At 45.8% G+C, this 143330-nt stretch overlaps 3 protein-coding genes, 1 long non-coding RNA gene and 1 pseudogene across 6 annotated transcripts; 2 read left to right on the top strand and 3 right to left on the bottom strand.

The window, feature by feature from the left end:
- Positions 1-4576: 4576 nt before the first annotated feature.
- LOC114106900 (zinc finger protein 709-like) lies at positions 4577-17650 on the top strand. The gene is made up of 4 exons (XM_071606859.1): positions 4577-4716; positions 14616-14742; positions 14922-14982; positions 15558-17650. Exons 1-4 carry the CDS (start codon positions 4714-4716, stop codon positions 17548-17550), a joined length of 2184 nt encoding a protein of 727 aa, XP_071462960.1. The 5' UTR covers positions 4577-4713; the 3' UTR covers positions 17551-17650.
- An 11933-nt stretch (positions 17651-29583) lies between these two features.
- LOC114106902 (zinc finger protein 14-like) lies at positions 29584-31023 on the top strand (annotated as a pseudogene).
- A 12875-nt stretch (positions 31024-43898) lies between these two features.
- Positions 43899-47602, bottom strand: LOC139703307 (uncharacterized). The gene is made up of 4 exons (XR_011705706.1): positions 47504-47602; positions 45415-45562; positions 45008-45156; positions 43899-44159 (listed from the first exon to the last, which is right to left on the bottom strand). It is a non-coding gene; the product is annotated as an uncharacterized lncRNA (long non-coding RNA).
- Positions 47603-53175: 5573 nt separating this feature from the next.
- Positions 53176-85692, bottom strand: Arsl (arylsulfatase L). Its single transcript, XM_071606464.1, has 11 exons — positions 85630-85692; positions 77793-77837; positions 70844-71005; positions 69730-69851; positions 66445-66567; positions 63048-63468; positions 60670-60806; positions 60240-60374; positions 59065-59227; positions 57197-57324; positions 53176-55857 (listed from the first exon to the last, which is right to left on the bottom strand). The coding sequence occupies exons 2-11, from the start codon at positions 77813-77815 to the stop codon at positions 55499-55501; spliced, it is 1773 nt and encodes a 590-aa protein (XP_071462565.1). The 5' UTR covers positions 77816-77837; positions 85630-85692; the 3' UTR covers positions 53176-55498.
- A 27409-nt stretch (positions 85693-113101) lies between these two features.
- On the bottom strand, positions 113102-135103 carry LOC139703305 (zinc finger protein 709-like). 3 transcript variants are annotated; one of them, XM_071606565.1, is made up of 6 exons: positions 132415-132842; positions 121256-121382; positions 121015-121075; positions 118699-120446; positions 117801-117874; positions 113102-114640 (listed from the first exon to the last, which is right to left on the bottom strand). In XM_071606565.1, exons 1-5 carry the CDS (start codon positions 132694-132696, stop codon positions 117804-117806), a joined length of 2289 nt encoding a protein of 762 aa, XP_071462666.1. In that variant the 5' UTR covers positions 132697-132842; the 3' UTR covers positions 113102-114640; positions 117801-117803. The 3 variants fall into 3 exon arrangements, with proteins under 3 accessions (XP_071462666.1, XP_071462667.1, XP_071462665.1); XM_071606566.1 differs by lacking the exons at positions 113102-114640; positions 117801-117874 and adding an exon at positions 135059-135103 and having other exon boundaries at positions 117917-120446; positions 132415-132558; XM_071606564.1 differs by lacking the exons at positions 113102-114640; positions 117801-117874 and having other exon boundaries at positions 117917-120446; positions 132415-132840.
- Positions 135104-143330: the final 8227 nt, after the last annotated feature.

A 143330-nucleotide genomic window follows, 5' to 3' on the forward strand; every position in this document is an offset into this window, starting at 1 on the left:
TCATCATGGCTGAGGCTGGCTTTGAACTCATGGTCCTCCTTCCTCAGCTTCACAAGTTGCTGGGATTTGAAGTGTGCACCACCATGCCTGACCCTTACATCTTCTTTATTCCTCTATCCCTCTTCATTGTGTGTGTGTTTTACTGAAGATTGAGCCCAAGGGTGCTGTAACACTGAACTACATCCCCTGAACTACATCTCCATTGCAGGTTTTATTTTGAGACAGAGTGAAGCTAAATTGCTGAGGCTGCTCTAGCAAGTTACTGATCTATTTTTTATTTTTTTGGTTGTTTGTTTTGTTTTGCTGTTTGTTAATGAAGATTTCTGAAATGTTTTTTTCAGAGAATGAGCTAATTATAGAGCTGGGACCTCCTGAGAAACTGAGGCAGTGAAAAGATCCCCTTGAACCCTTGATTCTTGCAATCACATCAGAAAGTTTTCAGACATGTCACCCTGTAACAGACATGAACTTCTTGAAGGGGAAGGGGACATTCTCAAGGGTGAGAGTGGGTCCTCTCAGAGAGCAGAGTGACACTGTGCCTCTTCTGCACTCCAGTTTTATTGGAGTCCCTGGGAAGTTTCCAGAGAGTCCTGCCCAGGTGCACCTTTTGACTTTTGACAGCAGGGTGACATCATACTTTCATCATACTGTCGTGGCAACTCTATGTCACCTTGGCCCATGCTGAGCCATTCTAATTGGATTCTTATCCAAAGAATTATCTTTTCTTCCAAAATCTGGTCTGTGGAAAGAGTCACAAAATCTGTCCCTGCCTAGTAACTTGGGTTCCTCTTAGGGGGTTTCCTGCCTGCATTTCTCATGCAGATCACAGGTAGTTTGCTGAGAAATGTGACATCTCCTGTCCACTTAGGCCAGGCAGAGTTGCAGTAAATTGCTTTTTGGAAAAGAATGCACATGCAGGTCAGCACGGTGGGCCCCATTTTACAGGATTATTCTCTTAACCTTCTGTTCCCACCATTCTAGTGTGTGTCCCCTAAAAGACTAAGAGACACAGGTACAGAAAAAGCACAGCTTTCGCTGAGAGTCTTTCAGGATGGAACACCTGGGGGAGCAGGCAAGTTGCAGTCAGCATTTTATCCTCTGGTTCACAAGGTCCCCGCTTCTGACCCCAGTTCCTTGTTGGCAAAGTACTATGGGGTGTACCAAATTCCAGATCTTCACCTGGGATTCCCACTGGGCAGTTTAAAGAAGTATGCTTCTGGGCAGACTGGCACATGCCTGAAATCCCAGTGGCTTGGGAGGTTAATGCAGGAAAATTGCAAGTTTGAAGCAGCCTCTGCAGCTTAGTAAGGCCCTAAGCAACTTAGCCAGACCCTGTGTAAAAGTAAAAAAGAGCTAGAAATTTGGCTCAGTGGTTAGGCAGCCCTCAGTTAAATCCCTGGTATCAAAAACCCCACATGTTTGTATATAAAGCAATACACCATTAGTTGTCCCCACCTCCCTTTGTCCTTTTGTGCCAGGAAAGTCTTCTTGGATTGAGTGCATCTTGGACATAGACCGTTTTTACTTTCCTGCATCAACACTGTTTCTTTCTCTCTTGGTCAGGGTGACCCCTCCCCTACCTCCTGTGTGTCCAGGGTGGTTCAGGTGCATGGACTCGGGATCTGCCACATCCACAGTCTGGGGCTGTAGGAGTAACTTTCCATTTTGCTCTACTTGCCCTCAGGCTGCCTTTCTTATGTCTCAACTCTACATTTAAGGCAAAATACTATATTATAAATATAGATCAGTGGACTTTTTATTTCTCACACCAAGTACATCTAATCAGAATAAGCGACACATTCATACTAACAACTCCAGCTAAATAGAAAACCATTATCCTACCTAGCTCTCCATCCTTCCACATACAGTTGTAAGTCCTTTTCTACATTCCATTTTTTGTATACTTATTCTTATACATGTCATATCTCTAAAGTTACAAATTAAATAGTACCTGGCTGGAAAAGTTATTGCATCAGGAAATTCAAAATTCTAAGTCTTTTGAGGAAGTTAAAAGGATTCCAGTGATCTAATTAAGAATTTTGTTTATTATTTTTATTATTTATTTATTTATGGTGCTGGTGATTGAACTCAGGGGCACTTGGCCACTGCACCACATACCCAGCCATGTTCGGTATTTTATTTAGAGTCAAGCTCTCATCGAGTTGCTTAGCACCTCATTTTTACTGATGCTAGATTCGAACAAGCAATCCTCCTGTCTCAGCCTCCTGAGCCTCTGGGATTACAGGCATGAACAACCATGCTTGGCCTAATCCTCTTATTTGTCAGTTTCTTCATTTGATTTATAGTAGGTTAGAGTCACCATCTGGAGTTATTCTTGCTGCAGTCTGGCTGGGCACAAAATCAGGAGCCACCACACAGCTTGTAGATTCAAACAGCAACTCTTTATTCCCGAACTCACACCAGCCGTCTACAATCACGTTCTGGGGAAATCCACATTCTCTGCCAAAATCCACACCCACTGGGCTTCTGTCTCCCCAAAAATACTGTCTGAATCCCATGAGAACTCAAGGGGAACTCAGGCAGCAGGATACGCCCTATTCCCAGCAGGAATAACCTTAAACCTGGAACCACCCTAAACCCAGATAGTCCTAAACTGGGAACGCCATAAACCTGGATTATCCTAAACCGGGAACACCCTAAACCCGGATCCGCCCTGGTCCTTGAGCAAGGTCACCTTAGATGCAATGTCATTGCAAAATGTCCTATTTCCACGAGTCCTTCCACTAAGCAACATGGGGTACGCTGGCAAGGAAATTGTCATACCTACTTGGCTAATGGCTCCCAGCATATTCTCTCAGGCCCATTAGAGTTATGCTCACACCCACCTTCTTTGAACCACAATAAAAGGGATGCTCAGAGGCAAAGTGTCCCTGCCCTCAATTCAGTCTCTACCATGGTGGACAATAAGAGCACCTGGAATTCAATTCTCAGCCCTGTGCAGCTATGTGCCCACTTTTCCACACCAGTGGGAATATGACTTCTTACACAATAGCCCCCCTTGGCCATGGGTAATATTGTTAGGTAGAATGAACTTGGGCCAGTGAGCAGGATGTGAAAGACTTCACAAAGCCCAACTTAAGAGCAGAGACTAAAATTGTACTTAATTTCTAAGAGGAGGGTAGACATGACAGGCAGTATTGGCCCTAAGTGGCAATTTTTTATGGTTTATATGCAAGGTTAATGGGCCAAACTGAGCAGGGTTTTCGTTTCTCTCTGGTTTGACTATCAGTTGAAACCCAGGAAGCTGATATCGCTGGGTCAGCTTCTCGGGGTATGTTGCTTCCTAGGGATTGTGGCTTTTCTTGAAAAACTTGACATGGAAAGAATACACTGGAGGGGGACTTGTTCCTGACAAAGTGAGGTCAGTCTGTGCAATAGAGTGACATGTGTCAAGGGGGCAACTGAGCGTGAGCTCACAGACATGTTATAAGACCACAGATGCCTGAAGCTTAAATCCTACAGATAATACTAAATCCTAGATACAATTTCCCCTATACATACATGCCTATGATTACCCTTTCTATAAAACCTCAAAGTCCTTGTCAGCACCTGAAGACAGGGTAAGGGCAGGGTTTCCTTGTCTTCCTGGTGTAGCTGCACTGGTCAAAGTTTCTTTCCTGCTTTGCATCATGACCTTTTCTGTTTGATATTGGGGCATACACCTGACCAGACCTGGATCCCCAGAGTCAGGTCTCTACATAAGACTTTCTAACAGTCAAAGTAGAACATCTACACTAAGCACAAGGCACCCATTTTATTTCCACTGCACATTGCTGCCCTAGAGGATTGCCTTCCTTCCTCCCCCACCCTCTCTGCTGAGGATGGAACCCTGAGCATCAGAGCCAACCCCAATTGCTTCCTTTCATAGCTCAGGCTGCCTCCTCAAAGCGACAGAGGCCAGGAGGTGATGAGAATTACTAAAATAGTTTTCAATTTTAGATATTATGTATGGGTCATACATATGATATCTTTAAATAGTGTTTCAAAAATTTGGAGACTGTGTCTTTCTAAGTCTCTTGAGGTCACATCAGCTGGAAAAATAATATATATCACATAGTTCTTTCTTTTTCTTTCAGGTACTAGGTAATAAACCCAGTGGGGCTTGACCTGGACCTCTGAACTACATCCCCACCTTTTTCATTTTATTTTAAGAGAGGGTCTCACTGACCTTGGGCTCCTCCAGCCTCACCCTCCCAGAGAAGCTGTGCTTTGATTTTGTGTTGAGGTTAAACCCAGGGCCTCGCCACGCTCAGAAAGCACTCTATGGCTGAAGCCTAGCTCAGCGCCAGGTGTCACCTCTGTACCAGAGGCTAAGCCAAGGCTTCCCACCTGGATTAGTTCCCAGCACAGCTGAAAAGCTCCGCCTGAAAAGGGCTGGGGCCAAGAATCTGTCACTAACCCAATTTCAGCCAGTGATTGGATGATGTTAGCTGTCAGTCACGATGCAGAGGCGGGCCTGGAGGCCATCCATCAGGGATGCTGGGAGGAACTGTCCAATCAGTGCGCAGAGGAAGGGGGAGGGCGGGCTTCCGCAATCTCACGGGCTTTTCTTCCTTACCGACTGCGCTGCTCCTTCTCCAGCCGAGTTCTCTGCTCCAGTAACCCAGGTGATTCTGCCGCTCCCTGTGTCCCTGGGGATCTCGGGTTCCCGGAGGTTCCTCCAGAAGACGCCGGACACAACAGAAGCCAAACATGGTGAGTTTCTGACAAGGGCTGAAGGTGCGGGGTCAGCACCTGCCTTGGGGCCTGGCTCGCGGCTGAGCTTCAGAGGGCGGAGGAGTCCACGCTGGCGGGTTGCCCTGGGCCCTGTCCCCTGGTTCCCTGGGTTTGGAAGGGTGGCTCAGGGCCTTGGTGTCCCCTTTGCTCCCTACTGGTGGCCCACACCCACTCTTCCCAACGTGGAGGAAGCAGGGCCACAAATGCACCTTCCTTCTCCCAGGGGAGCTCCTCCGGAGGCTGCAGTAGGTCCTCCAAATTGCAGGCGCCTCCTGCCTTCTAAACCCCACCTTCCCTCCACCTTACAGCTCGGCCAGATGTTCGTTCTTCCCACTCGGTTCAAGTTGACACCGTCTGCTAATTTTCACTTTTCATCTAGTGAAATATTGAAAATAATCTTCCTTTCCTCCCTCCCTCCTTCCCTCCCTTCCTCCCCCCTTCCTTTCCTCCCTCCCCCCTTCCTTCTTTCCTTCCCTCCCTCCCTCCTTTCCTCCCTCCCTCCTTCTCTCCCTCCCTCCCCAGCCATAACTTGTGATCCTCCTGATTCAGCCTCCCACATATCTGGAATGACAGGCCTGTGCCACTGTCCCTGGCAAGTAGAACACTTTTGAAAGCATTTGTTTTCTATTTGTGAATATTATACTTGAGGGGAAGGAATAATCACTTAACACTTCCTTGTGTTTGGTCAAAATAACTGCTTTAAAAGGAATAAGGTCGTTGTTTATAGATCCCAGGGATATGGAATCCTGGGCTACATCAGTAGAGTATAACTGCTCCCTTTTCTGATAATCCATGATGTAGAGTCACCCCAGTCATGTAGTCATGTAAGCACACAGGGTAATAATGATGTAGGGACAAAGGAGGCAAGGCACTGAAGATAGCCAGAAACAGTTTTATCTGGCTGCAGCCAGTCTCAGAGGGCACAGCTTTTGCTGTAATCAATCAATCCATCCCCTGAACCCCAAGTTCAGGTGGTTTCAGAATCTTATACCCAGCATGTAAGGGGAGGGGCTCAGAAGTTCACATTGTAATACTGAGACCCTCAAATAACTCTCAGACCACACAGTGTCATTCCAGTTAAGCCTTTATTGCTGGCCAGTGGCAGACACTCTGCTCTCGAAACAATGAGATGGTCAGAGTGGTGCCCCTGCCTTCAGTTGGCTCCATATTTAAGCAAAAAAACCACAAAAGGGATGTTTGGAGGTTCAGGCAATGCCAGCAAGCCGGAAAGTTGTGGTCAGTTAGCCTCCAGTTGGCAACATAGATCATTCTGTGTTCTTGGGGGATTTTCATGAACAAAAGAATGCAAACTGCCCCAGTCATGACCTTTTTGAGTGTCATGGCTAAGTTCACAAAATGGAGCCACCATAGTCAAGTTGTCACATCACACACATAAAAGCAGCTTTTTCTTTCACTGTTCTGGGCCAAGTTAACCCTTCAAGGATAGCACCTGAGAAGGGGACAGCTTCTTCTCCCCTTTCTTTCCTCCCCCACCAGCTGTTTCCATAGAGCCCAGTTGGTGACTTCTCTGTGAAGCCCAGCTCAAGGCCAGAGGCCTTGTTTGCACATTTCTATGAACTACTATACTGGATACAAGTGTGTAAAAACTAGTAAGGGGAGTTCTAGCCCAGCACTTGGAGTGCTAATTTCTCCCATGCTAGCCGCCCTGTAAAATAGGGCAACACGAAAATATGAAGTTTATCTACACTGAACTTTTTTGTGGACACTCTTTTGTTGACAGTCCTAAAATTAGCCATGATGAAGATTTCTGGAGAAACCCAGTTAACATTTTCTGTGAAAAAAGGGGATGCCACTACAATAATGTCTGATTCATTTACTGTCCTTCATCCCCACCTCTTTTCAATATGATTTTTAGAAAGGATCTAGCTATGTTGCCCAGCCTGGCCTGAAAGTTGTGCTCCTCCTGCCTCAGCTTCCCAAGCTGTTGGGATTAAAGGCATTGACAACCCCAGCTACAGAAAATAGTTCATTTAAACCCGTATATTAATGACCATACTAAGGAACATGGATTCAAGTTACCTGAATGATGTATGTGTCCCTCTTTTCTTTCTTTCTTTTCTTTTCTTTCTTTTTTTTTTTTTTTAATATACCAGGGATTGAACCCAGGGCCACTTAAACACTGAGCCACATCCCCAGCCCTTTTTATATTGTATTTTCAGATGTGATCTCACCAAGTTCCTTATGGTCTCACTAAGTTGCTGAGGATGGCTTTAAATATAGCAATCCTCCTACCTTAGCCTCTCAAGCTGTTGGGATTACAGTTGTGTTCCACTGTGCCTGGCCTACATGAACTTTTATAAAAGGAACTTGTATATCACTACATTAACCAATTGCATTGGTAGGAACATCAGATTGATGGGGTACAGAAAATAAAATAAAGAAAATTTCTTCTCTATGTCTGTTATTGAATTCTGAGCTTTGGTAGATTTTGGAGACTAGGCATCTGGTAAGGTTAGTGATATATTCTGAGAAGTTTCGAGAATTGTGGTCTGATACAGAAATGAAGATAATTGGCTATGAAAGGACTTAAGATAGCCCAAGATAATTTTTGCTCTCCATACAGAACCCTGCCTTTCCACCCTCATGATTGTCTGGTTGGCTGAAGTCAAGTACTCTGAAGGTTCTTTGATGTAGATGCAAATGTATAAAGAACTTGAGTTCACAGCTTCTTTTATCTTCCTTAGGTGTAGACACCATGTCAGATTTCTTGGGCAGAAGTTTCTTTTGGACGCCTCTCAGGGTCCCATGTCCTGAGCAACTAACCTCTCCTGGAGCTTCCACAAAGTGCCCACAGGTGCCCTGTGCCCTGCAGGGTGAACAGAACTTCAGGCCCTGGGTCAGCTCCTCCTAGGGGACAGCCTGATGTGTGGGGTGCAGCCTCTCAGGGAAGCGGCTGGGGGTTTTGGGCTGAGGAATCTCCTGGAACAGGCCTCATCTAGACAGCTACTTCCTTGGGACCTTGTTTTTCCCAAGCTCTGTTCCCATTCCTTGGAGAAAAGTGGCCAGTCAGCCTGTGGATGCTGGTGCTGAGGGGCCAGGTCACCAGTGATTCCTGCCCTTTCAGTCTCTGACAGTGTGAAGGAGTGAAACCTCTCCCAGAGCATAAGGACCACCCACCCCAGTGCAGAGCTGTGCAAACCTGAAAAGCCTCTTAGAGTGGAGTCATGGTCCAGGTCTCTTGGAGGGTGATCCTGTAGGTTTTCAGTGGGCAAGACCTGGAGGGAGCATGTCCCAGCTGTCAGGGACCTTCCCTGTCCCTTGAGCCTGACACATGTGTGCTCCCTCAGCACCAAAGCTTTCTGTGTATCACTTTGAAATGATGTGCTCACTTATGTGAGGCCCAGGTTTATTTATTCAGAGCCACATGGGATGGACTATTATTAAAGATGCAAGAAAGAAGTGGATTTTAAAAAGTCTAGTTACATTTCCATTGTTAAAAATCCCAACTTATAACCAGTTACAGTGGTGCTCACCTGTGATCCTTCCTGCTCCACAGGCTGAGACAGGAGTGTTGCAAATTTGAGGGCAGCCTTAGCAACTTATCCAGGCCTTATGCAACCTGGTGAGACTGTGTCTCAAAATAAAATATGAAAATGACTGGGGATGTGGATCAGTAGTAAAATGTCTCTGGTTTTCATCTCGGGGGTATCAAAAAAGAAAGAAAGAAAAGGAAAAGAAAACACCTAATTACCTAATGTACCTTTTGCTACCCTTGAGTGTGTATAGAAAGTTGGTAAGATTCAATCTTGTCTTTTCAGTGATTTCAAATTGAAATCCAACCCTAGATTCCAAAATGCCATGTAAGCTACAGAGAAACTCTGTCTTACATTATTGCTGCAGAATTTGAGTCCAATTCTACCAAAATAGTGGTGGATAACTTATGAATGAGATTTCATGAAAACTAGTATCTGTCCTTCACAAGGTGATGACAAAGGATGACAGTTTTTCACTGTTGTTGTCTGGACTTGGCAGGTTCATGTTAACTGTTTTTTTGGTATCAGGAATGGAACTCAGAGTTGTTTATCCACCAGCCCCTTTTAGATTCTTTGTTTTGGTACAGAGTCTTGCTACATAGCCGAGGGCCTCAGACTCCTGAACCACTGGGGTTACAGGTGTGCACCATCACACCCATCTTCATTGTAAAGTTTAAGGACAATTTTGGCAATACCTGAAATACCCAAGTATGATCATTTAATCACTGAATATCAGTGAATTAGTAAATGACACTCATTTTCTGGAAAGGGGAAATACATGTGTCTAAATAAGGGTGCTGATCCCCTCAAGAGCACTCCCACTATGTCACCTGATTCCTGTTCCCTCCTAAATGCATCATCCTAGGGTCACCCCTTTGGGAGCTGGCCTTTTTTTTTTTTTTTTTAAAGAGAGTGAGAGAGATAGAGGTGTAGAGAGAGAGAATTTTTTAATATTTATTTTTTAGTATTTGGCGGACACAACATCTTTGTATGTGGTGCTGAGGATCGAACCCGGGCCGCACGCATGCCAGGCGAGCGCGCTACCGCTTGAGCCACATCCCAGCCCCGGGAGCTGGCCTTTTACCTTATGAAATTTGGGAGCAACATAAATGCTCTCTCTACTCTCTCTGTCCTGTACAACATTTTGGCTGGTCTTAGATACAGTCTATTATTTTTTAGATGTAGTTTTTCTTATGTTTACCTCCAAAATACAGTAAATCATGCCCTAAATTTCACAGAATTTACTGAAATGCTCTGTGTTTTTTTAGGAGAGTGTAGGTCATGGGAATATTCGATCTTCTTTGAGAAAGTGTGTTGTCTATCCATTGATTTTGTTGTTTTTATGCCTCTAATTGTGTACCTTTTGTATTATAATAATTTTTATCTCTCATTATATGTATTTCAGTGTGTGTGTGTGTCTGTGTGTGTGTCTGTGTTTGTGTGTGTGGCCTGCTGGAGATTGATTCGAGGGAGGGCCACATACATGGTTGGCAAGTTTTCTACTACCGAACTACTCTCCAGCCCAAGAGAATTAGTATTGTACACTGTTGTTTATTTATTTGCTTGCTTATTGAGTGCTGGGGATTGATGCCATGGACTTGCTCATGCTTAGTTATCCTCCAGAAATGAATTTCAATTTGTAAGCAGTGTTCCGGAGGTGTACATGTGTTTTACTGGGGAATAAACCTACAGGCACTTGACCACTGAGCACATCCTCAGCCCTTCTTATTTATTAATTTATTTTTCTTTTCTTTTTTATATTTTGTATAGTATTAGATGGACAGAATACCTTTATTTTCTTTATTTTTCTGTGGTGCTGAGGATCATACCCTCACACATGTTAGCAACTGCTCTGCCACTTAGCTACAGTCCCCGACCTCCTTTTTATTTTTGATGAAAACCAGTCTCACTAAATTTCTGAGTGTCTTGCTAGGTTGCTGAGACTGGCCTCAAACTTTTGCCATTTCCCTGCCTTGACCTCCCTAGTGGCTGAAATTACAGGTGCATACCACTACACCAGCAGTTGGAATGAGTTTTGAAGACTTATAATCCAATTTTTTCCAGATGAAAATTGTATTCAAAATCAGTTTCCTTGCTTTTGCTCATACTTTTTAAATTTGTAACTATGACTCTTCCTCTTATTTTTGCATTATTATGAAAAAGGTACTTAGCATATAATATTTTTTCTTATGTATATATTTATAAAACTTCATGGCTTGGTAGTTTATTTACTTATTTATTAGATAAACTTTGTTTTTATGAGCAATTTTAGGTTTACATAGTTTATTAGTCAGTGTTTTCTAGAGTAACAGTATCAAGAGGAAGTATGATTATCAAAGGGGATTCATTAGATTGGCCTACTTGACCTGAAGCTGATGTCCACAGTGGCTGTCTGCAGCTGGAGAGCTTGAGAAGCAGTAGCTACAGAGTCCAAGAGGCTGAAGTCTCAGAACAAGAGGGATCAATGGTGCTGCCCTAGTCCAGACCAAAGATTCTGGAAACTCCCTGGAGAATCACTGGCAGAGTCCACTTTGGGAGAGTGAAGAAGGCAGAGTCTGATATCCTCAGGCCATTGCAGTAGCAATCAAGAACCCAATGAGAAGAAAGGAGCTTACTCTGCTGCTGCTTCCTTCCTCTTCCAACTTTTGTTCCACCCAAGACAGTGTCCTATTGGATGGTGCTGCCTAGCTTAAGGAGGTTCTCCAGTTTGGTTCACTGTTCCACATGCCAATCATTTGTAGACACATCCTCATGGACACACCCAGAAGCTCATTAATCATCAGTATTTTTTAATCCAATCAAGGTGACAATTTAATGTGACATTACTCATAGTATTGAATACCCCTTCTCTCCAGCTGATAGTCTCCACTGTTTTCAACATATTGCATTGGTGAGGGTGTTTGTTACTTACTAAACCAGTGTTGAACATTTGATAAAGAAAATGGATGAAGCAACACGTTATGATAAGCTGAAGTTCGTCCTTTACCTTAGGCTTCCTCGTCTGTGTGATGTGATTGTGTGTGTCACATATTATACAAGATAATGTCATACAGAAGAGTTTCACTGCTCTGGGAATCCTGTGTTCCCTCTGTTCATCTCTCCTCATTCCTTCCTCCCTCTCTGCTCCCTAAGTCCCTGGCACCCATCAATTCTGCTAGTGCATCTATAATGTTGTCTTTTCCAGAATGTTCTTGACTTGGAATCTTACTTCACTTGGCCATTTCAAACTGACTTCTCTCTCTTACCAGTCTGCCTTTAAGGGTGCTGTATCTTTCTAGGCTGCAGAGCTCATTTTCTGGGTGATGTTCTTTGATGTGGATAAACTGCAGCTTTTCCATTCAGTATTGAAATGTGCATCTTCCTTGCATCTAGCTTTGGGCAGTTCTGGATATGGCTGCTGTAGTCACTGCAGTGACGGTTCCTGTGCCCATAATTGCCCCATCATTTGCATAGACACCTGGAGTGTGATGGCTTGATTGTACAGTTTTTTGCATTTATGATTAAATTTTGCATTTATGATTATGAGCATCACTCATAGTTTTCTTTTCTATTTAATACTTTTCTTTATCTACTTAATTTGGATAATATAGTAACTTATGCCTCAGAAAGAAATAGGAGGTGTTAATTCAGCTTCTATGTTCTGGAAATAAAATTAGAAAATAGGTGGCAGTTCTTAAGTGTCTCATGGAAGCCTGTTTGAGATGTCAGAGCCTTGCCTTGCCTTTTGGGGTAGTAAGTAGTTATTGAGTCTGGTTTTTTTTAGCAGCCATGGGCTCACTTGTTTTGTGTATTCCCCTTGTGTGTAAGTTGTAGGAGATTGTCTCTCTCAAAGAAATGGTTCAGTTTCTGCAAGTTTCTAATTTGTGACAAGCACGTTTATGATAATCTTCAATTCCAATGCATTGTTGATGATGACACTTTTAAATGTGTTAGTAGGTTTTCAGTCCTCTTTGCTTTTTTCTTTAATTCTTTTGTATATTTTACACTTTTATTTCTTTCTATTTATGTGTCAGTGAGGATTGAATCCACTTTCTCCCAAGCACTACCAAACACTCTTCCACTGAGTAACAACCTCAGTCCCTGTCCTCTGTATTCTTAGCCTTATGTCAGTTTATCAGTGATGCTAAGGTTCATGAAGAACTTGATTTTGCAGACTGTGGATTTCCTGATTGTGGTTTCATCAACACCTTCTCTGTTACCTTCCTGTGGTTAATTTAGGTTTACCTTGCTCTTCTTTCTCTGTTTTTTTGAAGCAGCAGTTTCAATGATTGCTTTTAGCTCCTTAGATACCAATACAGCGCCACATCTGGTGCTCTCTATGAATTTCCCATGATGGACTTTTACATTGTATTCCTTTTTTTTTTAAATTTTTTTTTTTAAGAGAGAGAGAGAGATTTTTTTTTAATATTTATTTTTTAGTTATCGGCAGACACAACATCTTTGTTTGTATGTGGTGCTGAGGATCGAACCCGGGCCGCACGCATGCCAGGCAAGCGCGCTACCGCTTGAGCCACATCCCCAGCCCCTACATTGTATTCCTTAAAAATGGTCACCTTGGTGCTGGGGATGTGGCTCAAGTGGTAGCGTGCTCACCTGGCATGTGTGCGGCCCGGGTTCGATCCTCAGCACCACATACATACAAAGATGTTGTGTCTGCCAAAAACTAAATAATAATAATAAAAACAACAACAACAAAAAATGGTCATCTTTTCTCTTGAGCCACCTCTTTGTCCTGTGTTTGTTTAGAGTCCTGTGTTTCAGGTCCCCTTCGCTGGAGGGTTTGCAGCTTCTTCCGGTCTGATTTCTGCTTTAGCTCTCATGATCTTTTAGCATACATGGGATTTCACTGGTGGTGCACTTGTAGGGGTGTGGCTTATTTCATGTGAAGTGTTGCTTTGACCCTGAGACCTCAGTGTCCTTCCCCTTTGTTTGAAGCCCATGAAGCCCTCCTGCCTCCATCATTGTCCTCACAGAGGTAGGCTGCTGTCTCTGAGTGTAATTGTGCATTCTTGATTGTTTGGGGTGGTTCTGTATGTTTTCAGTCCTTGAGTATGGTTTTGTGTCAGTGGCAGGGACATTTTCTTTTGGCCTGTTCCATCACTGTGCAGACATCATAGCATGCTTACCGATGTGCATGGTGGCCTTTTCACACCCAGACTGTGTGGGATAGTTCAGGAATCTGGGCTAGAAACTTGTTGCTTTACCACACTCTGGAAGAGCTTCTGCCTTAGGTTTGTTTGCAGCACCATTCCTACAGGCAGGATGAATGTCTTTCACAACAGACAACCATTGCACATGTGGCCCTACATTGATCAAAATGTCCTTGAACAGAGCATTGGTATGTGTCATGACTGTACATTATGGTAGTGAACCGGCTGCTGTTAAGAAGAGTTTGACAGTCATTGGACATTCATTGTTGCTATGAGACTTAGAAAAGTAGTGCCTGCTGTTTATTAAGAAGATTGTTTTGAGAGTTATAAAACTTTGTAAGGCTGTCATTGGGACAAGGTGACATTTTTGGGTCATTGAGTTATTTCTAAGACATGTGCCATCTTTCACTTACTCCATTCTGGTTTTCAGGAACCACAGGAATTTATAAAATTGTTGTGTTTATTAATAAATAAATTAATCAAATAGATAACTCATGTTGGTTTTGGTCATTTAATAGTAAGCTAGTTGACTAAATTTGTTCTAGAGTAAAGCACCTGCAAACTTCTAGTTGTTCTCAGTGTAATCACACAGGATGAGCTCAAGCTCCAGTTAACACATTGTGACAACTTGTGTGAAAAGTTGTCTAAATGTTGTCTATGAAGGAATCTCCTTAGTGACCCCATGCCCAGAGAGTGTGGGTGGGGGCTGGTTCTAGGCATTTCTTTAAGTATGGAACAATAGACTTTCAGAGGGAACAAGACATCAGTAAATTCCATGTTATCTATATTAATCTTGTAGGTACAGGGAGCCACCAGAATATCTCTCAAATGGTTAGTTTCATGATTCCTGCAATTTCCTACTCATCACCTTTCTTTTCTAAAGATAAGTACTATCAGAAGTGCTTATATTGGGTCTGTACCACTCAGGACAATTCTAGAACATGTAATAGAGGTGAAACCAATAAAGAACTTAGGAGTGATCTGGGAGCCTGTCTTAGTTCCTGTGAACTCACCAAAGGAAGGGTATAAATCACTATGATGCTTGGCTTCTGAGGAGCCAAGTTCTAGTGTTGGAATGGGTGTAAGAAATTGAATGCAGGAAAGATTTGATGAACCAAATCATGGAATTAATCAGTAATTCAGAGAATCCTGTGGACACCAAGCATGTTGAGTACATATTTCTGATGCTATCAATCTCTCCTGACCTCCAGTAAACATTTGTGGGATATTTTAGATCTCAGTGACCTTTGAGGATGTGGTTGTGAACTTCACCCAGGAGGAATGGGCATTGCTGGATCCTTCCCAGAGGAACCTTTACAGAGATGTGATGCTGGAAGTCTTCAGAAACCTGGCTTTTATAGGTAATAATGATTTTTTTAATTAATCAAATAGATAACTCATGTTTATTTTGGTCATTTGTACAGAACATGAGAAGGGAATCCATTGTAGAATTATTGCAGCATAAAAGGCACCTACAAGTTTGGCAAAGCATTTCTGTCTCCTAAAAATTCATAAAGATTATTCTGGTTTCTCATTTTAGAAAACAAATGGCATGAAAAAAACATTCAAGATGAGATCAAAAATTCCGAGATCATTCTAAGGTAATTTTGCTCACAAGAGGAGTTCTTGAGGGAATGTGAGAATGTCATATAATTTTTAAAACAGACCAACCCAAGAAGTATGCACAATTTGAAATGTATTTATTTTTATAAGAGTTTTTTTTTTTTTTTACTAGAAATATATACTTAACAGTAACAGATATTCAGTCTTTTCCAAGTACTTGGCATGCCAAAAGTATATGAAATTGCATGTGAATATCACTCTTTAGATAATTACCATAGGGAAGCTGCATTGCAAAGGATTGTTTCCTTTCGATATCTTGATTTTCAGGCAATTTGAAAACATCAGAAAACCTAGCCTTTACCTGATGTTGTTAGTAATGTAAGCCTAGGACCCATAAATAAATATAAAATCATGAATGAATTAGGCATTGATAATGTGCTAGTCATTCTTCAAAGAAGCCATGTGGTAAACATCAACAGCCAAGAAGATAGTGTGGGGAAACTTTCAATGAGATTCCAGTTCTTAACTGGACAAAGAAAAATTTTAATAGAGTAAATCCATGTGGTTGTTATATGTGTGCCAAGGACTTCATATGCACTTCATTCCTTCATAGGCACATCACATCTCACTCTGAACACAAAAGCTACAAGCACGAGGAATGTGAAGAGAAGCCATGTGAATTTAAACAGCACAGGCAATCCCTGGTTTCTGTCAAAAGTGTTCACACACAAATGTTAATACAAACTGGAGATGGACCCTATGAAAGTACAGTATGTGGGAAAGTCTCCAGTTGTTCCAGTGACATTCAAAGGTATGAAGATACTCATACTGGGTGGCAACCCTATGAAGATCAACAATGTGGTGAAGCCTCTTCTCTCCCAGATGTTCAAAGACATATGAGAACACAAAGTGGAGGTAAACCTTTTCAATGTGAGGTATGTGGGAAAGCCTTTCATTTCTCCTCTTTATTTAGAAGACATGAAAGAACTCATTCTGGAAAGAAAGTCTATCAATGTAAACAAGTTGGTCAAACCTTTATTTCACACACAAGTCTTCAAAGGCACAGGGTCACACACACGGGGAATGCACGATTCAACTGTAAAGTATGTGGGAAAGACTTTGCTTATCCCAGTTTACTTAGAATCCATCAGAGAACCCATACTGGAAAGAAGCCTCATGATTGTAAGCAGTGTGGGAAAGCCTTTGCTAGATCCAATGACCTTCAAATACATGAAAGAACACATACTGGGGAGAAGCCCTATGAGTGTAAGCAGTGTGGAAAAGCCTTTGCCACATCCAGTCACCTTCACTCACATGAAATAACCCATACTGGAGAAAAGCCCTATGAATGTATGCAGTGTGGCAAAGTCTTTGCTACATCCAGTATCCTTCACTCACATGAAAAAACTCATACTGGAGAAAAGCCCTATGAATGTAAGCAGTGTGGCAAAGCCTTTACTAGATCCAGTTATCTTCAGATTCATAGAAGAACGCATACTGGAGAGAAGCCCTATGAATGTAAGCAGTGTGGCAATTTCTTTGCTAGTTCCAGTTACCTTCCCATACATGAAAAAACACATACTGGAGAGAAGCCCTATGAATGTAAGCAGTGTGGCAAAGCCTTTGCTACATCCACTTCCCTTCAGATTCATGGAAGAACACATACTGGAGAGAAGCCCTTTGAATGTAAGCAGTGTGGAAAAGCCTTCAGTAGTTTCTCTGGCCTTCACTCACATAAAAAAATTCATACTGGAGAGAAGCCTTATGCATGTAAGCAGTGTGGCAAAGCCTTTCCTAGGTCCAGTAGCCTTCACAGACATGAAAGAACACATACTGGGGAGAAGCCCTATGAATGTAAGCAGTGTGGCAAAGCCTTTACTAGATCCAGTGAGCTTCACGCACATGAAAAAACTCATAATGGAGAAAAGCCATATGAATGTAAGCAGTGTGGGAAAGCCTTTGTTAGATCCCGTTTCCTTCAGATTCATGGAAGAACACATACTGGAGAGAAGCCCTATGAGTGTAAGCAATGTGGAAAAGCCTTCACTCGTTTCTCTGGCCTTCACTCACATAAAACAATTCATACTGTAGAGAAGCCTTATGCATGTAAGCAGTGTGGCAAAGCTTTCGCTCGTTCCTCTAGCCTTCGTTTACATAAAAAAATTCATACTGGAGAAAAGCATTATGCATGTAAGCAGTGTGGCAAAGCCTTTGCTACATCCAGTAGCCTTCACAGACATGGAAGAACACATACTGGGGAGAAGCCCTATGAATGTAAGCAGTGTGGGAAAGCCTTTGCTAGATCCTGTAGCCTTCACTCACATGAACAAACTCATACTGGAGAAAAGCCCTATGAGTGTGAGCAGTGTGGCAAAGCCTTTTCTACATCCAATTACCTTCAGGTTCATTTAAGAATGCATACTGGAGAGAAGCCCTATGAGTGTAAGCAGTGTGGCAATACCTTTGCTAGCTCCAGTATCCTTCAAAGACATAGAAGAACACATATCGGAGAGAAGCTCTATGGTTGTAAAAAATGTGGAAAAGCCTTTGTTACATCTGCTCACCTTCACTTACATGAAGCAACCCATAGTGCAGAGAAATCATAGTCATGAAAACAATTGGCAAAGTCTTCTGTTAATAAGCTTTCACTCATTATCATGTAGTAAGTTTTCTGTAGAAAAATTCTTAGAAAAAAAAAGAAAAATTCTTTGAATGTGAAATATGGGTAAATCAATATTTCTTGTCCAATTCAGAGAGAAGAAAGTGCTCACATGTTTGAATCTATCTATAAATAGTACTGGGGAGTTAGTCTGGTGGTCATTTATTACTGAGCCATGGTGAAGGAGATTTCCCACTCACTGTCTTGACAGGGTCACAGTGACAATTAATGCTGGCAAAGCCGCGCTGGTTGGTGGGAATCCGAAACCATGAGACCCTTTTTTTATATAATTGGGACTTTTCATTTTCATGCTTATGTTTCTAACAGGAGGCATGAGTATGTTAAATGCCAAACAAATTAAATATCAGATGGCTAGAACATAACAGGTAGTTCATGCATTTAAGGCTGTTCTTCTTCCCCTCAGCATATCAAGGACAAAGTAGAAGGCTGTTCTTGTATCTCAGTACACTGAGGACAAATCTGATAATGGACAACAAACATCCTCTGAAAGGTCACGAGAATTTCAGGCACCACACTGATTATATCAACTAGAACCCAAGCTCATATTTCCAGCCTCTTAGAAAACCTAATCATTATGCTTATTTTACAAAGCCCACCATGTGTAGTCTCATTTTTGATTGAGGAAAGTTATATTATACACTTAGGAAAGTTAAAACATTTAACGATATAATCTTCTCTTTTTATAAAATCTTTTTTACTTTATATAGGGTTTTATGATGAATATAGTTAATATTGGCGGAAAGTGGACTGAGGTTTACAACTTATTTTCTATTGAGAAAGATTATAAAGATATGAGAACTAGTGCACCTTGAAAAATGTAAATTAGTGATGCATTTTATTAATGATTCTGTACTTTTAATAATTAAATAACTAAAGGTCATATCCTGGAAAAATGGAAATTAAATTGTATAATCAATGGTGTATCTGAATCTATAGTGATAAAAATATTGCAATAAAAAATGACCCAGAGAAAGCTGCATTAGAGCTCTCTCTCTCTCTGGAGATTGCTCCAACGGAACGACTCCTGTCTCATCTTTTCGCTGACACCACTTATCCTTCAGGACCCCCTGGACCCCACTAGGGCAGGACCCGGGCAGAGCCACAAACTTTTTCCTTTTTATTTTGAGAGAGGGACTTGCAGAGTTCCTTAGGGCCTTGCTTAGGTGCTGAGTTTGGCATCAGAATTGTGATACTTCTGCCTCAGACCCTGAGTCTCTGGGATTAAAGGCAAACACTACTAGGTCTAACTGAATAATGCTTTAAATGTGAAAAATTCGGAAAATCATTCCATTTTCCCCGTTGCCTTCAAAGTCATTTCACTCACACTGGAAAACAACCCTCAGTATGGGGAAGATTGGGTACATTCTGTCAGCTTCCCATCCCAGTCCCGCTTTCCTTCTCATATACGAAAATACTCATAGAGGGAAGCCCTGAGAATGTGATTAATGTAGGAAGTCTTCTAATTTTCCCAGTTTTTTATAAGGTCTGTTAAGAATCTTCTGGAAAGATTCATGCCAAAATGAATAAATCATATGCAAGAAAGTGTTCAAGTGTTTCCGTTTTGTTCAGTTGTATGAAAGGACTCATACTGTAGAAAATCCTGTGGAAAAGCCATGTGGGGCAGTATGCAGCTCTCATAGTTTCCTTCAAAGACATAAAGGGATTCACATCGGGGAAAACCCTTCTGTTCTTTAAACAATGTGGTAACACTTTCACTTTTCCAGGTTCTTTTTGAACATCATGGAAGAACTCACTCTGGAGAAAAGCCTTGTATATAAAAATGTGGTGAGACCTTCAGTTGTTTCAGATCCAATGAGACTTATATAGACTTGAGAATTTTTTATTTTATTTTACTTTTTTTTTTTTTTTTTTGATACCAGGGATTCAACCCAGAGACATTCAACCACTGAGCCATATCCTACTTCTTTTTAATTTTTTTTTCCAAATATTTAAACATGGTCTCACTGAATTGCTTAGGTCCTCACTATGTTGCTTATGTTGACTTTGAACTTGTGATCCCCTGCCTCAGCCTGCTTTTCCAGTGGAATTACAGTCATGCAACCCCTTCAGCAAGAAACCTCTTTTTTTGAGAAAACCAGTGTAGGCATGTAAAAAGGGTGTGTGCCTTCATTTCTTACTGTTCACAGGTAATGAGAATGCACCCTGGATTGGATGTAGGAATTGTGTCAGCATGAAGATGTGAAAGCAACATTCTACCACGCGACCTGCGCAATGGTTTCATTAATGAGGTTCTAGGCATAAAGTTAGTTAGAAGAGATCGAAATAAAACACACAGACTCAGTTACCTTATTTCTATTGCAGGTCCAAGACGGCTCCCCTCTCTGGCTCCGACCTCTAACCGCCCAGCAGGGCAGCAAGGATTACTCAGGGTTAGCAGGAGAGAGAGAGAGAGAGAGAGTGAACACGCCAGGGAGTAGCCTTTTATTGGGGAACAAGAAATTCAGGGGATAATTCCATCCAATGAAGGTTGAGGGGGGACTGCACTCCAAGGTCAGGGTCAGTGATTGGGCCCCCGGGGTCAGTCGTCAGTCACACCCCCACACGGACGGGTTCTCTCATCAGGAAAGGGCCGGGAAAATTCCGACACAGCCAGAAGCCTCAGACCCTTAATGGGAGTCCCCCAGTCACGTGTCAGGATGGCTTCCCACATATTCCCCCTTTCTATTCTTAAAAATGAGGCGGCGGTTCACTCTTTGGAGTTTCTGTATTCTTGTTCCGAAGACTCGCCATCCTATAATTACAACACAAAGGAGAATTAACAGCAAAGAGAATAATCCAATAATGTACCAGGCCGAGTGTTTAAGAATATTTCCAGGGTTGAATCCATTTAACTCCTTTAATATTTGGTTTGCCAGAGAAGAAGGATCTGAAAATTCAGCTCTATTATTTTGAATGTCTTGGATATGGTGATGAAGTTCCAGAATATCCAAGCTATTATTACTATTTTGCCAAATACCTAATAAATGGTTTTTAACCTTCTCCCAATCCCAGAGAGAAGCATTGTACTTGGCAGCTGTAACACAAACATAATTGGCATTGCATTTAAGCCTTTCCTTAAATTTTAAGGCTGAAAGTTCATTACCTATGTCTATAACAGTCGCCTCTAAGGCATTTAATTTAGTCTCAATCCTTTCATCAATATTTACTTGATTACGCAGAGCCTTGGAAGTATTTTGAGCTAAATTATTAAGAAATTTTGCATGCTGAATATTCTGAGACAATGTCAGAGACGCAGAGACAGTTGAGGCAATAAAGGAGACTAGCACCAAAACACCAACAATTATAACTCCAATAGCACGTTTAGGTCTTGCTAACTGGGCATGAATTTGCTGCAAGACTTGTAAACCAGTATCAGCATACCATGGCTCTGAAATATTAGCAGGTAATAAAACAAAAGAGGGCTGATGAAGTATCAGCACTCCTTTTCCTCCATTATACCTAGTAATACAATTGGTTAGGTTGCATTTATTACAAGTAACAATATATCTGTCATCTATCCATTTAACTTTTACATTTCCAATAATTAAAACATAAGGAGATTGGACACAGGCTCGTAAGCCATAGCAAGATCCCTCTTTACAGTTCTTGCCAACAAATTTTGGTAAAGGTTTGTCTGTAAAATGTAAGAATTCTGAGGCAGCAATTAAACGCCAAACATCTTTCTGAACACCTCCTTTACTATAAGTCAAAGTATTACTAACAAATCCTGCAGGTGTCATCGCAGAATTTCTTCGTAATTGTCTTTTATCAATTTTTGGAGACCAGTCTAAAATATACCCACTATCTTTAGACACCTTATGTTGTACAGGAAAGGTATTTACACAATCCATCCATCTAGGAAAGGTGCCAATCTCAATTGTAGAACTATTTGGACAGTGGGGCATCCGTGGAGGTTTTGTAGAAATGACTGGCTTGTTATGGGAAAGTCCCATCTTAATTACTGATCTAGTATAAGGTCTTAAGTCCCCATAAATATAATTATTTGTCAGTCTATGTCTACCAGTCGCTGTCTTTTCTTCGAATGATACTTTCAGACAGCCAGCATGTTTATCATGTGACCAACACAAAGGTAATTGGGCATTGTAGCCAGAATAATTAAATCTAGTCACATGATTGGGAGTAATATGGGTATCTGTAAATCCTCCCATCATGAATGAGTCATTAGTAAATACTGGAATAGATTCTCCAGTCCACACAGCTGGGTGTACCAGGGGTGGATCTGGGAAATATGTCCAGTAAGTGTCTACTTGATCCCCCTTTACCTGACAGCCCAACAGGGCAATTACTGTTGCTACCATCATCACTGGGGTCCTGTTCTCTCCTAGGTGTCGAAGTATTCGGGAAGCCTGGGTTGTTAGCTTCTTCAAGTCTTCCCATGAAATCAGCTTTTCGGCTGGGTCAATCTGGTCTTTCTTCATCCTTTTCCGATATCTCCTCCTTCTGGATAGGGGCTCCTCCGGGTCAATCCTCAGTCGCTTGAATCTGGGTTCTATCTCTTCCATGTCTGATAGCACATTCAGGTACCCAAATAGGACGAAATGCGCCTTCTGGGAAAATACAAGCATGACCTCTACCCCACATTATCACTGGGTCCGGACCCTTCCACTGACCAGTCTGTAAATCTTTCCACAAAATTCTGCCTAAAGGGCCTGTTACTGAGGGAGACATTTGTCTCTCAGCAGCAGTGTGACCTTCTGCATCACAGTTTAAAAAATTTAAAACAAACAAGGCATGATTAAGGCTATTTTGGGGAGTCATAAACCTATTCCCCCCCTTTAATTTTTGTAATTGAAGCTTAATAGATAAATGAGCTCGTTCCACAATGGCTTGGCCTTGAGGGTTATAAGGAATTCCTGTTTTATGATTAATTTTAAACTCTTGACAAAATTGTTGAAAAGAAGAGCTTACATAAGCTGGAGCATTATCTGTTTTAATCTGCATAGGGCACCCTAAAACAGAAAAAGCTGCTAAGCAATGAGAAATTACATTCTGAGTATTTTCCTTAGTACGTGCTGTGGCAAAAATAAATCTAGAATAAGTGTCCACTATGACATGTACATAACATTGCTTACCAAATTGAGGAATATGAGTTACATCCATTTGCCATATTTGATTTGGTTTTAATCCACGGGGATTTACCCCTGATGACAGAGATGGAGTGTGAATAACACACTTAGGGCATTGGCTTACAATCTGACGAGCTTGTTCTCTAGTAATATTAAATTTTTTACGTAAGCTAGAAGCATTTTGATGATGCAAGGAATGGGAAGCTAGTGCACAGTCATATGAAGACATCTGTTGACAAAAAGCTACTAATTTATCAATCTTGTCATTACCAGAAACTAAGGGTCCTAGAAGATTAGTATGAGCCCGTATGTGCCCTATGAAACATGGGTACTTTCGCATTAGCACTGTCTTTTGTAAATTATGAAATAAGTCAAATAACTCTTGTGATGAAGTATACCCAATAACTGAAGTTTCAATATTTTTAGTAACTCCGACTGCATATAAGCTGTCAGAATAAATATTAATAGGCTCATTTGAAAAGTAATTTAAGGCACAAATCAGAGCTTGAAGCTCTGCTCTTTGGGCAGAAGTATAAGAAGTTTGTATTACCTCTGTGTGAACACGACTATAAAAACCTGCTTTACCTGAGTTAGAACCATCCGTGAACACTGATAAAGCTTCATCTATAGGATGTGCACATACAATCTTTGGAAAAATAAGTGACGTTAATGATGCAAATTGTATAATCTTATCACGAGGATAATGGCTATCTATCTGGCCAGGAAAATCAGCAAAAGCTATCTGCCATGAGCTAGAAGTTTGAAAAAGCCAATTAGTCTGTTGAATAGAAAATGGAATAATTATGATATCAGGCTCAGATCCAATTAATTGTAAAATCCTAGTTCTACCTTTAATTACTAATTGAGCTATAGAATCATGAAAAGGAATTAATGTCTTTTGAGGAGAGTGGGATAAATAAATCCATTCAATAACTCCTAATCTTTATCATATGGCTCCTGTTGGGGTATGTTCAGTTGGAAATATTAATAAATACGCTATTTCTTTAGGATCAACTCTAGTAAGCTGTGCATTTTTAATTGCATGTTCAACTCTCCTTAAAGCCATTCTAGCCTTTAAGGTTAGCTGACGTGGAGAGGTTGGAGAGGGATTTCCTTGTAATATCTGAAATAAGGGACTTAAATCAGAAGTAGTTAGTTTTAAGGATGGCTTCAGCCGATTAGTATCTCTTAAAAGCCTTGAAAATCATTAGGGGTTTGTACGGAAACTGTTCGTTTTGTTCCGGTAAAATTAAAGATGGCGGCCCCCATGGTCGGGGCGATGACGTCACATTGCGCGACCACCTACTTCCTCATTTTCGGCCCGGGGACGGGCCGACCGGAAGTTTGTGTTCCGGCCAGGCGGAAATGATGACAAGAAGGCGGGCTCATCCGCGCCATCTTGATCCGCCGCATGGGGCTGAGCCCTGCAATATCTATTATCGCCAGTAGATGGAGCCCTGAACTTAAAATTGCGCATGCGACACTCCCGCGCAAAATGATTATTTCTCCTGCAAATGTAACATTTTCCGCGGGGTTTTCATACTAAATCCGGGGTTTTCAAGGTTTCTTTTATTGCTGCAGCTAGGGCCACTGTTTGTAAATGAGTAGAGTCTATGTCAGAACATAAGCTAATAAACTCAGAAACTGTCCCTTTTTTACGGTGCGGTCTAAGAATATCCTGACAGTATTTATTTGCGTTTTCGAATGCCAATTGCCTAACAATGAACTCACTCGCTCCCGAGTCCCCGATTGACCTGTTTGCAGCCTGGTACAACCGGGCTACGAAATCTGAGTAAGGTTCACTCGCACCTTGCCTGATTTTGGTAAGAACTAAATTGGACTGGTCCTTGGAGACAATCTGCCTCCAGGCACGTTTTGCACAATCAGTTATTTGATTGTACACTACAAAATCATAATTTAACTGTCTTTCTAGGTCAGTAAATTCACCTGTCCCTAGAAACATTTCTACTGGCGTTTCTATATCCTGTCTTTTGTTCTTTTCTGCCTGTTCAGTACAGAAATCAGTCCAGTAAGTCCTCCAAAGTAAGAAATCTCCCCCGCTCAGACAAGATCTGGCTAAAGAAATCCAATCGCTGGGAGGAAGGGGTTGTGAGCAAATATTTTCTATCAGGCTCTGTACAAAAGGGGAATTTGGACCATATGTCTCACATGCACTTTTTACTTCCTTAATGGTTTTAAATGGGATTACAGCATGAACTCTAACTCTCTGATCTTGTTCATTAACTTGCTCAAAAACTGGAAAAAGTTGAAAACCGCTAGTATCCTCCCCATCTTCCTGTGCTTTCTTAATACCTCGCTGGAACGGGGTAAGAAAAGTCATTGTTAACCCAGCGTACCTGTTAAATTTTGTCCTTTTAGCAGGTACCTGCCGAATTCGAATAGCCTGGACAGGTGGTGTTAAACGCAGTCTGTTAAGATTCCTCTGTAAGTCCTGAATTTCCATGTCTGATTCTTCTCCCTCAGATTGCAAGTCATGCTCAGACTCTGTACTATCGCCATTTTGAATTTGGGTTTCTAAACCACCTGGCGGAGAAGAACTCTGAGCCCCTCTAGGAATCTCTTCTGGATTTTCCTCTGTGGGAAGATCCTCTACCTCTTCTGGAGGGCTTTCTAAGATCTCGGAGGTTTGTCCTCTATGATATTCGTCCCTAGAATCTCCCTGCGGGCTAGTATAGTCCTGCGAGTTTAAAGTCACATTCCTAACCTTAGGTTTGGCTTTTAGCGTGGTCTTTGTTTTTAAACGGCCTAAGGGAAAAGGAATTAACTTAGCCTCAGGCGAATTTTCCATTTGAATAGACTTAATAGCCCTTTGCAAGCCTTTTAACAGGTCTTCAGGGGGCCATGAACTTTGACCCATATATTCAAAAAGACAAACTTCTAGAGCTGTCCAAGTTTTCTGAATACTTTCTATGCCTCCAGGTAGTTCATTAGAAAAATAAACCTTTTGTAACTTTCTTCCTAATTTCTCCCAAGTAGATAAATTTGGAGACTCTTGTTCACAAAACCAAGGACAATATTCACCTACAATCTTTAAGAATTGTAATAACTGAGCTTTCTTTATCTGTTTTCCTTTCTGATTAATTATACTGTCTAAAATAGTCAGATACATTTCCTTATCTGTAGAAGTTGAATTTCCCATTTTAATTAATTTAACGTCTCTTTCCTTCAATAGCTCCAGGTACTTTTGTGACCCAAATTGTCACCTCTTCCTTTATCTTTATCTTTATCCTTATCTTTATAGCATGCTCCCTCTCAATCTAACTAATCTAGAATGCCCCCCTCGTGGGCGCCGATTCTACCACGCGACCTGTGCAATGGTTTCATTAATGAGGTTCTAGGCATAAAGTTAGTTAGAAGAGATCGAAATAAAACACACAGACTCAGTTACCTTATTTCTATTGCCAGGTCCGAGACGGCTCCCCTCTCTGGCTCCGACCTCTAACCGCCCAGCAGGGCAGCAAGGATTACTCAGGGTTAGCAGGAGAGAGAGAGAGAGTGAACACGCCAGGGAGTAGCCTTTTATTGGGGAACAAGAAATTCAGGGGATAATTCCATCCAATGAAGGTTGAGGGGGGACTGCACTCCAAGGTCAGGGTCAGTGATTGGGCCCCCGGGGTCAGTCGTCAGTCACACCCCCACACGGACGGGTTCTCTCATCAGGAAAGGGCCGGGAAAATTCCGACACAGCCAGAAGCCTCAGACCCTTAACGGGAGTCGCCCAGTCACGTGTCAGGATGGCTTCCCACACAACATGTTTCTCCCAGTTAAATATCTCTTCTTGTTAGATTTAATTTTTCTCTATATATTTTTTGCATCTGCAGTCAACTCTCCGATATGATAACATAATCTTATATTTACTTTGTATGTGTGTGCAAAATGTAGTGTGTAGTATGATTTTGTACGTAAAAGTATGCTATACAATAGTACACAAGATTTATAGTTAAAATGTATTAACCTGTATTTGCAGCATTTTAATTCTTTTTTACAGTTTTCATCTCTCTTCGTCCCTTGAGTCCATTTTCTCTCATCTTGCCCACTTTTATGACTTTTATATATGTTGTGACAAAATAAAAATTATGAGAGGTTTTAAATATAATTACCAGGGTCATAGAAGAGAAAATAAACATTACTATTGTAATTATCATCATCATCATCATCACCACCACCACCACCATCGTCATATCCAAAGTGGCCAAGCCCTGATCCCATTCCTACCCCTTTTTATTTATTTATTAAGTTTTTATTGAAGTGCTTTTTAAATTCTTCCCAATGGCTTCAGTATGTTGGTGGGGCTGGGTTTGAACTTGTCATTCTCATTCTATAGCCACTCGGATTACAGATGTGCTATCATGCCTGGCTCCTGGATGTTTCTTGAAACTTTGATGTAAATCAATATGTGCCTTCTTTCTAAGAGTTTCCAAGTCGTATTTGATTCAGAGGCAAGAATTACTTTTTAATATGTTTATGTATACGAATGCCCTTCACCTCTAAGATTCTAGATTGATTCTGAGCATCACAAGGACATTAATTCACACCTTATACTCCAAATTTTTATATTTCCATTTGGAGTAAACTGAAGTCCACTTGAAAAAAGTTCATTTTAGGTAATTTCTGTTGAAAACAGGGTGGGAGAACTTCTTTAGTGTTTAAGGAATCAAACTATTCATTTCTGTTAAGATCTTATGATAAAATGAAATGTAAGTAGCCACTGAGTATTACAGAATTTTTTTTTTAACAAACAATTTTATTTTTCTGTCTGTGCACCAGACACCAGCTAATCAACTCTCAGAGTGTCAGAGAGTATGGAACGTGGCCTGGTGCTCATGTGAGTGTTCTCTAGAGCACCAAGTTAAACTACAAAAGCAATCACCTTGGAGAGGTGAGTTGTGCCACCCACACATGGACACTCACACCCACGTACAGGATCAAATCACCCTTTTATCTACATACCCTCCCTAGTGCAGTTCTCTCATCCTCATTGTGTAATGCAACTATTGATTTCTTTGACTTTTCTCACAACGTTACAGCCCACTACTTTTTCTCAAAAATTAATTATTACTTCATGAATTCTCAATTTAGTTTGTGTCTTTTTAAAGTTTGGTTACACATTGTGTATGTGAGTTGAGGCCTGTGCACTCCAGCATTCTGTGCAGATTGGCTAAATGTCTCTTATTTCCTCCTTTGCTCCCTTCTTTCCTTCAGATTTCACCCAGGAGTGCTCCACTACTGAGCTTCCCCCTAGCCCTTTTATTGTTATTTTTTGAGATGGGGTGACGCTGGCCTCAAACTTATGGTGACCCTGCCTCAGCCTCCTAGCAGCTGGGACCATAGAGATGTGCCCTTTTGTGCCCTGCAAATGGCCTCTTCCTTTTCCTTGGTGCCTTATTGGCCTGTTGATGACTCTGGGGCCACCACTCTGTCACTCGTGTTTCTTCTAAGTTTCATGTGTTGTGTTGTATGTAGGCACATTAAAAGGCATTATAAAAGTTGTAATTTGTATGTATTGTTTGGAGAGGCACCATCTCAAAATATACTTTGCTGTGTACTTAATTGAGTGGCTTTCTATTTCTTTTCTTTCCCTGGTGCCAGGGACCCAATCTTGCCTTGTGCCTGCTAGACAGGCACTCTAGCACTGAGCACTCCCCTAGCTCAGGTGGTGAGTTTCCTGCTGCTGTGTGTATGGACCCCACTGATGACCACTTTGGTATATGCAGCTCTGCAGGTTTTCCTCCATGTTTTCATCTGGTTCCTTTCTTAAACATCTTTAACAGCAGGGAATTTTAACCACTGATATCCACCTTAGCTTTTCTCCCTATGACTAATACTTAGGTGAAATATGCCAGAAAACCCAGGCTGGACTTCTCTCTGTGTTCAGGGTACCTCAGTAGCCCTGGGAACATCATGTGATGATTTTCTTCAAACACAGCCTGTGATCAAAACTAGGTAAGGAGGGACCCAGTCGGATGTCCTAATGTATTGGTGCCCCCTTCTGCACCTAAGAATCTTAAATAAGGTTCTCCAGAGACCCTCACCATAATTTTCTTTAAAACAGATATCAGGAAAATGTTTTGCAAAGATATCAATATGTGTTAGAATGAAGATGTGATGATGTTACTTTTTTTTTTTAGTAAAGTTTGGAAGATTTCTGAATAATCTCAAAAATGATTAAAAATTCAATTTCTTTAAACAACCAAAAAAAAAATTTATGTAGACTCCTACAAAAATAAAATAAAATAAACCTCCACTAAGTCAGCTCCCTGAATCTTCCTCAGGTATCCAGCCTCATCAGCCCCACATCACTGATAGAGCCTCAAATGGCAAAAGATTTCACATGGTACCCATGAAATTACATATGTGAATATCAATATTTGGATAATAGTCATAGAGAAGCTGTGTTGCAAAGGATTGTTTCCTTTCAATCTCTTTATTTTTAGTCAAGTTGAAGAAGTCAGAAAACCTAGTCTTTACCTGATGTTGGTAGTAATGTAAGGACCTATAAATAAATAGAACATTGTGAATTAATCAAGCATTGCTTATGTGCTGGTCACTTCTTCAAAGAAATCATATGGTAAACTTCAAAGGACCAAAATAGTGTGGGTAAACCTTCAAATCAATTCCAATTCTTAATCGAACAAAGAAAAATTTTAATAGAGTAAATCCATGTGACTTCATTATGTGTGCAAAAGACTTCATATGTCCTTCATTCCTTCATAGGCACATCACATCTCACTCTGGACACAAATACTACAAGCATGAGGAATGTGCAGAGAAGCCATGTAAATTTAAACAATACAGGATATCTCTGGTTTCTCTCAAAAGTATTCTCACACAAATGTTAATACAAACTGGAGATGGACCTTATGAAAGTACAGTATGTGGGAAAGTCATCAGTTGTTCCAGTGGCATTCAAAGACATGAAAAAACTCATACTGGGTGGCAACCTGATGAATGTCAACAATGTGGTGAAGCCTCTTCTTCTCTCCCAGGTGTTCAAAGACACACAAGAACACAGAGTGGAGGTAAACATTTTCAATGTGAGGTATGTAGAAAAGCCTTTCATTTCTCCTCTTTATTTAGAAGACATGAAAGAACTCATTCTGCTGAGAAATTTTATGAATGTAAACAAGGTGGTCAAACTTTTATTTCACTCACAAATCTTCAAAGGCATAGGATCACACACACAGGGAATGCACATTTCAAATGTAAGGTATGTGGGAAAGACTTTGCTTCTAAGTTGCTTCTGAGTTTACTTAGAATACATCAGAAAATGCATACTGGGGAGAAGCCCTACTAATGTAAGCAGTGTGGCAAAGCCTTTGCTAGATCCTGTTCCCTTCACAGACATGGAAGAACACATACTGGAGAGAAGCTGTATGAATGTAAGCAGTGTGGCAAAGCCTTTTCTAGATCCAGTCACCTTCACTCACATGAACAAACTCATACTGGAGAGAAGCTGTATGAATGTAAGCAGTGTGGCAAAGCCTTTGCTACATCCCATCAGCTTTATAAACATGGAAGAATTCATACCAGAGAAAAGCCCTATGAATGTCAACAATGTGGAAAAGCCTTCACTACTGCCTCTTGCCTTCAGATACATGAACAAACTCACCTGGAGAGAAGCCCTATGAGTGTAAACAGTGTGACAAAGTTTTTGCTAAATCCTGTGGCCTTCACAGATATGGATGAACACATACTGGAGAGAAGCCCTATGAATGTAAACAATGTGGCAAAGTGTTTGTTAGATTCAGTTACCTTCAGTTACATGAAAAAACATTCTGGGGAGAAGCCCTATGAGTGTAAGCAGTGTGGAAAAGCCTTTGCTACATCTAGTCACCTTCAGATTCATGGAAGAACACATACTAGAAAGAAACCCTTTGGATGTCAACAATGTGGAAAAACATTTTCTTCATCCCGTCATATTCACATACATGGAAGAATGCATACTGGGGAAAAGCCCTATGAATGTCAACAATGTGGAAAAGCCTTCACGACTGCCTCTTGCCTTAAGGTACATGAACGAACTCATACGAAAAGCCCTATGCATGTAAGCAGTGTGGGAAAGCCTTCACCCAGTCCTCTCACCTTCACTCACATAAACAAACATACTGGACAGAAGCCCTATGCATGTAAGCACTGTGGCAAAGGCTTTGCTAGATTCAGTAACCTTTCATGGAAGAATGCATACTGGAGAGAAGCCCTATGAATGTCAACAATGTGGAAAAGACTTTGCTACATCCTGTCTGCTTTACACACGTGAAAGAATACATACTGCAGAGAAATCGTATGCATGAAAACAATTGGTAAACTTTTCTGTTATTACTGTTTCACTCATATACATGTAGGAAGTTACTGGAGAAAAGTCCTTTGAATGTGAAATATGGTAAATCAATATTTCATGTCATCCTCAAAGACAAGAAAGTGATCTCACTGCTGAAAACGTGTGTGTGTGTGTGTGTGTGTGTGTGTGTGTGTGTGTGTGTGTGAGAGAGAGAGAGAGAGAGAGAGAGAGAGAGAGAGAGAGAGAGAGAGAGAGAGAGATACTGGGGATTTACGCTGGTGGTGCTCTACCACTGAGCTACATTCCAGTTCCTTTTTACTTTTTATTTTGAGACAGGGACTTGCTGCATTTCTTAGGGTCTTCTTGAGGTGATCAGGCTAGCCTCCAATGTTGATCCTTCAGAATCAGCCTCTCAAGTCTCAGGGATTAAAGGCATACACCACCACATCTGATTGAATAACTCTTTAAATGTGAAAAATATCACAAGTCATTTCTTTTTCCCTGTTGCCTTCAAAGCCATTTCACTCACATTAAAAAACAAACCCTGTGAATGTGGGAGATTTGCTACATCCTGTCAACTTCCCATCCCAGCCCTGTTTTCCTTCTCATATATGAAAACACTCATGGAGAGAAGCCCTGTGAGTGTGAGAAATGTGGGGAATCTTCTAGTTTTCTCAGTATTTTTCTAAGGACTGGGAAGATTCTTTTGGAATAAAAATAATAAATCCTATGCAAGTAAGAAATATTAAGGGTTCAGCTGTTCTAGTTTTGTTCCATTGTATGAAAGGACTCATACATGTGGGGCAGTATTCACCTTTCACAGTTTTCTTCAAAGACATAAAGAATTCACATCTGGGAAGATTCTTTTTCTCTCTTTAAAAATTGTAGTAAGACTTTCAACTTTCCAGGTCCCTTTGAACAGCATTTTAAAAAATCACACTGGAGAAATGCCCTGTATGCATAAATGTGGTGAGACCTTTGCTTGTTTCAGATCCATTTGAACTTGTTCAGACTTGAGGAAATTTTTATTTTATTTATTTATTTTGAGAAAACCACTGTAGGTGTGTGAAAAGGGTGTTTGCCTTCATTTCTTTTTCTTTTTTCTTTCTTTTTTTTTTTTTTTTTTTTTTTTTTGTCTATTCAGAGGTAATAAAAATATACCCTGGGGGCTGGGGATGTTTCTCAAGTAGTAGCGTGCTCGCCTGGCATGTGTGCCATCCAGGTTCGATCCTCAGCACCACCTACAAACAACGATGTTGTGTCTGCTGAAAACTAAAAAATAAATAGTAAAAAAATTCTCTCTCTCTCTCTCAAAAAAAAAAAAAAAATGCACCCTGGGTTGGAGAGGAGCACTACATCAGCATGAAGATTTGAAAGCCACATGTTTTTCTGGGTTAAATCTCTCTTATTGTTAGATTCCATTTTCCTGAAATTTTAAGTCTTGTGTCTAATGTTTCATTACATATTGTGTATGTTAGTTTAGGCCTCTCCACTCCAGCCTTCTGTACAGGCTGGTGAAATGGCTCTTCTGAACTCCTTTGTTCTCTTTCTTTGTTCAGATTTCACCCAGGAGTGCTCCACCACTGAGTTTCTCCACAGTCCTTTTAATTGTTATTTTTTGAGATGGGGTGAGGCTGGCAGCTGGGACCATAGGGATGTGTCTGTGTAACCTGAAGCTGGCCTCTTTCTTTTCCTTGATTCCTTTTTGAGCTGTTGATGACTCTGGGACCACCACTCTTGTCACTTGTGCTTGTTCTAAGTCTCATGTGTTCTGTTGTATGTAGGCACATTAAAGAGCATTATAAAATAATGTCATTTGGGTATATTGGTTGGAAGGCACTTTCTCAAAATATATTTTGCCCTATACCTGAGTTGCTTTCTCTTTTCTTTTCCCAGTTCTGGGGACCCAATCCTGCCTTGTGCATGCTAGGCAGGCATTCTAGCACCGAGCACTCTCATAGCTCAGGTGGTGAGTTTGCTGCTGCTGCTGTGTGTGGACCCCACTGATGACCACAACAGCAGATGCAGCTCTACAGGTGTCTCCTCCACATTTGCAGCTGATCTCTTCCTTCTTAAAGGTCTTTTATACCAGTGAATTAAAAAAAAAAAAAAAAAAAAAAACTACATCCAACTTAGCTTTTATCCCCATGATTAATACTTAGGTGGAATATGCCAGAAAGCCCAGGCTTGATTTCTTTCTGTGTTAGAGTTCCTCAGTATCCCTGGGAAAATTATGTGATGGTTTAAGTTTTAAAGTTAAGAAAACCTTTTTAATACACACTACATGACCAAAGGCTTGGTAAATAGTGTCCCAATCTGATGTCCTAATATAGCGGCACTCCCTTCTCCACCAAAGAATCTTAAATAAGCTTCTCGAGAGACCTTCACCATAATTTTCTTTCAACAGAATGTCAGGAAAAGATTTTGCAAAGATCTCAGTGTGGGTTATAACACAGACTTCTGCTTTTGTGGTAAAACTTGGAAGACCTCTGACTAATCTTACAATTGGTACACAAAGCACTTTCTGTGAACTAAAAAAAAAAAAAACCCTTTACGTATACACCTACAGAAAATATAAACCTCTATCCCTGTCCCACTGGGTGTAAAAAAAGATCAATGAAATTCCAAGCAGTGATCCAAGAAATTTTAGGTGATATACCTCAGAACCCTGCAGCTAATAAATCTGCTCCTGGAACATTCCTTGGGTGTCTAGCCTCATGTGCCCTACATCACTAATGGAGCTACAGCCTCCAATCAGGTGACATTCTGCAGTACATGCTGTGGAGAGGGCTGATTCTGCTCAGGCTAAAGGATTCAATGACCCATCCTAAGGAATCAAAGCATCCTGAGGAAAAGCTCACCCAAAACCTATTCAGGTGTCATGGATTTTGTTTGGTCATTGATCAGAGTTCCTTACATTCTTGTGTCTGAATATTAAGGCAGCCAACATGCCAAAGATGGGATGGTTGTCACTGTTGTCTCTGTTCCAGACTTTTTCTGTGTCTCAGTGTTCACTTGGAAAGGAAGGCCAAAAGAGCGTGCTGTGGCACTTCTGTTTTTAATAAATACAGCTTAAGCCATCCTGTAGCACTTCATCTTTAAGAGATAGTTTTGAATGCTCCCCAGGATTACTGAAAACTTTCTTTCCACCTAATGAGACAGTGTGGCAATTTCCTAGTTTTACATCTTTGATTCACAAGAAATATTGCATAGTGGTGTGTGAGCTCTTGATGCAGTCTGGACTTCTTTCTAATAAATCCATTTGCCAAAGGCTTGCTCCTGGACAGTGTGAAGAATTTGAGTGAATGCAACTGTCCTGTGGTGTGGGTATTCTTTGTAGGAGTTCAGTCCTGGTGAATACATCAGTGCAGGAATCAGACTCCTAGGAGGGCTACAGAATCTCCTGACGTGACCTGCCTACCTATTCTGGGCACTGGTGTTGGCATGTGGGCTGGCATGTGGATGGCCACCTTCTCATGGATTTGGGTGTGTAGCTGAGCAAGTAGGGACAATGTACAATGATTAAGTGAGAATTTAAATATTCTTTGTCATACTGAAGACATGATTTGGGGGCAAACTCCATAACAAGTAACCTCTTAGACCTTGAATCAAATATTTTTCTTCATGTATGCATTTTGTCACAAACTTCTTGCTTATGTGGAACAAACTGAGATGAATATGGAGAGGTTTATTTAATGGTACAGTGTTCTAGAAGTTTCAAAGACTTACAGCAGACTTAAATTCCACTCTTATTAAAATTTTATGAAAGACTATAAAATTCTCAAAATTCTTGTGAATCCCCAGGTGCTGTGGCATACACCTGAAATCCCAGTTGCTCAAGATTCTGAGGCAGGAGCATTGTGATTTCTTTTCATTTTTTTTAAAAGTATTTTTTAGTTATTGGTGGATATTTATTTATTTATATGTGGTGCTGAGAATCAAACCCAGTACCTCATACATGCTAGGCACATGCTGAACCACTGAGCCAGAACCATAGCCCAAGGGTTGTGATTTGTAAGCTGGCCTCCCTGGAAGACAAGGAGTAAAGAACTCAGTGAGACCCTGTCTCTAAAAAACTAACTCAATTAATAAATAAAAAAGAATGCTGGGAGGTGCCTCATTGGTTGAGTAACCCTGAGTTCAATTCCCAGTACCCCCAAGAAAAATACATTTGGAACCAAGTTTTAATACACTGTATGATGGGTGGATGGGCTTGTCCATTATACTGTTTTCTTTTTTCGATCTCAGGCATGGTTTACCAATTCAGGAACTCTGTAAATTTAACCAATTAAATAAAGAGCAAGTGTATGGTTTTAAAAAATAATAATATAGCAAGGTCCATGAGGGGCAGCTTCCTGCTCTGGGAATCCTCAGTAATTGGTAGTCATCACAAATTGCCATAATGTCCTTATAAAGAGTTTGTGGAAGCTTCTGTTTTGCAGGAGTCTCTGATGGTGCTAAAAGTGCCTGTCTTTTCAGAGCCTTTTGGTGGAGGAATTCCATATGGAGGTCTCTGATTTATAGATGATGTCATTGGGGAGCTCAAGTGAAAAAGATAAATGAAGAACATGTTACCATCTGGTCCAGTTGCAGCCTAAAAGGTGTCATACTTTCTTATCTTTAAGGAGTGTGTCAAGGACCCTTGGAGGAAGAAGTCAGCAATTTAGGATGTGCTTCCACAAAAACGTGAAGCTGTGAGTCTCTGCTCAGGTCATTTGTAAAAAGCTGATGAATAGTCTGAAAATTTATTTGGTTCTGTTAGTGATAAGGACAATTTGCATTAGAATGCTATTGAAATAGAGAAAACAGGAAATGTTAGCCAAATAGGAGGCCAAAATATATACTAGTTGTTGATTAGATAGTATTAGTTATTTTCATTATATTTGATATTGGGTATGGATACTTACAGATGGGACCAGATCATCAAATTAGCAGTAATCTACCCAAGGCAAAAGTTGAAATAGAGAATATCTGTGTTTCTGTAGTTGGCATTTCATTTTTTCTCTGTGATTATCAGTGACTGTGTTTAAACATTTCAGGATGCCCAGATATAACTATGATTTTTTTCCATATTTAATGAATTAGAAAATATTAAATTAAAGTTAAATATTCTGAGAAGCACATCAGGTTTTATAGGAATTTTTAGTTTACATATACCTTGTTTTAACATGTCAGGAGCCAGGCAGGGGGCGCCCTTCCCACACACTTCCCACTCCTCCTGCAGGATTTCTTAATGCAGGAGGAATGATAGAGTCTGACTCCCATTTATGCTTCCACTGCAAGTGAGGTTACAGAACAACTCCAACGCTCAAGAGGACACATTTTAGTATCATGTCCAACTACAGCATCAACTAGTTATGAAAATTAAAGGTTTCCCTGGCTCATCAGAATGAGAGGATCTGGGAAAGGGCTGTCAGGGATGAGGGATGGGGGACATGTGCTCTTTTCGTAACCTTCATTTGATCCCAGGAAGAGGCTCCCAGTTTTCTCATCTCATCACAGCTGGAGGGACTCATTGGAGCTCCTTAGGCCCCAGCTTCACCTGCTGCTGAGGAAGAGGGTGTACCTGACCTTGTGTGAGGAGCTTTTTCCACTGACAGGACTTTGACCTGCAGGCCAGGAGACTGCAAGGGAGGCTGGGTGTTCAAAGGGCCTTCCTCAGAACCATGGGCCAGTCTCTTCACCCCCACGCCTCATTGTGCTCCAGCTGTCATCATTCAACAGTGACCACATGTGACCCTGTCATGTGGAAGAATGTCCCAAGCATCACCAACATGCAAGTGGAAGAGGCCACAAATCATTTAACTTAGGAAACCAGGAGGCTTGAGACTGAAGCCATCCAAGCCTCTCTGACCAAGCCAAGGTAGGAGACAACCCTGGGCAGAGCATAGTTTTGGTGTCCTCAGCCAGAGCAGCATATCAACACATGTGTGGCCACCTCCTCCTCTGACCCCCCTTCACCAGAAGGAAACCAAGCCTCTGGTGAGACACACCTATCACAGGGAGCAGGGATAGAGCCTGGACCCCTGTCCAGCTGTGTGACTCCTGGAACCCACGTGTAGCCTGAGCTTCCCCAGAAGAAGGCAGAACTCCTACACCCAGTATCTTTAATTTTCCCTTTAAAACTAGAAAAAGGGGGCTGAGAGGATTCATCGGGGTGCCTTTCTGGCCAGGCATCTAGTATGGATGGGCTGGCACTGGGGTGGGCAGCAGAGTCTCAGTCCTCTCCCCCCACTCCAAATCCCTCTCCAGGGAAACCCTTGTGTCTAGGCTGTTGTGCTGCCCTGCTGCCAGAGGACAGCCCCACCTCAACCCCCAAGCCCTTTGTGGCTGTCCTGACCATGGGAAAGCTGGTCATCCCTCAGGGCTGTTTGACACATCTCTGGGTCTCATGTTCCTACTCGATTCTTTGAATTGCCCAGAGCTCAAGGCTGTATGCACCCAAGTAGCCAGAACTGAGATCTGGGGCAGAGTTGGGTCCAATTCTCACCATATTTCTTGTTCTGGGTCCCAAGGGCTGATGAAACATGGGGATGAGGGACTTAGGCAGGCCTGGGATTGTCACTGTCCTGGAAATGGGTCTTTGAGAGGCCTGTGCAGAACCCCAGATCACATCGGCAACCCACGTAGCCTGGGACCTGATCCCCACTTTAAGATCTGGCCTTGGCAGGAGCAGCCTCCAGAACTCAGCCTTCACATGGGAGCAAAATGGCATGTCTGTCATTCTGTCATTGCTTCCCCACTCATTGTCCTCGTGGCACATGACTCTTCTGTTAAACATGAGGTCCTCTTTCAGGTGCCAAAGTCAGCTTGCATTCTCAGCTGACCCTGAAATGGTTCATATTGGTAAGAACATGAAAGGAGCTGACAGGTTGCCTTTATGTCCCAGGGAGGCCACAAGGTTGGATCACCTAACATTATGTGGACTCTACAGGCTTTTATGTCTCCAGGAGTGTCCTTGGAGTTTCTGCAATAGCAAACCCAAACAAACACAGAATAACTGAATTCTACACTCTGATTGACATCACTCTAAGGACTTTCCATCTCATTAATGAAATATTTTGCTTTGTGCTAGGTATAGTGGTGATGCCTTAATCCCAGCCTCTAGGCAGGCTGAGGCAGGAGGATCAAAAGTGTACAGCCAGCCCCAGCAAAGTCAAGATGCTAAGCAATTCAGAGAGACCCTGGCTCTAGATAAAATACAAAATGAGGCTGGGGATGTGGCTCACTGATTGAGTGCACCTGAGTTCAATCTCTGGCATCCCCATCTCCCCAAAAAGAAAGGCCAACTGTTTCTTCTGATTGGCAGAATCCCAGCCTCTGGGACAGTAGTCATGTGCTGCTCCTTTGCTAGCAAACAAGTTTCTTTTTTCCCCTGTAAACACAGCTGTGTCCTCATTATTGGATTGGCATTGGGAAAGAGGATGGAGCATTCAGTAACACCTTAACCTCATGTGTCCATGTCTCACAGCTGTTATCTCTCAATAAATTTTAGTTTTGAAACATTTTGCCTGATGTTGGGGAGGTAGTACAGGAGAGCTGACAGATGGTATCTGTTTTCATGGTGTAGGACTCACATCCTCTTATTTTCAGACTCTTTATCCATTTGTATCCCAGCAGTGACCCCTGCACATAGCACAGAATTGGACCTTGTTTTCATTCTGTCTGCTGATCTCTACCTTAGGATAGGATTGTTCAGTCAATTGCCATATAATGTCACTGTTGATGTAGTTTGATTTATGTCTGCCCTTTTACGCTCTTTTATTTTCTTATGTCTTTTTTTTCCCCCTGTGTTCCTCTTCAGGGTGTTATTTTTTTTAAACGTGGCCATTGAGCCCAGTGGTGCTGTAACACTGAGCTACATGCCCTGCCCCTTTTAAGTTGGGGCGAGAGGGTTTTTTTTTTTGAGGTGAGGCTACGTTTCAGAGGCTGGCCTAGTATTTTTTACCCTCCTGGCATGGTGTGCACCACCATTCCAAGATACTGTTCTAGTTTTGTTGTTGTTGTTGTTTTCTAAGAAAGAATGTATTCAGTAATTTTTTTTTTCAGTTTTTTAATGTATTGGCCTAGAGATATGGTTAAGTCTGAGAAATTTTCTCCCTTGGCCAAACCCAAAGATGGCCTTGTTAGAGACCTGACACTGTAAAACCACAACACAAGGAAAAGACCACAGACTCCAATTTTATATGAAATTAAAGCAAACTTATATTTATGTTCCCAGGAGCTGGCCATGTCTGTCTCCCCCCAACCCCAGGCTAAAGATACCCCAGCTCTCTAGGAACACAATTTTATAGCACAAAAGTTGTAAAATGGGATGTCTTGAGAACTTACAGACCACAGGATTGGACAAGCCTAATACAAAGGCAGATACTAACTTAATAATCTTCGTGGCTTAACATTTCAAGGTAGGGAATAAATTCAGATCCCAACCTCAGAATTTATGAGGTGCCACTGAGGTTCCACAGAGGGTTGTTATTTGGTCAGTGGGAGGCAGGATTTATGAAGAACCACAAAGGTTCTGGAGAAGATTGTTATCTGGTCAGGGAAAGCCAGGCATAGGTGAGTAGAAGCCCTGGGCAGGGATTGCAAACAAGTTTAGAAATTGCAGTAATTTATAGTAAAACAGAAATTAACTTTTCCTGACTTGATAATGAGATGGCTCCTAATCTTAAAATGGAATTAGGCTGGGTTCATCAGAGTTTCATTCTCAAATTCATTACATTTATGCTCCCACCCACCTTCTTTGTACCACAATAATAAGGGGGCTGGGAGTGTTCCTCAGGGTTACAATGCTCCTGCCATGGATTCAATGCCCAACACTGAGTGTTAGACCAGGATGCAAGAAAAGACCACTGACTCCAATTAAAATCAAATTAAAGCAAGCTTATTATTTCGACTGGCCGGGCTGCCTCCCCCTCCCAAAACAGTGGGAACAAGACAGCCACCCCACCTTTCCTACAGCCCAGCTTTATAGCCCAGAAAGTTACACAAAAGGGGGGTTACAGATAACAGAACTCTGACAAGCATCACACTAATGGTAGTTTATATATATTTTTTTTTTTTTTTTGCTGGCCCCAACATCAGAATTTATGAGGACAATTAGAGCCTCAGAGAGGGTTGTTGTCTGGGCAGGGAAGGCCAATATTTATGAGGTGTCACTACAGTTTCAGAGAGGGCTGCTATCTGGTCAGAGAGCCAGGCATGGGTGAGTTCAAGGCAGGGGCAGGCATTCCAAGCAGGTTCAGAATTTACAGTAATTTGTAGTAAAGCCGAAATTATCTTTTCATGGCTTTGTGGCAAGATGGCTCCCAATTTTAATAAAAGATCAGGTTGGATCTATCATGAGGGGGGAAAAAAGCACCTGGGGTTGAATCCTCAGCCTTCAAAGGGTATATGGCTGTAAGGGTAAAAGAAATTGAAGTTAAAGTGTAAAAATTAAAGTGTAAAAGACCTGGTGTTGTAAAGTTTCTAAGCTGCAAGGCCTGAGTTAAAATGTAAAGGACCAGGTATTGTTAAGTTCCTATGCTACACACAAAACCTGAAATTCCTGTAGCTGTTAAGACAATACTCGAACTGCCCAGTAAATATTCCCCCTGACCGCCTGGTTGTTTAATAACTTAGGGCCCTGTGCGATCTTGCATGTAGGCATCGCAGGGCCTAAACCAATCAGTTTGAATGTGTACCCCGCTTTAGAACTGACCTATCACCCCCGCCCGTCCTGTTCCTACCAATGAATGAACTAATCATGTTTAGGAATTGTTGTTTGATTTTCCCGCAGTGTATGATGATTTGTTAAAGGAGACTGTGATGTATGTAAAGTCCCCGCCCTCCCCAAGAAGTGTACTTAAGCATTGTACAACCCCTGCTCTGGGCTCTGGGCTGGTCTCCTTTCTTGAGTGAGCACGGAGCCCCAGGGCGCTGGATTGGATCCAATAAACCCCTTTTGCTGTTGCATGAGCTGCGGTCTCTTGGTGGTCTCTTCCTCCTTACATGGCCACTATTCCACATTTGTGAAAATGTGACTGTGTATTTGTTATTCTCTCCCAGCCCCCGCCATTGTCAATGGGTGATATTCCTAGGTAGAATGACTTTGGGCCAGTGTGCAGGATGTGAAAGACTTCACCAAATCCAAGTTAAGAGAAAAGAATACAATTGAATTTACTTTCCAGGAAGGGGTAGATACTGAAGCCAGAATGAGACAGGCAGTCCTTACAGATAGGTAAATAGAGTCAGGTCTGATGAAAGAGGCCAATGTTGAGTGAGTCTGGCAAGTTGGAGACTGTCCCCTGAGGGATAGAAATATTAATTCCTCCAGAGCCCTTGCTCCACCCTCATCAAGGACCTGCCCTTGCTCCTTCCTGTTGCTAAGGTAGACTGTCCCAGGAATTGCCCCTCCCTACAGGCAGCTTTTAAGGTGTTAATGTGTCCTTAGCTGCTGCTTCCTGCCCTTCCCCCTTCATCTCCCTTGTTTGTCACCTTTGTGCCATCTCACCAAGCATTCCTGGGCCTAGTCACCAAGGCAGGAAGGAGAAAGACAATGGGAAAGGAATGGAGAACACAGGAAGCCTAGTACTCATAGAAAGGCTGAACACCTTGCTTCTGGGAATACCAGGATACCAGCTATGGCCCCTTCTCCCTCCTGAGGAGAAGTCTATGTTACTCCTTTAAAAATAAACCCTGCTTTGTATGCTTGCCTGGGCTTGCTTCTCTAATGTTCAAACTTCAACATGTGAGGGGGCAGAACTCCTCCCCAGTAACCAGCGGTATCAACACCACAGGCCATATGTGCCCCAAGCGGGGTTTCATATGCAGGCTTTATGGGCTGAGCTGAGCAGGGTTATTATTTCTTTCTGGTTTAACTATTGAGAAACCAGCCTCTACCTCAGCGCAAATCCTGTCCAAGGAAGGGGGAGTGACCCTTGTCCTTGGAAAGACCCACAGAGCACTCCTAGGCTCATACCCACACTGCTGAGTTGTTTATCTACAAATAACAGGAAAGATCTGCAGTGCCAGGTGTCCCTGACTCATTCAGGCTAGGTAGGGAGCCATAGCAACCCCCTAGCCGCCACCAATCAGCATGACACTCGGAAATACCTGTGATGTCAGATGACCCTCCCAGTAGTTTATGGTGGTTGATAACATGTTGGGAAACCATGTAGTTCAGCACATACTCCCCTCATGGCCTAAATAAATCACTCTATGGGGAAGGCAGTGGAGTCCCTGACTTCCCCATAGAGTATATAAAACTGCTGCAAACCCTGGGCTCAGGACCTCTCAGCGTCACCAGCTGAGGTGTGTGTCTGGAGGACCCAGCTAGCTTGCAATGAACACCTCTTTGCAGCTTACATCGATCTTGGTCTCTGGTGGTCTTTTGGGGGTCCCAAATTCAATGATAACACAGCTAGAAGGAGGAAAAAGGCAGTATCTCTTCAAAGTGGCCCTTTATTATTTATTAACATTTTTAAAGTTTATGGAGAAATCGTTTACAGAAAAATTTTAACAATGATCATTGGGTAAAGGAAGATAAGTGCACTAACTAGTAAAGGGATCTCAACACAAAAACTCATTTTCCCTGGAAGCAATGCACAGCAGCAGACGCAGCGACACAGACATGGAAGAGTGCACCAAATGAGGACGACCTATCACAAGCACGTGGGGATTGAAGATTGAACACCACGGAGGAGGCTTGTAAAACCAGCCGTCATAACGCAGGACGGCCAGCAGGGGGCACTCTGCTCACGGCGAAGTGTTGAAAACAGGCCCCCTGCATCAAGGAGAGGATTGTAAACTCAGGAAACTGGATGAAGCCTACTGCACAGGAGCACAGCCCAGAGAGCAGAGAGTGACTGCAGAGACGTGAAAGAGAGGTCTCAGGAGGTGTTGGCAAGGAAACTCTTTCAATCTAGAGACCTCTAGGCCAGCTAGGGATTAAGTTGGCATTAAGAGAGATTCAGGGAGAGAAGCTACTCAGTCCCTTGCATGTGCAGGGGTGTCTCCCTCAAGTAGAGACCCAGAAAAGGCCCAGGTTGCTGAAGACCTTGGAGCCTCTGGAGTACAGAATGGAGTACAGAATGGAACCAGTGGGTGTCAGAATGGTGACAGCAGGGAAGGGAGATGGGTGGGGGAGGAGGGGGCCTTGCTGTGCAGACAGGTCTCGGGGTGTCCGAGCTGGTGGGAGCAGCCCTCTTCCTGAGACTCCTTCACTAGCACAGGTTCCCTCACACACGGGGTCTTCAGAGCCACTCCTGTGCCCACAGTTGCTCAAAAGAACAACCTTGGAACCATCGGGCATATTGGGGGTCTGCTTTGGTCTCCCAGAGTCACAATTCAGGGTGGCCTGTGGTGAGCCTCAGGTTGGGTTGATTCCTCTTTCTCTCCAAGGGACCCACGTGGGAAGGGTCGGCCAACGTCATGGCTCCTGAAGGCCTCCTCTGGCACAGCCCATGGGCCCAGTTCTGTTCCCCTTGTGCGGTCCTCACACAGCCACCGTCCCTCACTGCAGCATGTAGCACCCTCATCCGTGTTCTGGGTACATCATGTCACCCCACTCTGGAGGCCGCCTGAGTCTACTGCGATCCCTTTTGGATGCTGTGGTGATGGTACCTGGTGAGAACCACTGAGAGGGAAAACGTAAATTTGTTCTCATGGTTTCAGAGACTTAGTCCAGGGCCAGCCAAGGCCACTGCCCTGGGTGGGTCTTTGGGGGGCAGAGCATCACCTTGGTGGAAGGGCGTGGAGGAGGGGAGATGCTCAGGGCGTGAGGTCAGCTTCTGCCACAGCAATCACTTCCCACCCGCAGAAGAGGGGGTGTCACACGCCATCACTTTTGCTTGTGGGCTACGCTAGGTTTTCTCTGTGTCTAGGGTTTCTTTGGGGGGGGGGGCTTTTGGTCAGTTTTTTCATAGTATTATTTATTTATGCTTTACAGCGTACATTTACACCATACAACACATATTCATGACATATAAGCCTTGTGTTCGCTCTTCCCTGCAGCCGAGGTGTCCAGCACAGGTCGCAGACCTCACCCCAGTCCTCCCCCACTGCTGGGTCTTCTTTTGAAAGGGCAGCTATAAGGTGCCCACTCTGCAAGGCCACCCACAGTGCTCTTTGTCTTCTGACTCACATTCAGTTCCAGGGTCATCTCCAGACCTGGAAGATGAAGTCCATGTGAACGTTCAAATGTGGTTTTTGCAAAACTGCTTCTATGCCAACATAAAATTCGGGTGGTTTAGATGGCTTCCCTTTTATTGCTCTTATTTGGAGATCGCAGGAAGACATTTGGACTGAGGAGCTACAGTGTGCTGTGCAAGCCTCTCTCCTCCCCAAAGCCCTTACTATCTAACACCATCACCTGGGGGGGAGGGTAAAGATTTTCATATAAGACTTCAGAGATCCAGGTGTGGCAGACCCCCTGGGCCTCTGAGGGCTGCTTCCTGCTCACAGATGGCTCCTTCTCCTGGTTCCTCACATGTGGAAGGGCAGCAAGCTCTCTGGGTCTCTTTGATAAGGACCCTCCTTCCATTCATGGCTGCACCTCAAGACCTCAGCCCCTCCTAGAGTCTCACCTCCAACCCCAGCCCCTGGGTTTGGATTCAACGCAGGAACCTGGGGTCTCCCACACTCAAGTCGCCATCTATCCTAGCTGGCAATTTATGCTGGGTTCACAAACCTGACTATTCCAATAAGTTAATGAAATAGTGAAGACAGCAGACGAGCTCACAGAAGTACCTTTTCAAATTCTGGAAATGGCCCTCCCACCCTAGGGGTCCGTGGAAAGAGGGACAGCCGCTGGAACTCGTTATTCTGATAGAGGGGACACACAAAGGGAGGTTCCACAGAATATTCTATCCCAAGAAGTGCAAAGGGGTCAGGTTTCAGGGGGTGGAGTCTAGCTTCCTGATATCTTGCTGTCAGCAGATTGACTGACAGCTCAAAGGCCACGCCCATCTCATTTTCTGTGTGGGCATCATAGGCAGAGCAAGGGAAAGGCCACCTACATCACCGGCCCAGACAGAGGGGCAACCCGGTTCAGTCCATCCACTCTCCACATTCTCATCGCTCTGTTCCTGTGTGGCAGCTCCAGGCACTCTGAGGTCATCGCACTGGTCAGAGGACTGCTGGTCACTGTATTAGTCTTCCTGGGATGCTGTAACAAAAGACCCCAGCCCCGGGGGATTAGAGACCCCCAGACCCTGACTACTCATGGATGACCTCAGGCCACAACCCGAAGACATCTCCACCTCTGCCTGATGGCCAAAGCCATCTCCAGCCCAGTGGACCTTGAGATGAGGAAAGAGATGGCAGCTGGCCATCGCTAGGAGCCCTGCTTCCTCCCCACCACCCATGCTGTGTGGAACAGAAAGCCAGCTCATTGGGCCAGCTGTGTCCCCAGTCACCAGCCCACCTTGACACCTCTGAGTTCTTCAGCATCCTCTGGGCTGGGTCACCTTCTTCAGACTAATACAGTGACCACCTTGACTCTGTTGACTTTATAGCCCAAGTCCCCACAGAGGCTCCTTGTTCTTAACCCATTAAGTGTCAAGCTTTCAATTCTGCAAATGTATCAACAAAATTATTGTATTATCTTAATTATTATTACCAGGGATTGAACCTGGTGTGCTTAACCACTGAGCCACATCTCCACCCCTTTTTTTTTATGTTTTATTTTGACACAGACTCTAAGTTGCTTAGGACTTTCCTAAGTTGCTGAGGCTGGCTTCCAACTTGCAATCCTCCTGCCTCAACCTCCGAAGTGACCAGGATTACAGGTGTGTGCCACTTCAACACGATTATTGACACGGGTGCATTAAAATAGGTAGAAAATCTTAATGTAGAGCTCATGTATGTATCATAATTTTATTATTATACAATGAGATCCTATTTTATATATACTGTAGTCAACTTTCTATGGGTATTCCCCATCTGGAACAATGAGACAGTAGAATCAGGACCCACTCATCTGCCCCTATCTCCAAAAACTCCCTTAAATCCCGCTCCCCAGGGAACCAGCTCCCATGGCACCTAGACCATTTATAACCCAAGAGATCACGCTCAGTATGTTGGACAGTCTGCCTAGCAGCACCCGATGAGCTTGCTTTCTGTGATTCTTAGAGATCTCTGCTGCCAGGACCCAGGTCTCCTCAAAGAACATAGTCTTGTCTGCATCGGTGGTAATCCCAATGACTTGGGAGGCTGAGGCTGGAGGATTGCAATGTGGAGGCCAGTGTCAGCAACTTCGTGAGGCCCTGAGCACCTCAGTAATACCCTGTCTCTCTATAAGATATTTAAAAAGTCTGGGGATGTGGCTCAGTGGTTAAGCACACTGGGTTCAATTTCCAAAAACAAACAAACAAAAATTATGAGGAAACAATCCATACAACATACTGAGCGGCTAATCTAGGATATTCGAAGGTGAGATTTGGCAAATGCATTCCCAAGGTACTGTATTTGGGGTTTCTGGATATAACCCCATCTGTAAATCCGAGCACATATGGAAAAGCAAATAATTTAAATTTGCAAATTAAAAAAAAAAAACAAAAAACAGAGACTGTTTCTCCAATCCCAGTACCACCTCTGGGGATTCCAACTCTTGAGTTGAGAGGGGTGAGACTCCTGTATTTTCAACAAATGCCCCATCCCCAAGGGTTTAGGGCAGCCCTGACCTTTGGGAGGCTCTGGTTTGGTTTGGTAAAACCAAAACTGGCTTGGAACAGTGAAAACAAAGATTACCTGCCTCTATGGAAGAACCAGGGCCAAGGCCATCATGCAGGTTCTGCGTTCCAAGTCCCTTGGCCCAGGGTCCCTTTATCTTAGCACGCAGACACCCCAGGCCCTGTGGGCAACCATGGAGCTCCAGTCCAGCACCCTACAGGTTCCAAACGCGGAGCCTGATGGAGCTGAACTCGCACCAATTCTATGATCGCTTTGGGGCTGTCCAAGACCCTGGGTGGGATGAAGAAATAGAGTCCCCTGCGCCTCCCTGGCTGCCTGGAGGCACCTTGCTCGGGCCCCACCCGGGTTAAACAGCTCCCAATGCCAGGCTGTTTCCAGGTGCCAACACCCAAGGCCCACCCGATGGGACGAGACGCCATGCCCGCGCAGGTGGGATCGAGCGCCCAGGTCTGGGGTCAAGGTCCAGCAGCAGCGCCAGCGCGCAGCCTTGGGATCCCCGCAGAGGGGCGCACGCAGGGCCAAGGGACGCGCTTCGGACACCGCCAGGTTCGCGGACCCCAGGACTCGGTCCCACTCAGGCCCGGCGAGGGAAGGAAGCAGAGGTGCCCCGAGAGACAGCGGGTCCCCGAAACCCAGCCCCTGACGCCTTCTCTGCGCAGGGCTGGGGTGGGGCGCAGAGGGAGGTGGAGGGGGGCCGAGCAGGGAGGAGGGGGCACAGGCCGAGCAGGAGGGGAGGCCCGGATGGAGCCGCGGAAACTGTGCCTGCGACGGCCGCGGGGCCGCTCCAGGGTCGACCCCCCCCCCCCCAGCCACGCACGCACATTTTAAGACACGCAGCGCGATGCCAGTGTCTCCCCGATGAAACCGAAGCCCTCTATGTCCCGTCCGGGTCTGTCTCCCCCGCCACGGGCTTGGGTTCCCTCCCCAGCCACAGCCTGTCACACACATTCAGTAAAACACAATCTTGCCCCTCCCCCAACATGGCCGTCACTCCCGCTGAGACTCCTCCCTGCTGAGACTCCTGTCCAGTCCCCTCCCCCCCATATGGCCCTCTCGTCAGCTCACTACCTGAAAAGCACCTGGTCCCCACCCGGGCCCACCTGGAGCCCCCCCCCCCCAACCCCCCGCACGCCCCGCGCCCCCTCCCTGATGCTGCTGGGGAGCCCCCAGGAACAGTCTAAGCCACTGCTGTCCCGCTCCCGGGCCTCTCTCCCCTCCCCCCAGCACTGACCCCTCCTTCCAACACTGGGGCCGCCACTGGACCCCGGCGCCGCCCCTTTCCCTCCTAAGTCACTCCCCAGTTCTCTCCTGGGCCCATCAGCCCACCCTGGCGCAGCTCCGCGGTGCCCAAACCAAAGGCCCGCCCCTGTCCCGCCCCCAGCAAGTCTAGGGCCCCTCACTCTAGGCCACGCCCCGTCCTGCTCTGAGATCCCTAAGTCCCCCATCCCGCCCCAGGGTACCTGTGCCCCCTCGCCCCCTCTGGACCCTCTACTAAAAAACAGGGACTGCGGACCCTTGACTTTCCCCCATCCCCGCCCCCCACCATGGCTAGGTCACGCGGGTCCTCTAAGTTGCCCAAGGTACCCCCGTCCCTCCAGCAGTGAGGTCCCCCACCTCAGGTCCCCCACCCCCACGGTGCCTCATCCTCTCTCCCCGCGCACACGGTCTACGGCAGCCCCCGCCCCTTCCTTCTGGCTACCCTCCCCCAGCAGGGCTTGGTCCCCGTCCCCCCCCCCCCCACACACACACAGTGACGTCCGCCCGCCTTCCCTCCCGGTTGCCCCACCCCCAGCGCGTCTGGGACAGCCAGTCCCTCTGGTCCTGGGGCGGGTGGAGCCCAGGACCTGCTCTGGTACCCTCCCGGTTGCCGCTAGCGCGGTGGGGCGCCTGGCCCCCTGTTGAGAGGCTCAGGGACTCTCTTCTCTGCCGGCTGCCCTGGTCTCTGGGGTTGCTGTGATTCCCCCATCTGTGGTTTAAAATCCTAGTGTCCCTGCTCGTCCGGTCCTCCCAGTGTCCTGCCTGCCCCTTAGCGCAGCCTTGGCTCCGCGCACTGTGGGCCAAGGCGCCTGCCAAGCATCAGCCACCTCCTGACCCACCAAGGACCCCACACGGCAGGCCCCGGGCTCTGAACCCCAAGTTCGCCCGCGCTTTACTGAGAGTTGAGCTCAAAAGACCTTAACAAGGGAGGAGCGCAGACAGGTCTGGTGACAAAACAAACTTAAAGAGACCGAAGTGTCACCGGGGTGCTTTTGGTGAGGCTTGCAGTAGCGACAAAAGGTCTCCACAAATACACAAATTTCAGTGGTCAGAAATCTCCCAGGATTCAGTTCCCCGATGTCCAAAAATAAATGGAAAAAAACCAGAAGTGAAGAACTTGTAAGTGAGGCATTTGTCACAGCACATTGTAATAAATGTTGTGTTTTATTATGATTTGAATCATACGTTATGACAGGCATCTATATATGCTGGACAAGTAGAGTCTATATAGAGTTAGGTACTAGCTGAACTTTCTACCTCCTCTGAGAGTTTAGCAATGTGTCCCGTGCGGATAAGGAGTGGACCTCTGCGCTGTTTTCATGGGGTTAAAGTGGAGGGAACTTTCTTATTTCGAGGGCTCAGGATCGGGTTGGTTGCTGGGAATCTCCAATTTGGGTGCAAAGAGGAAATGGGCCTCTCACAGTTCATCTTGATTGTGTGGCAGTAACTGCTACTCCTCCCTGGTTTGCTTTGGGCTGTTGGACCCCGTGCAAAACCAGAGGCTTCCCACCGCTGGATAATTCTCTCAGGGCTCAGTAGGCATCACAGGAGTTGGGTAGCCTCCTTGCTTTCCACTGGCTGGATGCCAGGATCAAGCCCTCCCCAGACCTCTGCCGTCTAGATGTGCGTGCTGTTCACACCTAACTTTAGGAAACTGCTCTGCAACTTCTACTTTGCACGCCAAATCCATTTATTTTCTGCCTTTTGTTTTTCCCTGCAGGGACTCCACGCTGCTTCTCGTCTTCTTTTTGTATGCCTCTGCAGACCTGTGAGCCAAAATCACCGAACACCTCCAACCTATGTGTTCCTATGTCTCTTCGTGGTCCATGGTCACTAGGCTACCTTTTCGCAGGGGGGAGAGACACGGAATCAACACACAGACTCCGGGAAGTGGTGACAGAACTGGCTGGAGACCCACCTCAGACCACCTTCCAGTAGCTCGGTTTATTGTTGGAATGCACACCACTATTATAGGGTTCGAGTGGGGCGTGTCTGCCAGTCAGACATAAGCACCTTAACATCTATAAGCCAGTCATCTTCTGCCTACTGTAACCGCACTATGAGGAAGCACTAAATATTGCTGCTGTGAGGGAAGGCAGTCTGGAAGGGTCTTTGTCCCTGAGGGAGGGGGGTTATGACTTGGGGGGTTACATGCCCTGAAACATTTGACTCTTGGTTTTTCGGCCTGGTAGTCTGGTAGCTTGACAACGCTGACCACAAGTGCTGAGGCTGTGGTTTCACACTCGCTAGAGCAGAGTGCCCCGTCCTACAGGTGTTCCTGTCAGGCCTGTATGATCCATCAATCGATCATCGATCGTAGGTTTTCCTAGCACTCTGAGCTGCTCGTAGCTAGTAGTTGTGAACTGAAAGTTTTTCCAACACTCCAAGCCATCTGCTCTTGGCAGATGTTCTGGGCATCAGGGATATCGGTTGCTATGGGAACCATACGCTGGGGAACAGTGTGGTTTGGGTGGTGGGGTGGTGCTGTGTGTGTGCAGTTAGTGGAATGATTCGCTGAAAATCGACCAGTGCAAATGAAATTTCTTAGTGCTGCGGAACTCAGCACCACACATGATTCTTTCCCAAGAGTAAAAACAGGGTCTTAGCCCTCTCAAACAACTTGAGGCCAGGCTGAGTTTGTGAGGGGTTTCCTGGGGCTGCTGTAATAAGAGACTTAAACAAAGAGACTTCAATCAAAAGCAACCTATGACCACCACCCCCTCCCCCATCCCTGGAGGGCAGAGGGCTGAGACCAGGGGTCACACAGCTGCAAGGATCCAGGAGGGTATCTTCCTGCCTCTCCCAGCTCCTGGCGCTCCAGATGGCCCTTGGCTGGTGGCCCCATCACTTTAGTCTCTGCCTCCATCTCCACATGGCTTTCCCTCTGTGTCTGTGTCCCCTCTTCTGTCTCTTGGGAGGACACGGCCATTGCATGAGGGCCACCTGACCCAGGGGGAGCCCATCTCAGACCCTTCACTAACGACCTCTGCAGAGAGCCTGTTTCCATATAAGGTCCCACTCACAGGTCCTGGGGTCAAGGTGTGGACAGGACCTGCCTCTTACAATGGTGTCCAGCTCCCTCCACAGGCTCCAGGGAGGCTCCTCCTGCCTCTCTCAGCTCCTGGGGTTCCAGGTGGCCCTTGGAAGAACAATATGGTGACCCCTCAAAAGCTTAAGACTGAATCACAATGTGACCCAGCAATGCCACCGCTCGGTTCAGACCCAAAGGATTTGAAAGCAGTGAGTCCAAAAGACACTTGCATATCCTGTGTTCACAGAACCCTGATCCCCAGTATGACTGGGGACTAGGGCAAAAAGCATGTCTTTGTGGGGTGTTGGGGAGATAGGGCCAAAATAGGGGCTTATGGAGGCCAGAGGATCTTAGAAAGTGTGGGGAGTTTTCTTATTTTGCCTAAACTGTGTATATGATTTCATAAAGCCTTGTAAAATTGTACTCTGTTTTAAGCCCTGTATTCTCAGGGTTAGCAAGTCACAAGAATTTTACCGCAAATCCATCAGCATGCATCTGTCTATATATCTATCCATCTGTCTATGTACCAGCCATCCCTCCTTCCACCCATCTGCCCGTTTTCTCACACATGCATGATGTTTTGGTCTATCTACCCACCCATCTACCCATTCATCTAATCATCCATTCAGACATACATACATCTTCACATCTGTCCATTCATCCTTCCACCCACTCACCCATCCTTTTTCACCCATTCATGCATCCACCTCCAACTCATTCACCCATCTACCCATTACCAATCCATTTATCCATCCATCCACCCATCCACCCATCTACCCATCCACCAATCTATACAGTCATCTACCCATCCACCCATGCATCCATTCATCCACCTATCCACCAGCCCATCGACCCATCCACTCACCCGCCCACCCACCAATCCACCCATCCATCCACACCTATCCACTCCTCTGCCTCTCCATTCACACATCAACCAATCTGTCCATCCACCATCTACTCATCCACCTATCCACCATCCACCCATTCATCCATCCATCCAAATGTCTACTCACCCATCCATCCATCCTCTTATCCACCCCTCCATCCACCCATCACTAATCCATCTTCCATCCATGCATCCTTCCCTCCATCTACCCATCCACCTATCCATCCAACCATCCAGCCATACACCATTCAGCCATCGAACCACACATCTACCCATATATTCCTCCACCCATCCATTCACTCATTTACCCATCCACAAATTCATCTTCCATCCACCCATCCTCCTCTCCATCACCCATCCATCATTCTTCCAGCCATCCACTCCTTCATCCAACCATCCACCCATTCATCCATCCACCTGTCCATCCATCCATCCACCCATCCATCCACCCATCTATCCTTCCATCTACCCATCCACCCATGGAACCATCCACTCCTCCATCCACCCACCCACCAATCCATCCACCCATCCATTGACTCATCCATCCATCTGCCCACCCACCCATCCACCCATCCACCCATCCACCATCCACCCCTCCATCCACCCATCCATCCATCCATTGACTCATCCATCCACCCATCCAACCTTCTGTCCACCCATGCATCCACGCATCCATGCCCTCATCCACCAACCCATTCAGCCATCCATCCACTCATTAACATATCAGTGTGTCTGTCTGTCCATTTGTCCATCTATATACCTACACCTACATACACACTAAACATTCCGGCCTTAGCTGTGGTTTCCTGATCCAGCTAGGCCTGCAGGAAGTGAGACTGTCTGCAAAAAAGTGAGACTTTTTTTTTTTTAGTTGTCAATGAACCTTTATTTATTTACATGTGGTGCTGGGAGTCTAACCCAGTGCCTCACCCATGCCCGTGAGTGCTAGACCCTCTCCATCAAGCCCTGGGCACACCCAGGTCCCATTCTGCTCATGAGCCCCAGGCCAGGTGCAGTGCCTCCCCGTGCCCCGGGTCTCGGGAGGAATTGCACTTCTCTCCCTGGCTCCCAGGGTACCTTCAATGTCACATGCTGTGGGAGCTCCATGCTCCAGGGAACTCCCAGCCCAGCAGCTCTGTTCCAGCCCATTTAAAGATGAGGCCCTGAGCAGCTCAGGGAGACCCTGTCTCTAAATAAAATACAAAATAGGGCTCTGGATGGGGCTCAGGGGTTGAGTGTCCCTGAGTTCAATCCCTGGTTCCCCAGTGTTATGCTCAAATTCGGGACCCCCAAAAGACCACCAGAGACCAAGATCGAAGTAAGCAGCAAAGAGGTGTTTATTGCGAGCTAGCTCGGTCCTCCGCGCGCACACACAGCAACTGGTGACGCTGAGAGGCCCCGAGCCCAGGGTTGGCAGCAGTTTTATACACTCTTTGGGGAAGGCAGGGACTTCACATGCATCATAGCATCTCTTAGCAAATCATCACACACCGCGGGAAAATCATAAAACAACCCTGAAACATGATTAGCACATTCACTGGTGGGAACAAGTTGGGTAGGGGTGATTGGTGAGCTCAAGAGGGGGATTCGTTTGAACTGATTGGCTTAAGCCAAGATGGGTGTTCGTGCTGAACTTCATGGTTTCCCAACACCATAAAGTACTGGGAGGGTCATCTGGCATCCCAGGTATTTCCTTGTCTCATGCTGATTGGTGGCTGCTAGGGGGTTGCTATGGGTCCCCACCTAGCCTGACTGAGTCAGGGACACCTGGGGCAGCAGATCTCTCCTGTTATTTGTAGATAAACAACTCAGCAGGGTGGGCATGTGCCTAGGAGTGCTCCGTGGGTCTTTCCAAGGACAAAGTTCATGTCCCTTCCTTGGACAGGCTTTGCTCTGAGGTAGAGGCTGGTTTTTCACCCCACCCCTCCAAAAAAAAAAAAAGCCCCCTGTTCCTGCTGATGGGCAGAATCGTGGCCTCTGGGACAATAGCTCCTGTGCCTCTCCTTTGCTAACAAAGCAATATACTCTGCCCCCACCAAAGCTGTGTCCTCATTATTGGATTGGCACTGGGGACAATGATGGAGCTTTCAGTAACTCCTTAACCTCATGTTTCCACCCCCCACAGCTGTTATCTGTCACTAAATTTTTGGTTTTGAAACATTTTGCCTAATTTTAGTAAAGATGCTGTAGCACAGCCTTCTCATGCTTCCTCAGAGGACCCAACTCAAGGGCACTCCACCACTGAGCCACGACCCCCATCATATTTTCTATTGTATTTACAGACAGGGCTTCACATAGTTCTTAGGGCCTCACCATGGCTGAGGCTGACTTTGCATTCATGGTCCTCCTGCCTCAGCCTCCCAAGCAGTTGGGATTGCAGGCGTGCACCACCGTGGCAGACAAGACTGTGTTTATTAAGGAGACCTTGGGTCCTGGGAGCAGAGATGTCATATCAAAATGCAATAAAACATAAGTTTCACATTATGATTTTCTGCCTATTTTAATGCACGATGTCAATAGTCATGTTGAAGTCAGCTGTAGTGGTGCACACTGATAATTCTAGTGACTCAGGAGGCTGAGGCAAGAGGATTGCAACTTGGGGGTCAGCCTCAGCAACTTAGCAAGGCCCTAAGCAACTTAGAGTCTGACTCAAAATAGAATAATAACAGTTAAAATAATAATTTTCTTGATACCTTTGCAGAATTGAAAACTTGGCACTTAATGGGTTAAGAACTTGGAGCCTCTGTGGGGACTTGGGCCTCAAAGTCAACAGAGTCAAGGGTGTGGCTGAGTCTGAAGAAGGTGACCCAGCCCAGAGGATGCTGAAGAACTCAGAGGTGTCAAGGGGGGCTGGTGACTGGGGACACAGCTGGCCCAATGTGCTGGCTTTCTGTTCCACACAGCATGGGTGGTGGGGAGGAAGCAGGGCTCCTAGCGATGGCCAGCTGCCATCTCTTTCCTCATCTCAAGGTCCACTGGGCTGGAGATGGCTTTGGCCATCAGGCAGAGGAGGAGTTGGCTTGGGTGGTGGCCTGAGGTCATCCATGAGCAGTCAGGGTCTGGGGGTCTCTAATCCCCAGGGCTGGGGTGTCTTGTTACAGCAGCCCAGGGAGACTAATACAGTGACCATGAGCCCTCTGACCAGTGCAATGACCTGAGTGTGGGTGTCCCCCCAAAAGTCTTATATGGAAATCTTTACCCCCCCCCCCCCAGGTGATGCTGTTCGGAAGAAAGGGCTTTGGGGAGGGGAGGGGGGTCCTGAGGGTGGAGCTTTCCTTGCTACTGAGAGAGATAAGCAGAGACTTGATCCCTCGGCACATGCCATGTCTTATTGAATCAGGTTTGTTCCTTGGGGCTTCCCCCCTCTGCACCTGAAGTCTGTGCAATTTGGAAGCACCTTCTGTTTGCATAGTGGCCTCCTCTGGGCTGTACCAGGGTCCTCTGTCCCAGCCTCTAATTGCAGGAGGTCCTGGGCTCTTTGCTGGGAGCCCAGAGTGGCCCCGGAGGGTGCATTTCAGTCAGTTGGATTGTGCATTGTGACTTCATGTTGATGTGGGGAGTCACTGGTGACCACCCAACGGATGCCTGAGGTCAGCGTGAGGAGCTGTTTGGACCGGGCTCTGGCTCTTCCCACGTAGATGGTCACTGCCCTTGGTCCTCTGTGTCGCACGAGCACAGGGGGAAGGGGCCACAGCAGGGCTGCAGCCACGGCCGCCACACGTTGTGCAGGGTGCCCAGCTGCTGGGGAACAGTGCCCAGTGACCGCTGATGCTCCTCCACGGCCTGCCGGACTCGGCCCACCACTTGGTGGAACCGGGGCTCCGAGTCGGGCGTGAGGACATGAGACTCAGAGGGGTCTCTGGAGAGGTCAAAGAGCAAAGGCGGGTCATGCTGGACCACTCCTTCCCCAATGCAGGGGCAGACCACCTTCCCGTAGCAGGCTCCAGCACCCTCTGGCTGGAAGATCGGCGTCATAAAGTGCACTTTCCACAGGGTTGCTCCTGGTGGAGGGACGAGAATCACAGAGAGATGACGTCAGGACAACAGCAGGACTCCCCCACGTGTCCATCAAGAGGTGAATAGCACCAGGTGAGGTGGCCCATGCCTGTGATCCCAGTGGCTCAGGAGGCTGAGGCAGAAGGATCGAGAGTTCAAAGCCAGCCTCAGCCAAAGCAAAGCCCTAAGCAACTAAGAGAGAGACCCTGTCTCTAAATAAAATACAAACTAGGGCTGGAGACATTGCCCAGGGGTTGAATGCCCCTGGGCTCTATCCATAGTTACCTGTCTCTCCCAAAAACGACCCGAATAGGTATAATTTAATGCAGCCACTTTGTGGAATATTACACAGCCCTGAAAAAGAAGGAACCTCTGACATTGGCTATACCATATGTGAACCTGGAAAACACTATGCTCAGGGAAAAAAAAAAGCTGATGCAGAGTCTGTGCAGGACTCTTTGTATGAAACAGGCAGAATGAGCAAATCCACAGAAAAAAAGAATGGTTCAGTGGGCCCAGTGGCTGGGGAGTCTGAGGAGGAGGAGTAAATACTCAGTAGGAGGGCTCCCTTTAGGGTGAGGAAAATGTTCAGGAACTAGATTGGGGTGGTGTTGTACTACACTGAATGCATCAACTGCCCCTCAATTGAACATTTGAAAGAATTCAGTTTTATGATGTGCTTTATTTCAATATATATTTTTTTAACTGAATTGCTTGCTTTCTTGATGCAAAAGAGTTGGACGTGACTGAATTGTGGTCCAGAAAGCAAATCCACAGTAGCAAAGAGACAGGAAGGCAAAGGGATAGAGAGGGAAAGACACATGAGGGGGGGGGGGGGGCAGAAAACAAGTATCGCTAAATGGAACAATTACCTGATTATGAAATTCTGAGACCTGGATTGATATTATTATTATTGTTGTTGTTGTTGTTATTATTATTTAGTCCTGGCAATTGAACCCAGGGGTGCCTTACCACTGAGCCACATTCCCCAGCCCTTTCATTTATTTTTTTTTTAATTTTGAGTCAGATTCTAACTAAGAGGCTGAGGCTGGCCTTCACCTTTCGATCCTCCTGCCTCAGTCTCCTGAGTGGCCAGGATTATAGGGATGCACCCCTGCACCTGGTCAAGCACTGGATTTTTTAAAAGAAGAATCCGTTCTGCTGCTGGCAAGTAGGTGAGGTAGAGAGGGTGAACATGGCCATGTGGAGGGGACAGTGAAAATGTGGTCAAGTGTCACTGAGTAAATGTGACCTCAGGAGCGATCTTGCACTGTCTAGAGCCACCAGAGGCCTCGTCACAGGGTGCTGGGTGTGTGTGTCTGTAGGGGACCTGTTTGTACTCACGGTCCTGGTCCCGTTGTTGCCACCGGGCTGCGTGCAGAAACCTCTGGCAGTAATGCAGCAGGACCTCGTGGTCCGAGTGCTGAGTGGTCCCCAGGAGCAAGGGCAGCAGGTCTCGGCCATCAATCACTCTGCAGGAAGCACATGACACTCAGCACCAGGGGGCGCCAAGGGGCCCTGCTGAGCGTATCCCAGGAGAGAAGGAGAGTTGTGCAGGTGTGGAAGGGCTGGGGGGCCTGGGGGCCCAGGAAGCCTGGGGACATGGCCTTGGATACAATGTAACCAGCTTGTTGGTTTGATTGGCATCACTTTTAGATACAATGTACCCAGCTCGCTTGTCTTGATGGATGGCACCTTTGGATACAATGTAAGCAGGTTGCTTGCTTTGATGGGTGGCACCTTTGGATACAATGTAACCCTCTCACCTGGTTGGATTTGGTGTCCCCCAACTTGCCTTGAATGGGGAAAACAAAGCCAAGCATTGAGGAAAGGCCTGTCTATTTTACACGCCATCGACCTTGAGTCCCGTGGAACATGCCATGTCCTTAAACAAGGCCGGGCAGCCCTGGCTCTTGGGGATGGTCACAGGGACTGGCATCTCCTTATCTGTCTGCCCTGTCTTCCTCTCTCTGCAAATACAGCTCATCTGACCGCACCCGCCCTGTTCTGTGTGGGAGGAGGTCGGCTTAGTGTACCAGGGTCCTTGTCTGCAGGCTTGTGTCACCAAAGGCTGCGTCTACCTCTTCTGATTGGCAGTCACAACTTTGCATAGTGCACTGCCCATCACTGTCCTCCAGGGGGGACAGAGCGCAGGACCACCCTGGACCCCAGTCCTGCAATCGGAGGACACCTAGGACACTCATTTAAATGATAGGTGTAGTATTTGCTAATAACCCATGTCCACACTCCTACATACTTTCAATCAAATGCAAATGCCTCAGAATGCTGAATACGGTGTGAATGCTGTCTAAATAGTTATTCAGGACAGATGCAATTTTACTTATTTATTTATTTTTTTTTAATTTGGCTCCAGGGATGGAACACAGGGGTGCCTAACCACAGAGCCACAACCACAGCCCTTTTTATTTATTTATTCATTTTCGAGGCAGGGTCTCATTGATTTGCTAGAGCCTTGCTAAATTGCTGAGGCTGGCCTCCAGCTTGTGATACTCCTGCCTCAGCCTCCTGAGCCACTGAGATTACAGGCATGTACCACTGTGCCCAGCAATGACAGTATTTTAATAATAATAATAATAATAATAATAATAATAATAAGGCTAATGGGGTTGTTAAAAGAAAACATCATGAAGCCTTTAAAATTGTTGTCCACACATTTTCCTAATAAATATTAGAAGTAGATTTCTAGTGTATATATTAGAATGTATGAACATAATTAAATGGTACAGCTTTGATTCATATTTTCATATATATCATGAATGGATCTGAAATGTGAGCTGTATGAATACATGTGCTAGGTGTTTCTAGTGTATAAATTAGATTCTGCTGCAGTATATTAAAATTCATGGACATGTGATTAAATTGCATGAAATATATGCATAAATTCATGTATATACTTATACAGCTCTTGCAATTGGATGTGTCATTGGAGATATGCAAATACATGATAGGGTATATATTTGAGTATATCAATTAGACTATGTAAACTGCATTGCACACAACACTGTAATTAAATTGCATGAGGTAGGTGCATATATTCAGATATAGCTGTGAATACACATATATACCTCCACACACACACAGAGGTATATCTCATGCAATTGAATGTGCAACTTGAGATCTGCAAATACATCTCCACACACATGTATTTTCTGTCCACAAGGTGGAACTGCTTTCTTTGGTCCCTTCTGTACCTGTCCTGGGGCACCTGGCCGCCCCCCAGCTGGACCACGGTGGGGAACACGTCCATCAGGCTGGTGGGCTCCTGGATCACTTGGCCAGCAGGTAGCACCCCGGGCCACCGGAAGATCCCGGGGACACGGATGCCCCCTTCCCAGCCGCCCATGCCTTTGCCTCCTGTGAAGAGAAAATGATGTGATATGAGATCAGCAGGCGTTGACCCAGGTGACTCTGAGTGGATGCAGGATGGAGCTACCTTTGTCTGCTCAGGTCCGTTCAAATTGGCAGAATGGGGAAGACAGAAGCAAAGGGTTTGGAAAGGGCCAGGTCACTGACCCTCCAGGGGACAGAGATGGAACATCGGCAGAGATGGAAACAGATTTGGAGCCTGGCTTGATCCTGTGCCCCCCTTTCGTCTTAGGTTCGTACTTGACAAGTCCCAACCTCCAGGAAACCCTCCTCTAAACAACTCTTTTATTAAATAATAAATTAAGGCTCCTACGGGAAAAGTCAAAGGCCAGCACTGTCCAGCCGTGTTCTTCTGGATGCCTCAGATAATGCTCACGATCCGTGGAGCCCTGGATGGAACACAATGAGGCTGCCAGGTACCCACCACCTTGAATGCATCCCTCCTAAAATCTGAACCCGGTACCCTTGGTGTGGAGGATCCACTGGAGGGCAGATCATTTCTATAAAAAGGGACCAAGCCCTGGCATATCGTGCAACAGGATCAACTTTGAAAATATGGTTCTTCCATCAAAGAAGCCTGCCACCAAGGGCCACACCACGGGGAACCTTGTATCTGGAGCAGGAAGAGATGGAGGGAGAGAAGAGGAGCTGGTGGTTGGGGAGGCCGGGCACCGGTGGATCAAGGAGTGACTGCTGAAAGCACGGGGATTTTTTTTTTTTCTAAGACAATGAAAATATTTTGAAATTCTACAGTGGTAATGGCCGCAGAGCTCTGTCAATATCCCAAAAGCCACGTGTGCAAAAAAAATTAAAAAAAAAAAAAAATCTGAGCATGGCAATTATAGTTTCTACGGTGCTTTGGGCTGGAAAGAAATTCAAGTCCATATGCACCCGTGTTTGCAAATTTGGGGGGCAGGTGGTGCCTTTTCAATGCCAGGGTTGGGAAGGGCTGGGGAGAGGCCATTGGCCAGAGCGGATTGGGGCCCTTTGTGAGCCTCACCCTTGTAGACTCCATTCCAGCCTCCATATTGGTTGGTTCCCAGGCGAGACTCCAAGGATCCCCCGTGGTCCGAGGTGAAGTAGACGAGGGTCCGATCAGCCAAACCTTCCTGGTCTAACGTGTCAAGGATGTGTCCTGCAGAGGGCACAGCGTTGGGGCTGCTGGCTACAGAGTCGCGCCCAGAGCCAGCTACTGGGTGTGCTGTCTCATGCATTTTTTGAAAAAGCTGCTCAAGTCAGTGGGTCGTGTCCGTGTCTAACGGGAGCCCGCGGGGGCATGATGGGGACAGCCTGGGCATTGGTGATCTGGGGCATTATCCTGTCTCCCAGTGGGATTGGTCCGAGGGCATCTCTGGGGCATCGTTTGGTCTACATGCAGGACCAGGGCGTGGGCATCTGTCACCGGGTCTTCTCTGGGGGAGGACACTCACCCACCATCCAATCCATCTCCTCCACGTTGTCCCCGTATAACCCGTGACGACTCCTGCCTAGGAAGCCTTTGGTGGTGACGAGAGGAACATGGACGTGCAGAAAGGAGACGAAGAGGAGGAATGGCCCGTGCTTATTCCTAAAAGTGAATGAGAGGCGAGGAGGGTTGTCCTTGTTATTGTGACAAAATCCATACTGAAGGCCAGGGGACCCTGAACACGGGTCTAACCTGCCACGGTGTTTTCAAGGGTCTTTGCTTTTGTCCCCACAAAACTTCTCTTCGGCAGGAGGAGGATCTCATGTTTAAGAATCTTAAAGGGTAGGGCATGGTGACACATGCCTGTAACCACAGCAACTGGGGAGGTTGAGGCAGGAGGATTGCAAGATGGAGGACAGCCTCAGCAACTTAGTGACGCCCTGAGCAATTCAGCAAAACCCTGTCTCAAAATAATCAATGAATCAATCAATAGAGCTGGGGGACTGGGGCTCAGTGGCGAAGGACCTCTGGGTTCAATCCCTAGTACAAAATAAAATAAAATAAACTTACGCCTTTATCTAGTGATGATTTTGCCTTTTAAACTACACTTAAAAGTCCACATCACACTTTTCCATCTGAATGCTGTAAGTTTCAAACTCTACATACTTAACAGTCCAGGAATAAAGGACGTCACACTGCCATCTGTCTGCACAAGCATTTTGTTAAGTTATTCAGAAGCTGCCTCTGCTTATAAACGTGGGTTATAGAAGAAGCGATATTGTACATGAAATTTTCTTTATAAACGCTGTCAGGTCATGAGTTCTTTCTCCTTTTTGTTGATGCAGTATAATTATACATAATGGTGGGTTCTGTTGTTACATATTTGTACATGCACACAAGCTAACAGTAGAATTTGGTTAATACGAAATCAGCTATATAATGAATATTTACGATAGGAAGTAATCATGAAAAAAACATGCTTTAAAAACGAGGCATGCCACATTCATGTTTATGGCAGGCCAATTCACAAAACCCAAGCTACTGAATCAACTGAGGTGTCCACCCATGGATGAATCGAGAAAGAAAATATGGTGAATATATGCAGTGGAGTATTACATAGCTAGGAAGAAGAATGACTTTGCAGGTAAATGGATGGAACTGGAGAGCATCAGGCTAAGTGAATCAGCCAGACCTACAAAATCAAGGGTCAAATGTTTTCTGTGCTATGCAGAAGCCAGATTAAAAATAAGGGGGAAGAAAAAGAAAAGAAGATGGAATATGATCAAAATAGAAGAGAGATCCATGGAGTGGAGGAAGGGCCCTGAGGGTGAGGGAGGAGGATGGGGTTAGAATGAATCCAACCTCATTTTACTGTGTACATCCATGAAGGAACCACAGTGATCTCACCGTCATGCACATCCACTAGATGCTAATTTAAAAGAAAAAAAAATCACCATAAGTAAATAGCCAATAAAGGCTATAAGGTAAAAGGAAGGACTGAGATGTTGAAAGCCAAAGCCGAAGGGGCCCCAGCAAACTTCCAGCTGCCAGCTGATTGGCTCCTCTGCGGTGATGCTCTTTGGGCTGTTTCCCCCACCCTTTCAGACCCCGGAGCTGCTCATTGGGGAACTTTCTTTGGCTCCGCCCACACGAACCAGCCAATCGGCCTCAAGAGCAGGAGGAGTGGGGGAGGTGGAGAGGCTTGTGGGAAGCCGGTGGTGGCAGTTGGGCTCTGAGGGTTTTCCTGAGGAGCTGTGTGGTGTGGCGTGTGTGGTTCTAAAAATAAAGTTCGTTTTTGCTTGACAAGTGGCTCCTGAATTGTGCCCAGCCAGACTGTGGCACTGAGAACTGGATTAGGACAGGGTATGTTCCATGCTTTTTAAATTAAGTCAGAATGAATCCTAATGTTATGTATAACTAAAAAGAACCAAGAAAAAGGCAAAATGGGGCGCGCTAGGTTATTAGTTTGGATGGGACCTGCAAGGCCCTCCTGTTGCCCTGGGAAGGCTCACATGGTCTCCTATTCATGGCTCGGCGTCTCCAAGTGAAGGAGAAGTCTTAGCCCTAAAGGGAGCACATCCTTCTCCCTCAGTTTCATTTGCAAGTTCACTACAGGAGCCAGACCCGAGCTGCACCAGGCGATCCTACCACAGACTCCCTGGGGGACTGGGGGGGGTGGTCAACTGAGCCCTGAGTCAGCAAATTCCAACTGGACGGCCACCGTGTTTCTATGGACATAGTGCAAGGTACGCAACTTGGCAGGCCATCTCCCGGGTCCCATGTCCCCAAGAAAGGTCTTTCTGAGCCCGGGATGGGCCAGGCCTCAGACACACATGACAGAAGAAGGTGCTGGACATTGCACGTGGTCAGGGGCTGGGAGGGCGCGGGCCCCCCTGGGCTCACCTTTGCAGGAAGGAGGAGACTTCCTGCAGAAGGAGGGGCGTGGCCCTGTCAAAGTCCAGGGGCTGCTGGGTGACAGTGTGGTTCCTCATCAGGAAGCAGTCTGCGTGCACGATCAGGTGGCCCACGAGGCGCGAGGCTATGAGGAGGACAGCAGCAGCCAAGGCGGCCCCGATGGCGGGCACCCAGGAGCTGGTCAGCTGGGTGAGGCGGCCCACCGTGAGCGTGAGCGAGGCCACGGCCAGGACCTGGAACCAGAGGCCCAGGGAGCGCTCCAGGCCCACGCGCTTCTCCGACAGCTCCCACCGAGCGCAGTCGGCCATCATGGTGAAGGGCATTCCAAGGAAGCTGTCGAACCCGTGGGCCTGCGGGTGGTGGCAGTGATCGCGGGAAGACTCACAGTTCAGTCCCAGGTGCCATTTTCCTGGGGGTAGGAGATGCAAACAGTAGGTATCACATATATTATGGTTTGGGTCTGCCGGGTTGCCTCAAATCTTCCTGCACTGCAGCCTTAGACCCCAATGCAGCAATGTCACAGGTGAGGTTTAGGGACGGAGTTGGTTTAGGTCAGCTCTGGCCTCATGGATGGATTCATCCATTGAAAGATATAAGACAGTCACATAGACCCTGGGAGGGGGGGCTGTAGGAGACCGTGATTGGAGGAAGTTGGTTGGAAGCACACACCATGTCCCTGGCCCCTTTCTTTATTTCCCTCGGCTTTCCATCTGCCATGAACTGAGCTGCCTTCCTATACCATGCCCTTCGGCCATGATGTTCTGCGTCACCCCAACCCAGAGCCATGGAGATGTGGGGCACAGTTGGAGGAGGTAAGGCACTGGACACACGTCCTTGGGGACTCTATCTTGTCCTTGGCTCCTCTCTCTCTCTCTCTCCCTCTATCTATGCCTCTCTGCTCCCTGGTGCCCTGTCCTGAGCTGCTCTCCTCCTCCAGGCCCTGCCGCCATTTTGTTCTGCCTCCCCTTGGGCCAGAGCCATGGAGTCGGCCACTATGGACTGAACCTCTGAAATCATGAGCCCCCAAGTAGACTTCTCTTCTTCTAAAAGCTCATGTGTGAGACACTACAAGAACCTTCAGAGGTGAGATGATTGGGATAGGAGAGGGGTAACCTGCTCAGTGGATTAATCCACTTGGATGGACTCACTGGGTGGTGACTGCAGCAGGTGGATGCTGGAGGAGGGGGTCCCTGGGCTGTGCCTTTGGGGTCTCTGTCCTGTCCCTGGTGAGCAGAGCTCTCTCTGCTCCCTGGTGCCCTGTCCTGAGCTGCTCTCCTCCTCCAGGCCCTGCCGCCATCTTGTTCTGCCTCCCCTTGGGCCAGAGCCATGGAATCAACCCACCATGGACTGAACCTTGGAAAACATGAGCCTCAAATAAACCTTTCTTTCTTTAAATTGTTGTTTCCTGCATATTTTTCACAGAAAGGTGGCTACGACAGCATGCTTGCTCTACTCGAGCTCTCTCCCAGGAGCTGGGGGAGTGTAGGCTGTGACATTAATGACAACACCACCTGACCTTATCCTTGTGGGAAAAAGGGCCCCGAGAGGAAGCATTTCCCTGAGTATTAATTTCTCGTGAGAGGTGTGACAGATTGCCATAAATCTGCTTGCTTAAAACATCCGGGGATGGTTCTCTGTCACATCTGGACAATCCACTCAAGGTCCTCTACAGGCTGTGTTTCCACATAAGGTCCCACAGGCAGCCCTTGATTGTCTGTTGGCATTCCTGCTGTCCATCAATCATGGATAGAAAATGTTAGGGGGGAAATTTGCATCTTCTCTGAGCACAGGCAAATTGTTTTCCTTGGTACTCAACAAACAACAGAGCGTAGCAACGATTCAGGCAGCATCGACATTGTTTTGGGTATTTTAAGTCCTATGAAGGTGATTTAAAGTCTACGGGGGATGTGTCCACGCTCTATGCCAACACTGTACCATGTTATATAAAGGAGTGGAACCTCCAAACATTTGGGTATCTAGGGGTTCATGTAGCATTTAGCTCCTTGGGAACCTTGTTCAGTCTTCAGCTGGTCACGGTGCTCTATAACAAAAGAAGGATGTATTCACAGTGATCAGGCTGTTTCTGAAAGCTCAATCTTCCAGAATGAACATAGAACAAAGAGTTCTGGGCTTTGGGAGTGGGAGGCCCATAATAGAGGCCAAGTTCAAAGTGGGAGACTCTTTCAGAGCTCAACTTTCAACTCCAGTAAAGAAAGATTTTTGTCTTCTACGCAGCCACTGTGAGGGTATTGATAAAAACCACATTGCGTGTCTTCTTGTGCCATGGGGTATTTGACATTCGGAAACTCCATGAGATTTCCCAGGCATTGATAGACCAGTCTACCTTAAGACATAATGGTCTATTGATTTTCTGTCCCACATACCAGCTAGACATGTCCTCCATGATCAACTGATGTAATTGCTGATAAAAATTATTACTACAGAGTTGGGCACCATGGCGCACGCTGATAATCCCAGCAGCTTGGGAGGCTGAGGCAGGAGGATTGTGAGTTCAAATCAGCCTCAGCAAAAGTGAGGCCCTAAGCAACTGAGTGAGACCCTGTCTCTAAATAAAATACAAAATACAGCTGGCGATGAGGCTCAGTGGTTGAGTGTCCCTGGGTTCAATCCATGCTACCAAAAAAAAAAAAAAAATTATCACTACAAGTGAGGATCATGGCATTGTGGTCCCCTTTCCCTTCTCCCTGTCTGTTGTCTTGAAGTTTCATTTACTTACTTTTTGTTCAATATCTAATGTGGTTTCTTGGCATATAGAAAAACACATGTTTATTGTGGAAGCACAGAGCGAGGTAAGTTATATGCAAACATTTGGTCAATGAGCATCTAGTTTATGTTGTTTTGATATTTATTTTTCTGTGTGTGTGTGATGGGGGTCTCGGTATGTTCCCTAGGATGGCCTCCAACTTCTGGCCTCAAATGATCCTCCTGCCCCTGCCTCTGGAGTAGCTGGAACTACACCATGCCTGGCCATATGACTATTATTTTTGAATGTGTTGAGTTTTCATTTTGTACCAGGGATTGAATCCAGGGGTGCTCTATTACTGTGCTACCTCCCCATCCCTTTTTATATTATTTTTTTTTAAATTTTGAGACAGGGTCTTGCTAAGTTGCTGAGGCTAGCCTCCAATATGCAATCCTCCTGCCTCAGCCTCCCAAGTTTCTGATTATAGGTGTGTGCCACCACACTTGACCAGTTGACATTTGTTGAATAACTTGTGGTCCCTGTGCATCCTGGGAGACCACATCATCTCTGTCATCTGGGAAATTACCTGGGACCTCACTGGTTGCCTTTCCAAACATTTGGAGCTCAATAGACCCTTAAAAGAAAAGTAGTGAGCTCCAGAGTTGAAAGAAAGGTACCTACCTATTAGTCCGGTGGCGTAGCCTTGGTCTCTCAATATTTTTGCAAAAGTTATCTCATTGGTGGGCAGGCCCCCGGATGCTGCTGTCCACTGGAGAACACGGAAAGCATTGCTGGAAACCATGCCTTCGACCAGCCAACAAAAAGAAATAAGTTACTATTATGTATTTGCTTTTAGTTGATGATGATGATGTCCACTCTTTTAAATTTAGAATATTCTGTAGAACTCTCCATTATTGAAAATTACATTGAAAAGTTCCTTCCTGCAAAGACCTGCCTCACAGAACTACATATTTGGCAGGGAAGGTCATAATGAAATGTCAATGCTGGAGAGAAGGTGTCTGGTCTTGTGCAAGTTAGGTCACTAAAAGGAAAAAAGAAAAAGAATTTAATGGAAAAGGGATGAGAATTTAAAATGCATTTTTGATTTCTCCAAATTCTTGCTATCACCAAAGAGTTTTCACAGTTATCTATGAAATGATGTGCAGAGCTTCTGGGTACGCTAACGGATGGTTATCACTCCAGAGAGTGCAGAGGGAGTTGGCCTGGTGTGGATTTTGGAATGATTGAAAGATTCATTGCGTCAAGTATGGTAGTGCCCACATGTAATCCCAGTGGCTTGGGAGGCTGAGGCAGGAGGATAGCAAGTTGGAGGCCAGCCTCAGCCACTTAGCGAGGAACTAAGCAACTTAGAGAGACCCTGTCTCAAAATAAAAAATAGAAAGGGCTGGGAATGCGGCTCAGTGGTTAAATGACCCTGGGTTCAATCCCTGGTATCAAAAATAAGTAAATAAACAAATGAAGATTTCCTGGATAGTTCTAATATACTGGCAAACCATTGAGCTCTTGACTTCAACACAGGTGTGTGTGTGTGTGTGGGGGGGGGTGCTGGGTATTGCACCCACGGTTGCTCTACCATGAGCCACAGTCCTAACCCTTTTTTATTTTGAGTGTTTTGCTAAATTGCTGAGGCTGACCTCAAATTTGCAGTCCTCCTGCCTCAGCCTCCGGAATTGCTGGAATTTCAGGAGTGCACCACCCTACCGAGCTATGCAGAGGAAAAGGAAGGTTTTCTTGCTATTTAGGTGTAGCAGGGTCACCAGATCAGGGGATGAGTACCACTGAAAGTAGAGTTTGCGACCATTTGCGAGAAGAGGGAATATGCCAGGCATGGGGTTCCGTCAGGGAGGCACTGGGGTAGCCAGAGGAGTGAGCAAGAAATTTAGGGAGATGCCTCCATTTTAAAATTTTTATTTTAAATGGAAAGAAACAAGTAAGGCAGAGCAAGATGTTTTCAAATCTGACAGCATTAAGGTGAGGGGAGCAGGGGATATTCACCCAGAGGACATGGGCAGAGGATCTGAAGGTTCCACATGGAGAACAAGCTGACATGCACATTGCTGTTGTCTCTAGGAACCGGCCAGCACCCAGAGGTCAGCTCCCCGAGGGCCAGTGAGGGCCATGATATCAAAGCATCCGAATGCAAAAAATAAAGATATATGTTGAATCCATGCTTAATACTGCAGCCCAGAGAGAGATGGACGGATGGATGCAGAGACAGGTGACGAATGGGGACATGATACAGATGATAGATCCAGTTGCTTCTTTTTCCTGGGAAATCCTTAACTAGTCCTGGGTGTGAGTGTCCCCTGGAGTCTGGGGCAGATTCTTCAGCCTCAGGGTCCAAGAGCAGAGAAATGGTGAGGACAATACACAGAGTTCTGAATTTTTGATCTACTTCCTACCCAACTCCCTTGCAAATGGCAGATTTTAAGCTAAACAATAACATATATATCATGCCCAAAAATAATCTATAAGACATGAAGGGCCCCTGAGATGATTGAGAAATCCCTGCCTTGGAAAGAGAAAAATATCTTGCCAAAGGACATCCCCCCATGGACCACAGAAAACAAAGATCATTCTCTTTCCATTAAGAGGGCAAAAATTTACGAACGAGTTTCAGAAACACATTCATATTTTTGCTCTCATTAAACATATTTGTTTAGTTCTTTTTTTTTTTTTGCACATTGCCTAATGTATACCTGATGTCTGTGATAGGAGGGTCAGCAAATGGCCTCCTGCCTACTTTTGTACTCCCAGCCAGTGAGAAATGGATTGGTGCTGCTGTGGTTTGGATTTGGTGTGTCCCCCCAATAAGCTGTGGGTGAAAGGCCTGGTTCCCAGCTGATGGTCTATTAGGACGTTAGGGAGCCTTTAAGAGGTGGAGTCTACTGGGTGGAAGTGAGGTCATGGAGGCGTGGCCTGGAAGGGGAGAGTGGAGCTCCACCCCTCCTTCTGCTTCAAGGATCCTCCATGTTCTCCTGTGACCATGTGCTGGCTCACCACAGGACCACAGCCAAGGAGCCAAGGACCAGGAGGAGAGCCCTTCCACACCTTGAGCCCAACAGAGACATTTGGATCTCAATGAGCTTATTTCTGTCACAAAGCTGACTCATCCAGGGCCTTTGCAGATAATTGGGAAAAAGTAGAGAAGATTTCATAACCTGTTGTTTCAGTTGGTTCTTTTCACTACTGTGGGAGAGAAGAAAAAAAAAAGACCTGACAAGAACAAATTTAGAGGAGGAAAAGTTGAATTTGGTTCACGGTTTCCGAAGTTCAGTCCCTGGTGGGCCAACTCCATGGCTCTGGCCCAAGGGGAGCAGAACAAAATGGCGGCAGGGCCTGGAGGAGGAGAGCAGCTCAGGACAGGGCACCAGGGAGCAGAGAGAGCTCTGCTCACCAGGGACAGGACAGAGACCCCAAAGGCACAGCCCAGGGACCCCTCCTCCAGCCACACCGCACCTGCTACAGTCACCACCCACTTAATCCTTTCAAGTGGATCAATCCACTGATCAGATCACACCTCTCCTCCTCTAACCATGTCACCTCTGAAGTGTCTTGCATTGCTTCACACATGAACTTTTGGGGCACAAAATGCAATACATATGGATAAAGTTTTATTAGGACACTGCCACAACCATTTTTGAGTGCACTGCCCATAGAGGACTTCAAAAATGCCGTTGAGCAGCTGTACCCAAGACTGTGTGCCTTGCAAAAATGAAAATATTCGCTACCTTGCCTGCTACAGAAAAGGTTATGTTCATACAGTTAAATCCCAGCCTGGGTCACCTTGTTCCCTGAGGGGCTAGAGCACCAGGGCTGGCTGCAGTGTCATGGCAGAACTCTGTGGGCTGGGACCCATCTTTCCCCATCTGGGTGTCAATGAGAGAAGGCTGCGGGTGGACACGCTCCTGTTCCTCCCCAGGTGGGTTTCACAGTAGGACTGACCTGAGCGAATGGGGTATCTGCCCGTCAGGAAAGCAGCCCTGCTCGGGGTGCACACAGATGCCGCGGCGATGTGCTGGGTCAGGACCACCCCGTCTTCTGCAAGCCGGTCGATGTTTGGAGTCCTGCCGAGAGAAAAAAATAAGAGTGCTGTGTTCTGCTGTGTTCTCCTCAGAAACCTGGATTCTCATTAGCGTAGGGTAAGCTGCTGGTCATCAGTGAGTGCATCAAGATGTGCTCAAGAATGATCCAGAACCTTAAGTGTCCTCAGGACCTTCAAAGAAACAGCATCTTGATGAATTATGGTGGACCCCGTGTCCACCAGGCGCTGCTAGTCCTGACAGACAGACAGATGGGCAGTTCAGAAGCGGGAGGCTGCTTCTCACTGGGTGGTCAGGGACTGCATGGGCAGGTCCAAGGTCACGGACACCCGTGAGGGAACCGGGCCAGACACACCCAGCAGGGCCCGCAGATTCAGCTCCATGCTGGGTCTCAGGGGACATTAGAAGAATTGAAATCAGTCCCGAGTGGGTGAGCTTGGCTGGATGGAAGAGGGGCTGGGAGTGAGGGGCAGTTCAGCATGGCTTTGGGCTCACAAGCAATAAAACTGATTTCCAAGACACCCTCCATCTGTAGTGGGTGGGTAAGAATCCTATTTTCAATCCAAGGAGTAGATCGTCTGCTGGGTGGATTGGAGCTGGATTTATGTTTGCATGTGCAGGCTTCTGTGAATGTCCCCATTGGCCACTCCTAGGGTTGAATGCATCCTCAAATTACCTGTGTGGGAAACGTCACCCCCAAAACCACATCCGTGGTACTTGAGAGCAAGACCTCTGGATGGTGACTGGGTCCTGGGGGTTGTGCCCTCAGGGTGGGTTAACAGATGCTCAGAGTGGGGGGTAACTGCTATAATGCCAGCTCTGTCTCCCCGGGGTGCCCTCCACCACCAGGAAGCAAAAGGAGAACTGAGCCCACCCTGAGGAGGAGTGGTCACCTGCTCTTGGATGACCCTGCCTCCAGATTTGGGGGCTGCAGGACCCTCTATTCCTATAGGAATCACCAGATCTAGGACCTGCTCTTTCCTCTGGTCCCCAAGAACCCATTTCCCATTCCTTGCCTTAGGGTCTTGTTGCCATAGCAGCCGAGGTCTCCAATGCCAAGGTCATCCGCCATCATCAGTAGGATGTTGGGCCTCGAGTCAGCCGTATCCCTGCAGGTGGATGGCGTCCCTCCCAGCCACAGACCCAGGGCCACGGCCAGACAGCTCCTGAAACACAGGCTACACAAGCATGCTCAGCCCTGTAGCACGCGCCATCGGTCAGACATTTGCAGGGGGACACGGCGTCAGTGTTTAAGGGTTTGATGGGCTTAGGGTTTAGCTTTGAACCTATGCCCCAGGCCTTTGATTTTTTTTTTTCATTTAAAATTGCTCATGCACTTGATGGTCTTATTTGGACTTTCAAAGTAATTTCGGAGGCTCTAGAGTGTTGTTGAATGGTTATGGCAATAGCAACTTAAAAAGCCTTATATAAGCTTCCTTAAAATGTATGGATCTGTTTTCAAGAACAGCTACTGCACCCTCCCCTTCTCCAACTGGCTTTTCTTCCTCTTCCTTCTCTCTCTCTTTCTCTCTCTCTCTGGGGGTGGGGGGAGAGGGATGTTACCAGGGATTGAACTCAGGGTCCCTCAACCAATGAGTCCCATTCCCAGCCCTATTTTGTATTTTATTTAGAGACAGGGTCTCCCTGAGTTGCTTAGGGCCTGTCTTTGTCTGAGGCTGGCTTTGAACTCAAGATCCTCCTGCCTCAGCCTCCTCAGCCACTGGGATGACAGGTGTGTGCCACCACGCCTGACTCTTGTTCTTCTTTCTTAAATGGCAAAACTGTCTTGGACTTGTGTGTTGGGGGTACCTTGCTACAAGTTGGAACACTGAGTAGACACAAGCTCTGGGCAGTCGCCAGTCCCGGTGAAGCCAGAAATAGATAGAGTAGATAGGTAAATCGAGTCAGGAGGCCAATTTTGAGTGAGTCTGGAAAGTTGAAGACTGTCCCCTGAGGGTTACTGTTTACTCGAAAATTACCCCAATGTCAACCTTAGTAGGACCACTTGTGAATAAGCTAGTGGCTTTCATCAAGGACAGGGTAAACACAGTTCAGATGATGGTTCCGTATACCCACTATCAAGCCCTAGACCCCGAAGAAGATGTAGGGCCTGCCCATATAGACCCTATATAGACCCCCAACTGAGGCAAGTTTCCAGACAAAGAGGGGAGTGAGAAACTGATGTGACTCAATTTTTGAGAAACCAGCTTCTACCTCAAAGCCCATCCAGGGAAGGGGGCATGACCCTTGTCCTTCGAAAAACCCACAGAGCACTCCTAAGCACATACCCACCCTGCTGAGTTGTTTGTCTGTAAATAACAGGAGAGATATGTGTTGCCAGGTGTCCCTGACTCAGTCAGGCTAGGTGAGGACCCATAGCAACCCCCTAGCAACCACCAATCAGTGTAAGACAGGGAAATACCTGGGATGCCAGATGACCCCCCAGTAGTTTATGGTGGTTGATAACGTGTTGGGAAACCATGTAGTTTAGCACATACACCCCTCGTGGCCTAAACCAATCAGTTCAAAGGAATCCCCCTCTTGTAGTAACCTATCACCCTACCCAACTTGTTCCCAACAGTGAATGTGCTAATCAATGTTAAGAGTTGTTGTTTGCTTTTCCTGTGGTGTGGAATGATTTGCTGTGAAGTTGTGACAGAGTATCCCCCAAAAACCTATAAAATCTCACTGGACAAAGGACGGGGATCACTCCCTGGGACCACTGCATAGGGAACGGTTGTGAGTCCAGGCTCGAGCTTGCAGTAAAGACTGTTAAGTGGTTGCATTGGATTCGGCTCCTGGAGGTCTATGGGGTCCCAGGAATCTGGCATCACATCGGGGAAGCTGGTAACGTGAAGCCAGGAAGAAGAGGAAAACCCTGAATCTTTTATCCCACGATACCGTGATGCGCAGGTGGGCTTTGGGATGATGGAAGTCCCAGTTCAGAGAGATAGTAAAGCAACAGGTCCCCTCCGTAGTGTGGCAGAGCAGAGATCACCCTGAGTCTCCAAGGAGGTTTGCCATAGGGGCTGCGGAGAGCCAGGCGCCTGGCCATCGGATGCCCTTAGCGCTTCCCACCAGGTTTGGGACTAATCTCTCCTGCAGCTGACTGGAACTCTCCCAAGGTACGGGGGCTTGGAGCCCTCAGACTGATCCTGATCCCCGTGCCCGGGGCTCCAAGGTCTCCTGGGTTCCTCACTGAGCAGAGGCCCCTTGCTGTCAGGGACTAGAAGGAAATTCTCCTTCAAAGATTAGCCTGACAGCCCCCTGGGAGACATCCTGCCTGGGAGGCATCCTGCAGCTACTTATCTCACCTGAGACATCCTGCGGCCACCTATCTTCCTGAAACCTATCTTCCTGAAACATCCTGCGGTTATCTCACCTTGTGCAGACATCCAGCAACTGCCGATAAGAGAGCTTCCCCATCCCCACCATATAAATACCCCTGTGTGAACAATAAAAGTTTGCAGCTTGATCAGAATTTTTGTCTTGCTGTCACCTTTCGTGTCTCTTGTCCCTTCATTCCTCCCCATCTAGGTTCGCTGCCCATGTTGATGTGTCCTGCCGGACGGGACATTTGGCGCCCAGTGTGGGGCTCGAGCCTTTGACTGAGGGGGAACGCCGTCCTCCTGGAAGACTTGGCCAAGCAGGAGCGCGAGATCGCCTCGGCAGACACGACCGAGAGACAGATCCAGGAGGAGAGTGAGGATGACGCAAGGTGAGTGACCCACCATGGGACAAGCAGTTTCGTCACATGAGTTGTTTTTGTCAGGCCTCAAGGAGGCCCTCAAGACACGGGGGGCACGTGTTAAGAAAAAGGACTTAAAATTATTCTTTTCATACATAGGAGAATTGTGTCCATGGTTTCCCCTTGAAGGGACCATTGATGGTAAAAGATGGCTTAGAGTAGGAGACTGATTATTATGAAGATTATTATTATTATTATTATTATTATTATTATTATTATTATTAAGACTATTATGAATCCTTTGGCCCACAAAAGGTGCCTGTTCCCACCTTTTCTTACTGGAACCTAATTAATTTAAAAAAAAAAAAAGATAGAGAAAATGTGATGTTTACCTGGAGAGAAATAAGTTTCAATTTTCTATTGTTTTTGTCAATACTCAGAAAGTATGTACGGACCTTTTTACTACATGATTGTCCTATGAATCAGAATGGCTGTAACTCAGCCGCTGGGGAGACTTTAGCCGCTGCTGCTCGCTATGGGGTCCTAGCCCCTGCGGCCAACAGTGCTTTTAACCCTTGAATTACTTGACCTAAATGCCAAACACAGACTAACTTAAGATCTGATGGTAATGCTAGCGTTTGCTGCTAAAAAACCTTTGGAGCACCCACGTGCCACAGAAAAAAGTGCAGGATGTACACGAGCTGCAACCGCAGGTCGCAGAGACAGAACAAGCTGCTACCACAGTAGGATCTTGGCCAGGAGGGGGAAAATGCAGACAAAATCAAACAAAATGCAATCGGCTAGGAAAACTTGGGGAACTTTTGCCCCGAAAATGGGCAGCGGACTCCATGTTGTTTGCATCACCATGGTAACCATGGGGTGCCTGGCCAGAAGAGCGGGCTTCCGCGGACTCCATGTTGTTTGCATCACCATGGTAACCATGGGGTGCCTGGCCATAAGAGCGGGCTTCCTGGTCCCCCCTCCCACACTTTCGCGGGCTTCCGATTGGTTCTTCCACAGTCACTCAGACGGGACTTCTAGTCCCGCCTTCCAGCCACTAACCTGTACTACTGTGTTTCAGATTTCTACCGGAGCTGTTCAGAGCCTGTATTTTTAAGAATGCCTACCTGTAAATGCTAATGAAAGATATCTTTTTCAGACAAAATTTAATTCCACAGCTTTCTATGTTGCAGCCCTAAATTTAAGTTAGTTCTGAGTTAAATAACCTGACTTTTCTCTATAGTTGTGTTACTAAATAATGTTCTATTGATGAGAGATCAAACATGCTTCTTTATATTTTACTTTTAATTTTGGAGGTTATGAGGATGCATTTGCTCGCCACAGGAACAAAGCCGGCAATGTTCCTGTGATGACCAAAAAATCCTTATTCTCATTCCTAACTATAAAAAATAAATATGTATACTCAACAAGGATTTTATTTCAGTTACATCAAGTGACGTCACATAGAAGAGTGCACTCCTAGTTAAAAATAAATTAAAATGGATCCAAATATTTTAAGACCACGTGGTTACATAAAATTAATACAATTATAAGTTATGTTCTTATTCTTAATATATATATTTTTAAGATATTTAGATAACCTATATTTGTTAATCTATAAAATAATTAGCACATGCCTAATTGATTAGTTAATATATATTTGCCTAATTGTTTTTCTTCAACAGAAAACCCATTATTTATGTTTTGTATTTACATTTATCAGATACTCTGCCTTTTCAGTTACAGATATTTGAGATAAATGTGTTTACTATAAATTTGCTTTTAAGTGAAAATACAATCTTCAAGTAGTTTCTAATTCTCAAAGTTACTGTTCAAACTCATAAGATGATAAATAATTATAATTATGTCTACAAAATATCTAAGGATTTTAACTATATTTTCATTGATATCTCTCAAAGCTCTCCAAAATTGTTCTGCAACTTATATGCATACCCAGGCGATGCATGTTTCTTGTTATGCGTCAGCCTCAATCTGTGTTAACAAGCAGGGAGAACAATTTTTTGAAGCCACCCTAACTAAAACTCATGCAGCAGAGGGGACCACTATTCATTATACCCCCCTCCTCTTTGATCGGGGAGGAGAAGGCATATATACCAAGTTACAGTCAGCTGGGTGCCAAGGCACTGTTGGTAAACCCTCCTGCTGGCCCATTAAGGCCCCTACAGGGCTCTCTGATGGTGGAGGACCCACTGATGCTCTCAAGCATCTTCAGATAATCAAACTTTTGAAACCCCAAATCCCTGAGCTCACATATCATCCCTTAGTGCTGCCTAAATCCCAGCTCCCAGATTTAGATACCAATACATTAGATATTTTGGAAACTACCTTCTCCTTGCTTAATAATTCCAACCCCACCCTTGCTGGTGATTGCTGGCTTTGCATGACAACAGGGGCAATCATGCCTATGGCAGTTCCTATTAATTCTATCATAGACAATGATAATACATGCCAACCTGGATTTCCTTTTAAAGTACAGCCTATAGGCACTTTTACATCATGTCTTTTAGGCACGATGCAGAATAATACCTATGATATTGATGTTGGAGTTACTTCCTTTGGAAATTGATCAACAGTAAAAAATTATTCCTCACCCACCCCATCTCTTTGTCCCCCCAATGGCACAGTTTTTATGTGTGGAGGGAATTCAGCCTTCCCCAGACTTCCAGCAAATTGGACCAGTGGCTGTGTTCTTGCCTTATTACTCCCTGATATAACTATTGTCCCAGGAGATGAACCTCTACCCATTCCTAGCCTAGACACCTTAGTCAAAAGACACAGGGGGGCAATACAGGCCTTACCACTCCTTGCCAGCCTTGGAATAACAGCTGCTGTGGGCACAGGTACAGCTGGCTTAGGCACGGCTATACACTCTTACCGTCGCCTATCTCAACAACTTATAGATGATGTACAAACTCTATCAGGAACTATTAAAGATTTACAGGACCAAATAGACTCCCTGGCAGAAGTGGTCCTTCAAAACAGACGAGGCTTAGATTTGCTGACAGCTAACCAGGGAGGTATTTGCTTGGCCTTAGGGGAAAGATGCTGCTTTTATGCCAATAAATCAGGCATAGTACGCACTAAAATTAAGCAGCTTCAAGAAGATCTAGAAAAGAGAAGAAGGGAACTATTTGAAAATCCCCTCTGGACTGGGCTTAATGGATTTTTACCCTACCTTCTTCCCTTATTAGGCCCTTTGTTGGGTTTGCTTTTAATGGTGTCCATAGGACCCTGCATTATAAACAGGCTGGTACAATTTATTAAAGAACAGATTAATATTTTGGCCTCTAAGCCCATACAGGTCCACTATCACCGTTTGGAGATGGAAGACCGCGCTGCCAACATTTAAAAGGATGTTCTACCCTTCTTTCAGGCTTATTTCTTAAGTTTACATCCCCACAGATCTCTCTTTCTTATATAAAAGTATAAGTAACAGCTCTGACCAACCATCTTCTGCCCTTGCCATAAGGGTTCGCTCCTCCATGGGCCCCTCCGCTTGGGGGAGGACGCACCCATGGAGTGAGGACGTTAGGCCATAATGACGGAGGGTGCAGGAAGGACTGCAGGAGGATGGATCCACGGATCCCAAAACCCAAGACCTCTGAGTGACACGCTCTGGTGCATGGCGGTTGGCATGCTCCCCCCTCAAAGCCGTCTCCTCCAAAAACATGCCAAGGCCACCACGAAATCTCCTAGTGAAGACGCTCGCTCGGATCAGGAGATATTCTAAGGCCTTCTAGACGAACAGAGCCTCTATCACCCCCTAAAAACATGGCCAATAAGGTATGGTCAAATATTTTATATAAGAAAGGGGGAAGATGTCAGGGACTAGAAGGAAATTCTCCTTCAAAGATTAGCCTGACAGCCCCCTGGGAGACATCCTGCCTGGGAGGCATCCTGCAGCTACTTATCTCACCTGAGACATCCTGCGGCCACCTATCTTCCTGAAACCTATCTTCCTGAAACATCCTGCGGTTATCTCACCTTGTGCAGACATCCAGCAACTGCCGATAAGAGAGCTTCCCCATCCCCACCATATAAATACCCCTGTGTGAACAATAAAAGTTTGCAGCTTGATCAGAATTTTTGTCTTGCTGTCACCTTTCGTGTCTCTTGTCCCTTCATTCCTCCCCATCTAGGTTCGCTGCCCACGTTGATGTGTCCTGCCGGACGGGACACCTTGCTTATCTGTGGATCTGGGGAGAGCCAGGAGGAAATGCAGGCAGGGGCCCGGGGACCACACCATCCTGTCTTACCATGAATATCCCATCCGCCGCATGGTCTCGCTCCTGTCGTGTTTCCTGTAGAGAAACGAAGGGTTAGAGAAGAACTGGGCAGCAGGAAGCACATCCTTCCTAGAGGTGAAAGATCGGGATGGAGGTACGTGGAGAAGCTTGGCTCTCACGATATCAGCTCCAGAAGAACCTTAAAACCACGGCAAACTCTCATGAGGCGATCGATGCTCAAGCACGGGGTCTAGACACACTGGCACGCTCTATCAAAGAGGTGGACAAGCCCAACATGGTGGTGAATGGCTGTCATCTCTGCAATGTGGGAGGCTGAGGCTGGAGGATTCGAAGTCAGAGGCCAGCCTCGGCCACTTAGTAAGATCCTAAGCAAGTTAGCGAGACCCTGTCGGAAAATTTAAAAAGTAAAATACAAAGGGCTGAGGATGTGGCTCAGTGGTGAAGCACTCCTGGGTTTGATCCTCATTAGCAAGAAGTAGCTGTGTGGGTCCAGAGAAAGAGCATTTGGGGCTTTGCAATGCAGATAGTTCCTGTTGCAACCAGCCCATTTGCCTATTGTAGGGAGAATGTGGGAGTAGAAAATTCAAGAATGAATGGACTCTCCTGTCAGCAAAACCTTGCTGAGCAAGAGAGAGAGAGAGCTGGGCTTGCTCACTGAGCCCTGGCAGTGCTGGAAGAGTGAGTTTGCAGTTCTCTTCATTCTTCTGTTCTCTGTTTGCTTATCCACCCGCCTGCTGCAGGACAGGAGGGCTTACACCTGTGAGTCATACTATGCTTTTATGAGACCTAGTATCTGTGCAATGCAGAGGGACACGTATCCCACAAACCAGGTGGGTCCTGACAAGACAGTGTGCCCCTTGGGTGTGCAACGCTCTGAAATCCTGAGCTTTCCTCCCTGATCATGGTGCAATCGTTGGCCAGAGACCAGATGTTCTCTGGACACCAGGCTCTGAGCGTTTTGTCAACACATTTCCCAGCACACAGGGATGAGGGTTTTTGACTGTCCCCAAGGGGCCTGGAGCTGACAGACCAGAGCACCTGACCCAGGAGCTCTGCTTCCAAGTCCTGTCTCCCTGTCTGAAGCTTCCTCTCCATTTGTCTTAAATTGTGCACAGATGCACGAGGGACCCATTATCTCAGAGCATTGGGTGTCTCACAGGCAGTGGGGACAGCAGAGCTGGTCTGTCTGCCACAGAGAAAAAGCTTGGTGTTGACTTGTGGGCTCTGGGCTTTGGGACATGGGGAGGAAGCAGGGTGATGTGCTGAGCGAGGTGACATGCTGAGCGGGGTGACATCTGGATGTTTACCTCTGCATGTGCAATGGTGTGATCTGGACAAATGCCCTTTTTAAAAAAGATCAAATTTGCAGCAATGTAGGGGCCAGTCAGAGCAAGGAGGGACCCGGAGCTCAGAAATGAGCCAGGAGAGAATCCACCAAGGTCACACCAGCCGGTGGGAGTTTAGGAGAGACGACTTTCAAAGTCCTGTGGCCAGCAGGTCCACAGACCTGGGAGGGGAGAGGAAGCAGATTGAGGGGGGACTCTTTCAATTCCCCTCACCTGAATGCCAAAGAGCTACAGGGTGAGCATCCCTTGTCCAAAAGGCTTGGGACCGGAACTGGCTCAGATTGCAGATTTTTTTTTTTTTTTAAATTTTGGAGTATTTGCATTTGAAGACATCTTGGGGACCCAAGTCTAAACATGAGATCATTTGTCTCATGCACGCCATGTACCCAGCCCCATGGTAAGTGTTGGACTACTTGGGGTCTGCATTGCCTTGAGGTCTGGTGGGGAATTGCCTTTGGCCAAAGTCCTGCCCATGCTGAAGTTGGTATGAGGGATGCTCAACTAGTGTGCGCATTCAGGGGACAAAAGCAGATTCCTGCAAAAGACAATGGACATTAGGAACAAAGAAGAATGCTAATTATACATGAAGTTATTAGTGAGCCCAGAAGCAGCGCACTGTGTGTGGCTTTAGGTTAGATGCCAAGACCACCAGAAAACCAAGCAGGCTGTGAGGAGATGTATCTGTGGGGGAGTGAGGAGTGAGATTTGGGGTCTTTTTTCCGGACAGCAAGATCTTCAACAGAAAGGCGTTATTATGGCAGTGTGAAATAAGTATTGCCACACTATTTATTGCACACACAAAAAAATGCTGTTGGAAATTTCCAGTTGGAATGTGTTGGTATAGTGCATGTGCATCTTTTCTTTATAGTACTGGGGATTAAATCCAGGGGTGCTTAACCACTGAGGCACATCCCCAGCCCTTTTCATTTTTTTTTATTTTGAGACAAGATCTTGATGAGATGCTTTGGGCCTCACCAAGTTGCTGAGGTCGGCTTCAAATCTTTGATCCTCCTGCCTCAGCCTCCAGAGTTGCTGGGATTGGAGGTGTGCACCCCACCATTTTATTAAATACACAAATTTAATGAAAGAAGGAGGGAGGGAGAGGAAATGAACATGTCTCTGATAACCCCTCACAGGTTAAATGAAACAAATAGAAATAGTTCTAGTAGTAAAAGGTTAAATTAAAAAGTCCTCAGCTACTTTGATAAAGGAAAAGATGTCTTAAAAAGACTGAATTGTACCACCTCCAATGATATTTTATCTGTAGAAGAAAATGTCCCAGGTGTCGCCTAGGATCTATTATTTAGAAAACACAGGTATGAGCCAGGTGCAGTGGTGCACACCTGTCATCCCAGCAGCTCTGGAGGCTGAGGCAGGAGGATCGTGAATTCAAAGCCAGCCTCCGCCAAAGTGAGGCGCTCAGCAACTCAGTGAGACCCTATCTGTAAATAAAATACGAAAGAGGACTGGGGTTGGGGTTCTCTGGTCGAGGGCCCCTGAGTTTAATTCCTGGTACACACAAAAAAAAAAAAAAAAAAAAAAAAAGAAAGAAAGAAAGTTAATGTAGATAGGTTATAAAGTTATAAGGTTTGGGGTCTTTTCTCTGAACTGCAAGATTTTCACCAGAAATGCAATAGTTATTCTTGATGGTGTACTGATTTCTGTGTTACTAAGGAAATGCATTTTTTTTTTTTTTTTTGCAGTGCTGGGGACAGAACCCAGGATCCCCTGCATGCTAGGCAAGCACTCGCCACTGCGCTCCACCCCCAGCCCCAGGAATCAACTGAAAACCCTGCACCAGAGAGAAGCAGACACACTGAGAATTGTAAGAGGCTCGGTTTTGTTTTTCTCATGCAGGTTGGCAGTCTGCCAATGTCTGGGAAACTGTGATTTTTTTGGGGAAAAAAACAGAGTGCACAATTAAGCACAAAGAGAACAACTAACACCAAGCTGTTGGAAGCTTCTGGAAGTCTCGCTGGCTCAGAATGGTTTGTGCCTGGGGGGGGGGGGGCAGGGGCTGTTCCTGGCTTCTTTCCCCTGCACCTGGAGTATGCTCCTCCTGTGGATTTGGGGAGGAGGAGCTGCAGGCATTGCAGGAGTTTAATTTTGGAGACAGAGGTGCTGCGGGGAGTGTGGTTTGTCCATGGAGATGTGAAGAGCTGCTAACCTCTTAGGAGACTGAATTGTCTACCAAGTGATCTTGAGTTTCCTGCTCACTGGGCATTTGACTGGGGACAGAGAAGGGGCCTGGGCAGGGAGGTAGAGTCAACACAGAAGGTTCAAGAACAAGCACAAAATGGTTGGACCCCTGTGTTTCCCCCCTGAGCTCCTTAATCAAGTGACCAGAGTTTCCCTCCCCAAGGAAGCAAGAGTGAAGGCAGAATGTGTATAAGATGCTTTGAGCTTCGACTAGCCACGTCACACTTGGTCCCCATGTCCAGTGGAGATGAGAACCTGGACAGACGGAGGGAGCTAGGTTGGCATTGATATCCCACCATGCGGACCTGAAAGTCTCAAAGCCATCATTGGGTACTAGAGGTACTCAGGGGCACTGGACCCCTGAGCCCCATCCCCAGCCCTATTTTGTATCTTATTTAGAGACAGGGTCTCACTGAATTGCTTAGGGCCTCACTTTGGCTGAGGCTGGTCTCCAATCACAATCCTCCTGCCTCAGCCTCCTGAGCTGCTGGGATGACAGGCATGGGCACCGCACCCAGCCAGGCTGAAGTTTCTAAACTACTGCCTTTGCTATCACAAGAGGCCTTTCTGCCAAGAACACCAGCATATGCAGACAATGTGGATTTTTAAAAATATTTTTAGGTGCAGATGGACACAACATAATGCCTTTATTTTTATGTGGTGTTGAGAATCGAACCCGGGTCCCGCCTTAGCTAGGCGAGCGCTCCATCGCTGAGCCAGAATCCCAGCCCGACAATGTGGATTTTAAAGATGTTCAGAAAGACCAGGAAGGCGCTGGATACTTTACAAATTCAACCTTTAACATTGTTGCAAATTCTTCTGGGGAGCTGGACCCTACAAAGCCGACCACACACAACCATGTTTTAATTGGCACACAGCAATGTGGCTACTAGGTGCTAATTCAGTAGGAGACTGTGATGAGGAAGATCACAGTGGAGTAATGAGCCGTCTCCTTCAGCAGCTGTAACTGTTTATGATTTCTTTGTTTGGGGCACACTCAAAATCCTCTCTTCTAGCCAGGCATGGTGGCACATGCCTGTAATCCCAGCAATTTAGGAGGCTGAGGCAGGAGGACTGCAAGTTGGAGGCCAGCCTCAGCAACTTAGCAAGGACCTAAGCAACTCAGAAAGACCCTGTCTCCAAATAAAAAATAAATAGGGCTGGGGATGTGGCTCAGTGGTTAAGCACCCCTGGGTTCAATCCCTGGTACCAAAAAAAAAAAAAGAAAAGAAAAGAAAGAAAGAAAAAGAAAGTCTCTTCTAATTAATTATTTTTTGTGTGTTTATTCTTTATTGTTGTGCTGGAGATGAATTCTCAGGCACTCACTCATGCTAGGCAAGTGCTCTAACACTGAGCTCTACTCCCAGCCCTCTTTATTTTATTTTGAAACAAGGTCTAAGTCGCCAAGGCTGGCCTCCAACTTGCAATCCTCCTGCCTCAGCCTCCTGAGCTGCTGGGACTACTGGAATGAGCCACCTCACCTGGCCCTCCTCGCTATCCTGAAACACATAATAAATTTTATTAATTTTTTTCACCCCTGGGCTGTAGGCACCCTACTCGATCGTTTTTGATCTACGAGGTTGGAGGATTCCAAGTTTTCCACTTGATACCTCTTCCCAAAGTGCATCAGCAGCCCAGGCACTGAGTCCAGGAAAGATCCAGGGGCGATCACAATCATTGAGTCCCCGACACCCTTCCTCCATTACATGGAAAATACCTCCCTTCTGGACTTGGACATAGAGGATGCCTGGGGCCTGACTTGTTTATACAAGCCGATGATTTTGCTGGTGCAATGGATATTGGCAGCAAAATGTGGTTTTTTTTTTTTTTTTTTTTAGCACAGGTGTGGTGCCTACCCAGTGTTTGCTACACTTTGTGATTTTTGGTTACAAACTGAAATCATTACCATGAGGTGGGGCAGTGGGGGGGCATAGAAATATTTTTTATATGAATTTCAAGGCACTCATACATCACCAAACCAGGGGATGCCTTTACAGGAAGTGGCTTAAGGCCTTTTCATTGCTGTGCCAAACTATGGGAGCCTGTGCTAGATACCTGTTGGCTGGACCACCCGGTCCCCACCGGGGCTGGGTGGCAGAGCCTATAGTGTCTAGGCTGCAAATTTGCCTAGCCTGCTACTGTATTGTAGGCAACTGCAACACTGTGACATGTCCTGATAATATCTAAACATGGCCTAGGCAAAGAAAAGATTCTGTGAAACATCGACTAAAAGGTTTATGAAAGGTGCTGCTGTTTGGGGCTGTTCCCATGCACAAAGCTTGCAGGATAAGTCCCCCTATTGAGTCCATGAGTGCTGAATGAATGTAAAAGTTCAACAAATGCCGGCAGCTCTAGTATTTACAAATCCTGTGGGCATGCCGGGTACAGTGGCACTGGCCTCTAATCCAGAGGCTTGAGAGGCTGAGGCAGGAGGATGGCAAATTGGAGGCCACCCTCAGCAACTTATCAAGGCCCTCAGTTACTTAGTGAGATCCTGTCTCTACATTTAAAAAAAAAAAAAAAGCTGATGAGATAGTAAAGAAAATGTAACTCTATATACACAGAGGAATATTACTCAGTCTTAAAGAAGAATGCAATGATGGCATCTGCTGGTTAGTGGATGGAGCTGGAGACTATCATGCTAAGTAAAATAGGCCAATTTCCCAAACACCAAAGGCTGAATGTTTTCTCTGATATGTCGATGCTAATTCATAATAAGGGGAGGCTGGGGAAGAATAGAGGTACTTTGGATTAGGCAGAGGGGAGTGAAGGGAGGGGAGGGGTATGGGGTGGGAAGAATGAATGGGACATTATGACCCTGTGCTTATATGACCACAGGACCAGGGTGATTCTACACCATGTACAACCAGAAAAATGAGAAGTTGTACTCTATTTATGTAGGATGTGTCCAAGTGCATTCTACTGTCATGGAGAACTAATCAGAACAAATTAAAAAAACAAACAAACAAACAAACAAAAAAAAAAAAAAATATATATATATATATATATATATATATATATATATATATATATATATATATATGAGAGAGAGTGAGAGAGAGAGAGAGAGTTTTTTTGATATTTATTTTTAGTTTTCGGTGGACACAACATCTTTGTTTGTATGTGGTGCTGAGGATCGAACCCAGGCCGCAGGCATGCCAGGCAAGCATGCTACCGCTTGAGCCACATCCCCAGCCCTTTAAAAAAAAATATTAAAATAAATAAATAAATAAAAAGGGCTGGGGGATGTGACTCAGTGGTTAAGCACCCCCTGGGTTCAATCACTGCTACCAAAAAAACACAAAACACTATGTCCTTAGACTACACTACACTTATAATTTTTTTCTTCAATAATACATTAAACCGAGTTCACTGTAATTTTTTCACTTCATAAACTTGCATTTTTTTTTTTTAAACTTTGGATTCTTGTGTAAGGATGCTTGGTTAGAATACAAACGGTGTGGTTAAAAAATGGAACTTTTTAATGTTATTATGACCTTGACGGACACCTATTGGATACTGTCACTTTCCAGTGCACAGCTATGAGTCTATACTCCTACACGTTTTGCATGCAGCTTCTCTTATATCAAGTGGCTATGACAGGCATTACAAAGTCGGGTTTTATTCTTTATCAAATAGACACTTGTGCTTTTTTTCCCCTTTTTCTTGCAGGAAGATATACCAAGGCCCTCTGCCCACGCCTCTGGAGGACAGTCTGGCTGTGTTCGTTTTACTCGGCTCCTTGCATTGGAGACCAGAGACAAAGCTCAAGCCTTGGCTGGAGAGTGAGTCAAGATAACGCGACTTGACTGTCAGCTCAAAGGCCTGTTTCTGCCCGGGACACGTTTGCATCTCAGCCCCTGGGAGGCAGCCCTCCCCTCCACGCTGGCCGGTGGCCACCACGTTCACCGCTGCCCAAGGGGGACGCAGGGAAGCAGCCCGCGCCCTCCCTGTCACTCAGCTCACTGAGTGTCCTGCGCGACAATGCAACTGCGCCCTTGCTCTTCCCCCAGTGCTGGGTCCCCGCCAGGCCTGGGCTCGGTGGCCACGTCCTGGCAGCCTGTGGACATCCCTGAGACGGGACCTCAGAGACGGCTGGCCCCTGCTGCCCCTGGCCACCCCTGCCCCGCCCCCACGGGCACGAAGTTTCAAACCCACCAAATAAATAGCCCCCAACGGCCCCGCGGATTCTTTTCAGTCGGGCAGAAAAACTTCGAAGAGTTGCCAGAGTCGCCGGGAGAGGGACAGGCTGCGGGGCAGGGCGGCCTGCGGCGGCGGGGACCCGGCGGACACGGCTTTACCTGCAGAGGGGTCTCGGGGGAGCCCAGCTCAGCTCCGGGGACGTCAGATCCTGCGGCACCTCGGCTGCCGGGTCGCCTCGGCTGCGAGGTCCTCTCTGCTGCGCGCGCCCCGGGGACGCTGTCCCTGCGCCGCGCACCCAGCGCAGCCCGCGGACCCGGCCAGGCCCCGCGCGCTGCCCGCCCTCCCGCGTGCGCAGCAGGTTTCCGGTTCTTTCTTGCAAGAGGAGCCTCCAGAATACACAGGTCTCCAGCCCCGGCCTCCGGTTCAACCCCCGGGGGGGGGGGGGGGGGGGGCGTTGGCTGGCTGTTCCCGAAGAGGCCAGTGGGTGGCTGGTCTCCAAGATCCTCCTTGCGTGCATGGCTGCACACCTCACTTCTTCCTTTTGGTCATTATTTAATGATTTCCTCCCTAGATGTTGCTTCAAACATAAGAAAAAGTCAGGAGCAGTCGGGGATGAGGCTCAGCGGTCAAACGCTTGCCAGACACCCACATCGCAGCAGTGCAATTAAAATAGGCACATATTTTTATATAAACATATATGTAGTTATAGTAAAATGGATTTTATATATCTTATGTAATGTACACGGTCTATTAGATATATTTATCTATTCATATTTGTATATTTAATATTCGTATTGGTGTATCTTCAATGCCCTGAGACAGAACCTGGGTCCCCTCCTCTTTCCTACTTCACGCTCATCTTCTTCCTGCCCAATCTCTTCCTTCATGTCCTGCCCCCTCTTCTTCCCCCCTCCTCCTCCTCTTCTCCTCATTCTCCTCCTCTCCCTGTTCCTCTCCTCCTCCTTCTTAAAAAAAAAAAATAATAATAATAATTGATTTATTTGTTCTAATTAGTTATACACGACAGCAGAATGTCTTTCCATTCACAGCACACGTATGGAGCACAGTTTTTCATTTTTCTGATTGTACACAAAGAAGAGTCACACCATTGGTGTCCTCACACATATACCTAGGGTCTCATTCCACCATCTTTCCTACCTCCATGCTCCAGACCCACCATTTGCCCCATCCCAAGTTTCTCCATCCTGCCCATCACCCCAACCCCCCGCATTTTGGATCAGCATCCACTCATCAGAGAAAACATTTGGCCTTTGGATTGGGGGGAATTGGCTAACTTCACTTAGCAGATATTCTCCAACTCCATCCATTTACCTGCAAATGCCATAATTTCATTTTCCTTCATGGCAGAGTAACGTTCCATTGTATATTTGTGCCATGTTTTCTTTATCCATTCATCTGCTGGAGGCTACCTAGGTTAAGTCCATAACTTGCCTATTGTGAATTATTTATAGTTTATACCCCCAAAACTTAAAATCAGCACACAACAGTAGTAGTACTGTATAAACTGAGGAGTGGGATAACTGGGTCAAATGGTTTTTCTATTCCAAGTGTTCTGAGGAATCTCCATACTGCTTTCCAGAGTGGTTGCACCAATTTTCAGTCTCACCAGCAATGTGTGAGTGAACCTTTTCCCCACATCCATGCCAAGATTTATTATTCTTTCTGTTCTTGATGATTTCCATTCTGTCTGAGGGAGATGAAATCTCAGTGTAGTTTTCATTTGCATTTCTCTAATTTCTAGGAAGGTTGAACATTTTTTTCATATATTTGTTGATTGATTCAGAGATGCTACACCTAAGAAAGGAGAAAGTGGGCCCACATTTTCATGATATCAGATCAGGCTCCAACTCCCTTAACAAGACTCCTAAAGCACAAGAAATAAAATGAAGACTCAATCAATGGGATGGGTTCAAACTGAAAAACTTCTTCTCAGCAAAGAATGAATCAATGAGCTGAAAAGAGAGCCCTCGGAATGGGATCTGGATCTTCACCACCAGCACATCAGACAGACAGCGCACTGAGCTCCAGCATATACAAAGAACTCAAAAAACTTAACACCAAGAAAACAAATAACCCCATCAATAAATGGGCCAAGGAGCTGAAGACACTTCTCAGAAGAAAAAATACAATCGAATAACAAATATATGAAAAAAAAATCCTTTTCTTTTTCTCCCTCCCCTCTCCTCCCCTCCCCCTCCTCCCCTCCTCCTCCTCCCCTCCTCCCCTCTGCCTTCTCCCCCTCTTCCCTTTCCCCCCTCCCCTCCCCCTCTCTCTTCCCCTCCCCCTCCCTCTCCTCTCCCTCCTCCCCCTTCCTCCCCTCCTCCTCCCATCTCATTACACTGCTCTCCAGTGGAGCTTGGAGCACAGAAGTAGCAGCCCCTCCTGGACAGAGTCCCCTTCCCACCCGCTGCCCCTGTGGTCCCTGTCCTTTTCTCCATGAACCTGGGAACCCCCCAGGGCTACGGTGGAGCCACCAGTTACCCCGAGCTCAGCAATCTCAACATGCACATTCCTTAGGTGATTGCTGCAGCTCTGATGGTATTAAGATACAACCAGTAAGTTTCACCTTAATACCACTCACATCTGTCATCTCCGTGTCAACCCGGCTCGCAGGGGCGGGTGCCCTGTTCTCATGAGAAAATCTCTCCTACTGGGCCACATATCAACAAGATAACCTATCAGGGGTGGGGGCCCCTTCCCTTCCCTCCTTGCTGCAGGGCCGGGCATGTCTCAGCAAACCCCACCGACTGCTCTATCTTGTCCTGATCGGATCCTGTGGGATCTCAGCGGCGCTACACAAATCCCAGTGCTTCCAGGTTCAGCGCTGTGAATTTCTTGCCCTGTTTGGAGTGTCCTAGACATTAAGAGGAGAGAAGCACCTCAGCTCTGTCAATGGCAGCTTTAGAAGGTCCAGGAAGCCAGTGGAGAGGAGCCCAGCTTCCTGACACACACACCTGTCTGGGGCTGGGGCTGGGGCTGGGGCTCAGTGGCAGAGCGCTTGCCTAGCAAGTGGCAGGCACTGGGTTTGATCCTCGGCACCACATAAGATTAAATAAATGGAACAAAGGTATTGTGTCCAAAAAATTGAAAAGGGAAACAGAACCCAGGGGTGATGGCTCACACCTGTCATCCCAGCAACTCAGGAGGTTGAGGCAGGAGGACCACGAGTTCGAGGCCAGCCTCTGCAATTTAGTGAGGCCCTAAGCAACTTAATGAGGACTTGTCTCAAAATTAATTAATTAATTAATTAAAAGGGCCGAGTGAAAGGAAAGTGAGAAAGCAGGAAATGGGAGTGAGAAGTGAAAGACAGAGACTAGGCAGAGGTACACATGACAGTTTATAAATAAAGGCCATCTGTCCACAGAGGCAGACAGGCAGTACAGGCTTTGTGTTGGGGATTTTTTTCTGGGGAGGCTTAGGGATTAAAGCTGGCAGGTCCTAATGCAGGTGGTGAAGGGTTGGGTTGGTACAAGGGAGTGGCCAGCCTTTCTCAGAAACACCCTGGGGTGGGAACGCAAAACTTTCAGAAACTGTCACTTAACATGGCCATCCAGAAGCTAAGCAAGGACCTCACATCCTCCCTTCCCCCTTTTTTTTTATTGGGCCCCGTAGGGATGAGGGTCATAGGTCAATCTTGTGTAACTGCACCCTGCTGGGAAGGAGCAGCCTTTGAATCCTTCTTTAGGAGCCCAGGATGTCATTGGAACCATGACAGAGGTTGAGTGATAGTGGAATGCTGTCCCCAGTGCCCCAAATTCTGGTGACGGATTGGTATTTCTGTAACAAAAGCTGTTTTAGAGTTTGGTTCGAGATTTTTTGGATCTGGTCTTGAGCCAATGTAATGACCCAGGGAACAAGCATTTACAGAAGGCCTATGACCAGGGGAGGGGTCAGGAAGGGAAGTGTCCCACTGGAGAAGGGGTGACTTAGCTGCCATCCCTCAGCAGAGGGATGTTCAAGGTCCTGTTGGAGTTGTTTTGTCTTGTCCTTTACTATGCCGGATTGAGGACTGATTGACATAAAACAGCATTCCTGGTGGGTGGGGGCTGGGGCTGGGGCTGGGGCTGAGGCGGAGAGAGCGCTCACCTAGCGCGTTCCAGGACCTGGTTTCGATCCTCAGCACCACATAAAAATAAATAAAATAAAGGCATTGTGTCCAAATGCAACTAAAACAATAAATACTCAAAAAACCCGAGCGTTCCTCCTGTAGATACTGACAAAGTTCACCTTTTGGGCCTTAAGAAGATCAAGGCCCCTTGGACCTTGGACGGGGATGGCCTGGTTAGCATGGTTTGCCCCGCAGGAGGTGGGAGGAGGAAAAGCGATAAAAGGAAGGAGGCACTCAGGGTCCCGCAGTGTGCTGGGGGTGCTCAGAGATTGAAGGAAGATCTGGGGTCCCGGCTTGGGAGAAACGCAGCTGGAGGGGGCCTGTGGGGGTCACTGTATAAAGGGGTGGAGAAAAAGGTTTTCAATGGGACTTATGAACCCAATATGGCATGCCACCAAGGCGGGCCGGAAGGAGTGGAATAGGGGGATAGGGTCCAGTCCATTTTGCATAGGATTGGGGGGGGGCTGTTGGAGGGAATAAAGGTGTCCCCAGGAGACACAGGAGGAGAAGGGGAAGAGGCAGGGCTAGGCTTTGCCAGAACAGCATTGCTGTATTGCCAGAGAAGGTTCCAGAAAAGAGGAGGAGCAAGGGGCAGTGGAGACTCAGGGGAGGTGAGCTGGGCAGGGAGGTGGGCCTCCAATAGGAGGTCAGCAGGGGAGATGGTGAAGGCTTTTTTGGGGGGGCCGTAACTATGAAGAGCCAAGGGAAGGAGTTTGTCCACTCTAAATGTAATTCAAGGGATAGTTTAGTGAGAGTGTCCCTCGGGGCCCGGTTGGTGGGTTCCACCGTGGCAGAGGGCTGAGCCCCACCAGGGATGTGAGAAGGCCCGCGCTGTGGAGGGCCTCAGCTACAGGCCGAGCCTGGGAAGGAGATTCAGGACCATCATCACACTGGAGGCAACAGCCGAGGCCGAATCCGGAAGAAAGTGTTCAAAGAGATGCTGGCCAGCTTTGTGTTACACAGAAGGAGGACAGGTGGGCGGAGACGGGAGGTGGGCTTTAGTTTCCCCATGGTGAGTTGGAGTGCTGGAGTGGCTAGAGGCAGGTGTCCCCAGGACTAGGCCAAGCCAGAGTAGAGGACACAGGAGCCAAAGGGGGTCAACACCACCTGATTCACTGGCCCTGGGGCTGAAGCCTTTTGGGGACTGAAGAAGGGGGTCGTTACCCTCTACTTGCATAGTCCCCGGGCTTTGCCATCCAGAGTCGTGGTGGCTGGCCAGGGCTTTCACGTGCTCTGCTGAGGAGCTGAGAACCAAGGAGGGGGGGTGGGGAGTGGCCAAGGGGTAGGGATGGGAAGGTCGGAGTCTGGTGCTGGGCCAAGATCTAAGTTAACTCTAGTGAACTAGAGATTTGTCACTGCCATCTCCAGGGAGCGGACTTGTGGGAAGGAGGGGAGGGGAAGGGAGGAGTCACCTACCCCAGTGAGGCCGGTGCGTTGGAGAAGAGCGCTTGGCGAATGCAGGATGGTGTGTGGTGATTATCCTGGGCCCTCAGGCCCCGGCTCTGAAGCAGCTCAAAACCAGAGGGGACAGCAAGATCCACGGGAGCACCTGGCCACGGATACCAATGAAATAAAGGTGGCGCAGGACGAATCACACGCATCCTGGGAAAGCAGAAGTCAGGCAGGCTGCTCTACACAGAGAAAGGACAGCAAGGGGCATGAGCAGGTCTAGGGAGTCCCTTTCACAAAAGGTCCTGAATGACAGGCTGTAGCCCAGGAGGAGTTTTTGTAGGGAGAGCGAGTATTGTGATTGGGCCAGAAGATAGCGGGGGGGGGGGGGTCTTTGAGATGGATGTGAATGGGCACTGGTGGAGTGAGGCCATGGCAGGACTTGAAACATCCCAGACAGCAGGGTCCACCTGGGAAGGGCTAATGGGAAGGCACTGGCAGGCGGAAGGGGGATGGCCCTAAGGTCAGGGTGAGGATCAGGGAAAAGGCAGGCCAGTCAGATGGCCACATACATGAGGGGAGAAGGAAAGCCAGGCCCCCAACTTTGGGAGGATGTCCCTTCCCATAAGGGGAACAGGGCACCGTGGCCAAAAGGAGTAGGTAAGAATTAGAGAGTCAAAAGCGCAAACAAGGCTGGGTGTCTGTAAGGGTTGGTAGGTTTACCTCTAGCTCACAATAGAGGTCATAGAATGAGTAGCGCACCCCCAGAACTCCTTGAGGACTGAATATGTGGCCCCTGTGTCTAGGGGGAAGGAGACAGGCCACCTGAAATATGCAGAGTTACCCTGGGTTCCCGAGGAGCGATGGTAGTGGTTGGGGGACGGGGAGCTGGGCCTCGTCAGTCACCTGCAGCCAGTCCTAAGACTTGGAAAGGGGAACGAGAAGGGCCAGATGGCTGTGAGCTGCTGTGAGCTCGGGGACAGTCAATGGCATTTAGAACAAGGGTCTGGCGGCTTGCAAGGCCCAGTGACCCATCTGACCACATTTGAAGCAGGGTTCAGTCTGCCCTGAGGGACCCTTCCCAGGGCCAGTGGAACCAGGGACAGGGGCTGTGGCAGGATGGATGGCTTGAGTGAGTATCTGATATTTTGGCTTTCGGACCTTCTCCCCTCTCCCATTACACACCTTAAAGGCCACTCTCAGAACCTCAGCTTGGGAAGTTAGGGGCCCCCTCTTGCGGCACCTTAGTTTGGCCTATATCAGGGAAACTCTGGGAGGAAAAGTAGGTCATTAGTAGGAGCCTCAAGGTCTAGATTAGTGTATTGTAATAAGCCCTGGGCCAGGGCGTCTGAAAAGGCTGAAGGGGTTTCATTCCTGTCTTGGAGGACTTCCTGGAGCCTTTCATAATTGATAGCCTATGGGCTGCCTTTCTAAGTCCTGCCATGAGGCAGGTAATGAATTGGTTTCTGTTAGTCACTCTTCCAGACAAATTGTAATCCCAACTGGTGTCCCAATCAGGGACTGCTTCAGTGCCAATCAGGTGGGCAGGGGAGGTCTGATGTACCTGATCAGCATAATTCCTCACTTGCTCTCAAACTCCCCCATGCTCCTCAGACAGGAGGGTGTCGACAAGGTCATATGGACATCGTGGAAGGGCAAATTATATGACTGAGTCAGATATCGAAACTCTTTGATATGTCCGACCCAAGCTGCTTGAAATATAGGACCCAAGCTGCTTTTCTATCTGTGCCAGGTCTCACAAAGAGAATGGTGCATGAGCCCCAATGATACTGTCTACCCCAGCCACCTCGCGTAGAGGATGCAGAGTTGTGGGTTGGGCAGTGGCAGCCCTGTGAGCACGTGGCAGTAGGAGAGAAGGACAGCAGGGCCAGTTGCTGTGGCAGCTTCATTAGAAAGAGAGTTGTGGCATGGCTCATCCACTGGGTTGAAAGAGAAGGAGTCCTGGGTAGGGTCTTCTGCCCCTTCGAAGCAGGCGCAGGGGAGGTGCGAGCTAAGAGGACTTGTGCGGGAGAGCAGGAGTTGCACAGAGAGGGCTTAGAATAGAGAGGAGAAGGCCTGAACGTATAATATATCTTTTCATTTTTCTTTTTTTTTTAAGAGAGAGAGAGAGAGAGAGGGAGAGAGAGAGAATTTTTAATATTTATTTTTTAGTTCTCGGCGGACACAGCATCTTTGTTTGTATGTGGTGCTGAGGATCGAACCCGGGCCACACGCATGCCTGGCGAGCACGCTACCACTTGAGCCACATCCCCAGCCCTATCTTTTCATTTTTCAAATGATCGAAATAGTTGAAAAGATCCATGATAATATAGGGATCTTGAGTGCCATTAAGCCGCCATTTAGAGCCAGATGTGATTGCACAAGTGGAGAAGGTTTTGGGTGTTGAGGTCCAGGGTGAGAGAGAGACCCTAGGTTAGCCAGGGGGCGGCCTGGGGGGCTATGGGAGGGAATGGATGAGGAGCAGGGCCGCAGCCCATAGAGGCACTTGGGCACCCAGCCTGGATTAGAAGGGACAGAAGCCTGTAAAGATGAACCCAAGGTCAAGAGGTCTCGCCAAGAACAACTCCCAATCACCCTTGGTGATTTTTCTCAAAACCCTGGACCCAAATAAAGAACCACCTATAGGTCGGCAGTAGGGACCAGCCGGCACTGTGAAAGCTGAGTCTGGGGTACCACGACCACATAGGAACCCTGGGAGTGCCGGATGTTCCCTTCCCATGACCCCAAGTCATTGAGTTCCACTGGAGACAGGGGTCTTACCTGGAATGTCCAATGGTGGGTGTGAGGAGGGCGCTTGGCAGAATGGAGGACCTGGTCCCATGACGGAATCCAGGCCGGGGCCCAGGGATGCTCAGTGACCCTCGAAGGCTCAAGTGGGTACACCCGGGGAACCCGATCCCAGGTTTTGGCATGAAAATGAAGGGAAAGCCAAGAACCAGGAAAGGAGTAAGCGAGAAATGGAAGACGGAGCCCAGGCAGAGACTCACACGAGACTGTGTTTGTCAGAGCTGATCCATTTAAAGGGCCATCTCTCTGTAGGAGAGGGAGGCCAAGCAGGCTTGAGTCCTGAGACTTTTATGGGGGAGGCTGAGAAATCAGAGCTGGGCAGTCCCACTGAGGGTTGGTATGAGGGACTGGTGAGCCTTTCTCAGAAAGGCCCTTGGATGGGAAAGAGAAACTCTTTCCTTAAAATGGAGGCTGTCACTTAAGATGGTCCTCCAGATGCTAAGCAAAGACGTTATAGAGACCACCCCAACCTCTGTGCAGGCTTCAATTCCACCTCGATGTGCATTATTCACGGTCAGGCCTGGCGTCCGGACGCAGGGGTCTGACTACTTTCTGTTCTCTTCCCACACGCCTGCATGGCTGCCACCAACCAAGGGTGTCCTCAGTCCTGGGAATCCTCAGCCCGAGGCTCAGTGTTTCCATCACCAGCTTGCCACCAGTCTCAAGTAGGTTGGGATCCACCTCCCCCTTTTCCACAAGTTTGCAGGTGCCAAGTTCATTGACGGGGTTGTCCTCTCTTGCTGCCTGCAGGGAACTGTGGGAGCACACTTCACCTCCAGAAAAACTGGCTCATCCTTCATGTGTTAAATTCTGTTCTATGTTCTAATCTCATACATGTCTGTGATTATTTTACTTTCCAATGCTGAATTCCAGGAAATATTCTCCGTCAGTCACCCTGCTGGGAAGTGGGACTCCTGCTGGGATCCCATGCAGGGGCAGGTGGCACCTGAGCCTTGTCTTGTCCACCTTCCCCATGTGGAGTAAATATCTCCTCCAACCCCTTCACCAAATTACCAGGGACATTCATCTTTTTTTTAGTATTTTTTTAGTTGTAGGTGGACACAATACGTTTATTTTATTTATTAATTTTTGTGTAATGCTGAGGATCGAACCCAGTGCCTCACACATGCTAGGCAAGCACTCTGCCACTGAGCCCCAGCCCCAGCCCCGACATTCATCTTTTCTGATTGTGGAATAAGACTGCTTGCTTTCCACATGCAACTACCTAGTCACTGTGCATTCGTCTGAATGGATAAGGAAATCAATTCCCACTTTCAAACATCCATTTCCTGAGGACCTCTTCCTGAAATAGACATCATGGGGAAGGCAGCCTTACTCTGTAAGGCAGAAGTCACTCAACACTTTCAGCGTGTTTATGATTGTACCACTGGCAGTTAGATGCTTATTTGGTTTCTGAAATGGTGGGGACAGTAAAGGCCACTCTAGGGTGCTCTTGGAAAACCACCTGAAATTTGCTAGGGATCTCAGAAGATATACAGTGCTCTCCTGGTGGTCAGAGTCAATGGCATCAATGGGGTGCATGCACTGAATGCTGTCTGGAAGCTGATCATAATAAGGGCTGCCTACAAGCCTATCTTCCTCCTGAACACTGCTTTCATTCTGTTCTACTCTCCAAGACTGCAGAACACCCCGTTACTGGTAGGTGACAGAAAGACACTGAGAAACTGATGTGACTCCACTTTTGAGAAACCAGCCTCTACCTCAGAGCAAAGCCTGTCCTAAGGAAGGGAGCGTGACCCTTGTCCTTGGAAAGACCCACAGAGCACTCCTAGGCACATACCCCACCCTGCTGAGTTGTTTGTCTGCAAATAACAGGAGAGATCTGCAGAGCCAGGTGTCCCTGACTCAGTCAGGCTAGGCGGGACCCATAGCAACCCCCTAGTAACCCCCAATCAGCATGAGACAGGGAAAATACCCAGGATGCCAGATGACCCCCAAGTAGTTTATGGTGGTTGATAACATGTTGGGAAACCATGTAATTTAGCATGCACACCCCTCGTGGCTTAATCCAATCAGTTCAAAAGAATCCCCCTCTTTTACTAACCAATCACCCCTACGCAATTCACCCCTGCCAGTGAATGCGCTAATCAGTGTTAAGAGTTGTTGTTTGATTTTCCTGTGGTGTGGAATGATTTGCTGTGTGATGTTGTGAGGCATACAGTATCCCCCCAAAACCTATAAAATCTCACTCCACAAAGGACCGGGACTCTTTCCCTAGGACTGCTGCCTTGGAAATGGTTGTGAGTCCAGGCTCGAGCTTGCAATAAAGACTCTTTTGTGATTGCATCAGATTCGGCTCCTGGAGGCCTATTGGGGTCCCAGGAATCTGGCATTAGAAGATCACATAGGGAACACACTCCTGGGTGACTGTTTTCAGCTCTTGTGTGCCAAGCAGCTGAGATCTCACACTTGGATGGACTTGTCACGATCTCTTCAAAATCTAAAAAATAAGTATTAAAAAATTCTCTCCCTCTCTCATCTCACTCTCTCTTAAAAAAAAAAAAGAAAAATATAAGAGCAAATAAAAATCAATAAACAAAGCTTATCTTTCTTTTGCATCACCACGCACTGTGGATCATTCAAGGAAGGCTGTTTGTTGCCATGCTAATCCTCAGAATAATAAGTGATGTATCAAAAGAAAGGTCAAGTACACACCTTGCTCACCATTCTTGGTGGCAGGTCATGTTGCCAAGGAAGCTGTAGTTTGCTGGTTGTAGAAGCAGGAAGATGGGTGGCCTACCTCCAGCAAAGAACTCTGCTCTGGAATTTCTGATGGCCATTTGTCTCTCACTCTTGTCTCCAGAATAGGCCCAGCCTGAGGCTGGTGAGTGTGAGTGTCTCTCCTGTGCCATGCAGCAGCAGAGACACTGGGAGAGAAAGAGAAAGGGGACCCTTGAGTTTTCCTTTCCGTACTTGACTCTAGAGGGCCTCAGTGGCCCTGAGGACAATGGTTTGTGGAGCTGACATCAGTGAGGTGGTCTCCCCAGCAGTTAGGGCCCCTTCTCCCTCCCGGGAGAAGCCTAAATGTTCCCCTTTTAAAATAAACCCTGCTTTACCTGCTTGCCTTGGCGAGCTTCGCTAATGTTATACTTGGACACAGGAGGAAGCAGAACTCATCTCAGGAAACAGCGGTATCACGAGGAGGGCGAAGGGGCCAGGGCTGGAATCCTGGTGTCCCAAGAAGGAGGGTGTCCTGCTGTTTCTTAGGGCTTAGGCTTGCTTTGTGCTCCTGCTCTCTCGCCCTCATCTCTCCTTCCTGTGTTATCTTGATAGGGTGGGGGAAGGGCTCTGAAGGCATTTCCATCCCTCAGGGGACAGCCTCTGTCCCTACTAGTGAAAGGACATTCTCACAAAGTCCAAGGACCACACAATGCACCTGAATCCCACTGGAGAGATTTATTGCCAGACCATGAAGCAACGTGACACGGCGGTCCTTCCAAGGAGAGCAGCAGCCTGTGGGCACTCACAGGGCAGCTTTATAGCCTGCAAGAGGAATGTCACCAGCATGCTGAGGGGTTATGTCATGGGCTGGGGAGGCACAAGTTCTTAAGGGAGGCTTAGCAGCATAGCCTCAGGGTCTGCAGATTAAATGACTCTTAATTGGAAATCTGGGAATCCCTAGATAAAAATGCATGTCCAATTAAAATGACAGACCTGATGCTAATTGCTAGTGTCCAAGAGTTGTCTGTAATTATGTTCTCCTCAATGTCCGCAGGACAAAAAGGGAGCTCACTGAGGGCATTTCAAATTGCAAAAAATCAATTAAGGAGGTATGAATTTGGGGCAAATTCAGGGACTCTATGTCCTGAGAAAGCACCACCCATGTCTTGGAGGAGGTCCATGCACTTCCTATGCTGTCAGACCTAAGTCAGAGGGGGGACCTGGGTGGTACTCTCTGAAAACTTCCCTGGGACCCCAATAAAACTGGAGACCAGGAGGGGCTTGCCTGTCCTTTCTGGGAGGACCCTCTCTCTCCCTTAAGACTGTCCCTTTTTCCTTTCCCATCTCTTCTAATAAAAATCATGCCTCGGGCCAGGGCTGTGGCTCAGTGGCAGAGCACTTGCCTAGCATGTGTGAATCACTGAGTTCGATTCTCAGTACCACATATAAATAAATAAAATAATAAAAAGGTCACATTACTTTATAAAAAAAAAAAATTAAAAAATCATGCCTCCTACTCTGAGCGCCCTGTCTGAAGTCCTTCACACTTGATGACAAAAATCAGAGTTTGAAGGGGGTTTCCCAAAGTCCCAATTTCCCTGATGGTCCCAGCGCTGGAATACTTAGAGTAAAGCAAATCACATTTGTTACCTGCCTGGTCCTGGCCAGCCTGGGTGGTCCCACTGAACTTGCACCCCACCCTAGGCTGCCTAAAGTCCAGGGGCTGGTGAACCTGGAGTTCACATGCTGGCAGAGTGCCCGCCAGACCACCTCTGACTCCACTCCAATGACACACTTGAATATTCCTGCCCTCAGCAGCCAGTCTTCTCCCTCATTCCTTTTCCCCTTCATTAATTGCTGCCCCATTTGAAGGGTGGGAAGTTCACTTAGGAGTCTAGCTTTTACTTCTCCTGTTCTTGGCCAAGAATCAAATTCTCCTTGGCTTCTCAATTGGCATTTGATTCTGTTGCAACTGAACTCTCAGCTCTTGTCCCCAGAGCCAACTCCATAATGAGGACACAGTTATGAGAAAGGGGGGAAAAATGTTTTCTTGCTTTGCTAGCAAAGGAGAAACACAGGGAATTCCTGTCCCAGAGGCTGTGATTCTGCCCATCAGGAGGAGGAACAGGGAGGTTTTAAAGGAGCTATTCAAAGGCTGCATTGCAGGAGAGCCCTGACTGGGGGTCCCAGGGCGCCCCCTTGCTGTGTTAGAATTCACTTGTTAATTTGGGGGCTATTTACTTCCTAGATGCTGCGGCAGACTTCTTCCTTTGGTTAGGCACAGATAACTCAAAGTCACCCTGCTCCCTTAGGTTTGGGGGGGGAGAGGGAGAAGAGGAAAAACAAACAATGCACCCTTTCAAAATAAGCCTCAGAGCTCTTCCTAAAGGCACAGTGGCCCTCTGTTGCGCTGTTGCGGAGAGGAAAAGAGGACCCAGCCTTTGGGTCAAAAATTGGCAACACTTTGTTCTCTCTGAGACATTTTCCAGTGGCTGGAAGTTTGGCACTTTCCAAGATGCTTGGGGACAAGGGGACATGGGGTCCACTCAGAGCACCAGTGAGCTTTTTCCAACAAGAGAAGGGTCCCAGGGGTCCAGGAGCTCTGCCCACTCCCAGGAACCTCTCCCTGGGCAGGCTCAGCTCCAGCAGGTCTCCTGGGTTTCACTCTGGGGAGCCTCAGAGGGAGCCCCTGTCCCTCACTCACCCCCAGCCTGGCCACACCCTTAATCCTTTACACAGGGGACTTGCTCTGGTTTGCTTCCACTGAACCCCATCCTGGGCCTGGTGCCTTGGGACTTGAGGTGTGGAGAGGAGGAAATGAGAGGTGGGGACAGCACAGGCCAAGGAGGTCTGGGACAGCACAGGGCTGGGAAGGGCTGTGGTGGCAGAGCAGCCTGTGCCACCTTCCCACACCTCCTTTCCCTGGTCTGTGAGGCTTTCTTGGCTTTTCCCTAAAGGTGTCTGCCCTCAGGACAAAGGGGACAGCACCCAGGTCCTCCAAATGTGACCTGAGTCTCAGGGGTGGCCATACCTGGGGGAGGAGGGAAGTGCAGACCCTGGGCCCTCCCAGGACCCCTGAATCAGAGTGTGCCTCCCAGCTCTCAGGGCATCTGTGTGCACAGGAGGTGGAGAGCCCTGGGGAGTCTCTGCCTGTCAAAGGCTGGAGGACTTTTTCATATTGCAAGTCGGCTGTGCAGCAGGAACCTCAGGAATTGGAGTCAGGCGCGCCCTGGCTAACTCCTGGTTCTCTTCTCCTGAGCGAAGGATGTAACCATAAGTTCTCAGGCACCAAGCAGATACAGTGGGAAGGGTGCCAGGCACACGCCTCTCACAAGCATGGAGGTGAGATAAACTGGAAGCGCCAGGTGGAAACCTGTCAAACACCAGGTGTTTCTCACAAACAAAATTAAAACACAACTGCAGAGTCAGCATGCTTCAAGGTTATGACAAACCCAGCCTAATTCCCTTTTAAGATTGGGAGCCATCTCATCACAAAGGCATGGAAGGTTAATTTTGGCTTTACTATAAATTACTGTGATTTCTAAACCTGCTTGGAATGCCTGCCCATGCCTTGACCTCATCATCCAGGCCTGGCTTTCCCTGGCCAGATAGCAGCCCTCTCTGAAACTTTATTGGTGCCTTATAAATTCTAACATTGTGATCTAAATTACTCCCTAAGTGCTGGACCATTAACCTACTACCAGGGCTTCGCATCCTGTGTGGAGGATACTGCTCAGGCTTCTGACTCCCAATAGGAAACCCAGGGTCCTGGGAGCCCCAACAGTCCTGACCCCGGGACCCTCTCCTCACAGTGGAGAGGAAGAACCCAGAGACACCCCAGACAAAAGGCACCCTGTGCATCAAACTTCCCCTGGAGGATGCAGGGATGTGCTCAGAGGAGCATCCTGGGTCCTCAACCCTAGGGAGCCCCTCACCCTCTTCACCCAGCATCCAGATTGCTCCCTTGTCAGATGAAATATGCTAAAAACCTCCCATGAAATCAAGCTAAGAAGAACACAGAAATGAGACAATTTCTGTGACAACACATTCACCATTATTTTTGCCAAAATGTCACAATTTCCAACTCATGATGTAAACCATTGAGTTGAGTCGTCCTCCATTAGGTCATGGCTCAGACTCTGAGCCTGAAGGGGACAACTTCAAATAACACCCACTTAAAGCCTGTGACGTGCCCACCCCAGAGCTTGGACGGGCGGGGGGGGGGGGGGAAGAAGCAATTTTTGCTTCTGTAGACCATGGGACAGTGGGACCCGGTGAGCACTGCTGGACCCGGACACTGACTGCCTCACGTTCGTCCCACAGCTTTACCCAATCAAGAGCTTCTGAAGAAAGAGGTTCTGAACAATTTTTGCATTTCCCAGTAATTTAGGTTTTACCTTCACTCTGATAATAAGACATTGCCCCCTGGGGTTGACTTACACTCACCTTTCCTTTGTAATCCTACTTGGGTTTTTTTGCCCTTTTTTTTGGATAGAATGTTCTAAGAAACAGCATCCCCCAATATTCTCTCCTTCTCCTTCCCCCTTCAGACTCTCGTGACTTTTTCTCCCCCGTGTGTCAGGGAAAGCCATTCAGAAGCTTATAAAAAGCTATTCCATGTCTATGTGGCATTTTGCATCACCCCAAATTCCCACGAGTGACTTTAGTTCACTTTCCCTGCTGAACGGGGGCAGCACATTGGCCCCCGAGGAGGGGCACTCCTTGTGCATTTGGTGGGTTCACTTTGGTTAAGCGCACTTAGAAAATTCGAGTGACTTGGATTGGGCTGGGAAGGAAAACAGATTGCAGACGGAGAGGGAGGGACGCCAAGAATAACAGGGGCAATGCATCCTCTCAGAGAAGTGGACTTAATGAGCCTGGAGACTTTAATTAACCATAGTGCAAAACAGATCAAAAGAGCTCAGCTCGCTCAATTTCTAAAAAAATAGTCAAGGATGCTTGTCCCTGGTTTTGTGAGGAAGAATCGATAAATTTGCGTACTTGGGAGAGGATAGGTAGAGAGCTGTTTAAAGGTTGTCTCTCTGCTAAACTACCCAGAAGCACAATAGGGAACATTCAGAACGTCTGGACTGCCTTAGCAATGTGTCCTTCTGCTGACCAAGAGGGGGACCAGTGGAAATTGTTGGAAGGGCTGCAGAATGCGCGAATAGGACCCCTGAGCAAGGCAAGACAGACAGACTTGCCAGGCTCCAAGATGAATTTCCTGCCTGTAACTGGACTAGGGTGGAGTCAAGTCCCGCCCAGTCTGTGGCTCCTGAACCCCAGACAGAAAGCCTTGGGGGGGGGGGGGACCTGAAACTCCTCCAATTACAGCAGATCCGGGCCGAGCAGAGGGAGGTGGGGGATTCCCAGTCCGATGCGGAAAGCGAGCTGGAAGCGGGTCTTGGTCATCTGCACTTGGGGAGCCCTGCTTCCCCCATTTGGATTTGGCTGCTCCCCTGCGGGAGGACCAGGCTCTGCCTCCCCGATGTGGCTCACTGTGGCCTCTGGTTGGGGGAAGGGGAAGACATTACAAGTTTCCAGCTTTTTCCAGTTTTTGAGCAGGTAGAGAGCAAAACCCACGTGTTGGAATTCACGGCTGTGGTTCCTTTTAAAAGTATGAAAGGGGCTGAAAAATGCTTGTTGCACTTATGGTCCCAATTCAACTTTTGTTCAAAGCTTGATTGAATCTGAGACACTGATGTGACTCCATTTTTGAAAACAGCTTCTGCCTCTGAGAAACTAATGTGACCCCGTTTTAAAAAATAAATAAATAACAGCAGCTTCTACCTCAAGGCCTGTCCTAAGGAAGGGGGCGTGACCCTTGTCCTTGGAAAATCCCACAGAGCACTCCTAAGCACATACCCACCCTGCTGAGTCGTTTGTCTGTAAATCAACAGGAGTGGTCTGCAGCTTTGCCAGGTGTCCCTGACTCAGTCAGGCTAGGTGGGGACCTATAGCAACCCCCTAGCAACCACCAATCAGCATGAGACAGGGAAAATACCTGGGATGCCAGATGACCCCCAAGTAGTTTATGGTGGTTGATAACATGTTGGGAAACCATGTTGTTTAGCACGTGAACCCCTCGTGGCCTAAACCAATCAGTTCAAAGGAATCCCCCTCTTGTACTAACCAGTCACCCCTACCCAATTTGTTCCCACCATTTAATGTGCTAATCAATGTTAAGAGTTGATGTTTGATTTTCCCGCGGTATGGGATGATTTGCTGTGTGATGTTGTGACACATAGAGTATCCCCCCAAAACCTATCAAATCTCACTGAACAAAGGACCCAGGATCACTCCCTGGGACCACTGTATAGGGAACGGTTGTGAGTTTAGGCTCAAGCTTGTAATAAAGACTCTTGTGTGATTGCATCGGATTCGGCTCCTGGAGTCTATTGGGGTCCCACGAATCTGGCATTACAAATAAATGTGTAGTGGGCCATTACCACCTCATGACTGGATTAGCTAGCCAAATCCTTGTCTGTCTGGAGGTGATGTTTTATTATGGAGATCGAACAGGGCAGATTTTTGTACTGAACAAGGGGAGAAGAATCACAGGCATCTACAGATTTAGAACAATTAAAATATGATCTATGGGGCTGGGGATGTGGCTCAAGCGGTAGCGCGCTCACCTGGCATGCGTGCGGCCCGGGTTCGATCCTCAGCACCACATACAAGCAAAGATGTTGTGTCCTCCGAGAACTAAAATAAATATTAAAATTCTCTCTCTCTCTCTCTCTAAAATAAATAAATAAATAAAATAAAATATGATCTATGGATTGATGATCCAATTAGTATGTGTGCCACAAGAGCCTGGAGAGAATTATCAAATAAAGGTGAATAAATTTTTAGATTTTACTCAGATTCAGCAGTGACGAGAAGAAAAATTCTCAGAATTTGTGGCAAGTCTTTACCAGGCAGCTAATTGGACCATTGGTGACTCAAATGCTTCTGAGTCTTTGGTCATTGACATAAATGTCAATGAAGTTTGCCATGAAATCATTCAACCCCATAGAAAAAAATTCGCCTTTGCTCTGATGTGGATGTGATGCAATTACAATGTTTGACAGTCCCTGATGTTTCTTTTTTCATATATATTTATTTTTCAGTTTTCGGCGGACACAACATCTTCATTTTATGTGGTGCTGAGGATTGAACCCAGCGCCCTGTGCATGCCAGGCGAAGGCGCTACCGCTTGAGCCACATCCCCAGCCCATAGCTGATGTTTTAATGCAAGTTTTGCAGCCTCCACCCAGGAGATGCCATTTACAGAGGCACTGTTTTGACTGTGAACAACTGGACACGTGGTTAGGGACTGCGAGTAGCCACATAGCCTGGGGGGATACAGCTGGTTCATGCCACCACCATTGGAGAGGTGACCACATGACGTGGGGGGCTCCAGCATGCATGGTGAAGTGGCCAGCCGCCATTTGCAGCTTCACTTCTATCCTCACCACCCCAACCCCGCCCCACATTATTATCCTTCTGGGATGTTTTCCATCCCAGCATCCTGGAGCTTGGGACTCTGACCAGCCATGGGACTAATTTGAACTCTGAAATGGGCCCACAGCTTGTTCCTACTGGGGTTCATGGCTCGCTACTGCCAAATACCATAGGTCTAGTGTTGGGATGAAGCCATTGAACTCAGAGAGCAATTCAAGTACTGCCAGGCATTTTTTATACAAATTTGAAGGAGAGATGAAGATTACAGTTCAAACAAATTGTGCTGTTCAGCTGTCCCCAGGAGATGTGTTAGCACAATCGATTTTCTTGCCTTGTCCCTCCACAAATGACCAGAGTAAAATCCCAACTTCTGGGTCCCCTAAATGGGCATAATGGGCTCAGTTGGTTAGCCAGGAGCGCCCTCTATTGGATCTTAAAATCAACATAAAGATTTCAGAGCTGTGCTTGGCTTGGGAACAGATAAGGCAGATATTTCTAGCAGGGACTGGACAAAGAAGTGGCCTTTACACACTGCACCTGCTAGCTTAGGAGGGATTGGCCAACTTTCCCAACCTGCAGAGTGCTCAGTATCCCTTCTGTGGGAGGGTAAAGATGGTAACTCTGGAAACTTTAAGCCTCGGGTCCTAGACACTTTGCCAATAAATTCATGTTGTCGAGATATTCTAAGCAGCCTGGGTTTGTTATTAATGACTCCAAACTCCATTCTGTTAACTCAAGGACTTAGTCAAAATTTTATTTTTTAAGGGAATTTACATGAAGTGTATTCACCTATAACCCAGTCTTCCCAGTGATTAGTTAATTCACACAGTGAAAATTTTTGGCTTTCTTTCTAGCCCCGAAGCTACCAGAAGTGCCAATTTAGGTGTGTAAGTGGCCATTAATGGTAAAATTTAAATAGCCAATATATTGGTTTAAGAACATTAGGTTGGCCATATGGAACCTACTATTAGTCCCTGGAATATACCAATTTTTGTAATTAAGAAAAAGTCTGGTAAATGGAGATTGGTGCAAGATCTCAGGGCAATTAATTATGTTATTGAGCCCACGGGAGCTTTACACCCAGGGCTTCCTTCAGACCATTATCCAATGGTGATAGATCTGAAAGACTGTTTTTTTCACTATACATTTGCACCCAGATGACTGTAAAAAAAATTGCTTTTAATGTTCCAACAATACATTTTAAAGAACCACTTAAGAGATATTGCTGGAAGGTGTTACCTCAGGATAAGTGTAATAGTTCTCTTTGTCAGAATTCCGTGGCACAGATTACCATGACTGTGAGGGAGAAATGTCCTGATGCATATATTATTCATTTTATGCATCCATAAATATACTTTTAGCTCGTGCTAGTCCAGATGTACTTTTTTTATTAAAGAGAGAGAGAGAGAGAGAGAGAGAGAGAGAGAGAGAGAGAGATTAATATTTATTTTTTATTTTTTTCAGCGGACACAACATCTTTGTATGTGGTGCTGAGGATCGAACCCGAGCCGCACGCATGCCAGGCGAGTGCGCTACCACTTGAGCCACATTCCCCAGCCCCGAGATGTACTTTTAAAATTCTTTGTTCAATTAGAAAATTTACTTGATGCCTGAAAAGGTGCAAAAAGACATCTACTTTTTGGTATTAGGTAGTATAATAGTAGGATGCACGACTTGTCCTCAAAACCAATATATAAGCATCAAAAAATTCTCAACGATTTTCAAAGATTATTAGGTGATATTAATTGGCTAAGACCATCTTTAAAACTAACTTTTGCAAACTCGAGTCCTTTGTTTCAGATCTTACAGAGGACCCCCTCTCTGACTTCTCCACCTCATCTCACACCAGAAAAGAGAACGGCCTTAAAGAAGGTCGAACTTGCTATTTAAAATGCTCAGCTTACCAGAAAGAACCCATAGGAGTCTATATGTTTATTAATATGTCCCACCGCTCACCCTCCTACAGGAGCGATATGGATGCACTGGGAGTCCTTGAATGGCCCACTTAGCTCATTCTCCTCAAAATTCAACTCCTTTTCCTGACTTTTCTTGCTCAGTGGGTTATTAAAGGCAGAATGTGAGTTTTACAGCTGGTTGGATCAGAATCTTATGCTATTATCATCCCATATTCTACTCCATACAGTGATTGGCTTTTCCAAACTTCTAATACTTGGCAAGTAGCTTTTGCTAATTTTCCTGGTCACATAGAAAGTCATTATGCTCATAATAAAAATTTTCCATTTGTTTTAGTAACTACATTTAATTTTCCAAAAATTGTGCATGCTCAACAAAGAGTTGGGGCACTATCAGTGTTCACTGATGGATCAAGCTCGGGTAAAGCAGGTATTTATAGTGATTCTCATACATAATACAAACCTCATGTACAAACCTTCTGCACAACAAGAAGAACTTCAAGCTTGCATTTGTGCTTTAAGTCATTTTGCAAATGAGCCAATTAATATTTATTCGAATAATTTACATACAATTGGAGTTACTAAAAAAAATGAATCTTCAATTGTTGGGTATACACCATTGCAAGAGTTATCAATTTGTTTCATACCTTGCAGAAGATAATCCAAAGGCATCAACATTCGTGTTTTGTAGGCCATATATGGCCCACAGTAATCTCCCAGGGCCTTTAACATCAGGTAATGATAAGACTGATAAACCCGTTGCTCTCTGTCAGCAAATGTCTTTGTATGACTGTGCATAATTTTTACCTTCTTTGCATCATCAAAATGCTTCTAGTTTGCATAAAAATTTTAATATTACTAGAGAGCAAGCTATCAAGTTGTATGTCAATGCCCCCAATGTGTTATACACTTCCCATTTTTACCATCTCTGGTAAATCCCCATGGGATCTGACGACATCAATTATGGCAAATGGATGTAACTCACATTTCTCAATTTGGCAAACACTTTTATGTACATGTAATTGTAGACACTTATTCTAGATTTGTCTCTGACACAGCCTATATGAAAGAAAACACTCAACATATTATTTCTCACTGCCTAGCTCCCACTGCCATATTCCAATCCCTTTGCAGATTAAAAGTGATAATGCACCAGCTTATACTAGCTCCTTTTCTGCAGTTTTGCCAATAGTTTCATATCAACCATAGAAGAGGTATTTCTTACAACCCTCAGGGTCAAGCTATTGTAGAATGAGCTCATTTTTCTAGTAAGCTACAATTACAAAAACAGGAAGGGGGAAGTAGAACTCCCCCAAATATCCTTAATCATGCCATGTTTCTTTTTAATTTTCCATACATGTGACTCAGAAGGTCGCCCTGCAGCTGAGTGATACGTCTTCCACAGCAGCAGGTCCTTTAGGTCAAGTTTAGTGGAAAGATTTAAAAACAGGTCAGTGGAAAGGCCCAGATCTAGTGATAATGTGGAGTAGAGGTCATGTTTGTATTTTTCCCAGAAGGTGCATTTTGTCCTCTTTGGATACCTGAATGCACCATCAGACATGGAAGAAATAGAGCCAAGGTTCAAACAACTGAGGACTGATCCAGAGATGTCAGCCCTGACTCCCAGCAAGAAGAGGAACCTTCAAAGGAAGAGGGGAAAAAAAAAAGATGGCCCAGAGAGACCCAATGGTGGAAGCAGTTGAGGAATCTGATTCTTCGGGCTGAGCCAATGATTCAGCAGCAAGACCAACTCAGCCTCCAGCTGTGATGCTAGTAGCAATGCTAGTTCTGTTGAGCTGCCAGGTGAGTGGGACACAGGGAGAAGCTTATTGGACTCATTTTCCAGGTCCACCTTTAGGACACTCAACAGTGTGGACTGCAGAATCCATCCCAGTATTTGCTAATGACTCATATATGATGGGAGGACTGACAGACACCAATGTTACTCCATCCATTTGACTGGACTTAATTATTCTGGCTTTAGTGCTCAGATACCTATGTGCTGGTCTCCCTCAATAAACATGCTGGCTGACTGAAAGTGTTCTTGGAGGAAAAGACAGCAGTTTGGGGGCCTAGACCAGCTAATCATATTGGCCTTGGGGACTCAAAGCCATATATTAGAACAGTTATGAAAATGGGACTTCCTTATAACAAGCAAGTAATTTCAAGAGAACTTCCACTCAATGTCCTAACCATTCTACAATAGAAATTGGCACTTTTGCTAAGTGGATGGATTGTATAAATACCTTGCCAGTACAGTTTAGGGTGTCTAAAGCTAGTGAGTATATTTTAGACTGGTCCCTAGGATTGACAAGATTCAATTATGCAAGGGTACTGCCATGACCCCTGGATGATTTCCTAGGAACATCTTGACCTTTAGCCAAAGTGGCACTCAAAAAGATGTTTGGTGTTTGATTGCTGCCTCAGAATTTTTATATTTTACTGACAAGCCTTTGCCTGACTTTGTAGGCAGAATTTTAAAGAAATTCTTGGATGGCCTGAGAGTCTGTGTTCAATATTCTTACATTTTAATTACTGGAGATCTGAAAGGTAAAAGAAAGATGATTAATATCTTGTAGCCTGTAATAGATGCAATTTAACTAATTGTATAACATGATATAGTCGAGGGAAGGGAAGAGTGATACTTCACCAGCCCTCTTTTGTCTTATTTCCAGCTAATATTTCAGAGCCATGGTATGCTGATGCTGGTTTTCAACTCTTACAACAAATACATGGCCAGCTGACTAGACCTAAGCAAGCTCTTGGACTCTTCATACTTGAAGTGGCTGCCTTAGTTTCATTTATTGCTTCCTTGGTCACAGCTTTGGTGGTCATATCTCAAAATGTCCAGCCTGCAAATTTTCTGAATAATTTGGCTCAGAACACTTCCAAAGGTCTTCATAATCAGATAATTGTTGATGAAAAGATTGAAACTAAGTTAAATGCCTTAGAAGGTACTGCCATAAATATCGGTAATGAGCATTTAGCTTTAAAGTTCTAGAAAAGGCTCAAATGTCACACTGATTATAAATATGTGTATGTTAATGCTGCCAAATACAATGCTTCCAAATGGAATTGGAAAAAGGTTAAAAATCATTTATTGGGTATTTGGGCAAAGAATAGCAACAGCTTGAATCTTTTGGAGTTACATTATCATATGCAAGATATAAAAAAAAATGTAAGGTTGATTTGTCAGATCCTACCTCTTTAGCCAATCAAATATTTCAAGAATTAAATGGGTTTTTACCCTGGAAACATTCTAAAATATTATGCATAGTATATTATTGGACTGTTCTCTTTGCTGTTAATTCTCTCTTGTATTGTAATCATAGGATTTTGTGCCTTCCAAGCAAGAATTCAGGAACTGGAGAGAGGAACTCATCACTTACTTTTTCAAAGAAAGAAGTGGGGATGTGTGTGGAACCACACTGAATGAACATGCCTTTGAGTCCTGAACAATTATTGTGTTCCCCAGTAACTTGGGCTTTATCTCCACTGGAATAATAAGGCGTGGCTCCAGGAGTAGGCATTGCCCCCTGGGGATGAGTTACACTCACCTGTTCCTTTGTAATCCTATTCTTTTTGCCCTTTTTCAGATAGAATGTTCCAAGAAACAGTGTTCCCCAATAAAAGGCCACTTCAGAACGTGCACTCCCTCTGTCAGTCTCTCATGATTTTTCTTGCCCCTTTGGTGACAGCCTGAGGTTGAGAGCTGGGGAAGCCATCGTGAAGCTTATAAAAATGTCTGTGTGTTCTTTTGTGTCACCCCAAGTTCACACGAGTGACTTTAGTTCAGTTGCCTGCACTGAACGCGGGCACCAGCACAGCGCCCATTCCTTCCAACTTGAAGAGCTGAGCTCCAGATTCACCCTGGTGCCTGTTGTGTATGAAGGATGGACTGCAGCTCAGGGAGAGGAAGTGGACATGCTCTCTACGGTCTACACGCTTTGATCTGTGTTCAGATACAAAACTCAGTGTCGTCTTTTGGAGGGCAGTCATAGTTAAGAAAACTGTATTGAATGTGTTATTGGACAAACAGCAAAAAATTTACCAAACAGTTAATAAATTTTTGGAAATGTGAAGGAGGCACACAGGCTCAATACCTACTCTGATGGCATCTCAAAGATTCCAATATAATCAGAAAAAGCACCTGAGTGTGTGTTTCCATCATCAAAACCCATATTGTAATCCCATCATCACACGAGTTATGCTTGCTACTCTGGAAAATAGAAAAAGACTTGCACATTATTTTAATGTCATTTTTCTCATGTATTATTTGCTTACACAAAGAAAGACAAATCGGTATAAAAATTATGTATTTGAGATTATAGAACCTAAACTTTTTTAGGGAGGAGACAATATCCAATATATATATATATATATATAATTATGGTGGATTTCATAGGACACACTATACCTTCACAGAACAAGAACCGTGTTTGCAGGGTGACCCAGTTATAGGAACTGCAGAGAAGCTTGTGTTTAGAAGGTGAGCAGCACAGCCCCTGGGAGAAGACCCTGGCCTCATCAGCTACAGTTGTGCTAGTGAGGAGAGAACAGCAGGAACTAGTGATGGGGAGAAGGCAAGGTCACTAATGCAGATTCAGGCACCCAAGGAACTTCGGAGCCACCCAGGCATATGACTGTGGTGAACATGAGTGCTGAATGGGTCTGGGAAAACAGAACCCTGGCTTCCTGAGGTGCTGAGACTGGTGCAGAGTTCTCAGACATGCTCCTGCCAGGAGTCTCCAGGAAGGGAGCCTCCAGCGGCAGCATCATATTTGCTGGGTGTTGTGCTTGACTCTGTATTCCAAGATCGTGTGTGTGTGTGTGTGTGTGTGTGTGTGTGTGTGTGTGTGAGATGTGCTGAGATAGTCACCAGAGAGAACTGGGGCAGGAACATTCAACTGATCTCTCGATGTCAACTCAAGAAAAGGTACAGGCTGAGGCAAAAACAATTCTGAACAAGTACTAATAAAGGCAATTTCTTCTTGTTTTCCTTTAGCTTTTCATTTCAGGTTGAATGCTCAATTTTTTCTATTTTTCTTAAAAGGAATTTGAAGGAGTAGGTTTTCACAGAGGAATGAAACCAAACTTCAAATGACTTCATTTGCTTGGGGTTGTTTCCACAAAACTAGAAAGGCCTACTTCTGCTACTCCTGCTCGTCTTCGTGTCTGTCCCTGCCCATTTGGGGAACTCGGGAATGACTGGCCTCATCTTCTTGGATCCCCAGTTCCTCACCCCATGTACATTCTCCTCAGGGCTCTCCCTTAGGGACCCGATGTCACTGTTCTCAAGGTGGCCCTCAACTTTCTCTCTGGCCAAAAAAAGCATCTCCGGACTGATCTTTGGTGAGCAAGTCTTCTTCTTTATGACCATGGCAAGTTCTGATGGCTTATTCCTGGCCTCCATAGCCTATGACTACTCTATTGCCATGTGTCACCCCACTGTTACTGCATACATATGAGCAAACAAGTTTATGGTAATATGATTCTGGGGTCCCAGCAAGTCACTGTCGCTAAATACAAAATAAAAAGAATTGGGAATGTGGCTCAGTGGTGAGCGCCACCAGACTAAATCCCCAGTACAATATATTGTAAGGGTCCGGCGAAGCGTCAAAGAAAGAGACCACCAAGTGACCACTCATGCAATTGGCAGAAGGGGATTTATTGATCTAGCATGCTAGGGCTCCGTGCCCACTCAAGAAGGGAGAACAGCCCAGAGCCCTGAGCAGGGGCTGAGCACTGCTTAAGTACACTTTTTTGGGGAGGGCTGGGATTTTACATACATCACAGTCTCCTTTAACAAATCATCATACACCGCGGGAAAATCAAACAATTCCTAAACATGATTAGTTCATTCATTGGCGGGAACAGGTCAGGCGGGGGTGATAGGTCAGTTCTAAAGCGGGGTACACAAACTGATTGGTTTAGGCCCTGTGATGCCTACGTGCGAGACCACACAGAGCCCTTCAGTTATTAAACAACCAAGAAGTCAGGGGAAATATTTACTGGGCGGTTCCAAGCATTATCTTAACAGCTACAGGAATTTCAGGTTTTGCAGGTAGCATAGAAACCTAACAATACCTAATCCTTTACATTTTAACTCAAGGTCTTGCAGCTTAGAAACTTTACAATGCCTGGTCTTTTACCCTTTAACTTCAATTTCTTTTACCCTTACATTCCCCACTCCTTTTTTCTGACAACTTTTAATCTTAAAAGTAATGCATCACGATTATTGAAGGGTTATACATTTCATGAGTTGTTTTGTGTTCCCTGGAATCATTTTCAGCATGGCCTCCATTTTAGATTTCACTCAGTATTAGACCCCGATTTGTCTAACTACACTGACTACCTAACTTTAAATCTGGCTTCATTCCCCCCTCTAATTTGGGAACTCCTCACTGCTGTGAGGAAGGGGGGCGAAGAGGATCTTTCTGGCTTCTTCAGGCTGAAAAGGGTCGGTGTGGGGCAAGCAGTTTGGAGTCCCCCTTTAAAAATATCGGGTCTATCGAGTGGTCCATGATAAAAGTCCAATTGAGAAGTATTAGGCTGGAGGGCCATTCGAGGGATAGGTGGTCTATAAGAGAAACAAGAATTCATTAGTACTGGAACCAGACTGATGCAGCAATAAATGTCACAGCACAGGAATATGCCAATGAGTATAATGGCCAAGACAGAGACTAACAATGTTTTCCACCAGGAAGTACCAAGAACCAGGAGCTAAGATACTGTTTCCATGACAAAGTTGCTGAGGACATGGCTTCTATCTGAGCATGTAAATCTTTAAGGATATTTGTCACCTTGCCAGAAATGTCAGGGATGTAAACACAACAATTAACATTTAGGTTTACAGATGTCCTTTCCCTTAAGATATAGTCTAATAATTTAATGTCATCTGATCTTGTAAAATCCTTTTACTAGTATGACCTCTGTGTCTAATAGAGAAACCTTTAATTCTGTTACTTAGGGCTGGATGACCATACTAGCAAACACCAAGCCTATCTGTGTAGGTTAGGAATATCTGTGGGCCTTAAACTAAAAACTACTCTGGCAGTTCCTTTTAATAGTTATCAGGCATTCCTGTCTGAGAATCTCTTTTGTAGCCTCCAGTTTACTTATTTTTGGAAGTTACATTTAATTATTATTATCATTTAAAATGCCCAGTGTCCCGACCAGCAGGACACATCAACGTGGGCCTTGAACCTAGGTGGGGAGGAATGAAGGGACAAGAGACACAGAAGGATGATAGCAAGACAGGAGTTCTGATCAAGCTGCAAACTTTTATTGTTCACACAGGGGTATTTGTACGCTGGGGATGGGGAAGCTCTCTTATCGGCAGTTGCTGGATGTCTGCACAAGGTGAGATAACGGCAGGATGTTTCAGGAAGATAGGTGGCCGCAGGATGTCTCAGGGAGATAGATGGCTGCAGGGTGTCTCCCAGGCAGGATGTCTCCCAGGGGGCTGTTTCTTGTAAGTGTCAGGCTATTCTTTGAAGGAGAACTCCCTTCTAGTCCCTGGCAGCCCAGGAACAGCTGTGTTTTGGCTTTAACTGTCTTTGCTAAGTGTTTAAGATGAAGCAAGTCAAACTGACTTTTGTTTTTATCTATTGTTAACAGTCAGCTGAGTTTCCCTGGGAGTCCTCGGGGAATTTACAGCAGCTTCTCAGTTCTGCTAGTGCCATTTGCGCTAGGATGGGTCCAGGCCTTGCTTGACCATGTGGCTTCCCTCGGAAGCATCAGGGATGTTTCCCCTTTCTGATGACCCTCCTCTTCACAGCAAATGCACCGATTGGCCTTCTGTCCTCCACTGGTCTCATTAATCTCCCTGATCAGGAGGTTATGTGGCCTAGAGTTGCAGAGCCCTTTGGAAAAGTCCCCTATTCCCTGATTCAGACTGACTCAGAGGGCAAGAGCCAAATATTGGTTTTCTTGGCCCTTTTAATTTAACTAATTTTAAAAACTTGGTCTTAAACATCCAGCAAATAAGTTAACAGCCTTATATTGAGAGCACTGGGCTTTAATGTCTATCTCTCTATCCTGTAGGTGATAACTCCTTATCTTAAGTTGACCCAGGTTGTGAGTTCTTAAAGCAGTACCTCTTTAAAATATTAACAGGCAATCCTTAAACCATCTATAAGCAAACTACAAAACAAAACTAACTAGGGTAAAAACATATTTAGCTTACATAATAGCTACCTTGAATTCTGGCAGGGTTATATATCATAATTCCCTGTTTGAGATCCTAGTAATCTTGGCAAAAACCTATTTTGGGACACAACTTTAACTGTACTGAAATCTAGCTTACTTCTTCCATAGTCACTTTTACATGTAGTGAGATGGGACAGAGCCTTATCTCAAGTAAGGCAGGGCTCTTTATAAATCTCAAGTACTATAGTTCTGAAGCTGATCATTTTACAAAGTTTACATAAATTGTTGTTCAAGTTTACATGAATATTAGCTAACACAACATAATATCACACCTAAAACATGAATTAAAGAAAGGCTGAAAGCTTTTAACCTCTTGTAGAAAAGTAGTAATGTACTTTTGTGTTTTGCAATAAAACCTTCACACATATTAGGCTCTCATTAACTTAAATATACATTTAAATTGTATCTCAGTGTAGAAAGTAACATAGAACTTTACATATCTTATTGATAACAAGTCCAGTTGTAGAACACAAATGATATAAATAAATCTCCAACATGTTTTTTCTTTTGAGCCTAAAATTACCATACAACTTTAGAACACCAGCTTGATACAATGTTCTTTTGAAGCTTCTACCTTACAGACTTGTATACCTGGAAGATATGAACACATTAACAGCACCATAATTACATTGATGATTTTTATTAACCAAGGTTAGCTTTCTAAATAAACAACATTACAATATTGAAAAATAACAGCTGTTGTTTAACCATAGTTGTATAATTTTTAATTTCTTTTAAGATTACTTGCTCAAAAACTAACACACATAACCAATTTACACAGACCTTCTTTATCACTTACTTAAACCCTCTTAATTACTTAATCACATAGACTCTCTTATCCAGAAACACATTTTCTCTCTATTAAATCCATACCTAGAACCTTTTAGTTTCTCTTTTCCATCTGTTAACCTCCTTCTGTTCACATTTTGAAACAATATCTGTAAATTTCTGAATTTAGGCAGATTATTACATAGACATCAACATTTTATTAGGGTCTTTTTGAACACGTAGAAAAACTTATAAGCTTAATTTTAAAGACATCTTTACTTTTATCTGTTTACTCAATTTAAATTGAACCATTTGAATCACATGAATCAAAGATATTTGGATCTATTTTTAAATTTTTCATGAGCGCTCCTCATCTGTCAATTGTCATATCACTGCTGGATATATGGACATACACACATACAGACATACTGACATACAACACATAACACAAGTGTAACACCCTTGTAGCTTTTTCAGGTGAAATCTCCATTGCAATGTTTCAAAAACTCCACTTATCAGAAAAACATTAACCTAGGTCTGTAGGACCAAAATCATGAGCTCAAAAAAAATACAGAATCTAAGAAAAAGCAAGAGTCCTAAAAAAAAGATGACTGGCCAGTAATTAGTAAATATCATATAATTTACTTTTTGGTTGGGGTCTAGTCTGAGTTCAGGTAAAAAGACACTTTTACTCTTTTTTTTTTCCTTGAATCTCAGATCTGTCCTCTATTGAGCCCCAAGCTTCTTCTATTTGCATATCAACTTAAGTCCTGGCTGAGGTCTGGAAGGAACTGGGAAGACTGGAATTCTGAGCAGAAACCTCATGCCTAAGGCATTTTAGTCATAAGTCACAATTTCCAGGTTTGGAGGTTGAAAATTATGATGCAAGTTTAAGATACAATTCTCAAAATTTCATACCTTTACATCTTTCTACACTAGTAAAACTCGCTCACACAAAACCGAAAATAGGATCTTTTTCTGATAATATAAAGGCCACCATCAGAGGAAATTCCCTCAGGATCATTAAGCTGCTTCCTTTGTTCTGAAGTTCATAAAGTAGTACTAAGTTCTACCATGTATATCCAAAATTAAGCTTTAAAAATTCCCAAGACTGTTGCTAATTAATGTCATTTCAATAAGCCAGACCAACGTTTTAATTTAGCACCCCCCTTTTTTTTTTCCTGAATCTTACACACTGAGGGGAACAGATATCATATCATAATTTATTATCCTTGCCCAGGTTAATGCACTGGAATACCTAGTGAAATTTTCTCAGGCTACCCAGTTCAAAATTGAAACTTTTTAATTTTTTTTATCCTAAGTATTTAAGTTTTCCAGCATGAACTATCTGAAATCAAACTAAACAATTGCTTAAACCCAACTTTTAACTGCAAGATAGTGCAATGCTTCAGAAACCCATTCAGATACCAGATTGTTACAATAAAAAAATCATCTTTTAGATACACATTCAGCCAAGATCATCCCCAAGAAACAATCTATAATATCAACACATTACTGCATTCATTGTCCCTTTAGTTAAGTAAACAGAGGTGGAGTAATAAAGTGCAGGTAAGGAATGAGGGAGTTCCCCAGAGCAAAATGGCTCTGGCAGCTGCTGGGAGCCTCTCAGCCCCACCTTTTACTTCCAGGATTACTTTTGCGGGTTTGGTTTGACCCCAGGCACCAGGCATTTTTCACATCTCCTAACTTTTCAGTAGTCAGCTTCCCAAAAAAGTTCATCCTCTGCTTGCAGTTGTTTTGAGTTTGAGAAAAGTTTAAGTGAGATATCAAAGTTTTTAGACCCCAGGCATTTCCCTCTGCAGTGGGCATGCTCAAGCCAACTACGTGGAAGAAAAGAAAACACTGCTTCCCTAATCTCGCTTAACAAAGGGGGGTAAAGTTTATCAAAGTTCTTTAAAACTCATCTAAGAGAGGTGTAAAAGGTGAGAACAGAAAAGCTGGCGGTTCTATTGAGTTTTGGTCCCTCACAGGAGAAGCATTAGGTTAAAATTTAGCTAAAGTTACTTCCACACATCTAAGGCAGTTTGGAATTTGGGACTCTGCATCAGTCCAAAGTAAAACAATGCCATCACACTTAACAGAGACACAGACAAAAAAACACACAAAGATCATCATGCAGCTCCCGTTTGTTCACAACCCCAAGATCTACAATCTTGTGACTCAGGGAGAATGGAGGGAAAAGGGGGAGGAGCAGAAGGATTGAGTGATAGGATCTTGGGGGAAGGGGTCGGAGTGGAGGCAGGGACCAGGAAAGGCTTCAGGGACAGAAGCGTGAAATGGCTTTGTCCCATACTGGGAGTTACTCAGGCAGAGACAGGGACAATACAAACGTGACACAAACATGGACACACAGTAAACGTTTAACACAAATTCAGAAGCAAAGATTAAAGGCAGACAGTGAACTCAACCTGAGAATAAAAGTAGCCGGCAAGACCTGACGGGCTGGCAGCAGAATCCCTTCTCACCGAATGAGGGTCCATCCGCCCCTCCCCGAGTCCTCCAAGGCGTCCCTTGCAAGGACGTGGCCTGTGGCTTCAGGACACGTCTGTCCACCACGGCCAGGGGGAGCTCACGCTCTCCGCTGGCAGCCACTCTGCCAACCCAAACCAAGAAACCGAACCCGAACAAAAAAGCTCTGAGAGCTCACGCTCTCCACCGAGCCAAAAACCAAAAAGCTCTAAGCTATCGTAAAGGAAAAACAAGAAGGAAAAGAAGGAGGAGAAGGAGGAGAAGAAGGAGGAGAAGGAGGAGAAGAAGAGGAAGAAGAGGAGGAAGAAGAGGAGGAAGAGGAAGAGGAAGAGGAGGAAGAGGAGGAAGAGGAGGAGGAAGAAGAAGACGAAGAAGAAGAAGAAGAAGAAGGAGGAGGAGGAGGAGGAGGAGGAGGAGGAGGAGGAGGAGGAGGAGGAGGAGGAGGAGGAGGAAGAAGAAGAAGAAGAAGAAGAAGAAGAGGCACCTTACTTACCCCCTAAAGAAGTCCGTTGGGGTCTCCTTGTCCGGCGATGCACAGTTCCCGGCCAATGCACCAAATGTAAGGGTCTGGTGAAGCGTCGGAGAAAGAGACCACCAAGTGACCACTCATGCAATTGGCAGAAGGGGATTTATTGATCTAGCATGCTAGGGCTCCATGCCCACTCAAGAAGGGAGAACAGCCCAGAGCCCAGAGCAGGGGCTGAGTACTGCTTAAGTACACTTTTTTGGGGAGGGCGGGGATTTTACATACATCACAGTCTCCTTTAACAAATCATCATACACCGTGGGAAAATCAAACAACAACTCCTAAACATGATTAGTTCATTCATTGGTGGGAACAGGTCAGGCGGGGGTGATAGGTCAGTTCTAAAGCGGGATACACATTCAAACTGATTGGTTTAGGCCCTGCGATGCCTACGTGAGAGACCACACAGAGCCCTTCAGTTATTAAACAACCAAGCAGTCAGGGGAAATATTTACTGGGTGGTTCCAAGCATTGTCTTAACAGCTACAGGGATTTCAGGTTTTGCAGGTAACATAGAAACCTAACAATACCTAATCCTTTACATTTTAACTCAGGCCTTGCAGCTTAGAAACTTTACAATGCCCGGTCTTTTACCCTTTCACTTTTACACTTTAACTTCAATTTCTTTTACCCTTACAATATGTATATATATGAGCCTTTTCTTCTATGAAAGTGAGAAAGAATTTTACCACATTTCACATTCAAAGGATATTTCTCCAGTAAGCTTCCTACATGTTTATGAGTGAAATAGTAACAACAGAAGACTAAGCCAGTTGCATTCATGAGTGCGATTTCTCTGCAGTGTGAGTTTGTTCATGTCTCCGAAGGTAAGTGGATCTAGCAAAGGCTTTCCCACACTGCTTACATTCATAGGGCTTCTCTCCAGTATGTGTTCTCCCATGTATGTGAAGCTCAGTGGATGTAGCAAAGGCTTTCCCACATTGTTGACATTCATAGGGCTTCTCTCCAGTATGTGTTCTTCTATGAATCTGAAGGTAACAGGATCTAGCAAAGGCTTTGCCACACTGCTTACACTCATAGGGCTTCTCTCCAGTATGTGTTCTTCTATGTATGTGAAGCGCACCAGATGTAGCAAAAGCTTTTCTACACTGTTTGCACTCATATGGCTTCTCTCCAGTATGAAAACGTTCATGTACCTGAACGGAAGAGAATGTAGCAAAGGCTTTCCCACATTGTTGACATTCATAGGGCTTCTCTCCAGTATGTGTTCTTCCATGAATCTTAAGGTTACTGGATGTAGCAAAGGCTTTGTTGCACTGCTTACACTCATAGGGCTTCTCTCCAGTATGTGTTCTTCTATGAATCTGAAGGTAACTGGATGTAGGAAAGGCTTTGCCGCACTGCTTACACTCATAGGGCTTCTCTCCAGTATGTGTTCTTCTATGAATCTGAAGGTAACCGGATGTAGCAAAGGCTTTGCCACACTGCTTACACTCATAGGGCTTCTCTCCAGTATGAAAACGTTCATGTACCTGAACAGAAGAGAATGTAGCAAAGGCTTTTCCACATTGTTGACATTCATAGGGCTTCTCTCCAGTATGTGTTCTTCCATGTCTTTGAAGGTGACTGGATGTAGCAAAGGCTTTCCCACACTGCTTACATTCATAGGGCTTCTCTCCAGTATGCGTTCTTCCATGAATCTGAAGGTTACTGGATCTAGCAAAGGCTTTTCCACATTGTTGACATTCATAGAATTTCTCTCCAGTATGTGTCCTTTCATGGATCTGAAGGTGACAGGACCTAGCAAAGGCCTTTCCACATTGTTGACATTCATACGGCTTCTCTCCAGTATGTGTTCTTTTATGTACATGGAGCTGAGAGGATGTAACAAAGGCTTTTCCACACTGTTTACATTCATAGGGCTTTCCTCCAGTATGAATTCGTTTATGTATCTGAACGTAAGAGGATGTAGAAAAGGCCTTTTCACATTGTTGACATTCATAAGGTTTCTCTCCAGTATGAGTTCGTTCATGTGACAGAAGGGCAGAGGGCTTAGTGAAAGCTTTTCCACACTGCTTACATTCATAGGGCTTCTCCCCAGCATGTGTTCTCTGATGTATTCTAAATAAACTGGGATAAGCAAAGTCTTTCCCACATACCTTACATTTAAAATGTGCATTTTCAGTGTGTGTGATCATGTGATATTGAAGACTTGTGAGTGAAGTACAGGTCCGACCACCTTCTTTACATTCACAGAGTTTCTCTCCAGAATGAGTTCTTTCATGTCTTCTAAATAAAGAGGAGAAATGAAAGGCTTTCCCACATACCTCACATTGAACAGCTTTACCTCCACTGTGTGTTCTCATGTGTCTTTGAACATCTGTGGGAGAAGATGAGGCTTCACCACATTGTTGATATTCAAAGGGTTGCCACCCAGTATGAGTAACTTCATGCCTTTGAATGGTACTGAGACAGCTGAAGACTTTCTCACATACTCTATTTTCATAAGGTCCATCTCCAGTTTCTGTTAAAATTTGTGTGTGAACGCTGTTGGGAGTTACCACAGATTTCCTGAAATGCTTCAATTCACATGGCTTCTCTTCACATTCCTCATGCTTGTAGGGTTCATGTCCAGAGTGACATGCGACGTGCCTATGACAAAATGAAGGACATATAGTCTTTTGCACACATAACACACTTACATGTATTTACTGTATTAAAATTTGTCTTTGTCCAGTTAAGAACTGGAATCTCATTGAAAGTTTCCCCACACTATCTTCTTGGCTTCTGAAGTTTACCCCATGGCTTCTTTGAAGAATAGGCAGCACATTATCAATGCTGGATTCATTCACATTGTTCTATTTATTTAAAGGTCATAAGCTTACGTTACTATGAACAACAGGTAAAGGATAGGATTTCTGACTTGTTCAAATTGCCTGAAAATCAAGAGATTGAGAGGAAACAATCATTTGCAACACAGCTTCCCTATGGCTATCATGCAAATAGTGATATTCACATATGCAATTTCATAGTACTTTTTGCATGTCAAGCACTTTGAAAACACTGAATATCTGTTACAGTTAAGTATATATTTCCTGTAAAAAAAATCTTGTAAGAATAAATACATTTCAAATTGTGCATATTTCTCTGTTTGGTTTGTTTTAAATATTATATGGCATTCTCAGATTCCCTCCAGGATTCCTCTTGTGAGTACAATTACCTTAGAATGCTCCCAGAATGTTCGATCTGATCTTCAATGGTCTTGTCTTCCCATTTGTTTCCTAAAATGCAAAACCAGAATGATCTTTATAAATTTTTAGGAGCTAGAAATGCTTTTCCAAATCCTAGGTGCCATTTATGCTACAATAGTTCAACAACTGATTCTCTTTTCACCTTCTACATAAGTGACCAAAATAAATACGAGTTCTCTATCTCGTTAATTAAAGAAACATCATTATTACCTATAGAAATCAGGTATCTGAGGACTTCCAGCATCACATCTCTGTAAAGGTTCTTCTGGGAAAAATCCAGCAAAGCCCACTCCTCCTGGTTGAAGTTCACAGCCACATCCTCAAAGGTCACTGAGATCTAAAATATCCCACAAATGTATAGTGGAGGTCAAGAAAACATTGACAGCATAAGAAATCTACACTCAACATGCATGATGTTCACATGATTCCCTGGCCTCCTAATTCATTCCACGATTTGGTCCATGAAATCCTTACTGCATTTGATTGTTCTTGGCCATTCTAGCAGTAGAATTGGGCCACTCAAAAGGCAAACAGTAGAATGTTGGACACCCTTCCTTTGGTGTGTTCATAGGAAGTAAGAAAGCCTTCCAGGTCACTCCTAAATTCTTTGTGGGTTTTAACTATTACAGGTCCTAACATTTTCCTGTGCAGTAGAAAGCTTATATTAACACTCCCAATATTACTTAAACTTAGAAAAGAAAGCTGACTGAGTAGAAAATTGCTGGAATCACAAAACAGCATTTCTGACAGATTCTGCCAACCACAGTGGCTCACTGGGCCTCCACAGAAAATGTCAACAACATGGAAATTCTGATCTCCTGTTTCCTTCTGAAAGTATACTGTTCCCTCTTTAAATAAATGCCTAGAGGGCTGGGGATGTGGCTCAAGCGGTAGTGCACTCGCCTGGCATGCATGCGGCCCAGGTTTGATCCTCAGCACCACATACAAATAAAGATGTTGTGTCCGCCGAAAACTAAAAAATAAATATTAAAAAATTGTCTCTATATCTACATCTCTCTTGCTCTCTCTCTAAAAAAAATGCCTAGAATTAGGCCCCACCCACAACCTCTGGGCATGGGTCACTAAGGATCTTCCCTCATAGACAATATTTAGACAACATTACACACAGTTGGTCACAATGTGTTCACTGGGGATTGAGCTCAATTTGGTTGATTATAACAAGAACAAATACAAGTTTGCAGGTGATTTACTCCAGAAGACAATTAAGCCAACTAGTAATCAAACACAATGATTAACACCTTTATTTATTTTATTTTAATATAATGCTGTGAACCAAACTCAGTGCCTCACAAATGCTAAGCAAGCAATCTACCAGTGAGCCACAACCCCAGCCCCAAGCACCATGATTAATAAACATGACAATTTGACAATATCCGGTGGTTCATGTCAAAGCAGAATGGAGTGTGTGGAAAGATGGCATGTGTCTCAGAAGTAACTCAATGTGCCCAAGATGTCACCTTGTCAAAAACAACAGCCTTACAAAGCTATATAAGTCTGAAAAACAGCCTTCTTAACAGACAGCAGAAAGTACTTTTCCAAACCTCATGTCAACAATGAATATCCAATGATTGTCAAATTCCTCTGAACAGCAGATGTCTCACTCAGATGATGTACAACTATGAGACACACACCAATGTTCTGCTCAAGGACACTTTGATCAAGAATGGGCCACATGTGCAATGGTTGTCTGTTGTGAAAGAGATTCCTTGTGCCTGTAATACAGCTGGTGCAAAGAGACCTCAGGCACAAGCACTTCCAGGGGGGGTAAAGCAGCAGGTTTGCAGCCCAGAATCCTGAAGTATCCCACGCTGACTGTGAGTGAAACAGGCCACTCCACGCATGTCTCTAAGCACGCTATGATCTCTGAACAGTGTGGAACAGCCAAAGAGCTCACCTGCTAGACAGTGCCCCTGCCACTGACACAGCACCAACTCAAGGACTTAAGACATATGACATTCTGAGCAGCACAGTATCAGCAGAGGTTAATAAGAGTCCAAGAGAAAGCCTGGAGTGAGATGGCCTCCATGCATGGAAAGATTATGAGTGAGAGAAGGTGCCTAAAGACAGATCACAGTGATGGTGCAGGCAAACTGGAATCTACGTGGCAAAAAGTACTCCATCCCTCTATTCTGCAGACAAAAGTCCATGTATTACACATTGAAATGTGAAAGACTAAAACACTTTTCAGAAAGTTAAAGAAAACATGGTTTTATTTATTTATTTATGGTGGGGCAGATTAAAAACTTAGCAGAAATCAAATCCAGTCCAGGGGATAAAAATCATGCAGCCACATCCCTCTCACATTTTTTTTTTCTTTCTTTCTTTCTTTCTTTTTTTTTTTTTTTGGTGCTGGGGATTGAACCCAGGGCCTTGTGCATGCAGGGCAAGCACCCTAACAACTGAGCTATATCCCCAGCCCTCACATTTGATGTTTTAAGACAGAGTCTTGTCTGTTGCTTCCCTTCTGTCCCACCACACTGGCACTCAGGGGAGTCTAGAAATGGACTGAACACAAGCCAATTCACCACACACACCGCAGACCAAGCAGTTTCTAAGCAAATGCATGAAGCCTTCAAGAAACAGGAAGAGCACCATAGGAGAAAGGGGAGAACACATTTCCATCCACTTTTCAACAACAAAATGTACAAAGAATACTGAAAGACAGGAAGCCATGGCTCAGCAAAGGAAAATACATGACTTGAGATTGACCAACCCTGAGCAAGATCAGACTTCAGAATCCCTAGGTTAAATTTTCTTCCATTGTTTCTTTCTTCTTTCCATTTTTTCTTTCTTTCCTTCCTTTTTCTTTTCATTTCTTTTTTTTTTTTTTTTTTATACCAGGAAAGGAACACAGAGGTGCTTAACCACTAAGCCACATCCCCACCCTTTTAAATTTTATTTATTTATTTTTGTTTTGAGATAGGATCTAATTTGTTCAGGGTGTCTCTAACATATACTGAGGCTGTCTTTGTACTTGGAATCCTTCTGCCCATAACATGGGATTACAGGCCTGTGCTGTCTCTAGACTAAACTGTAAAATAACACTCTTAAATTTTAATATGCATGCAACTGAAACAAAGTGAAAAATACACCAGGTAGAGCCATAGAGAACTGTCCAGGACAATGAAGAATGCACACTTACACTGGAGACATCAGCCTAACTCTGTTGGATCAGAAAGGCAGACAGGAGGGCTCCATTGGCCTTCAGCCAATGGGGAAGCACACAGAGTTCTCAGGGTCACAGCAACACCCCCAGGACAAAACACATCCTGAGCCATAAACCACACCTCTACAAGCGTGCAACCCCAAAGAAATCCCATGTATGCTCAAAGACCATGGAGGGTGAAGCATAAATCAGATAAGAAGCATCCAGAAAGCCTTTAGACAAATGGAGGTGATGCACAGGGCTCTAAACAGATCAAGAGAAAGAGGTGACTCGAGAGAAAAAGGTGACCATTTTAAAGGAAATAAAATGTAAAAGCCCACCATAGGAAATCTGTAGAAATCAGCACAGGGGATGCTTCATTGGCACCTAAGTCATCGAAAGCACATTTCAGAAAAGAAGAGCTAAAGCAATCACTGAAACTTCCACTTCAGGAGACCAGAGAAAGAAGAGCAGGTAAACCTAAATCAAGCACAGGATAGTAACAGAGTGGGTGTTGATGAAACCACAATGAGGAAATCCGCAGTCTGCAAAATCAAGCCCTTCATGAACATCAGCATCACTGATAAACTGACATAAGGCTAAGAATACAGAGGACAGGGATTGGGCTTGTGGCTCAGTGCAAGAGTGCTTCCCTAGCATATGGGAGGAACTGGCTTCAATCCTCACCACCATGCAAACAAAATAAATAAAATATACAATAATTTTAAAGCAAAGAGCAACAGAACTGATAAACTAAGAGAATTAAAAGTATCATCATGACAAATGCATTGAGATTAAAGATTTTCATGAAAATGTGCTTGACACAAATTAGACAACTTAGAAATATTGGACCATTTCTCTGAGAGAGACAATCTCCTACAACTTACACACAAGGGGAAATACACAAAACAGATGAGCCCATGGTTACAGAAAAAACAGACTCAATAACTAATTACTACCCAAAAAGGCAAGGCAAGGCTCTGACATCTCAAACAGGCTTCCATGAGACACTTAAGAACTGCCACCAATTTTCTACTTTTTTTCCTACAACACACTAGGCAAGTTAAACCTCCTAATTCTTTTGAGACTTAAGTTAACATATTATCAAAATTAAATAGATAAAGAAAAGTATTAAATTAAAAAGGATATTATGAATGACTCTCATGATCATCAATGCAAAATTCCTCATCAAACATTACCGAATTGAAGCCAAAAATAAAATTATATACCACAGCCAAGAGGGAATTATTACAACTCTGCGAGGCTGATTCAAAACTGAAAAATCAGTTAACATTATCCATCACAACACAAAGCTAAATAATAAATATCATGATTACATCAATAGTTAAAGAAAAAAGTTAAGAATAATGGAAAAACACACTCAAGCTCAGAAAAACATCAATGTCTTTATAGAGAGACAGCATGATCCTCTTCTCTATGTGGAATCATGAAGAATCATGAAAAGGAACGAGATGATATTAGTGTTGTCATGCTAAATAATAGGACAATTATTATATGATTGACATCAGCAAGCTGGACATGGATGCAATGTACATGGTCTCTAACACTCAGGGGGCTGACCAGGATGGTCACCACTTTGAGTCCAGCCTGTGCAATTTAGCAAGTCTGTGTTTAAAATAATAATAATAATAATAATAATAATAACAATAATAATAATAATAATTATTATTATTATTAAAAGAATTGGGAATCTAGCTCGATGGTAGAGCAGCCCTGAGTTCAACACCCAGCACCAAAAACAAAAACAAACACCTCTTATACAGCACCCATGAAAGAGAAATATTCATATATAAATCTGATAAGAGTCTATAAAAAAAAAAACTGCATACTTCTAATGAGAGTGTAAAAGACAGGGCAAATACATGCAGATATTTCATGTTCACAGATGAGAAGCCTCAGGGTCATTATTAATTCTTACCAATTTCAGTTATGGATTCAATATGATCCCAATAAAAATTACTTTAAGTTATGTTTTCAGTAAAAGATCAAGAACAACCAACACAGTAATGAACACTAAATTCTCAGGATGGACACCACCTGAGGTTAGGAACTACTAGAAATCTACAATCATCAAGACTGGGTGGGCTGGGGATGTGGCTCAAGAGGTAGTGCGCTCGCCTCCATGTGTGCGGCCCGGGTTCGATCCTCAGCACCACATACAAACAAAGATGTTGTGTCCGCCGAAACTAAAAAAGAAATATTAAAAAATTCTCTCTCTCTCTCTCTTAAAAAAAAAAAAAGACTGTGGTATTTGGCACTGTATAAATATATTCCACTGATTTTTAAAAAGGAGCAAAGAACAAAATCAATGGAAAATATACTCTCCTGGAAAAAGTTGCCAAAGCACCTGGACATTAACATGCAAAAAAAGAAAACATATTCACTTCACAAATGTCACAGAATCAGCTCCCAGTGGAGGATCAGACTCAAGGTAGGACACAGAGCTGGGGCTGCAGCTCTAGCACAGCACCTGCCTGGCACTTAGCAGGCCCTGGGTTCACTTGTTAGCACCAAAAAAACATTGCCTATACATCATAGTACAAAATGCAAACTTCAGAACTTCACTAAGATGACACAGAAGTACTTACAGAGAAATCTGGGCTGGCATGACAGCTTCATATGCAACATCAGACACATGATCTGTGAGTGAAAAACTTGTAAATCGAACTTGATCAAAATGAAGTTTGTGTTTTTCAAAAGATGCACTTGAGAGAATGAGAAGACATGCTGGAGGACTGGACAAAATGTTGTCACGACACATAGTGACACTGGGTTGGTATTCAACATGCAGGAAGAACACTCAGCAAGAAAGCAAGCAACTAAGTTGGAAGTGGGCAAAAAAACCTGGAAAGACACTTATCCAAGAAATAGAGACTGTTAACACAGGTGTGAGAAGATATTCACCAGCACTTAATTAGGAAACTTTAAATTAAACAATAAGGTGCCACCAGATACCCACTGGAGTGGCCAAATGCAAACATTGAAAGCACTGAAAGACAGAGAAAACCAGAATCGGCAAGAACTCTTCCCTTGCTCATGTGAACAGAAGGGTAACAGCCTCTCTGGAAGACAGTCACACTCTTACCAAATAAACATGGTGCACTCCAGAATTAAGTGACCACACTCCCAGGTGTCTACCCAAATGAGATGAAAATTATGTGCACAGAAAACCTCACAGCTGTGACTATAGCAGCCATATCCAGAACTGCCCAAAGCTAGATACAAGGAAGATGTCACTTTCAATACTGAATGGACAAACTGTGGTTTAATCACACCAAAGAAAGTCATGCAGTAAATGAGCTCTGTAGCCTGGAAAGATACAGCACCCTTAAAGGCAGACTGGTAAGTGAGAGAAGCCAGTTTGAAATGGCCAAGTGCAGTAAGATTGCAAGTCAAGAACATTCTGGAAAAGACAACATTATAGATGCACTAGCAGAACTGATGGGTGCCAGGGACTCAGGGAACAGAGAGGGAGGAAGGAATGAGGAGGAGTGATGAACAGGGGGAACCCAGGATTCCCAGAGCAGTGAAACTCTTCTGTATAACATTATCGTGTAAATTACATGACACACAATCACATCACACAGACAAGGAACCCTAAGGTAAAGGATAAACTTTGGCTTATCATAATGTGTTTCTCCATCCACTCTCTTCATCAAATGTCCAACACTGGTTCAGTAACTGATATCCTACACCAATGCAAGATGTTGAAAACAGTGGAGACTATAAATTGGAGATAGGGATGTTTGATACTATGTGTAATGAATGGCTCATTTGAATTGTCAACTTGATTGGATTAAGAGATACTGATACGAAGGGGCTTCTGGGTGTGTCTAGGAATGATTGGCATGTGAGATAGCGAACTGAGGTGGGGAAACCTCCTTAAGCTAGGCAGCGCCATCCAATAGGACGGTGTCTTAGGTGGAACAAAAGTTGGAAGAAGAAGGAAGCAGCAGCAGAGAAAGGCCTTTCTTCTCCAATGGCTGCTGCAATGGCCTGAGGATATCACACTCTGCCTTCTTCACTCTCCCAAAGTGGACTCTGCCTGTGATTCTCCAGGGAGTTTTCAGAACCTTTGGTCTGACTAGGGCAGCACCAGTGATCCCTCTTGTTCTGAGGCTTTAGCCTCTTGGACTCTGCAGCTACTACTTCTCAAGCTCTCCAGCTGCAGATGGCCACTGTGGACATCCAGCTTTGGGTCAAGTAGGCCAATCTAATAAGTCCCCTTTTATAATCACACTTCCTCTTGATGCTGTTCCTCTAGCGAACACTGACTAATAAACTATCTAAGCCTGAAATTGCTCTGGAAAACAAAGTTTATTTAATAAAAAAAGTGGATAAATATCTTGCCATCGAGTCTCACAAATATATACCCAAGAAACAATACTACATACTGAAAACCTTTTTCATAATAATGCAAAAAATAAAGGAAAGAGGAAGAGTCATAGTTACAAATTTCAAAACTCGAGAGAAAAGCAAGGAAACTGATTTTCAATACTGGAGAGAAATGGGATCATAAGTCTTTAAAAGGCATTCTAAGTGCTGGTGTGGTGGTGTTGTTATGGGCGAGGCTGTATGGACAATGACCAAACAGACTCCATTTTACCCTGAGACTCCATATCATGTAAGAAATGCTTCTCCCGTGGAAAAGCCCCTCCTCTGTACCCCCTAATAGTTACCTAGCATAACATACTTGGCAACACAAAGTAGCAATTCTTATATAATGTGAAATTGTTCCCTTTGGTTTCCATTTTTCTTGGGCAATGTACCTTTGCTGTCATTCTGGTTACTGATGTGGTCAATTAGTTTCTCGGCTACCTTAGTCGTGGGGGGGGGGGGAGTGGGCGTGCCCATCAATCGTACACAAGCAAGATAGTATCCATAAGCCAATCATCTTATGCCTAATGTAACCACACTATGAGGGTGCTCTAAATATGGCTATCATCAGGAAGGGTCTTAGTCCCTAGGGAAGGGGGTTTCTAAGAAGTTCCATGTCGAAGCTCCTGGCTATCAGTTTCCTGGCCTGGCAGCTTGGCAATGCTAACCACAAAGCTAAGGATGTGGTTTCACTACGGCTCACTAGAGCAGAGCATCCCATCCTGCAGCCCTTCCTATCAGGCCTGAACGAGTGGAGATTCTTCAAGCACTCTGAGCTGCTCATAGCTGCTAGCTACAAACGGAAAGTTATTCCAACATACCTTGTCAGAGATTGATTGTCTAGATGTTAATAACCATTCTCTAACTTGAACTGAACTAGGGTCATTTTGACCCACTTCCCTTCTGCTGGCTTGCTGCTCCGCCAACCTGGAAAGTCCTGCGGGAAATACCAATGTACCCATTGCATTGTCTCGCTAAATGCCCAATTCAGCTTCTGCACCTGCTTACTTATAGCTGCGTCAACCCAGATGGAGTTTTTACCTTTAAATATCTTAAAATGCTCAGGCTTGGAGCTGTTCCTTGCAGAGAAAGTTATGGGTCCTGCGGGGAGCCATCGCCGGCTGGCCAGCTAAATAAAGACTCTTCAATTCGGACAGAAATGGGACTTGATATGTTTTCTGAGGGACCTGCCCCGCAACAATGTGCACCTGCAATTTCAGCAACTAGGGAGGTTAAGGCATAAAAATGGCAAGTTTGAGGCCAGTCTCAACAACTTAGCAAGACACTCAGAAATTTAGTGAGACTGGTCTTCGTCAAAAATAAAAAGAAGGGACTGGGACTGTAGCTGAGTGGCAGAGCATTTTCTAGCATGTGTGAGGCACTGGGTATGATCCTCAGCACCACAGAAAAATAAACAAAATAAAGATATTCTGTCCATCTACAACTATACAAAATAAAAAAAAAAATAAAATAAAATAAAAATAAATAAATAAGAAGAAGGGCTGAGGATATGCTCAGTGGTTTATTCCCCAGGAAATCACCTGCCCACCTCCAAAATACTGTTCACAAAGTTGAAATTCTTTTTTGGAGGATAACTAAGCATGAGCAAGTTCATGGCTTCAATCCCCAGTACTCAGTAAGTAAGCAAATAAATAAAAAACAGTCCATAATATTAATTTTCTTGGTCTGGAGAGTAGCTTGGTTGGTAGTAGAGAATTTGCCAAGCATGCATGTGGCCCTCAGTTCAATCCCCAGCAGTTCACACACAAAACAAACAAAACAAAACAAACTAACTAACTAATTAAAATACATGTAATGAGTGATAAAAAATGATTACAATAAAAAAGGTATACAGTGAGAGGCATAAAATACAACAAAATCAATAGAAAGACAACACACTTTCTCACAAAGGAGACTGAATGTTCCCATGATCTACACTCTCTGAAAAAAACACTGAACATTTCAGTAAATTCTATGAACTTTAGGGCATGGTTTCCTGTGTTTTTTGGGTGAACTTAAGAAAAACTACATCTAAAAATGGGAATAGTAGACTGCATCTAAGAACAGCCAAAATGTTGTACAGAACAGAGTAGAGAGAGCATTTATCTTACTTCCAGTTTCATAAGCTAAAAGGCCAATTTCCAAAGGGGTGGCCTTAGGAGGAGGCAGTTGGCAGTGAACAGGAATCAGGTGAGAGTGCTCATGAAGGGGATCAGCACCCTTATTTAGACACATGTATCTCTCCTACCCAGAAAATGGGTGTCATTTATTATTTCACTGATAAATTATCCAGTGGTTAAATGATCACAGTTGGGTATTTTAGGTATTGCCAAAATCGTCCTTAAAATTTACAATGAAGATGGGTGCAATGGTGTACACCTGTAACCACAGATGTGCAGGGGCCAGAGGCCCTAGGCAATGTAGTAAGACCCTGGCTTAAAACAAATAATCTGAAAGGGGCTGGGAATGTGGCTCAGTGGTTAAGCACCTCTGGATTGCATTCCTGATACCAAAAAAACACACAGTTAACAGGAACTTGTCAAGTCCAGACAACAAGAGCAACAAACTGTCATCCCCTGTCAAATTCTCCACCTTGTAAAGGACAGAAACTAATGTTTTCAAGAAATAACATTCATAAATTTATCCACCACTATTTTTGTAGAAATCGGTTCATATTCTGCAGCAATAATGCAAAACAGAGTTTCTCTCTATCCTAAGTGGCATTATGGAATCTAGGACCTGGATTTCAGACAAAATTGAATCTCACAAACTTTCTATACATACTCAGGGTGAACTTAAGAAAAACTACAGGGGTAGCAAAAGGTAAATTAGTTTTTTCGTTGTTGTTGTTGTTATGGTACCAGGGGATAAACCCAGAGTCATTTTATCACTGAGCCACTTTCCAGCCATTTTTATATTGCATTTTGAGACACAGTCTCATCAAGTTGCATAAGGCCCAGCTAAGTTGCTAATGCTGTCCTGAAATTTGCAATCTTCCTGTCTCATCCTCTGGAGCTGCGAGGATCACAGGTGTGCACCACTGCACCTGACTGTAAATTAGGATTTTTAACAACGGAAATGTAATTAGACTTTTTTATTCCACTTCTTTCAAAAGAGGTATTCTTGCCAGGGACAGTGGGAAGGGGTCTTGGGAAGTTGAAGAAGGAGGATCACAAGGTGGATGCCAGCTTCCACAACGACTGGGAGGACACCTCAAAATTAAATAAAAGGGGAGGCTGGGGATGTGGCTGATAAAGCTCCCTGAGTTTGGATCCCCAATTAAAAAGAAAAGAAATATTCTCTCCAATATTTCACTAGATGAAAAGTGACAATTAGCGGACGGTGTCCATTTGAACCGAGTGGGAAGAACGAACGTCTGGCCGAGCTGTGAGGTGGAGGGAAGGTGGGGTTTAGAAGGCAGGAGGCGCCTGCAATTTGGGGGACCTATAGCAGCCTCCGGAGGAGCTCCCCTGGGAGAAGGAGGGTGCATTTGTGGCCCTGTTTCCTACACGTTGGGAAGAGTGGGTCGGGCCACCAGTAGAGTGTAGGGGACACCAGGGACCTGAGTCACCCTTCCAAACTCAGGAAACCAGGGGTCAGGGCCCAGGGCCACCTGACAGCGGGGACTCCTCGGCGCTCAGCAGCTGACCTCAAAAACCCAAAACCCAGCTCACCCCGCGATATCAGGGGACAGAGCCCAGGGCTACCCGCCAGCGGGGACTCCACTGCCTCAGCAGCTCACCCGCGCACAGGGCCCCAAGGCAGGTGCTGACCGCTGCACCTTCAGCCCTGGTCGCAAACTCACCATTTTTGTCTTCTGTGGTGACCCGGCGTCCTCTTGAGGAACCTCCGGGCACCCGAGATCCCCGGGGACACAGGCTGCGCAGAGTCCCTGGCCTGGATCCCCGGAGCAGAGAACTCGGGGCCTGGAGAAGGAGTAGCCCAGTAGCTGAGGAAGAAAAGCCCGGGAGATTGCGGAAGCCCGCCCTTCCCCATCCTCTGCGCACTGATTGGACAGTTCCCCCCAGCGACCCTGATGGATGGTCTCCAGGCCCGCCTCTTCATCGTGACTGACAGCTAACATCATCCAATCACTGGCTGAAATTGGGTTAGTGACAGATTCTTGGCCCCAGCCCTTTTCAGGAGGAGATTTCAGGCTGTGCTGGGAACTAATCCAGGTGGGAAGCCTTGGCTTAGCCTCTGGTACAGAGGTGCCATGTGGCTCTGCTATATGTGTGCAACAGTCATAGAGTGCTTTCCCAGCATTGCGAGGCCCTGGGTTTAACCTCAACACAAAAACAAACCATAGCTACTTGGGGAGGCTGAGGCTGGAGGAGCCCAAGGTCAGTGAGACCTTCTCTTAAAATAAAATGAAAAGGATGGGGATGTAGCTCAGAGGTCCAGGTCAAGCCCCACTGGGTTTATTCCCCAGTACCTCAAAGAAAAAGAAAAAACTATGTGTTTTTATATATATATATATATATATATATCAGCTGATGCGACCTCAAGCAACTTAGAAAGACACAGTCTCCAAATTTTTGAAACACTATTTAAAGATATCATATGTATGACCCATACACAATATCTAAAAATGAGAACAATTTGAAAACTATTTTAGTAATTCTCATCACCTCCTGGCCTCTGTTGCTTTGAGGAGGCAGCCTGAGCTATGAAAGGAAGCAATTGGGGTTGGCTCTGATGCTCAGGGTTCCATCCCCAGCAGAGAGGGTCATCAGGGAGGAAGGAAGGCAATCCTCTAGGGCAGCAATGTGCGGTGGAAATAAAATGGGTGCCTTGTGCTTAGTGTAGATGTTCTACTTTGACTGTTAGGAAGTCTTATGTAGAGACCTGACTCTGGGGATCCAGGTCTGGTCTGGTGTATGCCCCAATATCAAACAGAAAAGGTTATGATGCAAAACAGGAAAGAAACTTTGACCAGTGCAGCTACACCAGGAAGACAAGGAAACCCTGCCCTTATGCTGTCTTCAGGTGCTGAAAAGCACTTTGAGGTTTTATAGAAGGATAATCATAGGTATGTAAATAAAGGGAAAAGTGTATGTACGATTCAGTATTATCTGTAGGACTTAGGCTTCAGACACCTGTGGGTCTCATGACTGTGAGCTCACACTCACTTGCCTCATTGACACATGTCCCTCTACTGCACAGACTGACCTCATTTTGTCTCTCAGGAGGAAGTCTCCCTCCAGTGTATTCTTTCCATGTCAAGGTTTCAGATGCACCAACATTTTCAAGAAAAGCCACAAGCCCATCTGCATCCTGCCTAGGAAGCATCATAGGAAATTCATAGAGAACACTAGAAGTGGTGCAGTATTGGTATCTAAGTCATCCAATGCACATTTCTGAAAAGGAGCTAAAAGCAATCATTGAAACTGCTGCTTCAAAAAAACAGAGAAAGAAGAGCAAGGTAAACCTAAATTACCCACAGGAAGGTAACAGTATTGGGCACCACGGAGCTGGCACCGGTTAGATAGATGGGCCCAGCAATGGACTGTGGCTTGACTTAGGCAGCTAAGGGGCGGCGCCAAGGCCCTAATGTTGGAGGAACAGAGAGTGTGGGGGGGAGAGGGCCCTGCAGTCAGACAGCAGTGGCTTAGACTGTTCCTGGGGACTCACCAGCAACATCAGAGAGGGGGCACAGGGCATGCCTGGGGCGCTTAAGCAGGGCCCTGGTGGGGACAGGGTGGTTTTCAGGGAGTGAGTGGGCATGAAGGCTGTCTGCAGAGGGGACAAGACAGGAGTCTCAGCGGCGGGGTTAGGGCCATGTTGGGGGAGGGGCAGGGTTGTGTGTGACATTACTGCGTGTGACAGGCCATAGTTTAGGGAGGGGACTCAAGCCCATGGTTGGGGAGACACTGAGGGGTTCAATTTCATAGGGCAGACAGGGGCATTGGGCTGCATGTGTTAAAAAATGTGCGTGTGGGGGGTCACGGCCGTGTTAGGGTGGCTTTCCTTATAGAGATTGTGGGACTTAGCCATGGGGAAGGGTCCCGGCTCAGAATGGGAGGGGCAGAGCGGGTCTTAGTGGGGGGGACACTCCAGCGCATTTGTGTCGACCTGGTGTGGGGGGACACAGGCCGTGAGGGGGCAGGGAGCGGGTCTTGCAGGGGTTCGGAGGCCCGAGGGTCTCAGCCTGGGGAGGCGAGTCTCCGAGGCCCTGGGGTGGGGCGTGTCACCCCACTCGATCCGGTAGCGGCCCCCGCAGGCGTCACGGGCGCAGTTTCCGCGGCACGACCCGGGCCCCCCTCCTGCTCGGCCTGCGGCCCCTCCTCCTGCTCGGCCCCCCACCTCCCTCTGCGCCCCACCCCAGCGCTGCTCTCTGAGCCGGGGGCTGGGTTTCGGCGACTCGCCGTCTCCCGGCACCGCCTCCTCCTGCCCAGGGTCTCGTCCCCTCCCCGGACCTGAGTGGCTCCACACCACGAGTCCCGCACCTGGCGGTGGCGGAGGCACGTCCCTAGGGGCCGGCAGCGCCTTTCTGCGTGGTGGATCCCGAGCCTGCGCGCCTGCGCCGGGGCACGACCGTGACGCGGACCGTGACGCAGACGCGGCCGCGCTGGCGTCTCCGCCCCCACCCCACCCCCGGGCTCCTGGGCGTGCGCCTGGGCCCTGGGTCTTAATCCGATTAATTTCCGAACTCTGGGCCTGGGAGGTGGGGACGGGAAATTGGTTCTCCTGGGTCCCCGCCGCCCGGGGAAGCTGGGGCTTCTGGAGCTGTTTAATCCGGTTGGGGCCTGAGCGCGGTGAGCCCCCAGGCAGCCAGGGCGGCGCAGGGACCCCATTTCTTATTCTCAGCAAGGGTCTTGGGACAGCCCCACCCCCCTCACACGATCCGTGCGAGTTCAGCTCCACCAGGTTTGGCGTTTGGGATCTGTAGGGTGCGGACTCCCTGCTCCATGGTTGCACTCAGGACCTTGACCAAGGGGTCTTCTTACTGGGTACCTCCTTGATGGTGCTCTTGGCCGGACCCTGCTTCTTCCTCTCCGACAGATGATCTTTTTTCACTTTTCCAAATCGGTTCTGTATTTTTACCAGACCAAATCAGAGCCTCTGAAAGATCTGGGCTGCCCCAAATCCTTGGGGTGCGTGGGATGTTTGTTGAAAATGAGGCAGGAGGCTCACCCCCCCCCCCCCCCCCCTCAATTCAGAAATGAAATCCCCAGAGGGTGCTGGAGGTGGAGAAAAGGTCTTTTTTTTTTTTTAATTTATTTGTTTTAGTTGTAGTCGACACAGTATCTTTATTTTATGTTTATGTGGTGCTGAGGAGAGTGCTCTACCACTGAGCCACAACCCCAGCCCAAGGTCTTTGTTTTTAATTTGCAAATTTGAATTATTTGCATTTCCATGTGCACCCAGACTTACAGATTGGGTTACATCCAGAAACCCCAAATACAGTACATTAGGAATGCATTTGCCAAATCTCACCTGTGAACATCCTAGATTAGCAGCCCAGAAGGTTGTATGGATTGTTTCCTCTTAATTTTTATTTTTGTTTTTTGGTACTGGAGATTAAACCTAGTGTACTTAACCACTGAGCCCATCCCCAGCCCTTTTTTATATTTCACAGAGAGACAAAGATCTTGCTGAGTTGCTCAGGGCCTCACTAAGTTGCTGAGACTGGCCTCCAAATTGCAACCTTCCTTCCTCACCCTCCCAAGCAGCTGGGATTACAGGTGTGCACCACCAGGGCAGAAAAGACTATGTTCATTGAGGAGACCTTGGGTTCTGAGAGCAGAGATCTCTAAGAACCACAGAAAGTAAGTATGTTGGGTGCTGTTAGACAGATATCAAATGTACTGAGCAGAATCTTGGGTTACAGTGCTCTAGGGCCAGAGGGAGCTGGAGAGGTATTTTAAGGAGGTTGCTCAGATAGGAGAAGGTGAGAAAGTTCAATACAGCACATAACAGAGATTATTGTTGTATAATAAGTTTATATATAATAAAATCATAATGTAATAAAACATAAGATCTACATTATGATTTCCAGCCTATTTAATGCACAATGTCAAAAATCATGTTGAAGTCAGGTGTAGTGGTGCACACTGATAATTCTAGTGACTCGGGAGGCTGAGGATTGCAACTTGGGCACCACCCTCAGCAATTTAGCAAGGCCCTAAACAACTTAGAGTCTGTCTCAAAATAAAATGTAAAAAAAAGGCTGGGTATGCTGCTCAGTGCTAAAGCACCCCAGGTTCAATCCCTGGTGGTAGTAGAATAATAATAATAATAATAATAATAATAATAATAATATTAATAATAATAATAAATGTAATTTTGTTGATACATTTGCAGAATTGAATGCTTGACACTTATGGGTTAAGAACTTGGAGTCTCTGTGGGAACCTGGGCTAAAAAGACAACAGAGTCAAGGATGTGGTTGGACCTGGAGGGGATGACCCAGCCTAGAGGATGCTGAAGATCTCATAGGACAAGGGACACAGCTGTTTCAATGTGCTGGGTTTCTGTTCTACACAGCATGGGAGATAGGGAGGAAGTAGGGCTCCTAGGGTTGACCAGCTGTCATCTCTTTCCTTATCCCAAGATCCACTGGGCTGGAGATGGCTTTGGCCATCAGGCAGAGGTGGAGTTGGCTTCAGGTGGTGGCCTGAGGTCATCAATGAGTACTCAGGGTCTGTGGTCTGTAAGCCCCCCGGGCTGGGATGTTTTGTAACAAAAGCCCAGGGAGACTAATACAGTGACCACCAGCCGTCTGACCAGTGCAATGACCTGAGTGTGGATGTCTCCAAAAGTCTTATATAGAAATCTTTACCCCCCAAGGTGATGGTGTTAGGAAGTAAGGGCTTTGGGGAGGAGAGGGGGTCCTGAGGGTGGGGCCTTCATTGCTAGTGAAAGCTATAAGCTGAGACTTGATCCCTTGGCACATGACATGTCTTATTGAGTCAGGTTTGTCCCATCAGGCTTCCCCCCTCTGCACCTGCAAATCTGGGCAATTTGGAAGCACCTCTGGGCTAGATTGGGTCCTCTGTCTCAGCTTCTAATTGCAGGAGGTCCTGGGCTCTTTGCTGGGTGCCCAGAGTGGCCCCTGAGGGTGCATTTCATTCAGTTGGATTGTGCATTGTGACTTCATGGGTTGATGTGGGAAATTGTGACCACGGAATGGATGCCTGAGGTCAGAGTGAGGAGCTGGAGCTGTTTGGACTGGGCTCTAGCTCTTCCCATGAGAAACTAATGTGACTTCATTTTTGAGAAACCAATCTCTACCTCAGAGCAAAGCCTGTCCAAGGAAGGGGGCATCCTTGGAAAAACCCACAGAGCACTCCTAAGCATATACCACTCTGCTGAGTTGTTTGTCTGTAAATAACAGGAGAGGTCTGAGGCGCCAGGGGTCCCTGACTCAGTTAGGCTAGGTGGGGACCCATAGCAACCCCCTAGCAACCTCCAATGAGACAGGGAAATACCTGGGATGCCAGATGACCCCCAAGTAGTTTATGGTGGTTGATAACAAGTTGGGAAACCATGAAGTTTAGCACGTACACCCCTCAGGGCCTAAACCAATCCGTTCAAACGCATCCTCCTCTTGCACTAACCAATCCCCACTACCCAACTTGTTCCCGCCAGTGAATGTGCGAATCAATGTTAAGAGTTGTTGTTTGATTTTCCCGTGGTATGGAATGATTTGCTGTGTGATGTTGTGACGCATAGAGTATCCCCCCAAAACCTATAAAATCTCACTGAACAAAGGACTGGGACTCACTCCCTGGGACCGCAGCCTTGGAAACAGTTGTGAGTCCAGGCTCGAGCTTGCAATAAAGACTCTTTTGTGATTGCATCGGATTCGGCTCCTGGAGGTCTATTGGGGTCCCAGGAATCTGGCATAACACCCACACAGAAGGCCACTGCCCTTGGTCCTCTGTGTCGCACCAGCACAGGGGGAAGGGGCCACAGCAGGGCTGCAGCCACGGCCGCCACAGGTTGTGCAGGGTGCCCCGCTGCTGGGGAAAGGGCTCAGGGACCGCTGATGCTCCTCCATGGCCTGCTGGACTCTGCCCACCACCTCGTGGAATCAGGGCTCTGAGTTGGTTGTAAGGACAGGGGTCTCCCAGGGGTCTCTGCAAAGGTCAAGGAGCAAAGGCGGGTCAAGCTGGATCACTTGTCCCCAAAGCACGGAAGACCCCTCCCCCTTGGCAGGCTTAGGCGCCCTCTGGCTGGAAGATCAGGGTCAGGAAGTGCCCATTCCACAGAGTTGCCTCTGTGGAGGGACAAGGATCACAGAGAGATGACTGAGGACCACAGCAGGACACAGCCACATGTCATCAGGAGGTGAACATCACCAGGGGTGGCGGCCCGTGTGTGGGTGGGCATAAGCTCTTCTGTCCTCTCCAGAGCAGAGAGAAGGCGGCCTCCAATTAGATCCCCCCAGACACATTCACCTCAATGAGACCTGACAGTGTGACATCCAGAGAGCAGAAAAGGGGGGGAAAGTTTTCTTGCTTTGCTAGCAAAGGAGAAACACAAGGAACTCCTGTCCCAGAGGCTGGGATTCTGCTCATCAGGAGGTGCAACAGGGAGGTTTTAAAGGAGCTACTCAAAGGCTGATTCCAGGAGAGCCCTGACTGGGGTCCCTGGGCACCCCGTGGCTGTGTGGGGATTCACTTCTTAATTTGGGAGCTATTCACTTCCTAGATCTGCTGGCAGACTTCTTCCTTCTGTGAGACACAGATAACTCAAGGTCATCCTGTTCCCTGCTGCAAAGATAGGGAGGGGGAGAGGGAGAAGAGGAAAAGCAAACCGTGTGCCCTTTCAACAGAAGCCTCAGAGCTCTTCCTAAAGGCGCAGTGGCCCTCTGTTGCGCTGTTGCTGCTTCTACAATTCAGAGACGAAAAGAGGACCCAGCCTTTGGGTCAAAAATTGGCAACACTTTGTTCTCTCTGGGACATTTTCCAGTGGCTGGAAGTTTGGCACCTTCCAATCTGCTTGGGGACAAGGGGGCATGGGGTCCACTCAGAGCACCAGTGAGCTTCTTCCAACAAGACGAGGGTCCCAGGGGTCCAGGAGCTCTGCCCACTCCCAGGAACCTCTCCCTGGGCAGGCTCAGCTCCAGCAGGTCTCCTGGGTTTCACTCTGGGGAGCCTCAGAGGGAGCCCCTGTCCCTCACTCACCCCCAGCCTGGCCACACCCTTAATCCTTTACACAGGGGACTTGCTCTGGTTTGCTTCCACTGAACCCCATCCTGGGCCTGGTGCCTTGGGACTTGAGGTGTGGAGAGGAGGAAATGAGAGGTGGGGACAGCACAGGCCAAGGATATTTGGGACAGCACAGGGCTGGGAAGGGCTGCGGTGGCAGAGCAGCCTGTGCCACCTTCTCACACCTCCTTTCCCTGGTCTGTGAGGCTTTCTTGGCTTTTCCCTAAAGGTGTCTGCCCTCAGGACAAAGGGGACAGCACCCAGGTCCTCCAAATGTGACCTGAGTCTCAGGGGTGGCCATACCTGGGGGAGGAGGGAAGTGCAGACCCTGGGCCCTCCCAGGACCCCTGAATCAGAGTGTGCCTCCCAGCTCTCAGGACATCTGTGTGCACAGGAGGTGGAGGAGCCCTGGGGAGTCTCTGCCTGTCAAAGGCTGGAGGACTTTTTCATATTGCAAGTCGGCTGTGCAGCAGGAACCTCAGGAATTGGAGTCAGACGCGCCCTGGCTAACTCCTGGTTCTCTTCTCCTGAGCGAAGGATGTAACCATAAGTTCTCAGGTACCAAGCAGATACAGTGGGAAGGGTGCCAGGCGCACTGGCCTCTCACAAGCACGGAGGTGAGATAAATTGGAAGCGCCAGGTGGAAACCTGTCAAACACCAGGTGTTTCTCACAAACAAAATTAAAACACAACTGCAGAGTCAGCATGCTTCAAGGTTAAATGACCCCCCAAATCAATGTCATATGTGAAAATGTTGACGAACCAGAATCTTAAACCAGACATCAGGAATAATGAGGGTGTGACATGTGTGGATCCTTCATGGAAACTGAGGCCCAGCAAAGACCCCTCTACATCCTGATTCTGTGATCACATCAGAGAGGTTTCAGACACATCACTCAGAGTAACAGGGATGAGTTTACTCAGGTGATAGAAAAAAGGGAAAGGGGACACTCTCAAGGGAGAGAGTGGGTTTACTTGGTGAAAAGAGGTACAGTGGTCCTTTCCTGCACTCTAGGTTTATTGGGGTCTATAGAAGTTTCCAGTTAGAACCATCCATGTCCATCTCTTGGCTTTTTTTTTTTTTTTTTTTTAATATATATTTCTTAGTTTTCGGCGGACACAACATCTTTGTTTGTATGTGGTGCTGAGGATCGAACCCCGGGCCGCACGCATGCCAGGCGAGCGCGCTACCGCTTGAGCCACATCCCCAGCCCACCTCTTTGTTTTTGACTGAGAAAAGGGTGACATCAGATTTTCAAGTCCCCACTGACATGGCAGCACCATGTCAACTTGGTGCTTGCTGACCAGTGCTAATTGGATTCTTAACTGTGCATTCTTCCAGGTTTTACGGTTAGGAATTACCATATGTTTCAGAATCTGGTCTTGGACAAGGCTCAAAAAGTTAGTCTCTTTAAACTCTCTTGGGTTCCTGTCATCCATGCTAATCCCTACCTGCATTTCCATGCAGATAACAGGTGGCTTGCTGGGGAATAACAGACCCTGTCCACTTCCTCCAGGCAGGGCTGAAGAGAAATTGCTTTTGGGCAAATGAAGCATGTGGGGTCAGCACAGTGGGCCACTATTATATAAGTATTCACTTAACCTAGTTTTCCTACTATCATCATTTATCTGTCTCCCAACAAAGGGCAGAAAAAGACAACATGCTTCCTTGCGAGCCTATGGGAGGGAAATACCCAGCCATGCTGAACTCAGCTTTGACGCCACCCAGGAAGACACAGTGGTTCACACCAAGAGCCCTGAGAGAGCTGGGAGGTTCCAGCTAAAACGCCAAGAGCACCACTGTGAACTCAGCAAACTACAGAAGCAGGACCCGGGGGCTGCTGCCAGTGTGGCCCTGGTACCAGCCTGCAGGGTCAGGTCTGCACATCCGGGTGTGGGGGACAGGCCCTGTGCTGTTATAAAACCCACAGTGCTGGCCTTAGTCAGGCACCCAGAAGGCCAGCCCTGCAAGGGTGCTGAGAGCTGCAGGCAGACACCTCATCTGCCCCATGGTTCAGAGGACAGCAGTGGCTCTTATGGAGCTGACCTTGAGGCTGGGTGCTGGACACTTCCTGGGCCCTTACTCCTTGTCCCCTTTTCTGTTCCCCAGCATCAGCCTTCTCACCTCCTTGTTTCTGGGGGTGTAGATGAGGGGTTCAGGAGGGGGTGATGGGGTTGTAGAAGAGCATGAGGACCTTGCCCTGGTCCCGGGAGGAGCGGCTCCTAGCTGCATGTACTTGAAGATGATGTTCCCGTAGGACAGGGAGCCCAGGGTGAGGTGGGCCACAGGTGTGTTAAATCATGATGCAAAGAAAAGACCACTGACTCTTATTTAAATCAAACTAAAGCAAGCTGGTAATACCCACCAGCCAGGGCTGCCTCTCCCAAAACCCGTAGGAACAGAAGACAGCCCCGCAGCTTTCTAGGAGTGCAGCTTTATAGCACAGAATGTTTCAAAGGCGGGGGGGGGGGGCATGTCTTGAGATCTTACAGATAACAGGATTTGACAAGCATAACACAAAGGCAGGTAGTAGGTTAATGGTCCATCACTTAGGGAGTAAATTTAGATCCCAACATCAGAATTTATGAGGCGCCACTAGAGTTTCAGAGAGGGACATTGTCTGGCCAGGGAAAGCCAGGCATGGGTTAGTTCAAGGCATGGGCAGACATTTCCAAGCAGGTTCAGAAATCACAGTAATTTATAGTAAAGCTGAAATTAGCTTTTCATACCTTTGTGATGAGGTGGCTCCCAATCTTAAGAGGAAATTAGGCTGGGTTTATCAAGGTGTTGATGATTCTGATTCTGTATCGTCCTGAGTATGACTGCATTTTGAACACAGCCCGGATGATGTGGCCATAGGAGACCAAGAAGAAGACCATGGGAAACAGCATAATGCCCACAGGCAGGCAGTGCCTTCAAGGGCCACCATGCTGACACAGGCCACACAGATCAGGGCTGGCACCTCACATAGAAAGTGTTCCTTCCTGTGCTCACAGCAGTGTGATCATAGGGTCACTGGCACATGAACAAGGAATTGTCTATCCTACAGCCCAGAAATCATGATCAGTGTGTAGGGCAGGGGATTCCAGATAGCCACTAACCTGTTGTAGGCCGTGACAGCCAGCAGCAGTCCCTCCACTCCACCCAGGCCCAGGAACAGGAAGAGCTGGACTGTGCCCCTGAAGAGCTGATGGTCTTGTCATGGCCACTCAGGTTGTGGAGCAGCTGGGGATGGAGCTGGGGGTGAAGCTGAGGTCCAGGAAGGATGAAGGGGGTAAGGAGTACATGGGCGTGTGGAGGTGGGGTCCAGCTGCAACACCAGGATGATGGTGTGTGGCCCAGCAAGGTCAGCAGGTGGGCTACCAGGAGGACCACAAAGAGGACCCTCTTCATGTTGGGGCAATTGGAGAATCCCAGGAGGATAACAAGGCCCTGGGTGCTGTCATGGGTCCCATCCATCTCTCCAGCACCTGAGGAGAGGTGTCAATGGCAGAAGCAGCAAGGGCTGTCTGGAGTATGGGCTCCTAGCCAGGCTTAAAGCAGCACAGTGAGGACTTGTTT

This window comes from Marmota flaviventris, chromosome X (genome assembly GCF_047511675.1).
Source record: "Marmota flaviventris isolate mMarFla1 chromosome X, mMarFla1.hap1, whole genome shotgun sequence".
Classification (NCBI taxonomy): Eukaryota; Metazoa; Chordata; class Mammalia; order Rodentia; family Sciuridae; genus Marmota; species Marmota flaviventris.

What these genes read in the sequence shown, in the direction of transcription:
- LOC114106900 (XM_071606859.1), top strand. An exon ending in CAGAAACCTGGCTTTTATAG is followed by an intron (nt 14,743 to 14,921) that starts GTAATAATGATT and finishes TTCTCATTTTAG; the next exon opens with AAAACAAATGGCATGAAAAA. An exon ending in AATTCCGAGATCATTCTAAG is followed by an intron (nt 14,983 to 15,557) that starts GTAATTTTGCTC and finishes ATTCCTTCATAG; the next exon opens with GCACATCACATCTCACTCTG.
- Arsl (XM_071606464.1), bottom strand. Translation starts at nt 77,815, where the DNA reads ATGCGGCGGATGGGATATTCATG. An exon ending in CGGCGGATGGGATATTCATG is followed by an intron (nt 71,006 to 77,792) that starts GTAAGACAGGAT and finishes ATGCTTGTGTAG; the next exon opens with CCTGTGTTTCAGGAGCTGTC. An exon ending in TATGGCAACAAGACCCTAAG is followed by an intron (nt 69,852 to 70,843) that starts GCAAGGAATGGG and finishes TTCTCTCGGCAG; the next exon opens with GACTCCAAACATCGACCGGC.
- LOC139703305 (XM_071606564.1), bottom strand. Translation starts at nt 132,696, where the DNA reads ATGATGTTAGCTGTCAGTCACGATGAAGAGGCGGGCCTGGAGACCATC. An exon ending in CAGATACCTGATTTCTATAG is followed by an intron (nt 121,076 to 121,255) that starts GTAATAATGATG and finishes TTTGCATTTTAG; the next exon opens with GAAACAAATGGGAAGACAAG. An exon ending in CATTCTGGGAGCATTCTAAG is followed by an intron (nt 120,447 to 121,014) that starts GTAATTGTACTC and finishes ATTTTGTCATAG; the next exon opens with GCACGTCGCATGTCACTCTG.